The 144,179-nt window shown below is 29.8% G+C and overlaps 2 protein-coding genes across 2 annotated transcripts; both read left to right on the forward strand.

Annotated features, from left to right (window-relative positions):
- The first annotated feature begins 3,559 nt into the window (after window positions 1-3,559).
- On the forward strand, window positions 3,560-107,270 carry Dscam1 (Down syndrome cell adhesion molecule 1). Its single transcript, XM_065513093.1, has 18 exons — window positions 3,560-4,239; window positions 5,690-5,851; window positions 51,772-52,062; window positions 60,533-60,652; window positions 60,949-62,175; window positions 62,252-62,407; window positions 62,482-63,165; window positions 64,212-64,320; window positions 64,392-64,568; window positions 64,640-64,806; window positions 72,016-72,183; window positions 80,549-80,704; window positions 84,668-84,814; window positions 88,980-89,284; window positions 89,352-89,532; window positions 89,622-89,780; window positions 95,689-95,755; window positions 106,593-107,270. The coding sequence occupies exons 1-18, from the start codon at window positions 3,702-3,704 to the stop codon at window positions 106,666-106,668; spliced, it is 4,890 nt and encodes a 1,629-aa protein (XP_065369165.1). The 5' UTR covers window positions 3,560-3,701; the 3' UTR covers window positions 106,669-107,270.
- Window positions 11,452-51,700, forward strand: LOC135959691 (hemicentin-2-like). The gene is made up of 35 exons (XM_065510698.1): window positions 11,452-11,761; window positions 11,845-12,135; window positions 12,241-12,531; window positions 15,489-15,779; window positions 15,901-16,191; window positions 16,500-16,790; window positions 17,043-17,333; window positions 17,490-17,780; window positions 17,970-18,260; window positions 19,455-19,745; window positions 19,873-20,163; window positions 20,268-20,558; window positions 21,978-22,268; window positions 22,980-23,270; window positions 23,365-23,649; window positions 26,351-26,650; window positions 26,873-27,160; window positions 27,522-27,809; window positions 27,909-28,196; window positions 29,540-29,836; window positions 30,188-30,475; window positions 30,561-30,851; window positions 30,960-31,247; window positions 36,280-36,567; window positions 36,633-36,920; window positions 37,011-37,301; window positions 37,380-37,667; window positions 37,740-38,027; window positions 38,119-38,406; window positions 38,470-38,757; window positions 42,366-42,656; window positions 42,779-43,066; window positions 43,186-43,482; window positions 43,583-43,879; window positions 51,369-51,700. Exons 1-35 carry the CDS (start codon window positions 11,545-11,547, stop codon window positions 51,698-51,700), a joined length of 10,137 nt encoding a protein of 3,378 aa, XP_065366770.1. The 5' UTR covers window positions 11,452-11,544.
- Window positions 107,271-144,179: the final 36,909 nt, after the last annotated feature.

The raw sequence follows: 144,179 nt of genomic DNA on the forward strand, positions 1-144,179 counted from the left end.
TATAAAAATTCAAAAGAAAAAACTTTGAGCAAGCATTTTTTTGCAAAAAGCTTTTTGTATGAAGTATTTGCAATTTAACTATAGAAAGTATCCCCAACATAAAGGCAATAGTTTTCATTTATACTGCAATATAAATCTTTCCTTTTAACCCATTTTGTATTTATTTATAATTCAAGAGCCCTTGGGTGCTAAAGCTCCAGCATTTGCCTCGCTCTCAAAGGGTAATATATTCTGGCAAGCTCAGGGTCAAGATATAGTTTTATTATGTCCTGCACAAGCTTATCCTGTACCAATACATAGGTAATTCTTTATCCAATAAGGTTAAACATCAAGGCAGTTTTCAATAAATAAATGTTTACAATTATACCCTTAACATTATATAAAATTTAAGCTTTCACTATAATTTACAGAACCATTAGGTGCAAAAGCTCCAGCATTTTCTTCCTCGTCAAAGAGTAGCTCATTTATTGAAGAGCAAGGCAAAGATTTGGTATTATTATGTCAAGCTCAAGCCTATCCAGTGCCCATATTTAGGTGATCTTGCAAAATAATTTCTTTTTTTTTCAAACTTTTTCAAAAAGGCAGTTTTCATTATTTATTTAACAATGATTTTATCTTTAATATCATAATTTTAATTTGTTACAGAACCTTTAGGAGCCAAAGCTCCAAATTTTCCTTCTGCTATGAAAAGCAGCACTTTTTGGGAAGAACAGGGCAAAGACTTGGTAATATTATGTCAGGCTCAAGCTTATCCTGTACCCATTTTTAGGTAAATCTTTAAGGGTTAAACTTTTTGGCTACACTACCAACTGGTTCTTTTTGTTTATTTCCATAATTGTTTTAAAAAATTGTAAATATTTCTTATTAATTATAGAGCCCATGGGTGCAAAAGCTCCTACATTTTCTAGTGATGTGGCTAGTTCCACTATTATACGCTTTTATAATCAAAGCTTTGCTTTGCTATGTCAAGCACAAGCTTATCCCGTACCTATAATAAGGTAAAGATTGAGTTAAACTTTATGCTATAAAAGTGATTCATGGTTAGATATTTTAGGCTAGTTTTAAAGCTAAATTATTATCTTAATTGGTTTCTTAATGTTTTGTATTTTTCTAGAACCTGTTGGTGCTAAAGCTCCTACATTTTCTGGCGAATCGAAAAGTTTTACATTTGTTAAAGAAATTTCACAAAGTTTTGCCTTACTCTGTCAAGCTCAAGCATTTCCAGTGCCAATTATAAGGTCAGTTTTCGCAAGATTCCGGCAGTTATTTTTAGAATTTATGTAAATTTATTTTAAATAGAACCTATGGGCAGCGTGGGCCCCAAAATTTCTGGTGGACGTTTACAAGAGGTTACCAGAACAGCTCAAGATAGTTTAGCTATCTTATGTTTGGGCCAAGCATACCCCACGCCTGTTTTTAGGTATTTAAACATCAAGCAGTTTTCATTAAACATTAATTTAAGCTTTTAGAAATCATTTATATAAAATATTTTTAATTTTTAGAACCCATTGGTAGTGTTGCTCCTCGTGTATCAGGAGATCGTTTACAGGAACATACCATGAGTTCAGGTGAAAGCTTTGCCATATTATGTCAAGCTCAAGCTTATCCTATGCCATTTTTTAGGTAATTCAAGTTGTCTTTTAGAATTATCCCTAAAAGCTTTTGATATTTTCGGGCAGTTTTCATTATAGACTACTTAAGTTTATAAAAAAATTGCATTTAATTTCTTTTAGAACCTTTGGGTCATGTTAAACCCAGAGTCGCCACAAAGAGCATAGAATTCAGTGATGTGCCTCAAGGTGAAACTTATGTGGGACATTGTCCGGGGCAGGCATATCCGGTACCAGTTTATAGGTAGATTTGTAATTGTAATATAAGTAGAAAATTGTTCTGTTTTACAGAGAAATTTTCTATAGAAAATTGGTCTGTTTTACAGAGAGATTTTCTATAGAAAATTGGTCTGTTTTACAGAGAGATTTTCTATAGAAAACTTGTCTCTGTTACAGAGAGATTTTCTATAGAAAACTTGTCTCTGTTACAGAGAAATTTTCTATAGAAAACTTGTCTCTGTTGCAGAGAAATTTTCTATAGAAAACTTGTCTCTGTTACAGAGAAATTTTCTATAGAAAACTTGTCTCTGTTACAGAGAAATTTTCTATAGAAAACTTGTCTCTGTTACAGAGAAATTTTCTATAGAAAACTTGTCTCTATTACAGAGAAATTTTCTATAGAAAACTTGTCTCTGTTACAGAGAAATTTTCTATAGAAAACTTGTCTCTGTTACAGAGAAATTTTCTATAGAAAACTTGTCTCTGTTACAGAGAAATTTTCTATAGAAAACTTGTCTCTGTTACAGAGAAATTTTCTATAGGAAACTTGTCTCTGTTACAGAGAAATTTTCTATTGAAAACTTGTCTCTGTTACAGAGAAATTTTCTATTGAAAACTTGTCTCTGTTACAGAGAAATTTTCTATTGAAAACTTGTCTCTGTTACAGAGAAATTTTCTATAGAAAATTGGTCTCTGTTACAGAGAAATTTTCTATAGAAAATTGGTCTCTGTTACAGAGAAATTTTCTATAGAAAATTGGTCTGTTTTACAGAGAAATTTTCTATAGAAAATTGGTCTGTTTTACAGAGAAATTTTCTATAGAAAATTGGTCTGTTTTACAGAGAAATTTTCTATAGAAAATTGGTCTGTTTTACAGAGAAATTTTCTATAGAAAATTGGTCTGTTTTACAGAGAAATTTTCTATAGAAAATTGGTCTGTTTTACAGAGAAATTTTCTATAGAAAATTGGTCTGTTTTACAGAGAAATTTTCTATAGAAAACCTGTCTCTTATACGGAGTAATTGGTTCCCTTATAGAAGAGCCCCTGGATCTCTTTCTGTTTTGTTTAGCTTTCCATAACTATTCTCTGTTGATTTTAGAAATTTCCCTGAAGGTTTTTGTCCCTTAATATCAGTTCTTTAGATTTTTCTAGGGCGTTAGACTTTCATTGTAGAAAAAACGAAAAGTGATCTTGAAACTTCAATTAAAATGAAATGCTTTAAAGCTCTTACAAAATGGCAGTCTTTAAGGTAAGTTTTAAAGCTCTCGCCAAACATAACAACAAAAGGTAAGTAATAAAAAAAAGCAGCTCGATGTTAAAAGCTATAAATTGTATTAGAAAAGTAGTTTTATTGGCTTTTTTCGTAAAAATACAAACAAACTCACAATCATTTCACATTTCAATGTGCTTTATTTTATATCAATGTCTGAGCAAAATCGTAGAAAAGCTGTAGCATTTCATTTTTAACATTATTTCAAGATCATTTTCAGTTTTTTCCCAAACAAACTCACAGAAAGGCGTGTCACTAATAAATATTTGTTTTATTTTAATATCTCTTTTATAGATGGTACAAATTCATTGAAGGCACAACCCGCAAACAAGCTGTTGTTTTGAACGAACGTGTTAAACAAGTCTCTGGAACCTTGATCATTAAAGATGCTGTCGTTGACGATTCAGGCAAATACTTGTGTGTTGTTAACAACTCTGTGGGTGGTGAATCTGTAGAGACTGTCTTGACTGTTACTGCTCCCTTGTCGGCCAAAATTGATCCTCCCACCCAAACTGTTGATTTCGGACGTCCAGCTGTTTTCACCTGCCAATATACCGGTAACCCCATTAAGACCATTAGCTGGTTAAAGGATGGCAAAGCTATGGGCCACAGTGATCCCGTCTTACGCATAGAATCGGTTAAGAAAGAAGACAAGGGCATGTATCAGTGTTTTGTACGCAATGATCAGGAATCGGCTGAAGCTAGTGCTGAATTGAAATTGGGCGGCCGTTTTGATCCACCCGTTATAAGACAAGCCTTCCAAGAAGAAACCATGGAACCTGGACCAAGTGTATTCCTAAAGTGTGTTGCTGGCGGTAATCCCACTCCTGAAATCTCCTGGGAATTAGATGGCAAAAAGATTGCAAACAATGATCGTTATCAGGTTGGACAATATGTGACAGTTAATGGTGATGTTGTGTCGTATTTGAATATTACCTCGGTGCATGCTAATGATGGTGGTCTGTACAAGTGTATTGCCAAGAGTAAAGTGGGTGTAGCTGAACATTCGGCCAAGTTAAATGTCTATGGATTACCCTACATTAGACAGATGGAAAAGAAAGCTATTGTTGCTGGTGAAACATTGATGGTTACTTGTCCCGTTGCTGGTTATCCAATTGACTCGATTGTATGGGAGAGAGGTGAGTAAAAGCAAAAGTTCTGTAATTCAAAAATCCTCTCATAAACATAGAAATTTCCTATAGAAAATTAGTCTGTTTTACAGAGAAATTTTCTATAGAAAATTGGTCTGTTTTACAGAGAAATTTTCTATAGAAAATTGGTCTGTTTTACAGAGAAATTTTCTATAGAAAATTGGTCTGTTTTACAGAGAAATTTTCTATAGAAAATTGGTCTGTTTTACACAGAAATTTTCTATAGAAAATTGGTCTGTTTTACACAGAAATTTTCTATAGAAAATTGGTCTGTTTTACACAGATATTTTCTATAGAAAATTGGTCTGTTTTACACAGAAATTTTCTATAGAAAATTGGTCTGTTTTACACAGAAATTTTCTATAGAAAATTGGTCTGTTTTACACAGAAATTTTCTATAGAAAATTGGTCTGTTTTACACAGAAATTTTCTATAGAAAATTGGTCTGTTTTACACAGAAATTTTCTATAGAAAATTGGTCTGTTTTACACAGAAATTTTCTATAGAAAATTGGTCTGTTTTACACAGAAATTTTCTATAGAAAATTGGTCTATTTTACACAGAAATTTTCTATAGAAAATTGGTCTATTTTACACAGAAATTTTCTATAGAAAATTGGTCTATTTTACACAGAAATTTTCTATAGAAAATTGGTCTATTTTACACAGAAATTTTCTATAGAAAATTGGTCTGTTTTACACAGAAATTTTCTATAGAAAATTGGTCTGTTTTACCCAGAAATTTTCTATAGAAAATTGTTCTGTTTTACAGAGAAATTTTCTATAGAAAATTGTTCTGTTTTACAGAGAAATTTTCTATAGAAAATTGGTCTGCTTTACAGAGAAATTTTCTATAGAAAATTGGTCTGTTTTACAGAAATTTTCTATAGAAAATTGTTCTGTTTTACAGAGAAATTTTCTATAGAAAATTGTTCTGTTTTACAGAGAAATTTTCTATAGAAAATTGTTCTGTTTTACAGAGAAATTTTCTATAGAAAATTGTTCTGTTTTACAGAGAAATTTTCTATAGAAAATTGTTCTGTTTTACAGAGAAATTTTCTATAGAAAATTGTTCTGTTTTACAGAGAAATTTTCTATAGAAAATTGTTCTGTTTTACAGAGAAATTTTCTATAGAAAATTGTTCTGTTTTACAGAGAAATTTTCTATAGAAAATTGTTCTGTTTTACAGAGAAATTTTCTATAGAAAATTGTTCTGTTTTACAGAGAAATTTTCTATAGAAAATTGTTCTGTTTTACAGAGAAATTTTCTATAGAAAATTGTTCTGTTTTACAGAGAAATTTTCTATAGAAAATTGTTCTGTTTTACAGAGAAATTTTCTATAGAAAATTGGTCTCTTGTACCGAGAAATTATTGTGTCTTAGGAAATTTATAGAATTTGATATATATTAAACTTGTATTCTTTTAATTTCCCTTTAGACAACCGTGCCTTACCCATTAACCGCAAACAAAAAGTCTTCCCCAATGGCACCTTAATTATCGAAAACGTTGAACGTAACTCCGATCAGGCAACTTATACCTGCGTGGCTAAAAATGTTGAAGGTTATTCAGCTCGCGGTTCCTTGGAAGTACAAGTTATGGGTAAGTTTTTCAAGTTTCCTTTTATAGATCAACATTGCAAAGACAAATGTTGATCAAGATTTTGATAAACTGTAACTTAAAAGGGAAGGGTCTTAACAAAAAGAAAAGCAAGGCCAGGAAATTTAAAACAAATTGAAATTTAAATTGCAATTAAATACTGAAATTTCTGGTGTTAAAATCAGTCCGTCCGTTTATTTTTTTTGGGTGTTAAACAACTCATTCCTATTTCTTTGTGGGTACCCTTCCCTTTTATTTATATAAACAAGGTTTTTAAAAAGTCTACGAATAACAAAATTAAACAAAATCATCGAGGGTTGTTGGTTCCACTCTATTCAGCGTTGCATACTTTCTAAGGAATTTATAAATATTCTAAGTTAAATAGATTTTAGAGTTTTTGTGAAATACTTTAAAGAATCTGATTTATTTTTTAATAAATGGTTTAAATTATATTTATTTATAACAAAATTGAGATTTTAGTTTATAAAATTTTCAAAATTATGTTAATTGATGTAATAAGTACTTAAAGGGTACTAATTTTTACCCTTTTTGACTTAAACTCCTCTTGAAGTTACATAAATTCGTTTAAAACCTTTTGAGTATTAAAGAAATTATTATTTTTATGAAAATATTTTTATTGTACATAAAATTTTAATATATTTTGTTGCTGTCAAATTATTAGTACCACCCCAAATAGTACCATTTGATTTTGGTTCCGATATCATTAACATGAACGATATGGTTTCGGCTACATGTACGGTTAATAAGGGCGATACACCGTTGGATTTGCATTGGACCACCGCACCCGAGCCCACATTGGGGGCGGGTCGTCTAATGACCAACGATGGCATATTGATAACAAAAACAACTCAGCGTATTAGTATGTTGAGTATAGAGTCGGTGCATGCCCGACATCGGGCCAATTATACATGTGTGGCGCGTAATGCAGCAGGAGTGGCATATCATACGGCCGAGTTAAGAGTTAATGGTGAAGAGGATTAAATAGATTTTCTAGATAAAGAATGAAATTTTCGTAGTTTACTTTTTTAAGTTAATTTTACCCTGTTTATGTGTTTTTTGTTTTGTAATTTTCTCCGTTACCTCCTCAAAATGAAAGTATTGCCCCAAATTGTGCCCTTTGATTTTGGCGAGGAAAGTATTAATGAATTGGATATGGTGTCGGCTTCGTGTACCGTTAATAAGGGTGATATGCCCATAGATGTGGCTTGGCTTAAAAATGGTGGTCGTGTTTATACCAATGATGGTGTAGTTGTAACCAAAACTAGTCAACGCATGAGTGTTTTAAGCATAGAATCGGTGCGGGCCCGTCATGCCGGCAATTACACCTGTGTGGCCACCAATAATGCGGGTGTTACCAAACATTGGGCCATACTTAGAGTCAATGGTTAAGATTGTTAATATTTCTATTTTTCTAAAATAATTTTTTTTTTTTTTATTTTCTGGTTTAAAAATTCCTTTTATTTTGCACCTCCTTTTACACAGTATTACCCCAAATTGTAAGCTTTGATTTTGGCGAGGAGAGTGTTAATGAATTGGAAATGGTTTCTACTTCGTGCACGGTTAATAAGGGTGATCTGCCCTTGGATATTTATTGGATGCGAAATGGTGGCCGCATTTATACCAATGATGGTCTAGTAGTCATGCGCAATAATCAGCGCCTAAGCGTTTTGAGTATTGAATCGGTGAGGGCCCGCCATGCTGGCAACTATACCTGTGTGGCCACTAATGATGGCGGTGTTACCATTTCCTCCGCTTTGTTAAGGGTTAATGGTTCGCAATATGAAATTTTGTATTAAGTTTAAATGTTTTACTTTGTTTAGTGTATTTTTTATTTAGTTTTTTCACTTTTCCTTTTCAAGTTCTACCCCAAATTTTACCCTTTAACTTTGGTGAGGAGAGTATTAATGAACTGGACATGGTTTCGGCCTATTGTACGGTTAATAAGGGTGACTTACCTTTGGATATCTATTGGACTCGTAATGGTGGTCGAGTTTTTACCAATGATGGCGTTATAGTTACTCGTACAAGTCAGCGTATTAGTGTTTTGAGTATAGAATCGGTGCGTGCCCGACATTCGGGCAATTATACCTGTGTAGCTACAAATAATGCTGGTGTTAGCACTCAATGGGCTGTTTTGGCCGTTAAGGGTTTGTGGGGGTTAATTTTTGTTTTTTCTCGGTGTTTTCATAATTTCTGTTAATTAATGTTTTGTTTTTATTGTTACATTCCTTAAATCCTCCAAAATCTATTAAATATTTCTATAAAAGCGATGTGAAAGATGGCTGAAAAGCAGTGGTCGGCATAAAGAAGTTTTCTATAGAAAACTAGTCTCTTATACACAGAAATTTACGATAGAAATCTAGTCTCTTTATAGAGAAATTTTCTCTAGAAAACTAGACTCTTAGACAGAGAAATATTCTCTAGAAAGCTAGTATAATTTACAGAGAAATTTTCTATAGAAAACTTGTCTGTTTTACAGAGAAATTTTCTATAGAAAACTTGTCTGTTTTACACAGAAATTTTCTATAGAAAAATTGTCTGTTTTACACAGAAATTTTCTATAGAAAACTTGTCTGTTTTACAGAGAAATTTTCTATAGAAAACTTGTCTGTTTTACAGAGAAATTTTCTATAGAAAATTGGTCTGTTTTACAGAGAAATTTTCTATAGAAAATTGGTCTGTTTTACAGAGAAATTTTCTATAGAAAATTGGTCTGTTTTACAGAGAAATTTTCTATAGAAAATTGGTCTGTTTTACAGAGAAATTTTCTATAGAAAATTGGTCTGTTTTAAACTAGTCTCTTTTACAGAGAAATTTTCTATAGAAAACTTGTCTCTTATACAGAGAAATTTCTATAGAAAACCAGTCTATTTTACAGAGAAATTTTCTATAGAAAACTAGTCTATTTTACAGAGAAATTTGCTATAGAAAACTAGTCTCTTTTACAGAGAAATTTTCTATAGAAAACTAGTCTCTTTTACAGAGAAATTTTCTATAGAAAACTAGTCTATTTTACAGAGAAATTTTCTATAGAAAACTAGTCTATTTTACAGAGAAATTTTCTATAGAAAACTAGTCTCTTTTACAGAGAAATTTTCTATAGAAAACTTGTTTCTTATACAGAGAAATTTTCTATAGAAATCTTATCTCTTATACAGAGAAATTTTATATAGAAAACTAGTCTATTTTACAGAGAAATTTTCTATAGAAAACTAGTCTGTTTTTTAGAGAAATTTTCTATAGAAAACTAGTCTCTTATACAGAGAAATTTTCTATAGAAAACTAGTCTTTTATATAGAGAAATTTTCTATAGAACTGTAGTCTCTCGTACGGAGAAAATTTCGTGTTATTTACAGGTAATTAGCCGATCATGTGCTTAAGGTCAGTTCATATTTTGAAACTAAAGAAAATAAAACATAAAATACATATTAACACTCCAGTTCCAGCCTTTTAATTTCCTTCAATTAAAGATAATTTAAAGAGTTTCTATCTGGACCCAGTTTCCATAAATGTATTTGCTTTCGAACTTTTATAATCCAGATTTTCTTCACCACGATTTGCTGTATACAATTTAACATAATTGGTTTTTATATTCCTCCCCGCACCACCTTGCAGTGCCACCTTCAATAGGTCTGTTTAGTTTTGGTGATGAGCCCATAAATACCGGCGAAAGTGCCGGTGTTCAATGTATGATACAAAAGGGAGACACACCCATCAATATCAAATGGACTTTAAATTCTCGGTCCCTAATCAACAATGAAGAAGGCATTACAATATTGAAATTATCGGCGAAATCAAGTGTCTTAAATATAGCCAGTGTGGCGGAAAATCATAGGGGTTTATTTAAGTGTATAGCGGAGAATAAGGCTGGATCGACGTTTTATGCCTCCGAGTTGAAAGTCAATGGTATCTAGAAAAAAAATTAAAAATTTCTTGATTTTATGTTTTGATTTTGTTATTTGAATTATAAGTTTTTATCCTCTCCTCATATCCTCTTAATACTATATTTCAAAGTTCTTATTGCTCTTCTAGGTCTTTTATAATACAATTTTGGATCAGTCAAGTTTCTTAGATTTATTTTGCGAGTTTTTTTGTTGAATTTAACCTGATTCACATATATTTAGCGGTTTTTAGTGCGAAAAGTTGGCAACAGTGCAAAATCGCTCTTTTTCAAAATGGAGGAAATGAGCGAAAACATGAACAAGGCGAATTCATGCAAAGTGGAGTCTGTCAAACAGCTGTTTAGTTGTTTCGCTTGTTTGGTTCTAGATTCTGTCAAAAGTTGTTTTTACATTGCAATATCTAGTTATTCTTTAAATAAATAAGTTAAACCACCCATCACTATACAATTATCCAAACTAATTTAAGTTTTAATAAAAAAAATAAATTTTTCATTTCTGTTTTAAGACATTTGTTAAGACTAATTAAGACTAATGTTGCTGTTTTTAGAACTGCCACCACCTTATATGAATTCGCCTTGAACATGATTTTCTTAACCTTCGCTTTACCAAAGGTTTTTTATATACATGGTTTACCAATACCCACCCGGGTGACACTACACTTCTATAAATATATGCGACGAACGAAATTTTAAAAAATTTAAAAAACCTTATAAAAAGTTTAAAATGGTTCTATTAAATTCTATAGAACTCTAGAATTTGTTCAGTGAGTACAAATTTCATTTAAATCGAAACAAAATTAAAAAAAATATTAAGCCAATAAAATCGATGTGGTCACCCGGGTGGGTATTGGTAAAGCGAAGGTTAAGTTGTTACCAAGAAATAAAATTTTCATGGGCTGTAGGTTTCGCTTCAATTATTAGGTTTCCATTTAGCGAAAAAACATTATTTTAAGAAAATTTGTTTTATTTGTATGTAGTACCCCCTCAAATAGTACCGTTTACCTTTGGCGAGGAGCCAGTAAATACGGGTGAAAGTTCAGGTGTTCAATGTATGATACAAAAAGGAGATGCACCCCTAAATATAAAATGGACCTTGAACTCTCGGCCTTTAATAAATAATGAAGAAGGCATAACAATATTGAAATTATCAGCGAAAACAAGTGTCTTAAATATAGCCAGTGTCACGGAAAATCATAGAGGTTTATTTAAGTGTATAGCGGAAAATAAGGCAGGATCAGCCTTTTATAGCTCCGAATTAAATGTCAATGGTATATAGATACAAATTTTAAAAATTTCTTGATTTTATGTTTTGATTATTTGAATTATAAGTTTTTATCCCTTCCTCATATCCTTTATATTGTTATATTTGAAGTTCTTATTTCTCTCATTGGTGTTTTATAATCAAAATTTGAATGGGAAAAGGTTTTATTCAATTAAAATTGAATTTGTTTTGTTCAATTAAACATGTTTGGTGATTTTTAGCGTTTTCTAGCGATTTTGAGTTTTGGTTGGAAATATTAAGAAAAATTGACAACACTTTGGTTTGCATCTCTCTCTTTCAAAATGGCTGAAATGAGTGAGAAGAAGAAAATAAACAGAGAATAAGAACACAGTGTTGTTGAATGCTTCCCTTCACAGTAAAAACTTTATTTGAAGACATTTTTTTATTATTTTTTTAATCCTTCACAATTTATATGTAGTACCTCCTCAAATTGTACCCTTTACATTTGGTGAGGAGCCAGTAAACACGGGTGAAAGTGCCGGTATACAGTGTATGATACAAAAAGGCGACACACCCATTAATATCAAATGGACCTTGAACTCACGACCCTTAATCAATAATGAGGAAGGTATAAGCATAATGAAAATGTCAGCAAAATCGAGTGTTTTAAATATAGCCAGTGTAACGGAAAATCATAGGGGATTATTTAAGTGTATAGCTGAAAATAAGGCAGGATCGGTGTTTTATAGCTCCGAATTGAATGTCAATGGTAGCTGCATAAATAAAACTTTAAATTATAGCTGTAATTCTTTTTAATTTAGTTCTTTTTTAAATTATTATTTAAATTCCCAGTTCCTCCCCAGATAATGCCCTTCTTTTTTGGTGATGAGCCCATGAATATGGGTGATATGTTTGGGGCTCAGTGTATGGTTAGCAAGGGTGATTTGCCTTTAAACATTTACTGGACTTTAAACTCTCAACCCATAGTTAATAATGAGGAAGGCTTTACTTTACTGCGCATGAATCCTCGTACCAGTTCTTTGAATATTAATGCCTTAGAAGGCAAACATCGTGGGGTTTATCAATGTATAGCCAATAATAAAGCGGGCTTTATTGAATATTCCGCCGAGTTACATGTTAATGGTTAGAAAGTGTTGAAATATAAAAATATATTTTAAGTTTTCTTTTGTTTAGTATGATTTTATTATATTTTTTTATTTATAAATTTCCCTCCTCTTAAATTATTAGTACCACCCCAAGTTTTACCCTTTAATTTCGGTGAAGAAGTCTATAATATGGGTGATTTGTTAAGCATTAATTGTGTTGTTTTAAAGGGCGATTTACCTTTACACATACATTGGACTTTAAATTCTGAACCCATAACCTCGGATTTGGATGGTTTTACTGTTGTTCAAATGAATCGTCGCACTAGCTATTTAAGTGTGGACTCTTTGGAGGCCAAGCATAGAGGCACTTATCGTTGTATAGCTGTAAATTTAGCAGGTCTAGCTGAATATGCTGCTGAATTGCAAGTTAATGGTGGGTGTTTAAATATAGCAAATATGCCGTTAGGGTTATTTAGCAAGCTACTAACTTTCTTTAGGTATATGGTGTAAAATTAAGTATTAATCGTACTAAATTTCTTTTCCTCAACTCTTTTTTAATAATACTAATTAATGGTAAATGTTTTGGTGTGATTTTTAAGCTGTTAAATAGAAAAGTGTCTGCTAAGCGATATATTAAAGGTCAAAGGTCAGGGAAAATAAATACGTTTTGACTCGAAAACGATTGATGGTACGCAAAAAGTATCTTTAAACTAAATTAAGGAAATTTTATTCTCTAACAATTTCATTATAACTGCAGCTTAATTCAGAATTTCATATTCGACATTTCAGTAACAAAACATGGGAATTATTTTAGAATTACTGTAAATAAATCATTTCTCGTTTATTTATTTGTTGAATCTTGTCAATTCTATTACCCCCTGTCTATACCTGATAAATTTTTATCATGATAAACTTCAAAAGGGCTATCAAGATAAAAAATGATTAGGTATAGACCCCATTTATTAGTATTATTGCTTCATTATGACAAAATTGTTAGTGCTTTTAGTCAGACAACTTTGTCTTGACAACAAACGTCATTAATTGTTATGATAAATATTTGTCATGTATAGACAGGGGGTTAAAAATTCAATGACAATATTTGTATTTTATTAAAATCATTCTTGATTCATTCATCTACTAAATTTTTTAAACCATTTATCCAATAAATATCTTCCTCTTCTTTTTATCGCCAATTTTGCTATTTTTTTAATAAAATAATAAAAAAGACGGCAAGTATGACAGGCCTACACATTACCTTTGTCTCACTCTCTTTCAAAATGAGAAGGAAATGAGCGAAAAGAAGAAAATAAACAGAGAACAACAACAAGTCTGTGTGAAGTTGTTATATTTTAAGGATGCAAAATTCAGTACTATTGTACTTTTTTCTACGACAAAATTTGAACATTACTTAATAAAAATCATTAGAAATACTATTGTTAATACAAAAGTAAAGAATTTCTATGCTAGCAGATTTTGTAGGTATAGAATTGGCAACAGTAATTGCAATACATAGCTCTCTTACTAAATGAGGAGGAAATGAATGAAAGAAGAAGAAAATAAACAGAGAACAAGAAGAAGTTGGTGTTTTTAAGATTAACAAACCAGGGATGAAAAATATAGTAGTATTGTACTTTTTTTTAGTAGTTTTGATATGGGAGAAGACTTCTACGATAAATTAAGAACTTTTCTGAATAAAAAACAATAGTTTTAGTTAAAGGAATTAATTAGCAAGCCGTTTAACATATTTTTTCATTAATTTTGAGGTTTTTCAAGTAACCTTTTGTAACAGATTTTGTAGGTAAAGAATTGTAAACAAATTGGCAACAGTAATTGCAATACTCTCTTTCTAAATGAGGAGGAAATTAATGAGAAGAAGAAGAAAATAAACAGAGAACGAACAGAAGTTGTTGTTGTAAGATGTTGCCATTTTGATTTACAAACCAAGGATGAAAAATATAGTACTATTGTACTTTTTTTTAGTATTTTTGATATCGGTGAAAATTTCTACCACAAATTAAGCATTTTTTTTTAATAAAAACAATAGTTTTAGTTAAAGGAATTAATTAGCAAGCCGTTTAACATATTTTTTCATTAATTTTGAGGTTTTTCAAGTAACCTTTTGTAACAGATTTTGTAGGTAAAGAATTGTAAACAAATTGGCAACAGTAATTGCAATACACCGCTCTCTTTCTATATGAGGAGGAAATGAATGAGAAGAAGAACAAAATAAACAAAGAACAAGAAGAAGTTGTTGTTGTTAAGATGTTGCCATCTTGATTAACAAATCAGGGATGTAAAATATAGTACTATTGTACTTTTTTTTAGTAGTTTTGATATGGGAGAAGACTTCTACGATAAATTAAGAACTTTTATGAATAAAAAACAATAGTTTTAGTTAAAGGAATTAATTAGCTAGTCCTTTAACATATTTTTTCATTAATTTCGAGGGTTTTCAAGTAACCTTTTGTAACAGATTTTGTAGGTAAAGAATTGAAAACAAAATGGCAACAGTAATTGCAATACATCGCTTTATTTCTAAATGAGGAGGAAATCAGTGAGAAGAAGAAGAAAATTAACAGAGAACAAGAAGAAGTTGGTGTTGTTAAGATGTTGCCATCTTGATTAACAAATCAGGGATGTAAAATATAGTACTATTGTACTTTTTTTTTAGTAGTTTTGATATGGGAGAAGACTTCTACGATAAATTAAGAACTTTTCTGAATAAAAAACAATAGTTTTAGGTAAAGGAATTAATTTGCTAGCTGTTTAACATATTTCTTCCTTCATTTGAGGTTTTTCGAGTTTGATGTAACCTTGTTTATACTTAAATTTTAAAATTTAAAAAAAAACTTTGATTAGGAACTAGTTTCAGCCCAAGGCGTATTAACAAGGTAGATGAAATGTCAAAATCAAGGCGAATTAAAATATTGCTATTGTTATTTACAATAGTAAAATAAACAAAGTTTGACACAAGGCGAATCTATAGAAGGTGACGACAGAACTACAACAAATACAATATGTACAAAAACAACAGGTACTTTGGTTTTGTTAAAAGATAAGTGAACTGTCAAAGTTGTCTGTTGTTGTTTTTGATTTTGCGTTTGTTGTATTTTTCGCCACAACAACCACAAGTAAATTGACACTTCAATTGTCCAAGCAACTGAATAAAAAAAATAATCAGCTGTTCTTCTGAGGTCAACTTCTATAAATTCGCCTTGGTGTGACAGAAGGTATACATTAAACCACGGCGAATTAATAAACAGCTGATTTTATGCGGCCAATAAATTGTCATAGATTTCTAGAAAATATTCAGTTGAATTTTGAATTTGTTTACAGAAATTTCCCTATAATGTTGTATGTCCCTGATTTTTCTTCTTAATTCCCATATAGTATCACCTCAGATAATGCCGTTTAGCTTTGGCGAAGATCCCATGAATGTGGGTGATTGGTTTGGGGCTCAATGTATGGTGGGTAAGGGTGATTTACCAGTAGATATATATTGGACCCTAAACTCGCAACCTCTAATAAATGGTGAAGAAGGTATCACCTTAATCAGAATGAATCCGCGTACAAGTTCCTTAAATATCAATGCTTTAGAGGGAAAACATCGTGGTCTATACCAGTGTATAGCTAATAATAAAGCGGGCTCGGCTACCTATGCAGCGGAACTACATGTCAATGGTTAGCAGAGATTACAAAAAATAATCTCTTTTTATTTAAATTAGTAATTTAATTTGTATTATTATTTTAATTTGTAGACTTAATTAAACTTATGCTATTATTTCCTTTCCAACTTACTTAGTTCCTCCCCAAGTATTACCTTTAAATATCGGCGATGAAGTTTATAATATGGGTGATACTTTGAGCATAACTTGTGTGGTATTTAAGGGTGATTTACCCTTAGATATGCATTGGACTTTAAATGAGGAAGCCATAACATCGGGTGATCAAGGTTTTACCATAATGAAACTTAATGCTCGCACTAGTTATTTGAATGTAGAGGCTTTAGAGGCCAAACATCGTGGTACTTATCGTTGTATAGCCATAAATTTGGCCGGTTTAGCGGAATATGCTGCTGAATTGCAAGTTAATGGTGGGTTATTATAGTAATTAATAAAATTAATCTGGTGCTTAGGTATTGAAAAGCTTAAAACTACTAATAATTCTAATATCTAAAACTTTTCTATACTTTTAATAACAAAAATGGGTGGTTTTGGTGTGAATTAATAAGCTGCTGTAATGAAAATTTGTTTAAAAAATGTGATAATCATTAGCTGAATGTGTGGGTATTTAAAGAAATCGTCAGATTAATGAATGTAAAATGTACTGGAGTATATTTCAATATAGCTGTGTTTAGTTTCCCAAATAATTTCTAAATTTATTATCTGTAATTGTGTCTAGTTCCCCCTCAAATCAGCCCCTTTGATTTTGGCGAAGAGGCCTTGAATCGTGGTGAAATTGCCAGTGTTACTTGTATGGTGCCCAAAGGAGATTTACCTTTGGACATCTATTGGACTTTAAATTCAGCCTTAATAGTAAATGGTGAACATGGTTTTAATCTATTCAAAATGAATAAAAGAACCAGTTCTTTGAATATCGAATCTTTGGAGGCATTTCATCGGGGCACTTACAAATGCATAGCCAATAATTCGGCTGGTTATGCAGAGCATGTAACTGTGCTGGAAGTTAATGGTTAATTTGAAAAAGTTTTACCTATTTGTAGTTGAGTTTTTCTTTATAATTTTCTTAAATTATGTTTTAATTATCCCTATCCTTTATATACAAAAATGTTACGCCAATATTTTTCATTATTTTAAAATGAGTTTCAGACCTGAATGTTTCAGAAGTTATTTGTTGAATTCTAAAATGTTTAAATTAATATATTTTCTTTAGAATAGTTATATTACAAATTTTATTGGTTTTATTTCTATTATTTTATTAAAGTCCCTCCTCAAATTACTCCCTTTGATTTTGGTGAGGAGGCTTTGAATCGCGGCGAAGTTACCAGTGTACCCTGTATAGTTACCAAGGGCGATTTGCCTTTGGATATTTATTGGACTTTAAATTCAGCCTTAATTGTGAATGGTGAAAATGGTTTTAATCTATTCAAAATGAACAAAAGAACCAGTTCTTTGAATATAGATTCTTTGGAGGCCAATCATCGCGGCACTTATAAATGTATAGCCAATAATTCGGCTGGCTATGCAGAACATGTTGCGGTTTTGGAAGTTAATGGTTAATTACAAATTGAATTCAAGTTTTAGTTGAATTATTTATTGTTTCAATTAAATTTTTTGGTTTAAAAATCCCTTTTCCCTTTAAGAATATCTACAACGTTTGAAAAATTGGTTGATGAGTTATTAAAGAACTTTTATTTTGATTTTGCTTTAGTTCCTCCTCAAATAAGTCCCTTTGATTTCGGTGATGAAGCCTTAAATCGTGGTGAGGTTACTATTGTTAACTGTATAGTGGCCAAGGGTGATTTACCTTTGGATATTTATTGGACTTTAAATTCGGCCTTGATAGTTAATGGTGAAAATGGTTTTAATCTATTCAAAATGAACAAAAGAACTAGTTCTTTGAATATCGATTCTTTGGAGGCCAATCATCGTGGCACTTATAAATGTATAGCTAATAATTCGGCTGGCTATGCGGAACATGTTGCAGTTTTGGAAGTTAATGGTTAATTACAAATTGAATTTAAGTTTTAGTTGAATTATTTTTGATTTGTTATAAATTTTTATTTAAAAATTCCCTTCCTCTACAAACTAAAAACAAAATCAACGAATGATGATGAATTAAAACCATAAAATATCTTTAAACTTTGGTAGCTGAATAATTTAAATTGATTTTATTTTAATTTTACTTTAGTTCCTCCCCAAATAAGTCCCTTTGATTTCGGCGAAGAGGCCTTAAATCGTGGCGAGGTTACTAGTGTTACTTGCATTGTACCCAAGGGTGATTTACCATTGGATATTTATTGGACTTTAAATTCGGCCTTGATAGTCAATGGTGAAAATGGTTTTAATTTATTTAAAATGAACAAAAGAACCAGCTCCTTGAATATTGATTCTTTGGAGGCCAATCATCGTGGCACTTACAAATGTATTGCCAATAATTCGGCGGGTTATGCAGAGCATGTAACGGTGCTGGAAGTTAATGGTTAATTAGAGTTTTAAAAACATTTTTAAATATTAGTATTTTAGTAGTAAATGCTTTTTAGTTTTATTTTCTATATCCCTTTTCCTTGCTAAAATCCTGTGCTTAATCCATAGAAATTTCTTAAAAATTGAGCTGTTTGTAGGTCAAAATAAAAATTGTCTTCTTATTTCTTTGATAAATTATGGAATTTACCTTAAAAATATAATTATTAGTTATTCATTCACAATAACGGTGTGACTTATTTGTTTTCCAATGTGGCAACATTGTGAATTGTTATACTCTCCCAAAAAAGGTAAACAAAAAACAGCTGTGTTGGAGAAATGTAACAAAAGATAAAGAAGAGACATGGAATAAAATAAATAAACAAAACGGCTACAAACTGTAGTAAAATTAAAGGAATTTCAATACAAAGTCATACAATTTAAATTTAATTTGTTTTGCTGCCATTCAAACAATTCATAAAGGGTATTTTAAATGGGCTTTAAAATAATGTAATTATTTAAGACTTGATTTAGTACAACGGACTTTATCAAATCATGTTCTTATAAAATCCCATAGAAATTTATTATATTTGAGCTGTTGTATGGCATTTGTATAAATTGTAGGACAAAATACAATTTATATTCTTATTTCTTTGATAAATTATGGAATTCACCTTAAAAATATCATTATTAGTTATTCATTCACAATAACGTTGTGAATTATTTGTTTTCCAATTTGGCAACATTGTGAATTGTAGTACTCTCCCAAAAAAGGTAAACAAAAAACAGCTGTGTTGGAGAAATGTAAACAAAAGATAAAGAAGAGACATGGAAATAAAATAAATAAACAAAATGGCTACAAATTGTAGTTAAATAAAAGGATTTCACAAGTAAAATTTAAATTTTATTTGTTTTGCATGCAATTCAAACTACATATTAATAGAATATGGTTAAATGGTATTTTAAATAGGCTTTAAAATAGTGTAATTCTAAACTGAATTTTAGGGCCTGATTTAGTACAACGGACAAAAGATTTGTCTTGATAATTTGAATGAAAATCTTATCGTTTTGAAATATATTTCTGAAGGGTTAACTGAATCAAGTAGATATTTAAATATAATTGAAAGAAAAATATCGGCGAATTAAACTTGCATTAATTTTTTATACAAATTAATTAGAAATATTAAATTTATAACAAGTCACTTTGTCTTAGTTCCCCCACAAATCAGTCCCTTTGGTTTTGGCGAGGAACCCTTAAATCGCGGTGAAGTGGCCAGTGTGGTATGTGTAGTGCCCAAGGGTGATTTACCTTTAGACATCTATTGGACTTTAAACTCGGCCATAATTGTAACTGGAGAAAATGGTTTTAATATTTTCAAAATGAACAAGCGTACAAGTTCTTTAAATATTGAAGCGCTGGAATCCTATCATCGGGGCACTTATAAATGTATAGCCAATAATTCGGCGGGCTATAGTGAATATGTTACAATATTGGATGTTAATGGTTAATAAAAAATACTCTATAATAAAGAAAATTTTACAAATGTAGTTAATAGTTTCTAGCTTTTTTTTAGTTTTTGTTATAAATTTTAGTTTCTAAACTCCTTTTATTGTTTCTAAATTCCCTAAAGTACCACCCCAAATACAAGCCTTTAGCTTTGGTGATGAAACTGCTAATACTGGTGAGGTGGCAGGAGCTTTTTGTATGGTTTCCAAGGGTGACTTGCCCTTGGAAATTCGATGGACTTTAAACTCGGCCCCCGTGATAACAGGAGAACATGGCTTCTCCTTGCAACGCATGAATGCTCGTACTAGTTCTTTAAATATCGATTCTCTAGAAGCCCATCATAGGGGCTCTTATAAATGTATAGCTTCGAATAAGGCTGGTTTTGCTGAATACACAGCTGAATTAGAAGTTAATGGTTGGTTAACCATTAATCTCTTTTAAGTTATTTGATTTTTTATTTAATATTTAGTTTTTTTTTTAAATATTTTTATTATAATTTTTTTTTTGAAACCCCTTTAGTGCCTCCCCAAGTGTTACCTTTTAGTTTCGGTGAGGATGCTGCCGATATGGGTGATATAGCTAGTGCCAATTGTGTGGTGCCTAAAGGTGATTTACCTTTAGAAATTCATTGGTCTTTGAATTCAGCACCCATTGTTAATGGTGAACATGATTTTAGCATTGTACGCTTAAACAAACGTACAAGTTCTTTGAATATAGATTCCTTAACGGCTTTTCATCGTGGCATATATAAATGTATAGCTACCAATAAGGCCGGATCTAGTGAATATACTGCGGAATTACAGGTTAATGGTTGGTGGAATTTATATTAATAAATAAAACAATTATATAAAATTTAACCACCTTTTAGCTTGTTTCATATATTTTCTTTTGCTAACACGTTGGTTTATTATGATTTCTGTGCACATTTTGTGAATTTGCTGAATATAAATACATGCCAAACAAACAATGGTGCTGAATTTTGGTGTTTGAAAGTGTTGAGCTGTTTTTTTTTTCCTTGAATAATTTAAAAATGAATTTGAAATATATTTAAAGGGACCTTAAACGTGTTTTTAATTGTTTAAAAAAATATAATTCATTTTAAATATCTTTTGCTGAATAACATTTTTACTAAACAATTTTTTCTCAACTTAAAATATGACAGAATTGATGAAATTTCATCTAATGAACAGCTGATTTGAGGATCTTAATTTAGCTGAATATTAAAAATAAACGGAATTAAAAAAATGTTATCTAAATTACATGATTTGAACTAGTCAATGGTGAAAATGGTTTTAATTTATTTAAAATAAACAAAATAACCAGCTCATTAAATATTGATTCTTTGGAGGCCAATCATCGTGGCACTTAAAAATGTATTGTCAATAATTGAGCGGGTTATGCAGAGCATGTGACGGTGTTGGAGTTTTAAACACTATTTTAAATACAGTATTTTAGTAGTAAATGCTTTTTCGTTTTGTTTGCTATTTCCATTTTACTTTCTATAATCCAGAGCTTAATGAAAAATTTGAGCTGTCGTATTTGCATTTGTATAAATTGTTTGACAAAATACAATTTATTTTCTTATATCTTTGATAATTTATGGAATTCATCTTAAAAATATCATTATTAGTTATTCATTCACAATAGTAGTGTGAATTGTTTATTTTTCCAATGTGGCAACATTGTGAATTGTAGGACTCTCCCAAAAAAAGGTAAACAAAAAACAGCTGTGTAGGAAAAATGTAAACAAAAGATAAGGAAGAGACATGGAAATAAAATAAATAAACAAAATGGCTACAAACTGTAGTTAAATTAAAGGATTTCATAAGTAAAAATTTAATTTTATTTGTTTTACAAGCAAATCAAACTATTAATAGCGGTATTGGTATTTAAAATAGTGTAATTAAAAACTGAATTTTAGGGACGGATTAAGTACACGATTTGAACAGCTGATAAGGATCTTAAGTAACTGTGTATTAAAAATGAACAGAATTAAAGAAATTTTATCTAAATTATATGATTTGAACAGGTAGAAATATGATATTTCGGCTAAAGTTACCAAAAAGCGAAAACTAATGGTACTTTTTTATTTTTTACATATTTAAACATAAAATTGGGCATATATGAAATGCTTCCAAAAAGAAAGATCATAAAAATTGGTGTCCCGCCTCTTTTATATAGATTATATGTTATTAGATAATTATAATTACCTAAATCTTTATCCTTTAGTACCACCCCAAGTTATGCCCTTTGTGTTTGGTGATGAACCCTCCAATTATGGCGATAGTACGGCGGTACAGTGTATGGTATTTAAGGGTGACCTACCTCTACAACTACACTGGACCTTAAATGGTCAGCCCATAACGAATGAACACTCGGGCATTAGGATTATAAAAATGTCTCCGAAATTAAGTTCTTTAAGTATTGATTCGATTAATGGTCAACATCGTGGTGTATTTAAATGTATTGCCACAAATGCAGCGGGCACAGCCGAACAAATGGCGGAATTGAGTGTTAATGGTAGAGCGAGAGATTTGGTTTTAAGTTTATATAGTACCTGAATATCTTTTATTTGTGTGTTTTTATTATAATTTTAATCCCATTCCACAATAATTTCAATTTTAACAGAGTTGTAAAAGCAAAAATAAAAGCTGAAGGTTAAAAAATTTGTTTAAATCAGTGGCCGGCATAAAGAGAACAAGTTCTTTCTCTGCAGTAAGCTAACCAGCTATTGATGATAATTTTTGTTGCTTTTTTGATGATGTTTATGAACTTCGTGGACATTTGACTTACAAGAAAATAACCGATCAAGTTTGACTGAAAATCAGTGGTCGACATAATGAGAACCAACATGGAAAATGAATTTCACTTTCTGTTGTAAGCTGTGTAGTTATCAAGTTTGACCAAAGTGAAGAAATATGTTTAAATCAGTGGTCGACATAACGAGAATAAACTTGGAATATGGATTTGAATCTCTTATTGATTGATTGTGTTATTGATTATGATTTTTGTTTCTTGTTTGATTATTTTATGAACTTCGTTGACATTCGTGGGGTTTACAAATAAATAACCGATCAAGTTCTCTCTCTATGAGGGCTGTAAGTGCCGACCACTGGTTTTAATATATAAATGGGGTATTGGTTTTAGAAATTACATTATTAAAGCTAAATTATGTTACCTGATTGTTTGAATTTATAATTTTTTTTCTACTAAAAACCCTACCATTTATAGTACCTCCCCAAATTAAACCCTTCTCCTTTGGTGATGAGGCCTCCAATTCTGGTGATTCCGTAGGCATCCAATGCTGCGTTTCCAAGGGAGACCTGCCCATAGTCATCGAATGGTCTCTGGGCAATCAAACCTTAAGCAGCGGTGATTTAGAGATAATAATCGGACGCATGTCTTCGAAATCCAGCACTTTAAATATTGACTATATAACAGCGGATCACAGGGGCATGTACACTTGTAGGGCCAAGAATATAGCGGGTGAAAGCTCTTATCAGGATGAGCTTAAAGTTAATGGTTATTAAAATATTTTTAAAAACATTGTTTTGATGCAATTTTTAATTAAATTTGTTTTGTTTTTGATTTATTATATATTGTTTTCTCCCTTAAGTCCTGCCCTCCATACATCCCTTTAGCTTTGACCATGAAGCCAATGAGGCTGACAGTGTGCAATTGACTTGCCATGTGGCCAAGGGTGATTTGCCTTTGAAAATCCGTTGGCTGCACAATGGTTTGCCTTTGTTTACGCATTTGGGTGTTTTAACGAGTAAAATTGGTGATCGCATTAGTTTATTAACCATAGAATCGGTGAAGGCTGCTAATATCGGCAATTATACTTGTATGGCCAATAATAAGGCGGGCCAGAATTCTTATACCTCGGAATTGTTTATAAATGGTGCTTAATATTCTAAATATTTAGATTTTATTATAAAGTTTATTATAATTTGTTATGAAATTTTATATTTTTATCCTACACAAAAACACTTGAGAAAGAATTAAAGAGAAAACTTTTAAAAACTAAGGAAAAAACATGTTTAAGCATGTTTTGTTATCAAACAAACCAACTAAGTTGTTTTAAACGAGTTTAAACCAGTGATTGGCATAAAGAGAATATATTTTATGGATTATATTAACAGGTTAAGTAATCTGTTCTTTTGTTGATTGTGGTTTTTATTTTCTTATTTGTATGAACCTCGTGTTGTTTGCCGGAAATGAGTGCCAACCACTGGTTTAAGGAATCAAATACTTGAATTTTGTTGTAAATATTATGTAAGAAAATTGTTTGATTAGACTTAATCTGTAGTTAGCTCAAAATTCAGGCCTCAATTTGAAAATTTTCGCTCAATATTTTTTGCTGTTCTAGTTCTGTTCTAGTTCTGTTCTAGTTCTGTTCTAGTTCTGTTCTAGTTCTGTTCTAGTTCTGTTCTAGTTCTGTTCTAGTTCTGTTCTAGTTCTGTTCTAGTTCTGTTCTAGTTCTGTTCTAGTTCTGTTCTAGTTCTGTTCTAGTTCTGTTCTAGTTCTGTTCTAGTTCTGTTCTAGTTCTGTTCTAGTTCTGTTCTAGTTCTGTTCTAGTTCTGTTCTAGTTCTGTTCTAGTTCTGTTCTAGTTCTGTTCTAGTTCTGTTCTAGTTCTGTTCTAGTTCTGTTCTAGTTCTGTTCTAGTTCTGTTCTAGTTCTGTTCTAGTTCTGTTCTAGTTCTGTTCTAGTTCTGTTCTAGTTCTGTTCTAGTTCTGTTCTAGTTCTGTTCTAGTTCTGTTCTAGTTCTGTTCTAGTTCTGTTCTAGTTCTGTTCTAGTTCTGTTCTAGTTCTGTTCTAGTTCTGTTCTAGTTCTGTTCTAGTTCTGTTCTAGTTCTGTTCTAGTTCTGTTCTAGTTCTGTTCTAGTTCTGTTCTAGTTCTGTTCTAGTTCTGTTCTAGTTCTGTTCTAGTTCTGTTCTAGTTCTGTTCTAGTTCTGTTCTAGTTCTGTTCTAGTTCTGTTCTAGTTCTGTTCTAGTTCTGTTCTAGTTCTGTTCTAGTTCTGTTCTAGTTCTGTTCTAGTTCTGTTCTAGTTCTGTTCTAGTTCTGTTCTAGTTCTGTTCTAGTTCTGTTCTAGTTCTGTTCTAGTTCTGTTCTAGTTCTGTTCTAGTTCTGTTCTAGTTCTGTTCTAGTTCTGTTCTAGTTCTGTTCTAGTTCTGTTCTAGTTCTGTTCTAGTTCTGTTCTAGTTCTGTTCTAGTTCTGTTCTAGTTATGTTCTAGTTATGTTCTAGTTCTGTTCTAGTTCTGTTCTAGTTCTGTTCTAGTTCTGTTCTAGTTCTGTTCTAGTTCTGTTCTAGTTATGTTCTAGTTATGTTCTAGTTCTGTTCTAGTTCTGTTCTAGTTCTGTTCTAGTTCTGTTCTAGTTCTGTTCTAGTTCTGTTCTAGTTCTGTTCTAGTTCTGTTCTAGTTCTGTTCTAGTTCTGTTCTAGTTCTGTTCTAGTTCTGTTCTAGTTCTGTTCTAGTTCTGTTCTAGTTCTGTTCTAGTTCTGTTCTAGTTCTGTTCTAGTTCTGTTCTAGTTCTGTTCTAGTTCTGTTCTAGTTCTGTTCTAGTTCTGTTCTAGTTCTGTTCTAGTTCTGTTCTAGTTCTGTTCTAGTTCTGTTCTAGTTCTGTTCTAGTTCTGTTCTAGTTCTGTTCTAGTTCTGTTCTAGTTCTGTTCTAGTTCTGTTCTAGTTCTGTTCTAGTTCTGTTCTAGTTCTGTTCTAGTTCTGTTCTAGTTCTGTTCTAGTTCTGTTCTAGTTCTGTTCTAGTTCTGTTCTAGTTCTAGTTCTAGTTCTAGTTCTGTTCTAGTTCTGTTCTAGTTCTGTTCTAGTTCTGTTCTAGTTCTGTTCTAGTTCTGTTCTAGTTCTGTTCTAGTTCTGTTCTAGTTCTAGTTCTGTTCTAGTTCTGTTCTAGTTCTGTTCTAGTTCTGTTCTAGTTCTGTTCTAGTTCTGTTCTAGTTCTGTTCTAGTTCTGTTCTAGTTCTGTTCTAGTTCTGTTCTAGTTCTGTTCTAGTTCTGTTCTAGTTCTGTTCTAGTTCTGTTCTAGTTCTGTTCTAGTTCTGTTCTAGTTCTGTTCTAGTTCTGTTCTAGTTCTGTTCTAGTTCTGTTCTAGTTCTGTTCTAGTTCTGTTCTAGTTCTGTTCTAGTTCTGTTCTAGTTCTGTTCTAGTTCTGTTCTAGTTCTGTTCTAGTTCTGTTCTAGTTCTGTTCTAGTTCTGTTCTAATTCTGTTCTAGTTCTGTTCTAGTTCTGTTCTAGTTCTGTTCTAGTTCTGTTCTAGTTCTGTTCTAGTTCTGTTCTAGTTCTGTTCTAGTTCTGTTCTAGTTCTGTTCTAGTTCTGTTCTAGTTCTGTTCTAGTTCTGTTCTAGTTCTGTTCTAGTTCTGTTCTAGTTCTGTTCTAGTTCTGTTCTAGTTCTGTTCTAGTTCTGTTCCAGTTCTGTTCTAGTTCTGTTCTAGTTCTGTTCTAGTTCTGTTCTAGTTCTGTTCTAGTTTTTATCTGATAATTTTTAAAATTTAGACCTGTAGTTAAAGCTAACTTGTGGTTAAATCTATTTATTAATTAGGGTAATAAAACAGATTATAATTTAGCTTTCTTTTAACTGCTTTAGTTCTACCCCAAATTATACCTTTTTCTTATGACGACATCGTTAATACTGGTGATTCGGTGGATCTGTTTTGTCAAATACAAAAAGGTGATCGTCCCATCAAAATTCATTGGAGTTTTGAACGTAACTCTGATGATCTGCGTTTTGGCGCCCAACAACCAATAATGCGCACAAATCGTATTAGCTCTAAATCTAGCATATTATCGATACCGAATGCTACTCCTGCTCATACCGGAACTTATACCTGTACAGCCAGTAATAATGCTGGCTATACCAGCTACAGTACAAATCTAACAATTAATGGTATTTAACAACTTTATGTATAAACTAAATGGGAATTCTAACTAATAGAAATTAAGAGTTTCTTGTTTTTTTAAATGACTTTATATTAACCTTGTGTTTTAACTTATTCTATATGTGTTTTAGCTTTCTAAATCTCTAATGTAAACTAATTGAAATCATATTTAACATCTCTATATTTAAATTTCTCAAATAACAACAAACTAATCTTAATCATTTGCTTAGTACCACCGCGCATAACACCCTTTCAATTTGGTGAAGAACCTTTGAATTTTGGTGAACCAGCCTCTCTGCAATGCACCATAGCGGGCGGTGATTGGCCCATAAGTGTTGAATGGCTATTTAATGATTATCATATACCGGCCCATTTAGATATAACAACATCGAAATTTACCCGTCATACGCATGCTTTGGGCATTGAAAGTGTTACTGGTAACCATGCTGGTAACTATACATGTGTGGCTAAAAATGAGGCGGGCAAGGCAAAGTATACGGCGGCTTTAATAGTGAATGGTGTGAAGAATGTTTTAGAAAATAATATTTGTTGAATTTAATTTGTTTTCTTTTGCTATAATTTTCACCTGGTCCTTCCTTTCCATAAATATATAATTTTTCTAATTGATGTTTATAATTAAGGAATTTCAATAGTTTATATTGCTAAAAGCTTTTTGAAGAGTGATTTTTAATGACCTCAAGACCCCGTTCTCTATTAATTTCCAGCTCAATATGTTTTAATCCCAGTTTAAGTAATAGTTTCTCTTATTCCATTGGCCCATTTAATGAAATCTGCGTTGACTATTTCCTCAAAATTCCATACCTTTTAATATATCACCTTTAAAATATTGATATCTTTAACTTTATTCTCCACCTTAAGTTGCTCCCAAAATTGCCCCCTTTGATTTTGGCGAGGAACCCTTAAATTACGGCGAGCCTGCCTCAGTGCAATGCACTATTTTGGGTGGTGATTTGCCCATTAATGTAACCTGGCTATTAAACGGCAAAGCTATAGACAGTTTCCATGACATTTCACTCGCCCGCATAGGCAAACGAGTCAATGTTTTAACCATAGAAGCGGTGGCGGCTCATCATGCCGGCAATTATTCGTGTAGAGCCCAAAATAAGGCGGGATTAACCGAGCACTATGCGCGTTTAATAGTTAATGGTTTGTTTTTGATTCAAAATATTAATTTTATTTTTTGTTTTTTTATTTATTTATTTCAAAAACCCCTTACCACTCCCTCCTTAAATCCTTAACCAAAAGTTCCCCCCAAAATTACGGCCTTTTCGTTTGGCGATGAGCCCTTAAACTTTGGTGAACCGGTATCGGTACATTGCACCATTTCGGGTGGTGATTTACCCGTCTCTGTAATGTGGACTTTAAACAGGCATCCTTTAATGCCGGATTTGGATATTTTAACCGAGAAAAGAGGCAAACGCATTAATAGTCTTATGATTGATGCCATAGAGGCCAAACATGCTGGGCTTTATATGTGTATTGCCACCAATGCAGCTGGTACAACGGAACACTCAGCTGAATTGGTGGTAAATGGTTAGTTATGGTTTAAGAGTTTGAATTTTCATTTTGGTTGTCAAGTAATTTTCTATTTTTTATATCTATTGATTGTAATAACTATCCCAGTCCCTTTGAAAAACACTAAAATTAAATATTTTAATGAGTTAAATTTATGAAAAGGACATTGGTGGAGTGACTTAGTGCTGGTATTTAAAATACATCAATTTATTAAAAGAATCTTAATCTCTAGCTGTAGAGGTTTATCGTTCGTATGCATATGTTAGGGTAACAATTTGTAATAAAACCAAAGAATTTCACTAACTAATGTGAAGTACATACATAAAACAATATCAACAGAACTAGAGCGGAACTAAAACAGAACTAGAACAGAACTAGAACAGAACTAGAACAGAACTAGAACAGAACTAGAACAGAACTAGAACAGAACTAGAAGAGAACTAGAACAGAACTAGAACAGAACTAGGACAGAACTAGAACAGAACCAGAACAGAACTAGAACAGAACTATAACAGAACTAGAACAGAACTAGCACAGAACTAGAACAGAACTAGAACAGAACTAGAACAGAACTAGAACAGAACTAGAACAGAACTAGAACAGAACTAGAACAGAACTAGAACAGAACTAGAACAGAACCAGAACAGAACTAGAACAGAACTATAACAGAACTAGAACAGAACTAGCACAGAACTAGAACAGAACTAGAACAGAACTAGAACAGAACTAGAACAGAACTAGAACAGAACTAGAACAGAACTAGAACAGAACTAGAACAGAACCAGAACAGAACTAGAACAGAACTATAACAGAACTAGAACAGAACTAGCACAGAACTAGAACAGAACTAGAACAGAACTAGAACAGAACTAGAACAGAACTAGAACAGAACTAGAACAGAACTAGAACAGAACTAGAACAGAACTAGAACAGAACTAGAACAGAACTAGAACAGAACTAGAACAGAACTAGAACAGAACTAGAACAGAACTAGAACAGAACTAGAACAGAACTAGAACAGAACTAGAACAGAACTAGAACAGAACTAGAACAGAACTAGAACAGAACTAGAACAGAACTAGAACAGAACTAGAACAGAACTAGAACAGAACTAGAACAGAACTAGAACAGAACTAGAACAGAACTAGAACAGAACTAGAACTATAACAGAACAGAACTAGAACAGAACTAGAACACAACTAGAACACAACTAGAACACAACTAGAACACAACTAGAACACAACTAGAACACAACTAGAACAGAACTATACACTTTCAAAATAAACCATACAAATAATTCTATTAAACATGTAATATCAAACTAATTTGCTAAATACTGAATTACTTTTGACTCCATTCAGTGCCCCCCAAAATCAATTATTTCTCCTTTGGCAACGATGAGCCCATGAGTTATGGCGAATTTATAAATGTCCAATGCATCATATCGGGCGGTGATTTACCCGTTAATATCACCTGGATTTTGAATGGTAAACCATTCGAGGATTATTTGGAAATCTATACCACCAAAAGGGGTAAACGTATCAATGAATTGACCATAGAATCAGTGGCCGCCAAACATGCCGGCAATTATTCTTGCATAGCGGAGAATAGAGCTGGAAGTGTTAATTATACGGCGGAATTAAAAGTTAATGGTGTGTGTGGGTGTGTTTTACATAAAGTGAAATTGTTTTTATTTAATTTTTTATGATTTTTGTAAAAATTTTAATTTTGAAAAACCCTATTCCAACTTCCAGAAAAATAAGGAGCAGAGATGTTGTTAAAAATCTTTTAGAATATGATTATTAACTTCCTTACAAGTTATTTTAAAAAAATCGGTGTAAAATTGTTTTGCTGAATTGAAAATAATGGAAATGTATTTGAAAAATCTTGGTTAAATTGCGTTGTATTTAATATTTAGCTGAATGTCTTTAATATTTATTCAGCAACTATTTGGTTTAACTTTTATTACAAAAAATCTTAACAAAATCCCCCAAAATCTCTTAATTTAGTGCCCCCCAAAATGAATCAATTTACTTTTGGTGATGAGCCCATGAGTTATGGTGAATTTATCAATGTTGGTTGTATTATATCGGGAGGCGATATGCCTGTTAATATATCGTGGCTGTTAAATGGCCAAACTTTTGAGGATTATCTAGAGATCTATACCACAAAACGTGGTAAACGTATTTTAGAATTGACCATAGAATCAGTGGCCGCCAAACATATGGGCAACTATTCTTGTGTGGCTGAAAATAATGCTGGTCGTGTTAACTATACAGCTGAATTAAAAGTTAATGGTGTGTTTAGTATTAAGCTTAATTTGTTTTTATTATTTTCTTATCTTTTTTTGTTAAAAAAACCTGCAAATTCCCCTACCTGTAGTACCCCCTAAACTAGCTCAATTTGATTTTGGTGATGAACCGGTTAACTTTGGTGAATCGGCTAGTGTTCAATGTTTGGTGACATCGGGTGATTTTCCTGTAACCTTTGCTTGGTTGTTTAATGGTCGTCAAATATCAGATGATGTCTATGATGTGTCCATGGTAAAGTTGGGCAAAAAGATCAGTGCTCTTTCCATAGATATTGTGAGAGCCCATCATGCGGGCAATTATACTTGTGTGGCCTCCAATAAGGCTATATCGGTTAATCATACCGCTGAATTAATAGTTAATGGTAGTTTTTTTTATTAAACTCTTATGAAGTATTATATAAATTTAAATGTTTTTTAAGTTTGATTTTCTCTTACTTAACCTTGTTTTGGTTTAATTTTTCGTTTTCCAGTCCCTCCTAAAATAGCTCAATTTGATTTTGGTGATCATGCGGTAAATTTTGAGGAATCAGTTTCCGTTAATTGTTTAATTTATTTGGGTGATTTACCCATGGATATTTATTGGCTGTTTAATGGCCAAGCCATTAATGCTTATACAGGAGTCTCTATAGTTAAGGGTGGCAAAAAGGCCAGTATTTTGACTATAGATTCGGTACATGGTGGCCATGCTGGCAATTATACTTGCAAGGCTCGTAATGATGCTGATGCCGCTGAATATACGGCTGAATTAATTGTGAATGGTAGAGATGAATACAAAAATATGTTAAATTTTTTAGAATTTTGTAATAATTTTCTTATTTTTAGTTTTTTTTTTATTTATTTGAATTTTGTTTTACCTCCCAGCCTTTAAAAACCTATTTACTTTGTTAATAATCTGAAACTGTTGGTTGCTGAATGCACTAATTATGCTGAATTGAAATTTGTAAAACTTGGAATTGTTAAAATATTAAAAAATACTAACTGAATTTCTTTACTCTAGACTAGACTAGCAATAAAAATGTTGGCAATAAAGCAATAACGCCGGCGTAATATGGGAAAACTTATTTATGGTAACACACAATTTAAAAGACATTATAGACGATGTACTTTATTTTATATTTTGTTTTCTTTGAAATGTCAAACATAAATTGACAACCAAATTTGACATTTTATGTTCGCAATAATTTTCAACGAAAAACTGTTAGAAATTATTGACAGTTACGAAAAAGATAACATCATTTTGACATTTGCTGCAATACATATGTATATGTTAATGAGTTTATTGCCAGTCTAGACTATGAATTATTTTGATGATATTTTTCTATTGTTCAGCTTCTATTTTTCTCGAAAACTTTGCTGAATTGTTATTTTAGACATTCACCTAAAATGTTAATTTAATTAAATTAGTTTAATTTAATAATTAAAATGAATTCTTAATTATTAAAACAATTTTAGCTGAATTTCAATTAGAACAAAAACAAGTAAGAGTGTTATATTCGGCTAAGCCGAATCTTATATTGGACTTTATATGGAAGATATGACCAATTATGGGCTGATCTTCATAAAATTCGATGCAACGAAATTTTGAATATTAGTGATAATTATTGTCTATAAGGGATACATTGACTACTTGCTACGTTCTCATTGCTTCGAATGTCAAACTCCAAACCTACATACATAAAAAAATTAATGAATTCGCTCGTATTTGCTTGAATTCGCCACCGACACCACCTGGTATATAAATTCATCTTGAGCTCAGCTGATGTCAAAAATGTTGCATCAAAATTGTTTAAAAAAAGAAACAAATATTAACAAAAGTTAAACATCAGTTAAGGGTGGATTAGCCGACTGTAATGTAATGTAACCTTAACGGAACGGAACAGCTGATCGTTTCTATTGTGTGTAAAGTAGTTAAAGCAGTTATAGTGACAAAATGTAACGTAACTGTAACGTCTGAACCTGTTAAAAACAGAATTTCTTTACATTTCAACGTGACATTTACTAATGGTGTTGTCAACTTGTTGATTTTAAAAGTCTTGTATAAAAAATACTTATGCTCAGAACGCTTAACAATATTTTCAATGTTCAAAAAATGTTTTAAATATTTCAATAATATAAATACATAAATAAAAAACAAAATGTAAGAAAAGATAAACTCACTGTTTATTGTTGATTTTTTGTTTAAGCTTTGATATTTTTACAAATAAAGCTTGAGTGTCTGTAATTCTCATTCACTCTATAGTTTGATTTGTATAATATCTTTAGTTTTTCTAAAGCCTTTTGGGAAAAGGTTTCCTGATGATCTGGCTTAAGCAACCAGTGAAATGCGCATAGTCTACGTTTACAATGCAGAAATTGAATGCAGAAGTTGAAGAGGTACAGTGTGTATTACACAGGTTTAGATTAGTTCAAAAGAGAATGAGAAAAATGTCTGCCTTTCAATTTCTGCATTGTAAAAGGGGACAAAGGAACTAGCATATCCCACAACAATAAATGTCAGTGAATTTATCAATAATTGGGAAATTTAGCATAATTCTTACTAAAAACAAAATTTTTTTATTGTTATGGTAATATTTACATATTATACAAATTAGTTCACACAAGCATTTATAAAATGTATACTAATAATAGTCGAAAGTAATAAGTTTGAAAATATTAAATTAATATTTTGTATAGACAAATTAAATTAACAAATTAGGGCCATTATTACAACTTGCCTTTATGTTCGAAATAGTGAAGGTGAAACTTTAAGAGCCAGTTTTTGACTTCGTATTTAAATATGAATTATATTTAAGTTCTATTTAAATGCGAAAATGAGTTTCTCAGTGCTTTTTTAAATGATACTTAAATGGCCGACGTTGGTCATTTAAATTCTATTTAAGTTTCATAAACTACCATATGTTTTTGACAGCTGACTTTTGTTGTTTGGTTTTTTTTTCACTCTATTGTAGTAAAAAAAAAAACAAACAACAGCGTCTTGCTAAAAAAAGCGTCTTGCAAAAACTACAATTCCGATGCGGGGCAATTGGAGCTTCTTTTGTGCATTTTCCTACCAATAATTTTATTGTTTAATAAACTTTTATTTCTTATTGGGCAAAATGTATCAATTTTTGTTTTGGTTGAACAGCTGTTTTAAGCAAAACTATCGATAAATTTTTGATATTTAGTAGTGCTACCATACTTTTATCTTATTTAAATAAGACAAATTATGTAGCACTGAAAAACTCAAACTGTATTTAAATACAACTTAATTTTAAGTTAAAATTAACTAAATACGTATTTAAATAACAAGTCAAAAACTGGGCATAAGCAATAGAAAAAGGTACCCTTAAAGTTAACTATTACTATTACGAACATAAAGGCAAGTTGTAATAATGGCCCTTAGTATAAAGTACAATACAATATTAATTAATTTTTAAGTTATCGGACCTTTAATAAATAAAGTCTGTATGACAAGGTAATAAATAATATTTATAATTGTCTCCTAATGGGTTAATATAAACATATATGAAGTCACTTCGAAGCACTTCACAATGATGATGAATACATTTTTTTTTAAATCGCAGAAAAAAATTATAAAATTGTTTCGATTTGAACAGTATTTAAAACAATTGTGTTGATAACACTTTCAAACAGCTGTTTAAATTTGTTTGTTTATGTCAAAAACATATGACACGTTTTTAATGTTCTATAATCGCACTAAAGTGTTACGTTAAGTCAACATTAGGTTACATTACATCAACGGTCGGCTAACCCAGCCTTTAGTGCTGGAAAGATTTTTGTTTCTCTCTCTTTCTTCTAAAATAAAATATATTTAAAAAGAAATGAATGCGAAGAAAAGGGTGAATGTAAAAAAAAAGTACTTAACGCAGCTGCAAAAAAGAGTATTATCTCCTACTGAAATATTATAGAATTATATATAAATATAGAATGGAAAATGGTGATTTTTCAGAAAAGGAAACAGTGAATACTTGAATTTAACAAGATTTAATAAGTTTCATATAGAAATCCATAATTAGTCATAGCTCCCATATAAGGCCCACTTCCGAAAATAAATTATTAAACTTTTAAAAGAAAAAAGATTTTGCTCATTTATTCAGTGTAGGTCGGGCTTGACCCTCATTTTATAGCCTTCACCATGAGTGGCAAGGGTATATGTAATTATTTGTCATTCCGTTTGTAATTTCCACAATATAATTTTCCGACCCTATAAAGTATATATATTCTGGATCCTTATAGATAGTGGAATCGATTAAGCCATGTCCGTCTGTCTGTCTGTCTGTTGAAATCAATTTTCTGAAGACCCCAGATATCTTCAATAATTCAGACATGCTTTCGAAAGGTTTCCTATTTAAAATCAGCAAAATCGGTCCACAAATGGCTGAAATATGAGGAACAAACCAGGACAACCTCGATTTTTGACCTATATCTTGATTACTAAGTTATTAATATAGGCAATATGGATATCTAATGATAGATATTTCAAAGACCTTTGCAACGACGTATATAAGACCATAGTAAGTTGGACCTACAATGGGTCAAAATCGGAAAAAATATTTTTTAAAACGATTTTTTTTTCACCAAAAAATTTTTTTTTTTTAAATTTTTCGAAAAAAATTTTCGGAACAGCCGAATATAGCTCTCTTATTTGTTCGATATAGCCATGACCGTCTTATGTTGAAATCAACTTTCCGTAGCCCCCAAATAACTTACATACATGTTTCATACATCAATATATCGGGAATTTTTCCGGCTCGATTGCTAACAAATAGCTGAGATATAAGTAAACAACCAGGACAACCTCGATTTTTGATCTATATCTGTATTACTATTAATATAGACAATATGGATATCTAATGATGGATATTTCAAAGTCCATTGCAACGATGTATATAAGGCTATAGTAAGTTGGACCTACAATGGGTCAAAATCGGGAAAAATATTTTTTAACCCGAATTTTTTTTCATCAAAATTTTTTTGTCACAAATTTTTTTTCCAAAAATAATTTTTTTAAAAAAAAATAAAAAACAATTTCGAAAAGAAAAAATGTTTACAAAAATTTAAATTTTGTTGACCAAAAATATTTAAAAAAAAAATATTTTTAAGTATAATTTGGTGAAGGGTATCTAAGACTCGGAACAGCCGAATATAGCTCTCTTACTTGTTTTTTCATCAAATAATTTTTTTGTCATAAATTCTTTTTCCAAAAAAAAAAAAAATTTTAAATTAAAAAAAAAATTGGAAAAAACTAAAATTTTAAAAAATATTTAGCTGAATTTCGTTTAGAGCACCTAAAATTCTTTGCTAATTTAAATCTATTCTTTTTCCAAAAAAAAAAAAAAATTTTAAATTAAAAAATTTAAAAAAAAAATGGAAAAAAATAAAATTTTAAAAAACTTGTTAGCTGAATTGCGTTTAGATCAACTAAAATTCTTAGCTCTTTTAAATCTATTACAATTCTTTATATTTAAACAAAATTGTCATTAAAATAAATCCGCTGATTTGAAGAATTAGCTAAATTTATGTTTTATCCATTTTATTTAAAACCTTTTAGCCCCTCCCAAAATAGTGACTTTGATTTTTTTTTAAAAATTAAAAAAAATGGAAAAAAATAAAATTTTAAAAAACTTGTTAGCTGAATTTCGTTTAGAGCAACTAAAATTCTTTGCTGTTTTAAAACTATTGCAATTCTTTATATTTAAACAAAATTGTCATTAAAATAAATCCGCTGATTTGAAGAATTAGCTAAATTTAAGTTTTATCCATTTTATTTTAAACAAAACAACCTTTTAGCCCCTCCCAAAATAGTGGCCTTTGATTTTGGCGATATACCCGCAAATTTTGAAGATTCTGTATCCATAAATTGTTTAATCTCCTCCGGTGATATGCCCATCGATATTGAGTGGTTATTTAATAATGAAGCGGTAAATATATTTGCTGGCATCTCTGTAATGAGAGGTGGCAAACGCACCAGTTTATTAACCATAGACTCCGTACATGCCGGCCATGCGGGCAATTATACATGTAAAGCGAAAAATCGTGCTGGTTTTGAGGAATACTCAGCGGAATTAATTGTTAATGGTGCTTATAAATATATAAATGTTTAATATAATATTATTTTTGTTTTTATTAAATCTATTTTTAAGTTCCTCCCAAAATAACACCCTTTGACTTTGGCGAAGAACCGGCCAATGTTGAGGATTCGGTTTCGATTACTTGTTTGATATCTTCGGGGGATTTGCCCATAGATATTGAATGGTTGTTTAATGATTATGGCATAAGTTCGTATTCGGGTATTATGGTGGTAAAGGGTGGCAAACGTACCAGCATGTTGACCATAGACAATGTCAAGGCCCATCATGCTGGCTTATATACCTGCAAGGCCAAAAATCATGCGGCCGCCAATAATTTTACCACAGAGTTGATAGTTAATGGTATTTTTTTTTTAAGAATTTTCTTTAGAATATTTTTTGTTTTATTTTGCCTTTAGTATAGAATTTAATTTGTTTATTTTATTTTTAAAGTTCCTCCCAAAATAACTCCCTTTGATTTTGGCGAAGAGCCTGCCAATTTTGAGGAAACTGTTTCCATCAGCTGCATTATATCATCGGGTGATCAGCCCATAGATATTGAATGGTTGTTTAATGATTATGGCATTAGCTCTTACTCGGGCATAACGGTGGTTAAGGGTGGCAAACGTAGCAGCATGTTGACCATTGATAGTGTACAGGGTCGGCATGCGGGCTTATATACCTGCAAGGCCAAAAATCATGCTGCTGCCAATAATTTTACCGCAGAATTAATTGTTAATGGTAGTTTGTTAAGTTATTTATAAAACATATTAATTTAAATTGTTTGATTTTATTATTTTCTCTTTTTGTTTTAAATTCAAGTTCCTCCTAAAATCACTCCCTTCGATTTCGGTGATGAGCCCGCCAATTTTGAGGAAACTGTTTCGGTTACTTGCATTATTTCTCTGGGTGATCAGCCTATAGATATTGAATGGCTGTTTAATGATTATGGCATTAGTTCCTATTCGGGTATACAAGTTATGAAGGGTGGCAAACGCACCAGTTTATTGAATATCGATAATGTTAAGGCCCAGCATGCGGGCAATTATACCTGCAAGGCTAAAAATCATGCCTCAGCTGTTAATTATACAGCTGAATTAATTGTTAATGGTATTTGTTTTAAATATAATAATTAAATTTTATTTTTGTTTCTTATTATTTCTTTTTTTAAACAAAAAAAAGTTCCTCCTAAAATCACTCCCTTCGATTTTGGTGAAGAGCCCGCCAATTTTGAGGAAACTGTTTCAGTTACTTGCATTATTTCTCTGGGCGATCAGCCCATAGATATAGAATGGCTGTTTAACGATTATGGCATTAGCTCGTATTCGGGTATAACGGTTATAAAGGGTGGCAAACGTACTAGTATTTTAACCATAGACAGTGTAAAGGCCCATCATAAAGGCTTTTATACCTGCAAGGCTAAAAATCATGCTGCCGCTATTAATTATACTGCTGAATTAGTTGTTAATGGTAGTGTTTCTTTTCATAAATAATTATATTTATTATTAATTCTTATTAGTTATTAAGTTTTTTTTTGTTGTTAATTTCCAACCATTTCAAGTTCCTCCCAAAATTGTACCCTTTGATTTTGGCGAAGAGCCCGCCAATGTTGAAGATTCTGTATCCATTACCTGTCTAATATCATCGGGTGATCAGCCCATCGATATTGAGTGGCTGTTTAATGATTATGGCATTAGCTCCTATTCGGGCATAACCGTGGTTAAGGGTGGTAAACGTACCAGCATTTTAACCATAGATAATGTACATGCCCGCCATGCTGGCCTCTATTCCTGTAAAGCTAAAAATCATGCCGCCTCGGTAAATTTTACCAACGAGTTAATAGTTAATGGTATTTGAAATAAATAAAAATAAACTTATTTAAATTTTTTTTATTATTTTTTACTATTTTTAGTTGCTCCCAAAATAGCCCATTTTGATTTTGGCCTTGAACCCGCCAATTTTGAAGATTCGGTTTCGGTGAATTGTTTAGTTTCATCCGGTGATTTACCTTTAGACATTGAATGGCTTTTCAATGATAGTCCCATTAATTCCTATTCGGGCATCTCAGTGTCCAAAATGGGCAAACGTTTGAGTGTTTTAATGATTGACGGCGTTAATGCCCGACATGTGGGAAATTATACCTGTAAAGCTCGCAATTTATGGGCTGGTTCCATGTATACCGCACAATTGGTAGTGAATGGTGAATGCTTTATACATAAAATTAATTAAAGAAGAGTTTTAAATTTTAGTTTTTTTTTTTGGAATTTCTTTAAGTTTTTAGGTCCTCTCTATTCCCTTTAATACAAAAACGTAGTTTATTGTTAATAACACTGTTACAAATATGCATGATTATTTTGAAAAAGCTTTTTTATTTTTTTTTCATTAAATTTTGTTTAAATTCATTTGAAAATCCGGTAAATGGCTAATTAGGCTCAATTTGATGTTTTAAAGAATAGAAACTAAGTAATAATCACCCCTATCATGAAAAACATGTGAAATTTATGTTCCCATGAAATATCCATTTCCCTCCAAGGAAAAATTGCTATCGTGACATTCCCCTGAACTTTTCATTCACAATAGTTGATTTTGTTCGCAACAGCAAGGTGGTGTCGGTGGCGAATTCAAGAAAATACGAGCGAATTCATTATTTAAATTTGACATTTGAAACAACTCTCTCATTGTTTCGAATATCAAACTCTATATATAAAAAATTAATGAATTCGCTCGTATTTGCCTGAATTCGCCACCGACACCACCATGTATATAAATTCGCCTTGTTAACAGCTGTTTATTGTTTACAAAATTTACATCTAAAAATTTTCCAACATGGGAAATTTTTTCACATGAACAAAGTGAAATATTGATTCTCGATAAGGGTGAATATTCCAAACATGGAAGTATTCAGTTAGACAACTAAGATTTTCTGGTCTACTATGACCAAACATTCTTCGTGACCTTTTTGTTTCTTAAACTCACCTTATTAAGAAATAAAATTTACTCTATCAAGATTCACAATAAACTGTACGGTTGTCAGCGCCATTTTCTAGCAGTTTCGAGAATTGTCTAATGTAAAAAACTCGATTGTTCCATTTCCACAATGATTACCTAGAGCTTTTAAAGCTGCTTCACAATTAATGTTGTCATACTTATAAACAATGTTAATAACAGCGTTTTAACAACATTGTTTATAAGAAGAAGTTTCTACTGATGGAAATGTTTATAATAATGATGAGCCTCACAAATTTGTTGAGTTATTAGTCTTTATTAGATTTCAAATTGAATATTTCTCTTTTATTTATTTTATTATTTTTCTAGCTAAATTGGTTTATTATTGCTTTTGCTTTTAATTTTGCTAGAAAAATGTATTGAGCTTATTGCAAATATAGTGAATTTAAAAATGCTTTTAATAACAAACAAATATTTTAGTCCTTAAATTCTTAAAATAACTATTAAGGAACGTTCACACTGTTTAAATTTTGGAGTAAATGAAAGCAAACAAAGCCTATATTTAGGACTTTAAACTGTAACATTTTCTAAATTAAAACTTAATTAATTAAAAAGAATTTAAGCAAAAAATTCAAGGAAGAATTTAAGTAAAATAGTTTTATTATGAAACCTTTGTAAACAGTCTGAACGTTGCTTAAGATCAGTGGTCGGCATAAATAGTAATAGAGATATGGCTTATAATAATATGTTATTAACTTTCTTTTTCTGTTGTTAAAAAAACAGCTACTGATTGCTAACATTCGTGTTGTTTATATGTAAATAACCGAACATATTCTCCTCTGATAGCTATGAGTGACGATCACTGCTTTAGATTAAAAGAAATATTAAGGTAAATTAAATAAATAATACAATTAATTACATGAGTTGAAGTTTCTAAAGAAAAACAAGTCAGTAAGATATAATCGGATAAGCCGAATCTTATATACTCTTCACCAAAGAATAATTTAAAAAAATCAATAAAAAAATTTGTTGGTGAAAAATTGTATTTATTAAAATCTAAACAACAACCGTTAAAATAGTCACTCTGAGGTTTTAGAACACACTTAAATTATTTACCGACTTGATGTTGACTCAAACAAGATTCACAATAAACTACCAGTATTTATATAACAGCAACAGCTTCTAGTAGTTTCGAGAACTATCTAATGGAGAAAACTGGAATATTCTGTTTCCACCTAACAGTTAATACTTATAAATAATATTAATAAGAGCGTTGATTGAAATGTTGATAAACACGATGAGTATTGCAGGCAGCCATTACAGACCTTTAGATTCAAATTGATAATGCAATTTCGTAACAATATTATTCTCAAATGTTTATGAAAGCATTTGACATTGCACAAAGTATTTGTGTTCAAATCATTAAACTTTTATTTGCGGTTTTAGAATCAAGATTCACAATAAACTGCCTGTATTTATATAAAAGCGACAGCTTCTAGTAGTTTCGAGAATTATCTAGTGGAGAAAACTAGAATGTTCCATTTACACCTACAGCTTTTAAATTTGTTTCACAGCTAATAGTGTAATACTTATAAACAATGTTAATAACAGCGTATTATCAATGTAGTTTATAAGTAGATGTTTCTACTGATGGACCTTTAGATCCAAATTGTTAATGCAATTTCGCAACAATATTATTCTCAAATGTTTATCAAAGCTATTGCCATTGGAGAAAGGGTTTGAGTTCAAATCATTCTCAAGATGATGTTAAGCCAGAATGTTTTCTGAGTAACTAGATTTTAAAGGTATCAAAACATGGAGTATTTGATAAAGTCATTATCACAAGTTTAGAATATTTGAATTACCAAATATAAGTCATCGCTTCAAGGTCATAAATAGTAAGTGCTGGTTCACTCACGTCAAGTTTTCTTGAGTTTATAGAAGAGAGTGGAATAAAAAGAAGAAATCTTTGCAATCTCCTCTCCTCTCTCTTCTTTAAACTCAAGTTTACTTGAGCAAGTCTTGAGTTTATAGAAGAGAGAGGAAGTTGAGAAAATATTTACAATCTCCTCTTTACTTGAGCAAGTCTTGAGTTTATAACAGATAGAGGAAGGAGAAGAGGAAATCTTTGCAATCTCCTCTCGTCTCTCTTCTATAAACTCAAGTTTATTTGAACAAGACTTGAGTTTATAGAAGAGAGAGGATGATGAGGAATTCTTTGCAATCTCCTCTTCTCTATTTTCTATAAACTCAAATTTACTTGAGCAAGTCCTGAGTTTATAGAAGAGAGGGGAAAAAGAAGAGGAAATCTTTGCAATCTCCTCTCTTCTATAAACTCAAGAGTGGCTCAAGTAAACTTGAGTTTATAGAAAATAGAGAAGAGGAGATTGCAAAGAATTCCTCATCTTCCTCTCTCTTCTATAAACTCAAGTCTTGTTCAAATAAACTTGAGTTATTTGAACAAGACGAAGAGGAAATCTTCTATAAACTCAAGACTGGCTCAAGTAAACTTGAGTTTATAGAAGAGAGAGAAGATGATATTGCAAAGATCTTCCTCTCTCTTGTATAAACTCAAGTCTTGCTCAAGTAAACTTGACGTGTGTGAAACGACACTAAGGGATGGGAAACTTTAAACATAAATTTCGATATGAATATTAAAATTTTAATTTATCACTTAATTAAAATAAGAATTTATTAAAGCAAATTTCAGCAAATATTTGCATTTAAAATAAAGATAGGTATTAAAAATGGTTTAAATTTAAGATGTTTTAATAAACATTTTTAATTAGCTAAAGAAACTGAGCTTTTCCTAAAACTTTATGAGAATATTAAAGTATTTTAAGCTTGCTTTATTTCCCTTAGTACCCCCCAAAGTTGTACCCTTCGATTTTGGCGATGAGCCCACAAATTTTGAAGATTCTGTTTCGGTAAATTGTTTAATCTCATCGGGTGATATGCCAGTCAATATAACATGGCTGCACAATAATGTAACCATGCAGCCCTTTGGCACCGGCATAACCATATTGAAGAGTGGCAAAAGGGCCAGTGTTTTAACCATAGATGCCGTGCATGCCGGTCATGTAGGCGAATACACCTGCAGGGCGGAGAATAGAGCGGGCAAGGCCAATCATACAGCGGAATTACATGTCAATGGTGTTTAAAGAAATTTGAAATTTAAATTTTTCTTTGTATTTTATTTAATATTGAAATATTTATTATGATTTTTAATTAATTGGTGTTTAAATTTTTGTTTAATCCTTAAAAAAAACAAAAAGTTCCCCCCAAAATAACACCTTTTGATTTTGGTGATGAACCGGCCAATTTTGGTGATTCGGTGACAGTACAATGTACCATTTCCAAGGGTGATTTACCGGTAGATATTAATTGGCTGTTTAATGGCTATGCTTTGAATGATTATTTGGGTGCCACCACTTCGAAAATAGGCAAAAAGGTCAGTGTTTTGACCATAGACTCGGTGAATGGCCATAATGCAGGCAATTACACTTGCATTGCTAGAAATGTGGCCCAGACTACGGAATATTCAGCGGAATTGGTAGTTAATGGTTAAGAAATAATATTTATTAATAGTTATTAGATTTAATTATAAGTTTTTTTTTTAAATAAAATTCTTGGTTTTTTTTAATTCCCTAATCCCTTTTATATATTTTACTAACCCTAAAAGTGCCACCCAAAATCTCACCCTTTTCATCGGGTAGTGCTGAGGCTGTTCATTTAGATCAATATATTACCTATCAATGCACCATAACCGAGGGTGATTTGCCCTTAAATATTTTGTGGACTCTTAATAATCAGCCTTTGGTAAATGAAGATAATCCAGATATATTAATCTCGAAATTGGGTAGACGTAGTAGTGTTTTAACCATAGAAAGTGTTAATGCCAAAAATGCGGGCAATTACACCTGTCAGGGTTCAAATAAGGCCGGCAAGGCCAGTTTTACCACACAATTGAAAGTTATAGGTATTTTGTTGTATTAAATTTATGATATTTTTTTTTAATTTTTATTATTATATCATTTGTTATTATTTTATTTGTTTTATTTCTAATCCCCTTATCTTAGTTTTACCCCGCATTAGACCTTTTACCTTTGAAGAGGGTCCTGCTCAAACGGGCCAATATTTAACTCTTTACTGTTCAGCCTCATTTGGTGATTTACCCTTGAATATCTCATGGCTTTTAAATGAGCAAGATGTGGTTGTTGGCAACAATAGCTTGGGTATATCCACCATGATGGTTAATAAACGTACTAGTGTCTTGACTATAGATTCGGTAGATGATCATCATGCGGGCAATTATACTTGTTTAGCTCGCAATCGTGCTGGTTTACAAAGCTATACCACGGAATTGAATGTTTATGGTTAGATAATTAATGATTTTTAGAAAACAATTGAAAATATTCTTATTTCTTATAACTTTTATTAACAACTTTATTAACTAAAATCGAAAACTTCCTTTGTTTCTTTTTCTAAAATGCTAAAATTAAAAACATTTTTCTCTTTCTTAAATGCTAAAAACTGCATGTTGAATTAGTTTTGATTAGAATATAGTTAAAGAAAATGGTTGCATGCAAAGCACACTATTATTTTTTGTAACACCAGTAAGAGAGTGCTTGATTGGGCATGCTTAGTCGAAGGACCTTGAAAGTACTTTTGATAAATTTTGTTTGGCCAACGTTACAATCTATAGTTGTAAAGAAACTATTCAAGAATATTATTAAAACTGAGTAGCTTTCATACAAAATTTGTTCGACTTACTCCCATTATCACGATGTCTGGTTATACCTTAAATTATAGTTATACTCTCTGTTCAATATTATTTTTGTATGAAAACTCTATGTTAAAACATAACTATACACTGTGATATTGGGCGTCAGAGGAACTGGAACTTATCTTCCGAATAACTTTTAATAATCTGCTTTTTAAGAAAAATTATTATTGGTTTGTTATCCAAATGTCTAGGGTTCATCCAAAATGTTTCAAAGGTCTTTCAATTAACGTATTACAAACAAAATACAGTTAAGGCTTCACAGCTCAATCAAACACTAACATTAGACCACAAAGTATACAGAGGCGACACGACAAAAAAAATATATTTGTCTCTTTCGCTCGAAACAATTTCAACTGGTTTGGTTTTGTGCTTATTTATATAGTTGTTTGTTTTAACGCACTGTCTGTATTAAACCGCAAATTTGTTTTCTCTTTCTATCGAAACAATTTCAAAAAAAGCTGATTTTAGTGTTTTTGAACTGTCAAATTTGACGCCTCTGTATACTTTGTGATTAGACTATTAACAAAATATATTAAATATCTAAATATACCGCTAATGGGAAAAAGGTTTAAGAAAAATGCCTTAAAGTATGCTTAGCTTGATATCATAATTCATCGCCTAAGTTTATGTTGTTGTTTTAAAAAATCTTTGCGGAACATACTTTAAAAATTTGTCTCCATTCTTGTTAAATCTAGGCGTAAACGTTCTTATTGTGCCCCCTTAGTTTCGCATAAGTTGCTATCGAAGAACATCCTTTTTGCGGTATTTATCTAAAGGATTTTCAATTATTTCATTGTATTCATTGCTATATCTATTACTTAATAAAGAAAGTTTCGATTAAGGGTCTGGAATGCTTCCCATTCTTCCGCTTTCCTGTAGAATAAATGTTTTGTAAAGTTGTCCTCTCTCAGCAATCTTATCATAACTGGTGCAATAACAAATATTGGAAGATCTTTGTCAGATTCTGGTTTCACTACTTCGGACTATCACGATGCTAGGGCTGGTGTCAGCAACATTGTCTACACGATCATGATTACTGCGGGGAATTTGTCTTCGACACTGATGAAACTTTGGGATATTTTTCAGCTCTAAACATTTTTGGAATTTATAGGAATTATGTTCCTCATTTTCCGCATATAATCGATGATCATAATGAAGGTTCTCTCTCACAGTGTTCGGCACTCGTTGCAAAACAATTTCGTAAATCTGCAGTAGTCAAATCTGAATAACGATTTAATCGCTATAAACAAAAATACTTTGGAAAACTTGGTATTAGGCGAAATTGAATTTGAATTCAGAGCGTGAAAATACTTAAGACAATTTTATTGTCTTCTCCTCTCGTACGATCTTCTAGAAATACTTAATGGAGCGAACGATGACCACGATGATCTCAGATATCCAATTATGGATTCTTGCAATATTCAGCCTTATCGTGTAAGGCATTAGCGTTTTACGTCACCGACAGTTTCGTAATCGATTAAAGCAACAGGTTGCGAATGAAACTTAATCAGCCTTGTCATGTAAGGCGTAGTCGTATTACGACAACGAAAGTTTCGTACTAGATTAAAGAAGTTATTCAACCTGTTTCATTAATCTAGTACGAAACTGTCGTCGTAAAACGCCTACGTCTTACATGATAAGGCTGAATATCCAGGCATATTTTAATTTCACCATCAATCGCATGACGATCAACAGTTACAACAATTGCTACTCTGCAACAACATTTCTTGGCTCTACAACCGATTTTGTGCGATCTTCTTCAAATTCTTAATGCAGCAAAAAATGACGGTGGATGATCTCGGTTATACAAAACGGACGAATCTTCCTGTATTATTAAATATACGCCCATGGAACTTAATGTAGAGATATTTCACAATTTCACTAAATATCAGTAACCTCACGATCGTACAATAACAATTTCTGCATAGATTCTTTGATTTTATAATTCATCAACAACAATCCCAAGCTATAACCGCGATTGGTCTTGGATATCTAATGACGGACGAATATTCTGGCAAAATTGAATATATATTGAAGTAAACTTAATGTCCAGGCATTCCACAATTTCACAAAGAGTCGCATGACGATTTTAAAACAACTGTTTTCACACGGCATCAACGAGTTGTGGAATAAACACCGATTTTGTATGATTTTCTTAATGAAGCGAACAATGATCACTTTTAATCTCGGAAATCCAATGACGTCAAACTATTCTTGCAATAGTAAATATATGCGAATTTAACGTGTCACAATTTCACAATCAGTCTCAGGACTATCTTGCAACAAATGTATTTGCACAGCATCAAAGTTTTCTGGAGAACCAAACAATTTTAAACGCTATTAATCTCTTTCGCAATGATCAATATATGTGAATAAAACATAATATCCAGGCATGATACAACTTCCTAAGGCATCAACGTTTTTCCGGAATTACAAATGATTTTAAACAACAATTTTGTGATTCGTCATAAGCCATAAGACCGCAATTAATCTCGGATAATAGTTAATATAAGCGACTTAAACTTAATGTCAGAAAATTCACGATCATTCACATGTTTATATTACAACAACTGCTTCCACGCGGCATCAAAGTTTTCTGGTATAACAATCTTTTTCGAAAGAAGATCGCTATTGATCTCCGTGATCAATATTCTATGACGGTAGAATATACTTGCAATATTTAATATAAGCGAATTAAACAAAATGTCTAGGAATGTCACAAATTACACGATCAGTCACATGACAATCTTGCAGCAACTGATATCACACAGCATCAAAGTTTACTGTAATAGCAACCGATTTTGATCGATCTTCTTGAAGTTTCCAATAGAGCGAACGATGATAATGATTCATCACTAACATCCAATGACAGACAAATATTCTTTCAATATCAAATTCAGGTGTATGAAACTTAATGTCTAGATAAGCCACAATTCCACGATCAGTTACTTGACGATCTTGCAACCACTGTTTTTACAGAGCATTAACGATTTCTGGAATAACAAACGAATTTGGAGGGTATTCTTGCAATTCATTATAGATCGAATGACAACCACGATTGTGTTATAAATACAGTGAAGCAAAGTTGTCTGGTACAAACGATTTTGGAGGGTCTTCTTGCAATTCATCATAGAACGAACGTGTGAACGAATCCAGTGAAGCAAAGTGGTAGAGTATTGATCACTGAAAAGAAATAAGAGACGAACTTAATGTCTAAACAAGCCACAGTTCCACTATCAGTAGCTTGACGATATTGCAAGAACTGTTTTCATAGATCATCAACGATTTCTGGAATAACAAACGATCTTGTTGGGTCTTCTTGCAATTCATCATAGATCGAACGACAACCACGATTGTGTTATAAATACAGTGAAGCAAAGTGGTCTGGTACAAACGATTTTGCATGGTCTTCTTGCAATTCATCATAGAACGAACGTCAAAGATTGTGTTCGAAAATCCATTGAAGCAAAGTGGTAGAGTATTGATCACTGAAGAGAAATTAGACACGAACTTAATGTCTAAACAAGCCACAATTCCACGATCAGTTGCTTGACGATCTTGCAACAACTGTTTTCATAGATCATCAACGATTTCTGGAATAACAACGATCTTGTTGGGTCTTCTTGCAATTCATCATAGATCGAACGACAACCACGATTGTGTTATAAATACAGGGAAGCAAAGTGGTCTGGTACAAACGATTTTGCAGGGTCTTCTTGCAAATCATCATAGAACGAACGTCAAAGATTGTGTTCGAACATCCAGTGAAGCCAAGTGGTGAGTATTGATCACTGAAAAGTAATGAGAGTCGAACTTAATGTCTAAACAAGCCACAATTCCACGATCAGTTGCTTGACGATCTTGCAACAACTGTTTTCATAGATCATCAACGATGGTCTTTTTGCAATTCATCATAGATCGAACGACAACCACGATTGTGTTATAAATACAGTGAAGCAAAGTGGTCTGGTACAAACGATTTTGCACGGTCTTCTTGCAATTCATCATAGATCGAACGACAACCACGATTGTGTTATAAATACAGTGAAACAAAGTGGCCTGGTACAAACGATTTTGGAGGGTCTTCTTGCAATTCAACATAGAGCGAACGACAACCACGATTGTGTTATAAATACAGTGAAGCAAAGTGGTCTGGTACAAACGATTTTGCAGGGTCTTCTTGCAATTCAACATAGAGCGAACGACAACCACGATTGTGTTATAAATACAGTGAAGCAAAGTGGTCTGGTACAAACGATTTTGCAGGGTCTTCTTGCAATTCAACATAGAGCGAACGACAACCACGATTGTGTTATAAATACAGTGAAGCAAAGTGGTCTGGTACAAACGATTTTGCACTGTCTTTCTTGCAATTCAACATAGAGCGAACGACAACCACGATTGTGTTATAAATACAGTGAAGCAAAGTGGTCTGGTACAAACGATTTTGCACGGTCTTCTTGCAATTCAACATAGAGCGAACGACAACCACGATTGTGTTATAAATACAGTGAAGCAAAGTGGTCTGGTACAAACGATTTTGCAGGGTCTTCTTGCAGTTCAACATAGAGCGAACGACAACCACGATTGTGTTATAAATACAGTGAAGCAAAGTGGTCTGGTACAAACGATTTTGCAGGGTCTTCTTGCAATTCAACATAGAGCGAACGACAACCACGATTGTCTTGTAACAATAGTTGATGTACAGCACAAATATTTACATGCTGCTTACATTTCTTGGATTGAGGATGGTCGGCAAGTGGTTATAATAGGACAAGCTATACATCTGCTACTTTATGGATTGTAATTAGGGTTCCTAATTTCCCGGACTTTTTTGTTTCCGGGAGGAAATTAAAATATCGTTTCATTCCCGGGAATTCCCGGGAATTTTTTAACACTAAATTATACCAAAAACCAGAAAAATTTTTTCGAATAAATTGACTTATAATTTTACCAGGGTTTTAAAAGAAGTATAAAATTACTGTATTTGGTTGTTGGTCCAGCATTTATAAGGGTTTCTGATTTAATAGTGGCATTTGATCGGTATTGTCACAGTCGTAGTTTTAATCAGTATGAAATCAATAAATTCATTGTTTAATTAAAAAACTTAAGAATTTCGACCATGTTAAATCTACAAAACATGCGTAGTTAGGGAAATTTTTCAAATCTGATTGTAGATAAATAAATTAGAAGCACTATTATTGTTATTTTCTCTAAATATGAATAATGATCATTGAATATCCCTAAAAGATGTAATGTTAGGCATCTTAATAATTCGTTTAAGAGAATATATGTACTTTAAATTTGATTAATTCTTAATAACTAAATTTTTCTGCTGTGGCTTGAGTTGAGTTAAAAAAATTCGGTTATTTCAATAGTAATACTTCTTTACCAACTGACTATCTGTTGTTAGAACCGAAGAAATCTATGGATATAATAGAATAATTCAATTAGCAACAAATTTAGTCATCAAAACGTATCTTAATATAGTAACTTTTAGAAGAAAACTTATGAAAAAATTCCCGAAAATTCCCGACAAACATTTCCCGGAAATTAACAAAAAAATATTCCCGGGAATTCCCGGGAAATTTTTCCCGCGTAGGAACCCTAATTGTAATACATCTTCATGATATTTTCAACATAATCTTCTTTAAGGATAGAAGGTTTCAAGGTTCTGATACTGTAGGATTGATGAATATTTTCTTAGTTATAGAAACATTTATTTCGTGAACGAGTTTGTGTCATTCTCGCGATTCAACTCTTGTACATATATAATCAGCCGATAAATGTTCGCATTTCACTTCACTATAGTGTGTTAGAAGAGTCTGAGAGGACTAAAAACATAAAACCATAATCAGCAATGGTGGTAGAAAGCTGTCCTTGTCTTATACCAGAAATGAATAGTTGGATTATAATTTAATAAATTTTAGTTTTCCCTGATTAGAGCATGCTTAAACATGATTTTATAAGTAAAACCTTGCAGAGCACTCTATTTTTAGTGACAATTGTTGAAAACATAATAGTCCAGTGACTTTTGAAAATAGAAGTACAACAAAAACTGATTTAAATAGATTATTTATCAAAGAATTTACAATATAATTCACGTACTTGCATGTTTTGCAGGAAATTATTCTCGTACTTAAATAAATTCCGGCTAAAACTTTTAAATCTTACTAATACTAGAAAATGTATGTTTAGATATGCGACCTGTCAAAGAGTATGACAGCGCCCTGTTAAAGATACAGGTCTCCTTAATATAAAGTCAGGCGCGAATCCAGAGGGAGTGAAATATAAATTTCCTCCCCCCCTCAAAACCGAAAAGTTTTCATATAAAAAAGTAAAAAAAAGAAATATGTAGAACAAATTTTAATTTACCAATCCCCACCCCCCAAATGGTTGACCTGGATACGCGCCTAAGACTTTAGTCTTAGTCTATAAAAAAAGAAAAATGAAATTTTAATTTATTTCTCCCCCCAAATGGTTGAGCTGAATCCGCTCCTGTGTTTTTATAAGCGGTCTCTACCACCCAGAAACCAGCCACAAGAGGCTAGTTTGTGTCAGTTACTTTCCCTTTAGAGATTATAATCACCCCTATCGCCAATAACATGTGAAATTTATGTTTCCATGAAGGGAAAATTGCTATTGTGACACATGAACAAAGTTGATGAACGAAAAATGGAACATATTTCATGTGAAATTATCATCCCTATCGGCAATAACTTGTGAAATTTATGTTCCCATGAAATATCCAATTCCCTCGAACTTTTCATTCACAATTCCCATGAAATTTTCATTCACAATAGTTCATTTTTGTTAATAACAGCTGTTTATTGTTTAAAAAATTTCACGTCATGGGGAATTTTTTCACATGAACAAAGCTGATGAACTAAAAATAGGAAAATGGAACATATTTCAGGTGAAATATTGATTAGCGAATAGGGGTGATTGTTTAATTTATTTTACTAGAGCCTAAATTTAATATTTTCAAAAAAGCCTTAAATTAGAAATATATTTTTAGAACGAGTATTTAACTATTCTTAATTCTTCTATTAAATTTATTCTTCTGTTACCCACAAAAGTTTTACCCAAAATTGCTCCCTTTACCACGGGAGCAGATGCCTTCTACCCGGGCGACTATTGTACCCTACAATGTTCCATCATACATGGAGATCATCCTTTACTAGTCTATTGGTATTTTAATGAACAAAAACTCAACGAAACTTTGGCTCAACAAATGGGCATACAAATATCGAAAATGGGTTCCAGAAGTTCTGCGTTGACCATAGAGTCTGTGCAAGGCCAACATGCCGGCAATTATACTTGTTATGGCAAAAATTCAGCAGGGGTAACCAATTATACGGCCAACTTGATAGTAAATGGTATTAAGGATGATGAATTTTATATATTATAGGTTTAAATTTATTATTTTTTTATTTTATGTTTTTCTTTATTTACGTTTGTTATATTTCCATTTTCTTAAAGTTCCCCCCAAGTTGACACCTTTACCCTCTAGCGTGGATAATCCTTTGTTTTTGGGTGATTATTTTCAATTGAATTGTGCGGTTTTACATGGTGATTCACCCTATAATATCACCTGGTATTATAATGATGAATCGGTTAATAATATGGAGGGTATAACGGTAATGATGCATAGCAAACGTAGCAGTTCGTTGAATATTGAAAGTGTTTTGGCAGTACATGCGGGCAAATATTCGTGTATTGGTGCTAATCAGGCGGGTTATACAGAAGTTTCGACCAATTTAACCATAAGGGGTTTGTGGTTTCTTTAATTCTATGTAATTTTGCACTAAAATCAATGCATAATGTATGTTACACACCTTAAATGTTTTAATTTTAGATATGGTAGCGGCTTAGTATCAAAATAAACACTAGACAACAAATCAATGTTTAATGCAAATTAAAAAAGAAAAATGCAGCATAATTTTAAGGGGTGTTGGCTTAACTAATTGTAAATGGCTTAAATCAGTGTAAATTTTCAACATTTCAAAAAAGTAACCAAAATTAAATATATTCTGTGATTAATTGTTCAATTTCAATTTCACTTTTATCATTTTCATCTGTCATTTTCAAAAATTTCATTCACAAATTATACCGATATGAATCAGCTGGTTTCAGTAATATGTCAATATTAAACAAACAAAAGAAAATGTCATAATGGTTTGGAAAGAGCGACCAATATATATTTACCACTCGGTCCCCCATTTTCTCAATCTCTGGTTATTTTTTATGGTGACGATAAACTGACAGTTCTCATACAAAAAAAAATGTCAATTGGAGGTTTATCATTACGAAAAACGATAACCAGATATTGAGAAAATGGGGGGTTGTCTATTGAAAATGTTATTTTTTCTCTCTCTGTCTCTCTCTGCAAAACATAACCATTGACAAATTTTTATTATTTGTTTGACAACTGTCATTGTTTTTATATCTGTACTAATCGGTGCTTTCATTGTTATTAACTTTTATTTTATGTGTGTGTTTTTAACCCTAGAATTACCACAAATTGAACAGTTTCAATTTAATCCGAACGGTGTTAATGGTGGCCAAGCAGTTAGGGTCATGTGCATGATCACCTCGGGTGATTTACCGCTTGATATTTATTGGCTTAAAGATGGCCAGCCTTTGTTACGCTCCATTTATCATAAAATCGATGAATATACTTTGATATTATCGCTGCGTCAAACGAATATAGGGGACTCGGGAAATTATACTTGTGTGGCCGCTAATAAGGCGGGAGAGGCCAGAAAATGGTCTACTCTAAAAGTCAAGGGTAACACATTAATTAAGGAAATCTATCCATTTTCAATATAGTTTTTTTTTTTTTTGGTTTAAATTCTTTTTTAAATTTAAGTTTTAAGAATTATGTTGAGTCCTTAAATCACGAATAAAAACAAAGTAGACAAAATGATGTAGGAAAATTACCAAAAGCGAACAACTTTTAAATTGTTATTTAATAAAACTTTCTTCCCTTTCCTTCCTCAAAAAAATACAAAGAACCTCCCAATTTGGCAAATCTCTCCCTGTCCACACCTCTCAGCAATGTGGGTGATTATGTGCAATTAACCTGCATTGTTACCAAAGGCGATTTGCCCCTGCACATTGAATGGTCCCTTAATGGCAAAGATATTATACCAGAATTACCCTTTACAACGGTGGCCTCGGTGGGTTCCCATACCAGTCTGCTAATGATTAACAATGTTACGGCCCAACATGCTGGCCGTTATTTGTGCAAGGCTGCTAATCGAGCGGGTACTTTTAATCGCACAAAACGTTTGATAGTGAATGGTAGGAGGATTTTTCTTCTCTTAAAAAGAAAAATGGCTAAGGACAGCCAAATTATTTGAAATTTTTCTTAAAATTTTTCTCTTCAAGTTTTTTTTATTAACTTATTTGTTAGTATTTTATAACTTTATAAACTTTTTATTACAACTTCTTGAACTAATTTTTGGTAGAAAATTATAACAAAATTGTTATAATTTTTGAATTTTTTTTGGGAATTGGAAAACATTACACCCGGTTTACACAATAATTAGTAAAATAAAAGCTAAAAAAAAGTTATCACCTTGAAAACAACGGACGTATTATAAATATTCTGCTGTTTACTTCTTAGAATGGCCCCAAGTAAGCAGCTTGACAATTGGCTGCCCATGGAATCTAACCAAACCTAAGGCACAATATCAGTTTCTAGAGCCTATGCTCAATCGAGCTCTTTTAGTTTTAAATTATTCACTTTCCTAAATATTTCAGGCGATATAATTGTTATTTCTTCATATATTTTCTATTTTAAAGCAATCAAGTATTTAAATAACTTTGGAGCATTTAGATCAGAGTACTTTGCAGACAAATAATATCAGCAAAATGATATATTAACATTCTCATATGATCCCTTTACGTTTTAGCTATAAATACTAGAACAATTTGTGAATTTGGTTTCCAATTTAAATGTTTTTTACAATATTTCAGTTTATTGTAATTGGGATTGTATATTTAGCAAAAACTATCAATTAAGTTTTCGTTTTTATTAAACAAAATTAATTGAAGTCAAATATTTAGCAATATTTTGAGCCTTCTACGTCATCATTGCTTAATTTAGTTAGTTACTTGATTCTTTCTTTTTCAAAATGGTGGAATATAAACAAAATCAAAACAATGAGAGAAAAGAAAAACTAAGTAACAGAAATAAATATGATTTTGCATTGTTGTTGTTGTAGAAACAAAAACCTTTAAAAGACTCTCTCTCTCTTTTAAAATGGAGGTCTATTAACGAAATCAAAACAAATGAAAAACAATGAGAGAATGTATAAAATAAACTGAGAAAAACAAGTTTTTGTTATGATGTTGTTTTGTTTTTGTTGTTGCAGTGAAATGTAATCAAAATCAAAACAATGGAAAAACAGCTGTTTATAAAGATGCAGCCATTTTTTAGTAGTTTTTTGATTTACGAACATTACGGCAAAGTTTGTGAAATAAAAGTGAGCTTATAAATAATAGAAAAATATTAAATTCGCATGGTTTTGCTATACAAAACCCAACGTCTAACAATATATTTACTATTAGATACTGCCCAATTATGAATAAAAATTCCGCGGGAGTTTTTTCCCTTTTCTCATTTTTCCTATTCAATTTCAATGAAAAAAAACTTCCGGGGAACAAACTCCCGCGGAATTTTTTATTCATAATTGGGCTGATAGTTTAAAAAAACAATCGATGTAGAAATTTCAATATTCAGTCCAATTATGAATAAAAATTCCCCGGGAGTTTTCTCCCTTTTCCCATTTTTCCTATGTAAATTCAATGGGATAAAACTGCCGGGGAACAAACTCCAGGGAACAATTGGGCTGATTGTGTTGAAAAATAAAGAAAACTGTAACGTGATGGAACTCCAGTTTACTTTAAATAAATTACCGCTATTATCACAACGTAATAATCAGTAAAGCCCAACAAATTCAAGCACTTGAACCATTTAATGGAATTTGACTTGAATGCAAAGAAAATTATGTTATAAACTTGAAAGATTAAATATTTTTTCAAACTAAAAACATGCTATTGATATAAAGTGAGATTCAACTATAATACAATTGCTTGACACTGGATTCAAGGCTGGAATTATACTTGTTTTCTACTTGAATTCTAGCAAAAATGCTTATTGGGAATGTAAAGTTATGTTTTAACATAAAGTTATACTGACAGTTTTCATACTAAAAACTATAAGTTAACATATAACCAGTAATCGTGTTAATGAGGGTAATTGAAATTTATAGATGGTGGTATAAGCTAGTTCCGATTTTTGTTTTTAAAACTGGTGTAATGTTTTCCCAAATCTACGTTTTATTATGCTCTTTACTACTTTTTTTTCTAATCTAGGAACAATTTTCTTTGAAAAAATCTTTATAAATTTAAAGAAACTACCAAGTGTATATAAAAAAAACCTTAATAAATTAAATATAACAAAAACCATATTGTATAAAGCAAAAAACAGCTCAACATATGCATACTGAAATTCTTAAAACCCCCAAGAAAAGAAAAACAGCACTTAAAAGCACAGTCAACACCTAAATAGTAAACTAGACACACACAAAACTCCAGCACTTTTACACTACTTCAAAAACACCACAAATAAAGCACTCCTAAAGAGACTTTAAAACAAGCCACAGAAAAACTAAATAAATTTATATAAAAATCATACAAATAAACGATATTATAATAAAAAAATTATAACGAAATATAAAACAAATGATATGGCTTTTTTTTGATTTTAATTAATTTTTTTTTTAAGTTTTTATGGCTTTAATATAATTTTTGTAATATAAAAAAAATAAATTAAACAGAATTCAGCTTTTCGTATACTTTTTTCTTTTGTTTGAAATGGTATGATCTCTTTATATCACTATGTACTATATGAATTTAGCAAAATATAAATGTGCGCAGCAAATCTAAATACCAAAATATAAAAAAAATCACCCAGGACTTTAAATACTAAATCAAAGAAAAACTATTAACAAAACTTCTTATATACTACTATATATATAAAAATAACAAAAACCACAATGTGGGCTTCTTTAAACAAACAACAAACAAAACCAATTTCATATAAATATAATCATTATAAAGCAGCCTTAAGACTTAAACTGCAACAACTACATCAACTCGTTAAAATAATGAAACTCCTCAAAACATCCTAAACCCATGTCTTCCTAACACACTTTACAATACAACTTTCCTCATACCCTAACCTCCTTAACATCCTGTTCATTTATATTTTTAGTTTCTTCAACTTTTTAGTTGTATATAAAACGAAGTAACAGTTTAAAGGGTTATACCAAAAAATAAAATCCCCTTTAACACTTCGTTTTCTGAGCATGCTTTAAATTTAATTTTCATTTCATTAACTTTTCATTTATTTTTAACACAAACACTTACACTTACAGACATCCAAACATTTATGTTGTCCTTTTATGCTTGAGTTTTTTTTACATTAAATTAGTTTATAAGCTTTTTTGGTTGTAGTTTGGCTTTATAATTTCTATTATTTCTAATAGTTAATAAGTATTTATTGTGTAAAACAACTTAATAGCATTAAAACAAAAGATTTAAGACTCAAACTTGAAGATTTCCTATTAAACGAAAACAAAAGAATTATGCTACAAACTTGAGTTAAGGAAATTCATGAAAAAAAATTCATACAAAATTTAATGCTGTTTTGTTTGAAAGAAAAAAAGATAAAATTAAATGGTTTTGAATTGAATTATTAAGAAGAGACAGGTGTTGTTATACTGGCAAAGAAAAATTTCTTAAGTTGCCTTAAAAAAATCGACATAAATTGCCTTAAATGACTTTTAATTATAAACAACTTTAAATATTTTTTTTAAAATAGTACCTATTAATAAGGAATTAATGAATTCAGTTACGAAAATATTTGGAATTCACAAATTATGAAAATTGTACTAAATTACCAACAATTATAAAAAGGTACTTTTTCTAAAAAGTACCAAAATTAATAAAGTGGTTTTATATTCAATTGTTTGTAATATACTTAGCAATAATATGGTACAAAAGTACCAAAAAAGTACCATTTTGAAAAATAGTATCGAATTAGTACCAATTTACACAAAAATTAACTTTTTTGTAATAGATAATAATTGAATGATTTAATATGGAATCAATTCTCAAAGGAATTAATTCTCTACGCCTTGAGAATTTTCAACATTCTACAAATTAAAAATTAATGAAAGCAGTTTAAAAAATTATGAAAATTGTACCAAATTAACAACAATTATGAAAAAGGTACTTTTCTAAAAAGTACCAAAATTAATAAAGTGGATTTATATTCAATTGTTTGTAATATACTTAGCAATAATATGGTACCAAAGTACGAAAAAGTACCATTTCGAAAAATAATATCGAATTAGTACCAATTATAAAATTTAAAAAAAAAAATTACTCAAGCCTTTTTGGTAATTTTTTACACCACTGTGTAACACATTAAATTACAAATAAAATAAAGAATGAATGAAAGCAGATACAAAAATATTTGAAATTCGAAAATTTAAAAAAAGGTACTAAATCTTAATTTTTCTAAAAAGTACCAAAACTAATGAAGGTAGTTACAAAAATATTTAGAATTCGCAATATATGAAAATGGTACCAAATTACCAACAATTACGAAAAAGGTATTTTTTCCAAAAAGTACCAAAATTAAATTGTAATATACTTAGCAATAATATGGTACAAAAGTACCGTTTTGAAAAATATATTAAATTGATAAAAATATACTCCAGCCTTTTTGTAATACATAATAAATGAATGATTCAATAAGGAATCAATTCCCAAAGGAAGGAATTCTCTACAAATTAATAAAGTGGGTTTATATTCTAATAAACTTAGCAATAATATAGTACAAATGTACCATTTTGCAAAATAGTACCGATAACAATTGAATGATTTAATAAGTAATCAATACTCAAAGGAAATGAGTTCTGTACATTTAAGGTACAAACGAATTACACCTTGGGAATTAATTCGTATTGGATTATTTAATGGAATGGTTAAGAGAAACAATTTAATTTGATTTCGAAAATTGTTACTATTTATATAATATTGAAATTGGTACATCTTTTTGGTATTTCGTTACTATTTTCATAGTTTAGTACCTGGGTATTTTAATACTTTGGTACTTTATTGATCGTATTTTTATGATTCTTTATACTATTTTAGTACTTTACAACTTGGTACTTTAATTTTAGTATGTACCTTGATAGTACTTTGGTACTTTTGGAAAGGAACTTGGTACTTTTCTGATTCTATTTTAGTACTTTAGAACTTTGGTACTTTAATTTTAGTATTTTTCATAAATTTTTAATTTTGGTACTTTTAATAAAATTAAATTTTAGTACTCTAAACTACATTTTTTGGTATTTTGATACTAATTTAGTAGTTTATTACCTTGTTATTTTAGTGCTTTATTGATATTGGTACTTTTGGAAAGATATATGGTACTTTTCTAATTCTTGATACTATTTTAGTACTTTAGAACTTGGGTACTTTAATTTTAGTATGTTTCATTAATTTTTAATGCTGGTACTTTTTTTTGAAATTAAATTTTAGTACTCTAAACTGGATATTTGTCAAGAATTTTTATAATTTTTACCGTATTATTTTTTTTTAATATTTATTTTGGTACTATTTTCATAATTTTGAAACTGGTAGGTACTTATTTGGGTATTTCGATACTATTTTCATAGTTTAGTACTTTGATAATATTTTGGTACTTTTGGAAAGGTACTTCGTAATTTTATGATTCTTGGTAATATTTTAAAACTGTTTTACTTTAATTTTAGTACGTTTTATACATTTTTAATATTGGTACTTTTTATAAAATTAAATTTTAGTACTCTAAACTACATATTTTTCATAATTTTGAAATTGGTACTTTTTTTAGTATTTCGATACTATTTTCATAGTTTAGTACCTTGATAATATTTTGGTGCTTTAATGATTTTAGTACTTTTGAAAAGGTACTTCGCATTTTTCTTATTCTTGATACTATTTTAATACTTTAGAACTTATTTGGTAATTAAATTTTATAATGTTTCATAAATTTTGAATTTTGGTTCTTTTTATAAAATTAAATTTTAGTACTTAGTAAATAAACTGCAAATTTTTGAAGAATTTTTATAATTTTTTGGTACTTTTTCTAAAATTAAATTTTAGTACTCTAAACTGCATATTTTTAAAGAATTTTCATAACTTTTACCATTGCGTATATTTTTGTTACTTGCACTAGTTTGGATATTTTTGAAATTGGTACTTTTATTTTGCAAATTTGACATTATTTTGGTACTTAAATACTAAAGTATGTTCAAATTAATTTTAAAAATATCTCATTCTTCATTCATTGGTACCAACTCTTTGTAATTTTGGGTTAAAAATCATATGTTTTAAGAGTACTAAACTATAGTCTATTGGTACTTTTTAGCATTTTGAATAAAATGGTACCAACTTCCTTTAGTTTTGACTTAAAATGTATTCAAATTTAACATTGTTAGGGCCATTATTACAACTTAGTTAAAGTTAACATTAAGGGTACCTTTTTCTATTATTTTCTACTGTAATAATGGCACTTAGTGCTACAATGAACAATTTTACAAAAAAGTACCAAAATTAAGTACCCAAGCTTGGGATTTTTTAAGAAAATCCTGAGCAATTCAAATTTACATTCTTAAATAATATTTAAAAAACTTCGTAAAAAAGAGCTTGTTTATTTATTAAGGAACTTTTTAAAACAAGTTGTAGGAACAAAATATAGTCTAAGAATTTACATTAGATTTTGTTGCCGCTGAATTTTTTCCAGTAGAACTTAATTTGAATTGAATGAAAGGACTTTACAAAGATCTATTATATAACCTTAAATTACTTTTAAACTTGTACTTAAAATTAGTTTAATTTCAATGACTTTAACAACAATTTACTTTAAAATTTTTCTACTATAATATTGTCTTATTCAACAATAATTTTATAACCATAACTCTTAAATAAACCATTTAATTTTATCTTTCTCTTTCAGTCCACAGGTCAGTCCGTTAATATATTGAATTATACCGCATGCTTAAATACAAATTATTTAAATTAAATTGAAAAACTTGAATATTTTATTAACATATTTTTTTCTTTTATCATCATTTTTAAAAAATCTCAATAAATTATAAAAATAACACCAAAACAGTACCACCAAGATGGATTTTGGAACCCACCGATAAGGCTTTCGCTCAAGGATCCGATGCTAAAGTTGAATGCAAAGCTGATGGTTTCCCCAAGCCTCAAGTGACATGGAAGAAAGCTGTGGGTAAGTAGAAAAAAAACTAATTAAACAAATGCTGTGTTTCAGTACAAGTCAGATTTAAAGGCCTGTTTCACGATGTCGAAAGAAAAATGAGTCGAACAAATTTGTATGAAAACTATTCGCAAGAATTATAAAAACTGAGTGTTTTTCAACAAAATTGTTCGACTCAATTTTCTTTCGACATCGTGGAACAGGCAGATAATGTTTCGATTTCTGTATTAAAATCTGAAAATCTGACTAAAACAAATCTTATATTTACCAAACTCTTGTAATCATTTATTTTCTTCCATAATCTTTAGGCAACAGTCCCGGTGAATACAAGGATTTGAAGAAAAACGACAATATTCGCGTTGAAGAAGGCACTCTACACATCGACAACATTCAAAAGACCAACGAAGGCTACTATTTGTGTGAGGCTATAAATGGCATTGGTTCCGGACTCTCGGCTGTCATAATGGTTAGTGTACAGGCTCCACCAGAGTTCACCGAAAAATTACGCAATCAAACTGCTCGTCGTGGCGAACCCGCTGTCTTGCAATGCGAAGCTAAAGGCGAAAAACCCATTGGCATTTTATGGAACATGAATAACATGCGTTTGGATCCCAAGAACGACAATCGTTATACCATACGCGAGGAAATCTTATCGACCGGTGTCATGTCTAGTCTATCGATTAAGCGTACCGAACGTTCTGACTCTGCCTTGTTTACCTGTGTGGCCACTAATGCTTTTGGTTCCGATGATGCAAGTATTAATATGATTATCCAGGAGGTGCCTGAGATGCCTTATGCCTTGAAAGTTTTAGACAAATCTGGCCGTTCCGTGCAATTGAGCTGGGCCCAACCCTACGATGGCAATTCTCCCATTACTCGTTATATTATTGAATTCAAACGTTCTCGTGCCTCTTGGGATGAAATTGATCGTGTTATGGTGCCTGGTGATACCACAGAAGCTCAGGTCCAGAAACTAAACCCTGCTACTACTTATAACATTCGCATTGTTGCCGAAAACACTATTGGTACTTCTCAATCCTCCGAAGCTGTTACCATTATCACCGCCGAAGAAGCTCCCTCTGGCAAGCCTCAAAATATTAAAGTTGAACCTGTTAATCAGACCACATTACGTGTCACTTGGAAACCACCAGCACGCTCGGAATGGAATGGTGAAATTTTGGGCTACTATGTAGGCTACAAACTATCCAACACTAACTCCTCGTATGTCTTTGAAACTGTGAATTTCGTAACCGAAGAAGGCAAAGAACATAATTTGGAATTGAACAACTTGCGTGTGTATACCCAATATTCGGTTGTTATTCAGGCTTTTAATAAGATTGGCGCCGGTCCCTTGTCCGATGAAGAGAAACAATTTACCGCTGAAGGCACACCCAGTCAACCACCCAGTGATACATCCTGCACCACTTTGACTTCTCAGACAATACGCGTTAGCTGGGTCAGTCCCCCATTGGAATCGGCAAATGGTGTTATTAAGACTTATAAGGTGGTCTATGCTCCCAGTGAAGAGTGGTATGGTGAGTATCTGAAAAGACAAATTTAGAATTAACTGGCTTTAATTTCTTAAATTTTAATTTATTTTATTGCCTTTAGATGAAACCAAACGTCACTACAAGAAGACTGCCTCCTCGGATACCGTTTTACATGGCTTGAAGAAATACACCAACTATACCATGCAAATTTTAGCTACCACTGCCGGCGGAGATGGTGTACGCAGCGCTGCCATACACTGCCAAACTGAACCAGATGGTAAATACTAAAAAAATTATGGGAAACATGTTGAAAATCTTTAATAATTTGCTTTAAATTTATCTTCAAAACAGTACCTGAAGCCCCCACCGATGTTAAGGCTCTTGTTATGGGTCATGCCGCCATCTTGGTATCATGGCGTCCACCAGCACAACCCAACGGCATCATACAACAATACACTGTCTACACTAAAGTCGAGGGAGCCGAAGGTGAACCCAAAAGCCAAAAAGTACCCCACTATCAAATGAGCTATGAAGCCACCGAATTGGAAAAGAATAATCCCTACGAATTCTGGGTTACAGCCAGCACAAATATTGGTGAAGGTCAACCCTCAAAGAGTATTGTAGCCATGCCCAGCGATCAAGTTCCTGCTAAAATTGCCTCATTCGATGACACCTTCACTGCCACCTTCAAGGAAGACGCCAAAATGCCCTGTCTAGCTGTTGGTTCTCCACAACCTGATATAACCTGGAAAATTAAGGGTGTTGAGTTTACTGGTAGCGATCGTATGCGTGTATTACCTGATGGTTCGTTGTTGGTTAAGTCGGTGAATAGACAAGATGCTGGTGATTATACCTGTCATGCTGAGAATTCAATTGCCAAGGATTCGATAACTCATAAGCTGATTGTTTTGGCTCCACCCATGTCACCTCAGGTTACTTTGTCCGCAACCACCACCGATTCGTTGACTGTTAAATTGAAGCCTCATGAAGGTGATACTGCTCCTCTACATGGTTACACTTTGCACTACAAACCTGGTAAGGAAGAATGATTATTTTTATACCCTTCACCCTTGAAATAGCGGAGTCGATTAAGCCATGTCCGCCTTTCTGTCTGTCCGTTTGTATGTTGAAATCAATTTTCTGAAGATATCAAATATCTTCGGAATTCAAATCTTCAATAATTCTGTCAGGCATGCTTTCGAGAAGTTTGCTATTTAAAATCAGCTAAATCGGTCCACAAATGGCTGAGATATGAGGAGAAAACCAGGACAACCTCGATTTTTGACCTTTTTTTACCTATATCTGGATTAACATAGACAATGTGGATATCTAATGATATATATTTCAAAGACCTTTGCAATGGCGTATATAAAACCATAATAAGTTGGACCTACAATGAGTCAAAATCGGAAAAATATTCATCAATAGTTTTTTTCGCTAAAATTTAAAAAAACAAAAAAAAATTTTAAAATTTTAAAATTTCATAAAAAAATTTTAAAATTTAAGAATAAAAATTTTCAGAAAATTTTAAAAATTTTCAAAATTTAAAATAAAAATTTTCAGAAAAACAAAAAAAAATTTTAAAATTTTAAAATTTCATAAAAAAATTTTAAAATTTAAGACTAAAAATTTTCAAAAATTTTTTTTTGTTTTTCTGAAAATTTTTATTTTAAATTTTGAAAATTTTTAAAATTTTCTGAAAATTTTTATTCTTAAATTTTAAAATTTGTTTATGAAATTTTAAAATTTAAGAATAAAAATTTTCAGAAAATTTTAAAAATTTTCAAAATTTAAAATAAAAATTTTCAGAAAAACAAAAAAAAATTTTAAAATTTCATAAAAAAATTTTAAAATTTAAGACTAAAAATTTTCAGAAAATTTTCAAAATTTAAAATAAAAATTTTCAAAAAATTTAAAAAAAAAATTTCCAAAAAATGCAAAAATAATAAATTTTGTTTACCTAAAAATATTCAAAATTTGTATTTTGAAGTATAATTTGGTAAAGGGTATATAAGATTCGGCTCAACCGAATATAACTCACTTGTTTAATTTCAAACTTTTATTTTTAAATCTTTTTATAGAATTCGGTGAATGGGAGACTGCTGAAGTTTCGGTTGATGCTCAAAAATACACTATTGAAAATCTCTTGTGTGGTTCACGTTATCAAGTTTATGCTACCGGATTTAACAAGTATTTGAAATTTGTTTTTTGTTGTTTGTAAAATCAAATATTTATTCACATTTTTGTTTAAAATTCTATAGCATTGGCGCTGGTGAAGCTTCCGATATCTTGAATACCCGTACCAAGGGCTACAAACCCAAACTGCCTGAGAAATCACGTTTCATTGAAGTCTCCTCCAACTCTGTGTCATTGCATTTCAAGGCCTGGAAAGATGGCGGTTGCCCCATGTCTCATTTTGTGGTAGAAAACAAAAAACGGTTGGTGGTAGTTTTAATTTTTTCCCCTAGAAAGATATAAAATAAAGTTTTATTAACTTTATTTTTTATAGCGATCAAATTGAATGGAATCAAATATCGAATAATGTTAAGCCCGATAATAACTATGTGGTGTTGGATTTGGAACCTGCCACCTGGTATAATTTACGCATTACTGCCCACAACTCTGCTGGTTTTACTGTAGCCGAATACGATTTTGCCACTTTAACTGTTACTGGAGGTATGTTAACTCAGTTTTCCAATTAATTTTTTTAATTTTTATTAAAACTTTTCTTTTCAAAAAAAAAAACATTGCTTTTGTACATACCACAAAATCAACTACGTACATTTAAGATTTTTATTTAATTCACAATAAAAATCTTAAACAAAATATACAAATAACAAAAAAAAATAATAATTATTTATACAAAGATAAGCTACACTTGCTTAAATGTAAAAATTATACATAAAAAAGTTTTCAGTTCTTTAGCTTTTTTATTATAAAAAAATTATAATTTTCATTTAAATTTTCTTTTAACTTAAAAGCACTTTAAAATTTATGATTTTCTTTAAATTATAATTTCAAAAAAAGCTTGTGTAAAAATTTTTTGTTTTACTGTAAATGATTTTTTGGTTTTTATTTTAAAAATTTTCCTTTAATTATCAACTTAGCTGCTAGTGTAAACAAACAAATTTTGTAAACTAAACTAAAATTTAACAAAAAAAAAAATTCTATTGCGTAAATGCAATTTGTTTTTCCTCCCCCTTGTTGTTGATTTAAACAAAAAAAAAATTATATATATTTAGAAACAAAAAATTGTGAAAATTTTTGGTAGTGTATTGATAAAAAAAAAAACTAAATTTTGCTTAATAGTAAACACAATTTTATTATTTTGTTTTTTTACGGAAATCTCTACAAAGTTTTTGGTAGAAATTTTAATAGAATTAAATTACAAATAGTAGTAGTCATAGATAAATAAATATAGATCGTAAACTCTAATGTCAAAGACCTAACACGGTTGTCAAAAACATAAATGGTGAGAACAGAAACCTTATACGAGTATTGTACATTATCACCTCTTAGGATTTTGACAACTGAGTTAGTTCTTCGACAGCAGAGTTTCCCATCTAAGTGTATTTATCGATGGTAGTAGTTTATTTTAATTTTGTTTAGTTTGAATTTTATGTTTATAATTTTATTTTTTAATTTTTCAAACCATTTATGTGAAGATTGAGTACTCATTTCTTGTAATTGTATTTGAAATTATGTTAAACTACTACAAAGATTTGTTAGGTTAATTAGAATTTCAAGAAATACTATCAACAATTACTTAAAGTATTACTTGAAATTCTTCTAAAAACCTTTAAATGTATGTAGTACTTAAACATAATAAATTATTGTTTTGAAAATAAGTTTAATTTATGTATTACCCCCTCCCCACTGTGGCATTTTTGATGTCTATATAATTTAGCATGTTGCTAAATGTTGTATTACAGTCTGCAAATATTTTGTGAAATGTTTTTTTGTTTTGCAACAATTGTGTAATTGTGAATAAGATCAACACTTTTTGAACATGAATTTTGAATATATTTTGACAGAATCCTAGAAACGTCATTATCAGATATATTGCATGTATTGAGATCATTTATCTTCGGTTTATTTTATTGATAAGTGAACAGTCTCATTTTTGTACATATTGCTACGAAGGACGTACATACATATATATTTAGCACTATTCGGGAAAAAGTACTTTTCGTTTTTAAGATATTAAAACTCGTAATCATTTAAAAATTATGCGGGACTTTTTCAAATATTTAGCTTTGTACAATATAAATTTATTCAAAGTATTTTCTATTGTTAGCTATGCAGAGTAGTATTCAGAGCAAAAAGATATGCTCGTCTTTTGAGGCCAAGAACGGATCAAGGCAATTTGGGATATTCTGTTCTAAAGTAAAGCGTATCCCAGAGAGAGCGTTGTGCATCCATCAAAATAAATAGCAGCCGGACGGGGCAAGGTCTTGACTATAAGGCGGGTGAGGCAAAACTTCCCAACCACTTATTTCTTTGTAAATAGTTTTTAACAGGTATTGCAACATGTGGGCGATTGTTGTCATGATGAAATATTACGGTTTCATGTCTGGCCGCAATTTCTGGGCGTTTTTCGTCCAATGCTCCCTTTAAATCGTATCCTAAAGAGAATTTTCAACATCGATCGAAATAAATAGTAGTCGGATGGACTATAGGGCGGTTGAATCAAAACTTCCCAACCACTTCTTTCTAAATAGTTTTTAACAGGTATTCCAACATGTGGCCGAGTGTTGTCATGATTGAATATTACGGTTTCATGTCTGGCCGCAATTTCTGGACGTTTTTCTGCCAATGCTCGCTTCAAACGAGTCAGTTGCATTCGGTACAGGTTTCCTGTGATGGTCTGGTCACCCTTTTGCTTCCACCAAATACAGAGAATTACCTTAGGGCCATGGATATTTGGCTTTGGTGTGCTCTACATACGTTCTCTTACACTTCCGGTTATCGTAATAATCTATTTTTCATCGCTAGTAATGATTCGCTGCAAAAATAATTTTCATTTATAGCGTTCAAGCATAATTTCGGACATGAAACATCATATGTCAAGGTGTATCAGCTTCAATTGGTATGGTATCCAAATTCCATGCTTTTGGATGAATTCTGCTGCATGCAAACGTTGTCAAAATCACCACTTCTGAACCAAACAAACCATCTCTATCACATTGAAACCGATGAAACATAATCGCCATAAGCTTTGATGAGCAATCGGTGTGCTTCAGAGGCAATTTTTTTTTTAAATTAAAGAAGTAAAGCACAACTTCCCGCATATGACGCTTGGCACAAAATTCGACATTTTCGAAGCAAAATAATCGTTATTGTTTACACTATAATTTTCAATAACTAAGTGAGAATAAATGTTAGATATGTACCCTTCAAAATGACATATAAGTTATTAAAAACAAAAACAACGTTCAAAAGATATGCCATCTATTGTAAATGCCTTATTTTTAAGTCATACATTCATCCCTTATTTTTAAGTCATTCCTCCAAGAAACGGTTGTTGTTCAAGATGATGATACCAGACGGAATTAAAATAAAATACTGCCACCTAAAAAGAGCTGATGATCTGAAACTTTGAGAATCAACTGATTTCGAAAGTTAATTAGAATATTTAACAAGTTTCGGATTAATGGCAAATATTTGTTGCGGTTTCGATCTGAAAAACAAAACTGTTTTAGTCAGACTATCAACAAAAGTTTTTTGCAAAGTGCTGATACAACTCTAAAGCATCTAACATCAATGAAGATCAGTTAATAATGTTTATTAAATATTTATAAAATATTAAATATTAGTTATATCAAGAACTAATAAATTTCTGTATACAAATCATTTGAAAAGAGATACTTCAATACTATACAGATTAAAAAGTACTTGATCTAAAATTTCAATAACATTTTTAAAAAAGAATTTGTCTAATTCTTCAAGATAGATCTTGGACTGATATCTTTAGCTGTGGAGATATTTTTTATAATTCTAAACAAGCAATAAGTACTTCTTTTTTTAATGAAACAATTGGATAAAGTACAACATTGAGATCATATTTGTTTGTATAAATAAAGTAGTTTTTCTATGATTTATTAGTCAAATCATAAATTTAAATCCTGTACACATCATCGTTAATGAACTAGCGTCAAAGAACGCAACGTAGATCTTGCAACAAAAAAATTTTGTAACAAAGTGGCCTAGTGTCAGCAATGTTCACTATCAACTTCACGATCTTCTAATACGGTTTGTAAACTTCAGTAATAACAGAGTCATTCTAGTACCTGAATAGTTTTTAAAACCATAGCTCTAAACTATTTCTAAAAAAAAAACAATGATTAATAAAAAAGAATTGAAGAACATCTGACTTGCCAAAATAACAATTCTATAAACATTTTCGTTTTTGATCAATCGGTAATGAAAAACGTTTTCAATCTTGAAAGGGGTCTGCAATATCTGGCACTTAAACTTTACGATCTTCAAATACATTTGTCATCAATTTGATTCAATGACAATGTCATGAACATTCTGCAAAATTGTAGCCCGTGCGCTTTTCAGAATTCAAATTTATTTGACATCACAAAGTTTGAGATCTTCATATTCATTTTTGACAAAAAACTATTTTTTATTAAAGGCAAACGATTAACTGATTTGCTAAAATGACCATCTCCATTTTAAGAATATTTTAATTTTACAGAGCTTTATATGGATTAAAGATGAAAGGATCAAATGTCTTAACATGTGTCAATTGTTCAGTTTTGATGAGAACTTAATGTTAATGTAGCTTCTGGTTATAAAATACATAAAAAATTTAACTATTCCGTTAATAAGTATTAAAATTTAAAGTCAGTTAGGAACAGTTTTCTTCTTCAACACTCTTCTGAAATATTTTTTCAAAATATAATTATTCCACAACCATCCACTCAATGTCTCAGATATCGGTAGTGACATTTTTTCGGAGTGATATGAGAGAGACCTCGAACTGGATTTTCGTATACCATAAAATTTAGCTAGTTTTTGATTTCTTAACAAGACATTCAATACCAGTACCTCGTTTCTGAAATGTATTTGAGATATGTTTTATTCGAAATATTTACAAACCTCTTGAGTAAGAGAATACGTTTACTTTGTTTGTACTTTAAATGTGTTCAGTTTGAACATTATCTAAATAATCCAGTTATAAACTGAATGACTCTTATAATTAAACAATGTTTTTCAATTCGAAACTTCTCACAAGTTTTAGAAATGGGGTTCTATCTATTTTTACTGCGAATATTCTTATCCATTTATCGTTTGATGCGGAAAATTAATTTTTGTTTTTAACATCACACACGTTTTTTTAAGCTTTCAGAAGCAGCATTATTCAGAGACCCGTTTCATATGATTGTGCTTCAAAAAGCGCAGTTTATATTTGACACTAGTATCATATAAAGAATGCTCTTCTAAACTCTTCCAAACCCTCATATATTGGGTTGAAAATTTCTAAATGATACATTGTTATTATTAAAGCATTCCATAGTTTGGACAGGACGACAGTTCGGATCAATGAGAACTTAATTCATATGTTTATTGATATGTAAGTTCCATCTCTCAGACTTCAGGAATAAATGAGTAGCCAAATCTATAACCTTTCGGGAAATTAAACACATTTCATGTTTATGAGTTATCATGTGTGTTGCGCCTTTCACTTGTGGTATAAAATTTGTCTCATAGATGTTGTTTAAGCCAAATTTGATGTAAGTTTTTCGTCCAAAATTATCCAATCAAAACGCATCTATTTTGATTGACGTTTTGACTTGACTTTTGTGGGAGTGTATACCATAAATAGTCTCATCTCACTTTGGACTCACTTCTGTTTTAGTTGTGACATCGTTTATAGAAAGCACTTAGTATTTTGCAGCCAATTTTTCAATAATAAAACCTCCTTCTCTTCTGACAACCAATAGAAAACGTTTCGTTTAAGGTAAAGATGCAGTATATTTCGTTACGTTTCTTAGTCAATCATAATGGATCCATTGGTCTACCTGGAATAATAAAAGTAATACAATTATTTGTGACAGAAAATAATTGTATATACCTCTGTTCATGCCAGCAATAAACTCCCCTTTGTGAACGAAAGTTTGGATTTGAATTAAGATTAGTATAATAAGCATGCCTCTTTTAAATTTTGTAAGTCTTCGTGGATCTTCCACCAGCACTGGAAAGAAACAAACATAAATAAAAATTATATATAGATGTTGAAATGGGTTTTTATGGACACACAAGACAAGACATCAGCATAAAAATTTTGCCACTAAAAACAAAACTTGAGTACTATATCCTTACTTCCTTATAATGGTTTGAATAATCTCACCTTTTAACCACACATATCTATAATTTTTGTTTGTTTTTAGTTAATTTTCATATATAATTTATCATTAAAAGATTTAAAAACTTTTTTTTTTAGTTAAAGCATATTTAAGTTCCTTTTTACTGTAACAAAAATCATTTTAATTTCAAGTAAAAATTATAAACAAACAAATTTACTAAAGTCTTTGAAAAACAATTGAACAATTGAAATGAAAAACAATTGAATCATTTCAAACAAAATGGGGTTTAAACAAAAAATTACTAATTTACAAAAAAAAATCTCAACCTGCAACAACCAAAAAATAATCATCAGAAATATTCATCATTTTTCAATAAATAAAAAAAAGTAATAATAATACAAAATATGAAATGAGAAAAAATGCAGTTTATTTCGTTTTTTTTTTAAATACAAAATTCATTTATTACCTAAAAAAAATAATTCAGTTTTACATAATTTACTTTGTTAAACAAATTTATAGTTTAATTTATTAATTCATTTCGAAAATATACTTATATTTATACTATTTACTATTTATATATTTATTTCTATATATTTACTACATATACTGTTTGTTAACGATAAAATTACTTTATTATTAAAATTAAAAAGGCAACACAGTTTGTTTTATAAATGAGAAGCATACTTTAGGGCAGATACTTTATTTATTTTTTAAGTATAAATACATGACAGCCTGGAAGTATGCTATTTAAAGCATAATTGAAGTATGCTTGCTTTAAAGCATTATGCCTAAAAGTATGCTTTAAGAAACTGTGTTTAAGCCTTATTTAAAATATTTTACCATACAAATTAACTAAATAGTGTTATGTTTAAATTATTTTCTTAGTTAAACGGAATGTTGTTAACGTTTTCTTTATCATGCCAAGATTTTATGCTTAAAAGAAAGTTCTAGTTCTAAAATTTAAATCAATCAATACAAACAAAAAAACAAATTGCATTTATAGTTTTTTGTTCGTTGGAATACAAAAGACCCACCACCATCACCAATAGAATTTAAGCCTTTTTAACAGTTTATAAGTGTAAAAAACCACTAAAATTTCAAAATTTCTTTACAAAATTTTTTTACTATTTTTCCATAACAAGTTTCTTTTACAAAATTTTTCATATATATTTTTGTTTAGTTGTGTTATAATAATGTTACTTGTTCTTTATCTCTAGATTTTTTTCGATAAATTTTCTTTGAAACATATTTTATAATTAAGAATTTTTCTAAATTTTAACATTTTTTTTTTTACTATAAATGTTTGTGTATTTGTATATTAGAGGTACAAAGGTAATGTTCCAAATACATTGTTTTAGTAGTTCCATAAATTTTGCAAAAAAAGAAAACGAAATAAACCTTGTTTTGTTTTTTGCCACAAAAACAAATGAAAAAAAAACGAAAACGAAACAAATTTGCTCTCTTTTTCTCTCTATTATCTTTAACTGTCTCACTCTTTTGTGTGTGTGTCTGTTTGTGTCTTGCTCTTCTATACATGTATGATGTTTTGGTTAATATTTGGTTGTTACAGGAACTATAGCCCCATCGCGCGATTTACCCGAACTAACGGCCGAGGATACAATTCGCATCATATTGTCAAACTTAAATTTAGTTGTACCCGTGGTAGCTGCTTTACTCGTCATAATTATTGCTATAATTGTTATTTGTATACTACGTAGCAAAGGCAATCATCACAAAGGTATATACCCCAACAAAACTAATCTCGATTTTTTGTTTCTCTTTCTCTCTCTCTCTTTTCATATTATTTAAATTATTTTTTTTTTACGTTGGTTTACTACTGTCCATATTTGGTTTATAATTTATTGAATTAAACACAAAAAAAAATTGCTTGCTTATTTGTTAAATGGTGTTCAAAAAATATGGCTTATACAATAATTTTAATAATTTCGAAAATTTCAATATTGAATTTCGAAATTTCGAACAATGCATGCAAAATAATTGTACTGTCTGTCCAAAAATCAAAAAAAATAAATCATAATGGTTTGTATAAATACCACTAAAAAGGCACTGTGGCTCCTTTGGATGATGGCCGAGGTTCTGGCAATTTACATACACGTATACGTTTACCCGCCTGGATGCCAGAATGGCTAGATCTGAACTTTATGGTACCTCTTATAGCCACCGTTATTGTGGTGTTTGTGGGTATTTTGGTTGTATGTGTTGCCTTGTCAAGACGTCGTTCTGATGATTTGCACGGTGGACAAAAGGATGTGTATTGTAGGTTGATTTATGAATGCCTTAAATTTATAACGACAGTTACAACAAAACTATGTTGTTTTAGTTTATTTATTTTGTAATACAATATATAAATTCTAACTAACTCTATGTATAAGGAAAACATAAATTTGCACTGGCAGGATATAGGAAACAAGGTTGTTTAAAAATTTAAGCAAGATTTGAATTTGCCGCCATTTCTAAAGTAAAGTGTTGCCAAACAAAAAAGGAAACAGGTTTGACAGAAAAAGGCACATTTATCCATTTCTTTGTAGAAAAAAGTTTAAACTTTTTCGAGCAAAGTTATCGTCTAAATCTGAGTCAGAATTAAGGCGTTCGTGATCGATGTACTAGATTTACTGCTGGATATCGAATGCAATAGTGTCAAATAAAAAAATTATGAAACATTTTACTCGATATCGAATGCGGCATTGTCATGCTATATGCTCAAAATTAAATTCTAATATAGTTTAACAAATCCAAATTAAATTTAAACATTTATAGAAACTTGAAATTTATTTTTTGTTTTAATTTTCAAATTTCGAAAATTCGAACATGTCTTAAAATTAATTTTAATGCATCATATAAACTAAAATAAAAAATTTTTCCTAAAATAAAATTCGAAAATTCTTTACTTTGAAATTTTAAAATTATGCTATACGAATTTTATAATCAGAATTGTTAGGCAAGAATCATATTGTGCAGTTTACGGATTTTATAGTTTAATAATGCATTAAGAAGAATTTTATAAATCAGAATTTCGAAAATTGGAAATTAAAAACTGTAAATATTTAAGTAAAATCTACAAAAAAAAAAATTATCTTGAAATTAAATTTTTTGACAAAATTTTTAAATTTCGAAAATTCGAACATGGCTTAAAATTAATTTTAAATCAATAGTGCATCATATAACTAAAATAAAAAATTTTTCCTAAAAAAAATTTTGAAAATTCTTTACTTTGAAATTTGAATATGATACAATTCGAATTTTATTATTAGAATTTATAGGAAAAAATCATATTGTACGGTTTAATAATTTTACAGTTTAGAATTTTAAAAAAATCCAAATTTCGAAAATTCGAAATTAAGTTTTAAAATTTGAGCATGGCTTAAAATGAAAATAAATTAAAAATTTTAGTAAAATTTCGAAAATTTTGTTTTTTTTTTGTAGAAATTTCAAAAATTATTTTTTTTAAATTTTTGAATTGAAGTTCGAAAATTCGAATATGGCTTAAAATAAAGAAAATTTTGAAAATTCTTTACTTTGAAATTTGAATATGATACAATTCGAATTTTATTATTTGAATTTTTAGGAAAAAATCATATTGTACGGTTTAAATCCGTTAATAAAAATTTTTAAAAAAAAATCCAAATTTCGAAAATTCGAAATTAAGTTTGAAAATTCGAACATAGTCTAAAATGAAAAAAAAAATAAATATTTTAGTAAAATTTCGAAAATATTGAATTTTTTTGTAGAAATTTCAAAATTTAGTTTTTTTCAAAAATTTTCAAGGTTTGAATTGAAGTTCGAAAATTCGAACATGGCTTAAAATTAATTTTACTTCAATAGTACATCATATAAACTAATATAACAAATTTTTCCTAAAACAAATTTCGAAAATTCTTTATTTTGAAATTTGAAAATTACACTATCCGAATTTTATAATCAGAATTTCTAGAAAAAATCATATTGTACAGTTTAATGATTTTACAATATAATAATGATTTTATAAGAATTAAAAAAAAATCTAAATTTAGTTTGAAATTTGAATACATATTTAGCAAAATGTTAAAAATTTGGATCATTTTTATTTTTGAAATTTAAATTTTTTTGTTTTGAAATTTCGAAATTATGTTCGAAAATTTTAACATGGCTTAAAATTAATTTTAATACAAATAAAATAACAATTTGTTTCTAAAAAAAAATTCGAAAATTCTTAACTACTTCGAAATTTGAAAATGATGATATTCGAATTTAATAAGCAGAATTACAAGGAAAAAAATCATATTGTACAGTTAAATGATTTTACAATTTAATAATGCGTTAATAAGAATTTTTTAAAAAAATCAGAATTTCGAAAATTCGAAATTAAGTTTGAAATGGCTTAAAAAAAATTAAAATATTTAGCAAAATTTGGAATATTTTTTTTTAATTTTCAAATTTCGAAAATTCGAACATAACTTAAAATTAATTTTAAATCAACAGTACATCATATAAAATAAAATTAAAAATGTTTCCAAAAAAAATTCGGATAATTCTTCAAATTTAGCAAAATTTCCAAAAATTTTGAAATTTCAAAATTAAATTATTTGACAGTTTAATAAATGTTTAAAAAAAAATTTCTAAATTTGAAAAATATTTTATGTGAAATTGAAATTCGAAATTAATTTTTTTGAAATAAATTTACAAATTTCGTTAATTCTACATAATATAAAATAAATCTAAACATTTCAAAATTTCTTTACTTGGACTTGTAATCAAAATTATAAGGAAAAAATCATATTTAACAGTAGCTTATTAATGCAATTTTTAATAAAAAATTCGAATTTCGAACATAAATTAAGAAATTATAACATGTTTTAAAATTAAAAAAAATCGAAAATTAATGTTGTATAATTCGAAATTTATTTGTTTTGAACCAGAAAATCTACATATATCATAAATCTCCCCTTTAAAAAGTGCAAATTTACGTTCTCCTTACTTAAAACCAAAAATTTATTCTAACAGCTTTTTATCTCTTAATTTTCTTTTTAATTTATTTTTATTTTATTTCTGTTTTAAACAAAAAATTTAACGTAATGGATTACACAGCGGAAGTTTTCCATTTCAAAGGTCACTCATTATTAATTACAAAATTGAGTTTGTTTTTTTTAGAGTTGTTTTACGTTATTTTTGAAACACATTTTTCTTAGTATAAAAATTATATTTAATGTTATACACTGTTTTAATGTGTTATAAAGCATGCAACTAGACAACTAAACTAAACTAAAAAAAAGAAAATACTTCAACAATTCAATTACACAAATATACCACACTCAAACTTAAATATTTTATTTTTATATATCAATGTACATAACAAAACTTTCAAACATAAATCCATCACCACATTTAAAATTTAAAAATTTCAAAGAGAAATCATAAAATTTTTAGGTTTTTATTTGATGTTTTTTGAAACTATTAGCTTACAAAACATTCTACAATTATACATTAACCCCCCTAAACATTATCAATGTTTTATAACACAAAAATTAGTTTTATAAACTTTTAAATATTTTATTTCAGTTTCATAAATATTATTAGAATTCACAGTTGCTAAAAATGGAGTAACTACTATTTGCCTCAAATATTTACTTGCTCTTACAAAACTACGTAACAGCAAGCAATGACCTAAGCAAATATTTTTACATAAACACGTACCTTTAAATGCGCCCCTCACCCTTTATAATAATCATTTGTACATCTTACTTATATTTAAACACATTTTTACCTTTAATTAAACTTATTAAATCATCTCATTAAATTTTGAATTGGCAAAATTGTGAAACAAATTTTTGCGATAGAAATTTTCAAAACAAATATTCAAGGTACAAACAACGAAACTGAAAAACTTCTTTATTTCACTTCCAACCAACCTCACAAGATCCCTATTTAAACCTTTTAATTTAATATTTTTCTTCTTCATATATTTTACTTTAATTTAGACAAATTTACGAATCCTTCTTTTTTATCTTTGAGTCCTGATTAAACCTTTTAGTTCCTGTAAATATCTTTTAAATTGTACTAAGAATATTTGTTGTAATAAGTGTAAATATTTTAAACAACCCTTGTATAAATGTTGTAAATTTAAATATAATAATCAAACTATTCCCTTAAATATTAAATAGAAAGAAATGGTTCCAAATACAGTATAAATAATATTCTATAGAAAACCAGTAAATGTAAAAACGGTTTTATAATGAAATCGAGTAATCCTATAGAAATACGATTATAAAAAGAAATCCAGTTATCGTTTATACGATTATTTTGAGAACTCCTTAAATTTGTACAATATCCCAAATCGAGTCAATCACGTTTCTATATAGGATATCAGTTATCGCTGGAGCGATTTGGTCAATTTAATTTTTTCATTAGAAAACAATATTTTTATTCGAATAAATTTTAGGGCTTTCATTCGGATAATTTTTTAAATTTAAATCAATTTTATGTAACCTATAAACTATTCGATTAAAATCCGGTTTTTTATTTTTTTGGAAAAAATTTTTTGAAAACAATTGTCGTTTTTTAAGTTAATAAAATTTTAAAACGGTTTAAAAAAATTTTCGATTAAAATTCGGTTTTTTTATTTGAATAAAATTTGAAAATATTTTTAAAAAACTACCACAATTTTTGGTGCAACTAAAAATCATAGAATGTTTAGAAAAATTCGGTTTTCAAAATATAAAAAATTAAAAAAATTTTGAAACCCGGTTACAAAATTATTCGTGAAAATTCGGTTTTTTATTCGAATAAATTTTTAAAATATTTCTAAAATCCTAGTGCATTTTTAGTAAAACTAAAAATCATGGCCTGTTAAGTTTTTGATTAGAAAACACTGTTTTTATTCGAATAATTTTAAAGGCTTTTTTTAAAAAAAATCAAATTTTAATAAATTTTTTGAAAACAATCGAGTTTTTTTAATCTTCAAAAACTTTCCAAATCCGGTTACAAAATTATTCGATTAAAATCCGGTTTTTATAGCATACATTTTTAAATATTTTTAAAAAACTATTAAATTAGTAATAACTGTTTTCAAATCGGATTTATTGCATTATTCCAATAAGTTTTTTTAAAGATGAATAGTTCGGATTTTTATTCGAATCAATTTTTAAAATATTTCTAAAATCCTAGTGCATTTTTAGTAAAACTAAAAATCATGGCCTGTTAAGTTTTTGATTAGAAAACACTGTTTTTATTCGAATAATTTTAAAGGCTTTTTAAAAAAAAAATCAAATTTTAATAAATTTTTTGAAAACATTCGAGGTTTTTTAATGTTCAAAAACTTTAAAAATTTGGTTACAAAATTATTCAATTCAAATCCGGTTTTTTTACGAATATATTTTTAAAATATTTCTAAAAACCTACAACAATTTGTGGTGAAACTAAAAATCACGGAATGTTTAATTATAGAATATTTAAAAACCCTGGTTTTTATTCGAATAATTTAAAACATTTATTCGGATAATTATTAAATAATAATTATACATTTTATAAAGCATTCGACGTTTTTGAATTGGGAACTATCAAAACCGGTTTCAAAATTATTCGATTAAAATCCGGTTTTTTATTCGAATAAAATTTTTAAATATTTTTAAAAAACTACTTAATTAGTAATAACTGTTTTCAAATCCCAATGTTATTTAGAAACCTAGTCGGATTTATTGCATTATGTATTCCAATAAGTTTTTTAAAGAATGTTCGGATTTTTTTCGACTAATTTAAGATATTTTTTTTTTAGATTAAATTTTAAAATGCTTCCAATTCCAATTAAGCTATTTAAAAAATCGTTTAAAAATTATTCGGTTAAAAACCGGTTTATTATTCGAATAAAATTTGAAAAAATTTCTAAAAAAACTAATAGATAGTAAAAAAACATTTTCAAATAAAATGTCATTCCGAAACTTATGTCGGATTTATTAAAATATTCGAATCATTTTATATGCGACCCGTTTAAAAATCGGTTACAAAATTAATCGATTTAAAACCAGTTTTTTATTAGCATAAAATTTGCAAATATTTCTAAAAAATCTGTTAGAAGAGTTATAGATATTTAAATCCAGCTTAAATTTAGGGACATCCATTATTTAAGGATTGGAAAGAGCATCTAGTCAAAAAGCCATTGATTTGATGAAATCTTTGAATATTGAAATCAATGATGGTAAATCCGAATATTGCAAATTTCTGTTAGTTTTGGGATAGATTAACTTTAATACAGAAATACCGTTTTTATATAGGTTTTTATTATAAAATTCCAATTATTGCTAACATTTTCTGTAGAATTTGTTATTATTTATTATTAGATTACTCGAATCAATTTATAAGCGATTCAGAAGAAGTTCGGATTTTGTATTTAAAAAATATTTCAAATTTATTAAGCTACATAAACAACCGGTTACAAAATTTATCAATTAAAAACCGGTTACAAAGTTATTCGATTAAAAACCGTTTACAAAATTAATAGATTAAAAACCACTTACAAAATTATTCGATTGTAAAATTAATCGATTAAAAACCGGTTTTTTATTTGCATAAAATTTGCAAATATTTCTAAAAAAACTAATACGATAGTAAAAAACATTTTCAAATCCAATGTCATTCCGAAACTTAAGTCGGATTTATTCCAATATTCGAATCATTTTAGTATATGCGACCCGTTTAAAAACCGATTTTTTTTAAAAAATCTCCAAAACCTAGTCAGATTTATTATTAGATTACTCGAATCAGTTTATAAGCGATTCAGAAGGAGTTCGGATTTTATATTTAAAAAAAATTAATCAATTAAAAACCGATTAAAAACCACTTACAAAATTGTTCGATTAAAAATCGGTTACAAAATTATTCGATTAAAAACCGGTTGTAAAATTAATCGATTAAAAACCGGTTTTTTATTAGCATAAAATTTGCAAATATTTCTAAAAATCTGTTAGAATAGTTATAGATATTTAAATCTAGCTTAAATTTAGGGAGCATCTAGTCAAAAATCCAATGATTTGATGAACTCTTTGAATATTGAAATAAATGATGGTAAATCCGAATATTTGCAGAATTTCCGTTAGTTTTGGAATGGATTAACTTTAATACAGAAATACCGTTTTTATATAGGTTTTTTTTATAAAATTCCAATTGTTGTTAACAAGATTTTCTGTAGAATTTGTTAAATGTTTAAACTTTTGAAAACCCTTTTGATTTGGAACCATTTCTTTTAAATTGAAATCTAAATTTACAATGATTGATTAGGTTTAGGATAAAATAAACTACTCAATCTTTGTAAATTTCTCCTTCATAGTCAATAAATATCTAGTAACCAAAATCGATATTGTGTAAATATGTTTAAAATCTAGCCAACAAGAATATTATAAATATATGTTTCTTCCCAGCAGAATTTTTCCTCACTGTTTTAACTGCTTTTAAGTTTTGAGTAATTTCTTTAATTTAACCCTAACAAATGTTTGAGTTTTAAAAATCTGTTTCATACTACAATTTTTAGTTAAACTTTGCTACCTCTATATTCCCCCCTCTATGAAATTAAAAACTAAGATGCTTTTCATTAAAAAATAATTATAAAAAGAAAATCGCAAAAATTGAAATTTAAAATCAAAATCATTCATTTAAAACATTTAACTTTAACATTTTTCTTAAAACTCTTTTTATTAAATATATATTTAAGCAACAAAACAAAACAAAAAAAAAAAAGAAAGTGGTTTGGTATATTTGCTAAATGTTTACTATTTTATTAAAAGAAATAAATCTAAGCACCCAGTAATTTTTATAATAAAGTTTGCGTACGGCTGGATTGTGAGTGACTTGTTGAAAGTATTTGAACAAATAAAATTAAACTGGCACAATTTGTTTATTGTTAAAATGCACCTATTAAAAGAAGATAAAAAAAAACAATTTAAAATGATCTTCTAATTTTAAACAAAACAGAAATAAAGTAAGAAAGAAAGAATTTTAGAGTATGTTTTCTAAAAAACAAAAAAAACAAACAAAAATAGTTAAGCCCCGGTAAAAGCATCTTCAGTATTTAAAAACATACAATTTTTGTTTTTCGGAACATCACGTATTAATTCTAGATGATGTAGTTTATAATCAGACAATGGGACCTGGCGCCACTTTGGACAAAAGACGACCTGACTTGCGTGATGAATTGGGCTATATTGCACCACCCAACCGTAAGCTGCCTCCCGTACCCGGCTCCAACTACAACACCTGCGATCGGATTAAGCGAGGTACAGTTATAAGTAAGCATCTAAATTTTCCAAAACAACATTTATTAATACATCTTTTTTTTCTTTGATTTTGATTCGGTTTCCATAAACATTATCGTTTCGTTTTGTATTCGAATATTCTTGAGTTGCAAAATATTTAAGCCCATCAATATATCCATAGACCAACAACTCTCTGCAATACGAGAGAGAGAGTCATGAACAGAGTCTTAATACTGAGAGATAAATAGTATTTAAAAGGATTGATTTATTGTTAAGAAATCCTTAAAATATTTGTTTTAAAAAAGCTTTAGCTTTATTTTTATTAATTTTTATCTCTTTTCTAAAAAAAACACTTTCATTCATGGTAGTTTTCATGTTTAAATTTTATTAGTTTAATTTTGTTTTAAATAAAATATATGCACAGTGGTATTATCTATAGGAAATTTAAGATATTTAAAACCGGTTTTTGTTTAAATGAATATCTATATTTTTTTTTCATAAAAATTAATGCATGACAGACCTCTGGATTTTTATTCGAAAAGTAACTTTTAATGAAACATGACCAATTCATTTTTTTATTCGACCATTTTTTAAGCTATTAAGAGCTTGGCTTTTGTTCGAAAACATTTTAAAAAGCATCCTAATAACTTATTTCAAATCAAAAAGTCATAATTTTATTACAAAACAATATTTTTATTCGAATAATTTTAAAGGTTTTTATTCGGATAATTTTTAAAATTTAAATCAATCTTATAAAACTTTCGAAGTTTTTTAAGATAAAAAACTTTCAAATCCGGTTACAAAATTATTCGATTAAAATCCGGTTTTATTCGAATAAATATTTAGAATATCTCTAAAAACCTGCTACAATTACTGGTGAAACTAGAAATCATGGCTTGTTAAATTTTTCATTAGAAACCGTTGTTTTTATTCGAATAATTTTGATGACTTTTATTCGGATAATTTAAAAAAAAAAATTTTAAAATTAAAAATAAATTTTTTGAAAAAATTCGACGTTTTTAAAGTTCAAAAACTTTCAAACTCGGTTACAAAATTATTCGATTAAAATCCGGTTTTTTTATTCGAATAAAATTTTTTAAAAATCTACTAAATATTTTCAAATCCATTATTCCGAAAACCAATAATAGTAGTAGTTATTTTATTCGAAAATTAAAAATAATTTTTTTAAAAACTTTTCTTACTCATAAAAATCGTTTACAAATTTGTTTAGTAAAAAATTTTATCTTTGAAAATCCATTTTTTACGAATAAATATAATTTTTTTAAAACTTGTCCAAAAATATATTTGAAAATTACTTAAGTACTCATAGAAAACCGTTCACAAAATTATTTTGCCAAAATTAACCCGGTTTTTTATTCGAATAAAATCCGGTTTTTATTCGAATAATAAAAATAATCGTTTATAAATTTATTTTGTAAACTCTTTTTTTTTGAAAATTCGGTTTTTATTCGAATAATAAAAATAATTTTGTCCATAAATATTTTTAAAAATAACTTATGTACTCATAAAAAACCGTTTACAAACTTATTTCATCAAAATTTGTTTTAACTCGGTTTTATATTCGAATAAAATCCGGTTTTTATTCGAATAATAAAAATATTTTTTTAAAAAACTTTTATTACTCATAAAAATCGTTTACAAATTTATTTTGTCAAAATTTTCATCTTTTAAAATCCGGTTTTTATTCGAATAATCAAAATAATTTTTTTAAAACTTGTCCAAAAATATATTTAAAAATAAATAAATTTGTGAAAAAAATTTTTCAACCCTGTTTTTTATTTGAATAAAATCCGGTTTTTATTCGAATAATAAAAATAATTTTTTTTAAGAAAATAACTTATGTACTCATAAAATACCGTTTACAAACTTATTTTGTCAAAATTCGTTTTAACCCGGTTTTTTATTCGAATAATAAAAATATTTTGTTTAACTTTTCTTACTGATAAAAATCGTTTACAAATTTATTTTGTCAAAATTTTTATTTTTTAAAATCCGGTTTTTATTCGAATAATAAAAATAATTTGATTAAAACAACTTAAATAACTTAAGTTACTCATAAAAAACCGTTTACAAATTTATTAAGCAAAATTCGTTTTAAACCGGTTTTATATTCGAATAAAGTCCGGTTTTTATTCGAATAAAAAAAATATTTTTTTTAAAAACTTTTATTACTCATAAAAATCGTTTACAAATTTATTTTGTCAAAATTTTCATCTTTGAAAATCCGGTTTTTATTCGAATAATCAAAATAATTTTTTTAAAACTTGTCCAAAAATATATTTAAAAATAAATAAATTTGTCAAAATTATTTTCAACCCGGGTTTTTATTCGAATAAAATCCGGTTTTTATTCGAATAATAAAAATTATTTTTTTTAAAAACTTGTTCACAAATATATGTTGAAAATCTTAAGAACTCATTAAAAATCGTTTAAAATATTTTGTCATAATTAATTTATACTCGGTTTTTTATTCGAATAAATTTTAAAAATTCAAAAATTAGTTTGATAAAATTAAAATTTTTGAACTTTTTTATTGGTATACAGAAACACTTTTTTCTTTTGAAGATCCGGTTTTTAATCGAATAATTTAGTTATTCGATTAAAAAAATGTTTTTTTCGAATAAATTTTAAAACATTTTTCTAAAAATCGTTCGTATAATTTTCATGTTTAATTTTTTTCTTTTAAAGATCCGGTTTACTTTTTTTTCGAATATAATTTTTTTTCTTCTGAAGATCTGGTTTTAACTATAAAAAAATATTCGATTAAAAAACTTTTTAATAAATTTTAAAACATTTTTCTAAAAATGGACCGGATAATTACAATATTGATGTTTCTTTTTTTGCTTTTGAAGATCTGGTTCAAAATTTTTTATAGTTATTCGATTAAAATTTTTTTTTTCGAATAAATTTTAAAACATTTTTCCAAAAATCGACCGGATAATTACAATTTTGATGAGTATCCAGAAACCTGATATCTTTTTTTATCTACGTATTTTATCCGAAAATTTAAATTCTGAAAAATTTTATTTTAATGAGTATCCAGAAGCCTGATATCTTTTTTTATCTACGGATTTTATCCGAAAATTTAAATTTTGAAAAATTTTATTTCAAAAAGAAAACATTCAAAAATGTATTCGATTGTAATGAGGCTTTAATATTCGAATAAATGTTTAATTTTTGTTAATTTTAAAAAGGGGGTTTTTATTCGATTTAATGAGAATATACAATACATATTTTACTTTAAATGTATGGAAACTTTTTGTCTAGAGAATTTTTGTTTTTGTCCAAAAGTTAGTTGGTTCTACACTGTGCATATATTTTATTCATTAAATTTTTAATTCGCATGTTGGTTTATTATAAATGTTGTTGAAAATTTAGATCTAGTATTAATATTAAATGTAGTCAAATACAAACTATTTTAAAGAAACTGGTAAAAAAAATATTGAAGAAATTACATTAAATAAAACTATTATTCACTTTAATAATATTTCTCTATAAATTTGGTTAACACAAAATCAATTTATATTAAAAATGTATCAAAGTGAAGTGATTTCTAGTATACAAAGGTTTAAGTCTTTGCTAAAACTTAGCCAATCATAAAACCTAACCTAAAAATGTTTACCAGTTTCTTGTTTTTTTCTAATATGTACTTTCTTAATTTTTGTTTCTTTATTATAAACAATATAAATATTTTATTTTTTTTTTACATATTACTCTGGCTTCTTGTCTGTGTCCCAAACACACTTACATTCACACTTTTATGTTGCTGTATAAATTGTTTTTTTTTTAATTAAATAATTTATATTATTTGAAAAATAAATGTTGTAAATACGTATGTATGTAAACTGAAACACTAAAAAAAATATTACAAAAACACTTGATACACAATTACACATTTTTGAAAATGTAAAAAAAAAAACAAAAATCATTTTTGTGTTAAAAACAAAAAAAAATACTAAACAGCTCGTGGTGGTATGCGTTCAAATCACTCAACTTGGGATCCCAGAAGACCCAATTTATATGAAGAACTTAAAGCACCACCAGTGCCAGCTCATGGTAATCATTATGGTCATAGTCATGTGGTTAATGAATGTGCCTATAAACATCCAGGTGGGTTTAAAATAAACCGATTTTTTTTTTCTCCTTTTGTGTTTTTATGTTAAGTTCCATTTGAATAAAATTTCCATTTAAGTTAAGTTTTTACTAAAAAAAATTACTAATCTTGGTATAAATTAAGTTTTTTGTTTATAATTTGAGGGTAGTTATCGATGACAAAAAAATTATTAAAATTTTGAAACTTTTTTAAAAATATGTCATTTATGGCGAAAAGAGGTTTATAAACTTTTTATTTTGGAAGTAATTTGGTAGCTCGTGAAGGATTCGAAATTGAATCAATAAGTCCGTGACTTTTTTGAATTTCCCGTCTCTTAACTCTTTCAGCCACGCTTTTTTGTGTATAAGTTTAAAATCAAAACAATTGCAGTTTTACTTTAATCAAGGTTAGTTTATTATAAAAAGTAAGAAAAAAATAATCAAAAGATTAAAAAACTACCCCAATCCAAGGTTTTTTGTGGAGTGAAGTGGTTAGTTTACTAACCACTATGTATGTTAAACATTTTTGTTTCGTATAAATTCTTTTGAAATGGAATATTTTTGACCGAAATATCAAAGAAACACTGAATTCGATGAACAATAAACACCCTGTGCATTTTTTTTATTGTATGCGTGAAAGTCTCTTAAAAAACTGATTTTTACAATATTTTCAAATTCAAAAAATATAATTGTTTAGCAAAATGGCAATAGATGCCAATAATCCATGTTTTAAAGACTATAGAAAATGTGGTTAGTAAACTAACCACCCAACAGCAAAGAGTTAACTGAATGGCCAACACTGCTCCTGTCAACAGGCAAAGTTTTATTTTGCTTCGAAAATACAGAAGTTTGTGCCAACAAAGCGTCATATGCGGGAAGTTTCGCTTTACTTGTTTAAATTTGAAAAAAAGTGACTCTGAAGCACACAGATTGCTCACCAAAGCTTATACTGAATGTGTTCCATCTGTTTCAATGTGCGAGAGATGGTTTGTTTGGTTCAGAAGTGGTGATTTTGCCACGGAAGATAAAGATCGCAGAGGCTAGCCAAAAACATTTGAAGATCAAAAAGCTGGGTACCATACCAATTGAAGCGGAGGGACCTTGAAAGACGATTTTGCATCTCCGAAATGATGTTTGAACGCTATAATAGAAAATCATTTTTGCATCGAATCATTACTTCATTACGATGAAAAATTGATCCATTACGAAAACCCCAAAAGTAAGAGATTGCACGTGATGCCCGGCCAACTGAATCGACAATAAAGCCAAATATCCAAGGCGCTAATATAATGCTCTGTATTTGGTGGGAATAAATGGCAAGACCATCACAAGAAACTTGTACCGATCGCAACTAATACGTTCGAATCCGAAAAACGCCCAGAAATTCAACCATAATAATCCATCATGACAACGCTCAGCCACATTATGCAATACCTTTTAAAATATATTTAGAATGAAGTGGCTGGGAAGTTTTGCCTCACCCACCTTATAGTCTTGATGCAGAATGCTCTTTCACCTTAGAACAGAGTAACCGAAATTGGCTTGATTCGTTTTTGGCCTTAAAAGATGAGCAGCTCTGTTGGCTGGGACTGCGAATATTAGATTGGGTTCTGATAAAAAGGTTTAGGTCGGTTTCTAATGTTGTCATTATTTAAAAAAGGAGTGAGATCGAAAAAATCTTAACATACACAAATGTTAATAAAAAAGAAACCACTAAACCTACAGTTTTGATTTTTTTAACATACAAAAAAATATGATTTTTATAGTTCTAATCAATAGCGATGAGTTTATGAACCATTTCCGGAAATGCTTCCATTAAGGTTTTTATAGAGCTTTCTGTCACTTTGTTCGAACAGAAATTAGTTTAAAATCTACCACACAATTAATTTGGACACATTTTTTTTGCTCTTCAATTCTCTTTTAACAAGAGACCAATATCTCTCCACTGGCTTAGCTCCAAGCAATTTGGAGGATTTGCCTTTCTTGGTACAAATATCCCATTATTGTTCTTGTATGAATCAATACCTTGCTTACCATAGTGACAGTATGGCAAATCAGTCCAAAAATAAGTGGACACATTAAGAAGTCTTATGAATGAAAGCATCATCCTCTTTTGTAAACATTCCTTGATGTAAATTTCGGTATTTATAGAGCCCTTTGCAACTGCATATTGCTTGCCATACCAAGAACTTTTTGGGAAAATTTTTTGCTTTTGGGTCCTAAATTATTCTATAACATTCCCTCGAACATCAGCAACATAAAGATAATGACCCGGAAGCTCCGAACAATTTTCCAGAACATACGTTTCGTCATCAATTATGCAGCAGGTATATTTTTGTACCCTTCAACTTCGTAAGAAGGGTATATATAAGTTTGTCATTCCGTTTGTAATTTCCACAATATAATTTTCCGACCCTATAAAGTATATATATATTCTGGATCCTTATAGATAGCGGAGTCGATTAAGCCATGTCCGTCCGTCAGTCTGTCTGTTGAAATCAATTTTCTGAACACCCCAGATATCTTAGGTATCCAAATCTTCAATAATTCTGTCAGACATGCTTTGGAGAAGTTTCCTATTTAAATTCAGCCAAATCGGTCCACAAATGGCTGAGATATGAGGAAAAAACCGGGACAACATCGATTTTTGACCTATTTTTGATCTATATCTGGATTACTAAGTCATTAATATAGACAATATGGATATCTAATGACAGATATTTCAAAGTCCATTGCAACGATGTAGATAAGGCTATAGTAAGTTGGGCCTACAATAGGTCAAATCGGGAAAAAATATTTTTTAACCCGAATTTTTTTTCATCAAAAAATTTTTTTGTCATACATTTTTTTTCCAAAAAAAAAAAAATTTAAAAACTAAAAAAAAAAAATTTTAAAAAAAATTTGGAAAAAGAAATTAAAAAAAAAAAATTTTGAAAAACAATTAAAAAAGAAATTAAAAAAAAAAATTTTTGAAAAACAATTAAAACAAAAATTTTGTTTACCTAAAAATATTTAAAAAAATTTATTTTAAAGTATAATTTGGTGAAGGGTATATAAGATTCTGCACAGCCGAATATAGCTCTCTTGTTTTTTTATAAAATTTGACTGCAATTTCCGTGCTCTGTCTTAGGTCTCAAAATTTTTAGCAGAGTTCCTGTCTGACTTTTTGAGTCTTGTATGTTTTTAACCATGCATTGGCTTCAACTTTTCGTACCAAATAGTCCGTGTACTGAGCCGGACCGGACGGTTTTCCTGACGGATGTGTTGAGAGCTCTTTTGAAAATGCTTTGTATTTATTGGCTTTAGAAACATCATGTAGACCATTTTTTCTAGTTTCTCTATCAACGGAGATGTTCTCCCGATACTGTTTAATAACATTGAAATCAGTTTGACGGCAGACCATGGATTGTTTGGGCAACTTTTTGTAGAACCAAGTTGGGTTTTGTTGAAAATATTTAATACTTTTTTCACGTCACTAATTTCAATCAGATTAACAACAAATGATCATCTCAATGATTGATCAAAACAAAAATCAAATAATAGTTGGGTAAAAAGTTTTAAGGAAAAAGGTGTGTTAAGGTTTTGCAATATCCAAGCATTCAAGAGCTACCGAAATTGTTCCTAAATAAAAAGTTGCTAATAGAGAAAATATACAAAGAGCGGAAACTAGAAAAAACTAAAACAAAAAATTACTCCAAAATATCACACATTGTTTTTTTTACTAATAGATTATCACCACTTATGTTTTTGACAACTGAGTTAGGTCTTTGACAGGAGAGTTTCCGATCTATGGCCGTCACTACTAATTATTTTATTTAAGAATTTGTTTTGTACATTTTATTTTAACATTTAACAAACAATTCTATTATTTATTTCTATTAATTTTACTAACATTTTACTCTAATGGTCGTTCCTAACAATGTTCTTAACATCAGTAATTGTAAGTAATCAAAACTATAACTGAAATTGATTGAACATTTCATTCTATATATAAAAAAAAAAGTATATAATGTAGAGCATGTTTGTTTTCTAATCACCTTTTAATCACTCACTTTAAACACAATCACTTCATACACACCCAACACTAAACACTTTACACCTACATAAACACTTAAAGCAAAAATTATTCCAATCATGAACTAATTCTCTAATATTGTTTTAAATTAATCAATAAAACATAAAGGTATGGAAGATGAAATTTGCCCCTATGCCACTTTCCATTTATTGGGCTTCCGCGAAGAAATGGATCCAACCAAGGCCATGAACTTCCAGACCTTCCCCCATCAAAATGGACATGCCCCACCCGGTCATGCCGGCACCATGGGACCACCCGGACATCCTGGACACATGCACTCTCGCTCTGGTTCTCAATCTATGCCACGTGCCAATCGTTATGCTCGCAAGAACAGTCAAGGTGGACAATCATCGATTTATACCCCAGCTCCTGAATATGATGATCCCGCTAATTGTGCCGAAGAAGATCAATATGTAAGTACAAGAGGAGTTTTTTAAAACAAATTTAAGGTTTTATTAATTAATTTTTATTCTAAACTAGCGCCGTTATACCCGTGTCAACTCTCAAGGTGGTAGTTTGTATTCTGGCCCCGGACCCGAATATGATGATCCAGCCAATTGTGCTCCTGAAGAAGATCAATATGGCTCTCAATATGGCGGTCCTTATGGCACACCTTATGATCACTATGGCTCTCGCGGCTCCATGGGCAGACGTAGTGTTGGTGAGTATTAATTGGCCCCATATTCATAATCAATTTATAAAACTAAAATTTTAAAATTTATTTAAAACCCTTTTTCCCTTTCTCAACAGGTTCCACCCGCAATCCTGGCAATGGCTCTCCCGAACCACCACCACCTCCACCACGCAACCATGACATGAGCAATTCATCTTTCAATGACTCCAAGGAAAGTAATGAAATTTCCGAGGCCGAATGTGATCGCGATCATGGACCACGTGGCAATTATGGCGGTAAGTTTATGCTTCCTTTTTACATTGAAAAATTATAACAAAATTTTAGGCTTTAAGTAAATTCATAAAAGAGTTTTACAAAATACATACATATAAATTGTATTTTTCCTTAAAAAATGTTTTCAAAAATTTTAACATAAACATCTTATTCTACTTATTTTTTCCAAATTTTATTAACTATTTCTTTCTCGCCAATGTCAAAATTTTGTGTTAATTGTAAATAATAATAATATGTTTAACAGAAGATTCTAAGGATGGTGAGTGTGTAACTGGAAATTATCACCCCCATATTTGTCATTAATCACTTTGACATTTTCCCCCTTTTTTGTAAAAAAGAAACAAACATTTGACATTTATCCTTAGAAAAAAAAAAAACATTCCAAATACACAAATCACTCATTTCAAAAACCATCTTATTTGTTATGTACACATTCATCCGATGTACATAGTTATACAATCATTTAGTTTTCATAAAGTTGTTTAGAAAATCATTGTTTTTCAATTAGAAGTCTTGCATATAAAAGATTTCAGAAAAAGACTTTAGAAAATTCCCTTCACATTTCACTACATATTTAGTATTCAATAACTTTTAAGGTGTGTTTGTAGAAGGCGCCATGAACTAAGTTCCCATTGAAGTAAGTCCTCAAGCCGAAAATTAATTAAAGCCCCAAAATTTTATATATAAAGGGTCTTTTATTAAGCACTTCCTATCTTTAAATTTAAATAAAATAAAGAAAAACTATAGTTGAACATGTTTACTGTGAATATTTAAAAATGTTTACAAGTTTTTTAACAATCTTATATCTACAATCATATATATGATTGCGATAATCACGTGCATGACAAATTTACCATATTATGGTTAAAAAAAAATATTATGGTTGTTAAAAAACTTGTACAAATGTTGAAATGGTTACTGTAAACATGTTCAACAATATTTATACCCTACACCACCACACTGGGGAGGTTTGTAACGCCCAAAATATTAGTCTAACACCCACCTTAAAGTATACCGATCGACTTAGAATCACTTTCTGAGTCGATTAAACGATGTCCGTCCGTCCGTCTGGCTGGTCGGCTGGCTGGCTGTCCATGTAAACCTTGTGCGCAGAGTACAGTTCGCAATTTTGAAGATATCTCGTTAAAATTTGGTACAGCCTAAGGACGGAGCATATATAAACTGGCAGAAATCGGTCCATTATTTCACCTAGCCCCCATACAAATGTCCTCCCGAAATTGGTCTTGATTGGTCACAAATGTTTAATTTATATAGGTATCTGCACAAATTTTGCTTCAAATAAGTTTTATATATACGAAATTCATGTCACCAAATTTAATTATGATCGCACCATAATTAGTCATAGCTCCCATATAAGACCCGCTTCCGAAAATCACTTTAACGTGCATAAATCTCCTAAAAATGTTGGTATACACATAAAATTCAACACAAATAACTTCAATATAGACGTGAATCATACGACTTAATTTCATGATGATCGGCCCATAATTGATCATAGCTCCCATATAAGGCCCATTTCCGAAAATCACTTTAACGAGTATAAATCTCTTAAAAATGTTGGTATATACATAAAATTCAACACAAATAACTTTCATATAGACATAAATAACACAACTAAATTTCATGGCGATTGATTCAAAATTAGTCATAGCTCTCATCATAGCACTCTTCCGAAAATCATTCACGAAAATAAATTATTGAAATTTTAAAAGAAAACTGATGAAGTAAATGAGCAATACTTAGTGTAGGGTATTATATGGTCGGGCTTGACCGACCATACTTTCTTACTTGTTTTTCTCTGAGTTTGTGAGATCTCATCGAATTTTTTTGTTCGTTTGAAATGCCCATTCTTGCCATTATGTATGGAATATAACATCGTGCAAATGTCGAATTTTCCATGACTCTGGCACGTAAATCAGGCTGATGACATGGATTATGTTGACTTTGATGTCCGTTGTGGTAGACCTGCGACTTAATATAAGCCAACAAACTAAAGTCTATCGGGTTCAAATCGATTTATCTCAGTATCCAGTTCACATCATCTCCACATGAGATGACCATGCCCTCAGAAGTTGGTGATCATCAACCCATAGTGCTCGCTATTGACGATGATGGGCTGGCCAACGTGATTCTCAACCACCAGTCCAAAATCCACACCAAACAGTGATTTTTTTCGGGATGTATTGGACGCTCTTGGATCTCATGTGGATTAGTTCATCCCAAATTCGACAATATTGTTCTCGTAAAATGGAGGAAGCGCACGGAACGTTGCCCGAAATAACAACAATATTGCTACTTAAAACAATAAAAGACAGCCCATTCGACAGATGTAACTTCAACTGTCAAAGTTCGCAAGTGCCTATGGACAGACCCTTTATATAAGGAAACTACTAAGGGTGTTTGTTAAGTCCGCTAGAACTTGAAATTGTAAAAAATAACACTGGCCATATGTCACGAATAACACGAACAATGTTGATCTCCAAGGCGTCATTTGTTGCTGGTTTATCAGCACAAACCAGTGACTTCAAGTGAATCCACAGGAAATAATCGAGCGGTGTCAAATCGCACGATCTTGGAGGCCAATTGACATGGCATTAACATTTAAAAATGATTTCGGGTATATGGCCACCGCAGCTATTCTTGACGAAGCATATTCTGGACGTCCGATTTTTGGACCTCTTTTTAGAGCTGTTCTGACCTATGTCACGAATAACACGAACACTGTTGGCCTCATAGGCTTCAATTGTTGCTAAATTATCAGCACAAACCAGTGACTTCAAGTGGCGCCACAGGAAATACTCGAGAGGTGTCAAATCGCACAACCTTGGAGGTCAATTGACAGGTCCATTTCTCGAAATCAAGTTATAACCAAAATTTGTTTATTCGAAAGATCAATAAATGACATTAACATTTGAAAATCACTCTGGACATCCAATTTTGGGCCTCTTTTAAGAGCATTGCTCATCACGAATAACACCGAAATCAAGTTATCGCTAAAATTTATTTATTCGAAAGATGTCATGTCATTAACATTTAAAAATGATTTCGGGACAAGATCATTTCTCCAAATGAAGTTATCCCCAAAATTTTTTATTCGAAAGATCAATACATGGCATTAACATTAAAAAATGTTTGAGCCACTTTTCACAGCATTACGAATAACACGAACAATGTTGGCCTCCAAGGCGTCAATTGTTGCTTTTTTATCAGCATAAACCAGTGACTTCACGTGGCGCTACAGGTAATAATCGAGAGGTGTCAAATCTCGATTTCGAATTTCTCGAAATCAAGATATCGCCAAATTTTTATTTCACTTAATCGATGGTGCGGTCGCCTTATGGCACGTAGCATCATTCTGTTGAAATCACCTCTCACCTGGATCAATGTCAAGCATATTTTCAAACAAAAAAATCATTGATCATGACGAGCTCCAGCTTCATATAGTTCGAAAATAAAGTTCGATTTCAATAAATCATTGGTTGTGGCACCTAACGTCATCCTGTTGAAACCACATCTCGTCCGGAACAATGTCATCCATATTTTCAATCAAAAAATCATTGATCATGATGTGGTAACGATCTCCATTGAATGTAATGCGAGCTACGGCTTCATTTTTGAAGAAATAAAGTTCAATTTCAATAAATCGATGGTTGGCCCGGAACAATGTCATGCATATTTTCAAACAAAAAATCATTGATCATGATGAGGTAACGATCTCCATTCATCGTAACATGAGCTTCGGCTTCATTTTTGAAGAAATAAAGTTCGATTTCAATAAATCGTTGGTTGTGGCACCTAACGTCATTGTGTTGAAACCACATATCGACCGCATCAATGTCATCCATATTTTCAAACAAAAAAAATCATTGGTAACGATTTCCATTGATCGTAATGCGAGCTTCGGCTTCATCTTTGAAGAAATAAAGTTCGATTTCAATAAATCGTATTCCCGTTGAAACCACATCTCGCCCGGAACAATATCATCCATATTTTCCAACTAAAAAATCAATGATCATGGCGCGGTAACGATCTCCATTGATCGTAATTCGAGCTTCGGCTTCATTTTTTAAGAAATCGCACCGAACGGTAGATTTTCTGTGTGAAATGAAGTATTTTGGTCTGTTGTGGATTGGTCTCACTCCATAAGGTGCAATTTAGTTTAATACCGTTAAGCCAAAAATTAACCTCATCGCTGAACACAATTTTGCGATAAAACAGTTGGGTATAACTTGCGCGAATCGATGACTGATTTTCAAAATAAATGTTTATAGTTTGGTAGCATTGTTCAAGCGTCAATCTATTCATGATAATTTCCCAGAGTATACTGATCATAAATGTCAAAAAGTGAGCGCAATATGATAGTTCGTTTGACAGTTAACCTTTTCGTAAGTTCTAGTGGGCTTAAAAATAACACCCTTTAGAAGAGGTCTACAAAAACATTGCTATAACTACATATATATATATCTCAGAGATAATATATATATATATATATATATTATCTCTGAGATATTAGCCTGCCTTAGTCTGATTTTTTGCTAATAGCGGATGCAAATCTTTCCCGATTTTTTTCAAGTAGCAACCTTTAGCTCTCGAATTTAACGATTTTCTCTTTAGTTACTTAGTGGTTATATTTTAGGTATTAAGAAAAAATTTAAATCATTATAACATGATTTCACATTCATTTGAAATCATTTCATCTTTAAACAATTCTTCTACATAAATACATAAGTATAAATAAATCATTACCACGAAATCAATTACTCTATATTGTTTTTAACAAAATTATTTATTTTTATCATCAAAAACAAAAATCATACTGTGTTTTGCAAATAATTTTTAATTTTTTAAGACGATCTTATTTTTTTTTCTTTTAAATTGTGTTAAAATTTATTCATTGGTTTTTTGGTTATATTTTTTTTTTATACAATTCAAAATTTTTATTTCATTTCAAGCACTTTATTATATCATAACGCACATAATATTAATTAATTGATTCAATGTTTATTTGTGACTAAAAAAAACAATATGATTTTTTTATTATAATTTAAGTAAGTAACAGTTATAAACAAAATTAAATGGCCACTATAGGTCCGTATTACTAAAGCGTTATATACGTTGTTGCAAATGTCTTTGAAATATCTATCATTAGATATCTATATTGTCTATATTAATGACTTAGTAATCCAGATATTGATCAAAAATCGAGTTAGTAGTTTTGGTTATATCTCAGCCATTTGTGGGCCGATTTTCTCGATCTTAAATAGCATCAGAATCGCAACTATAGCGGATATATTGATGTATGCCTTATGTATGTAAATTAATTGGGGGCTATGGAAAAATGATTTCAACATGCAGACCGACATGGCTATATCGATTCCGCTATGAAAAGCATGCCACACAAATTGTTCATTAAGTAAATTAATAAATGGCCATTTAATTTTGTTTATAAAAGTTTTTTTTATTTTTTTTAAATGTCAATAATGCATGTATTTTTTTTATTTTTTTTTTTAAAAAAACTTAGATAATTCTGTCAATAATTTGTATAAATACTTAATTATTAGGATTTTTTTATTATTTCAATTGTAAATATTCCCCTCACCCATTTAAATGCTCATTATACCCCTTACAAAAGAAAACTATATCATCTTCCAAAAGATTCCAACCGTATACTGTATAGGGTTGTCATTAATTTAAATACAATATACAAAATATTTTTGTTTAATTTTTATTATTTTTTATTTCTTTTCATTTCTTATACTCAATATTTTGAAAAAAAAAATTTATAAAACTAAAACCTGGGCCTTATTATTAAAAAAAATTAAACAAAAAATATTCAAAATTGTATGGAAATTTGTAAAAATGTGAAATATAATATTTCAAAATACACAGCTGTTAAAAGATCCCCTATGCACAAGGATCAACGTACCACAGAAGAGATGCGTAAATTAATCGAAAGGTAAAGTAAATCAAAAATGGTTGCAAAAAAACAATATAAAGAATATTTAATACCCAGAATAATTTTAATAAAAAGCCAGTTGCTTAAAAGTATTAAAAAAAATTACAAACTAATATTGAAAGCTAGAAAAATAATCATATTAAAAGGATCAGTTTTATGGTGTATGTTCAATAAAGCCTAGTTTAACAATCTAATTTGAATCCCTTTAATCTAATTTAAACTTCCCTTGCTTTAAAATCCTTTTACTTAAAAGCTTTTTTACTAAACGAAAATTTAGGTCTCTGAGCTTTTGGCTACAGTTAATGATTTATATAAAAATTGTCTGCATAAACAAGATTTTAAGCTAGAGTTATAGCTTTTTACATTAAAAAGCTTTCAAGCTAGAGCTAAATTTATGTCTATAGACTAGCATTTGAGCTAACAGTAAAGATTTCTATATCGGACATATATTGAGCTAGCATTTGAGCTTTGTTCCTATATTCAAAGCTTTTGATCTAGCGTTGAAGCATTTTAAAAGTTTTTTGAGCTTTTTATATAGGAAACTTTATAAGAGTGTGTTTATTTTCTATAGAAAAGTGTCTTTATGAGACAATTTTCTATAGAAAAGTGTCTTTATGAGACAATTTTCTATAGAAAAGTGTCTTTATGAGACAATTTTCTATAGAAAAGTGTCTTTATGAGACAATTTTCTATAGAAAAGTGTCTTTATGAGACAATTTTCTATAGAAAAGTGTCTTTATGAGACAATTTTCTATAGAAAAGTGTCTTTATGAGACAATTTTCTATAGAAAAGTGTCTTTATGAGACAATTTTCTATAGAAAAGTGTCTTTATGAGACAATTTTCTATAGAAAAGTGTCTTTATGAGACAATTTTCTATAGAAAAGTGTCTTTATGAGACAATTTTCTATAGAAAAGTGTCTTTATGAGACAATTTTCTATAGAAAAGTGTCTTTATGAGACAATTTTCTATAGAAAAGTGTCTTTATGAGACAATTTTCTATAGAAAAGTGTCTTTATGAGACAATTTTCTATAGAAAAGTGTCTTTATGAGACAATTTTCTATAGAAAAGTGTCTTTATGAGACAATTTTCTATAGAAAAGTGTCTTTATGAGACAATTTTCTATAGAAAAGTGTCTTTATGAGACAATTTTCTATAGAAAAGTGTCTTTATGAGACAATTTTCTATAGAAAAGTGTCTTTATGAGACAATTTTCTATAGAAAAGTGTCTTTATGAGACAATTTTCTATAGAAAAGTGTCTTTATGAGACAATTTTCTATAGAAAAGTGTCTTTATGAGACAATTTTCTATAGAAAAGTGTCTTTATGAGACAATTTTCTATAGAAAAGTGTCTTTATGAGACAATTTTCTATAGAAAAGTGTCTTTATGAGACAATTTTCTATAGAAAAGTGTCTTTATGAGACAATTTTCTATAGAAAAGTGTCTTTATGAGACAATTTTCTATAGAAAAGTGTCTTTATGAGACAATTTTCTATAGAAAAGTGTCTTTATGAGACAATTTTCTATAGAAAAGTGTCTTTATGAGACAATTTTCTATAGAAAAGTGTCTTTATGAGACAATTTTCTATAGAAAAGTGTCTTTATGAGACAATTTTCTATAGAAAAGTGTCTTTATGAGACAATTTTCTATAGAAAAGTGTCTTTATGAGACAATTTTCTATAGAAAAGTGTCTTTATGAGACAATTTTCTATAGAAAAGTGTCTTTATGAGACAATTTTCTATAGAAAAGTGTCTTTATGAGACAATTTTCTATAGAAAAGTGTCTTTATGAGACAATTTTCTATAGAAAAGTGTCTTTATGAGACAATTTTCTATAGAAAAGTGTCTTTATGAGACAATTTTCTATAGAAAAGTGTCTTTATGAGACAATTTTCTATAGAAAAGTGTCTTTATGAGACAATTTTCTATAGAAAAGTGTCTTTATGAGACAATTTTCTATAGAAAAGTGTCTTTATGAGACAATTTTCTATAGAAAAGTGTCTTTATGAGACAATTTTCTATAGAAAAGTGTCTTTATGAGACAATTTTCTATAGAAAAGTGTCTTTATGAGACAATTTTCTATAGAAAAGTGTCTTTATGAGACAATTTTCTATAGAAAAGTGTCTTTATGAGACAATTTTCTATAGAAAAGTGTCTTTATGAGACAATTTTCTATAGAAAAGTGTCTTTATGAGACAATTTTCTATAGAAAAGTGTCTTTATGAGACAATTTTCTATAGAAAAGTGTCTTTATGAGACAATTTTCTATAGAAAAGTGTCTTTATGAGACAATTTTCTATAGAAAAGTGTCTTTATGAGACAATTTTCTATAGAAAAGTGTCTTTATGAGACAATTTTCTATAGAAAAGTGTCTTTATGAGACAATTTTCTATAGAAAAGTGTCTTTATGAGACAATTTTCTATAGAAAAGTGTCTTTATGAGACAATTTTCTATAGAAAAGTGTCTTTATGAGACAATTTTCTATAGAAAAGTGTCTTTATGAGACAATTTTCTATAGAAAAGTGTCTTTATGAGACAATTTTCTATAGAAAAGTGTCTTTATGAGACAATTTTCTATAGAAAAGTGTCTTTATGAGACAATTTTCTATAGAAAAGTGTCTTTATGAGACAATTTTCTATAGAAAAGTGTCTTTATGAGACAATTTTCTATAGAAAAGTGTCTTTATGAGACAATTTTCTATAGAAAAGTGTCTTTATGAGACAATTTTCTATAGAAAAGTGTCTTTATGAGACAATTTTCTATAGAAAAGTGTCTTTATGAGACAATTTTCTATAGAAAAGTGTCTTTATGAGACAATTTTCTATAGAAAAGTGTCTTTATGAGACAATTTTCTATAGAAAAGTGTCTTTATGAGACAATTTTCTATAGAAAAGTGTCTTTATGAGACAATTTTCTATAGAAAAGTGTCTTTATGAGACAATTTTCTATAGAAAAGTGTCTTTATGAGACAATTTTCTATAGAAAAGTGTCTTTATGAGACAATTTTCTATAGAAAAGTGTCTTTATGAGACAATTTTCTATAGAAAAGTGTCTTTATGAGACAATTTTCTATAGAAAAGTGTCTTTATGAGACAATTTTCTATAGAAAAGTGTCTTTATGAGACAATTTTCTATAGAAAAGTGTCTTTATGAGACAATTTTCTATAGAAAAGTGTCTTTATGAGACAATTTTCTATAGAAAAGTGTCTTTATGAGACAATTTTCTATAGAAAAGTGTCTTTATGAGACAATTTTCTATAGAAAAGTGTCTTTATGAGACAATTTTCTATAGAAAAGTGTCTTTATGAGACAATTTTCTATAGAAAAGTGTCTTTATGAGACAATTTTCTATAGAAAAGTGTCTTTATGAGACAATTTTCTATAGAAAAGTGTCTTTATGAGACAATTTTCTATAGAAAAGTGTCTTTATGAGACAATTTTCTATAGAAAAGTGTCTTTATGAGACAATTTTCTATAGAAAAGTGTCTTTATGAGACAATTTTCTATAGAAAAGTGTCTTTATGAGACAATTTTCTATAGAAAAGTGTCTTTATGAGACAATTTTCTATAGAAAAGTGTCTTTATGAGACAATTTTCTATAGAAAAGTGTCTTTATGAGACAATTTTCTATAGAAAAGTGTCTTTATGAGACAATTTTCTATAGAAAAGTGTCTTTATGAGACAATTTTCTATAGAAAAGTGTCTTTATGAGACAATTTTCTATAGAAAAGTGTCTTTATGAGACAATTTTATATAGAAAAGTGTCTTTATGAGACAAATTTCTATAGAAACGTGTCTTTATAAGACAATTTTCTATAGAATACTGACTTTATAGGACAATTTTCTATAGAAACGTGTCTTTATAAGACAATTTTCTATAGAAAAGTGTCTTTATGAGACAATTTTCTATAGAAAAGTGTCTTTATGAGACAATTTTCTATAGAAAAGTGTCTTTATGAGACAATTTTCTATAGAAAAGTGTCTTTATAAGACAATTTTCTATAGAAACGTGTCTTTATAAGACAATTTTCTATAGAAACGTGTCTTTATAAGACAATTTTCTATAGAAACGTGTCTTTATGAGACAATTTTCTATAGAAACGTGTCTTTATAAGACAATTTTCTATAGAAACGTGTCTTTATAAGACAATTTTCTATAGAAACGTGTCTTTATAAGACAATTTTCTATAGAAACGTGTCTTTATAAGACAATTTTCTATAGAAACGTGTCTTTATAAGATAATTTTCTATAGAAACGTGTCTTTATAAGACAATTTTCTATAGAAACGTGTCTTTATAAGACAATTTTCTATAGAAACGTGTCTTTATAAGACAATTTTCTATAGAAACGTGTCTTTATAAGACAATTTTCTATAGAAACGTGTCTTTATAAGACAATTTTCTATAGAAACGTGTCTTTATAAGACAATTTTCTATAGAAACGTGTCTTTATAAGACAATTTTCTATAGAAACGTGTCTTTATAAGACAATTTTCTATAGAATACTGACTTTATAAGACAATTTTCTATAGAAACGTGGGTTTATAAGACAATTTTCTATATAAACGTGTCTTTATAAGACAATTTTCTATAGAAACGTGTCTTTATGAGACAATTTTCTATAGAAAAGTGTCTTTATGAGACAATTTTCTATAGAAAAGTGTCTTTATGAGACAATTTTCTATAGAAACGTGTCTCTATAAGACAATTTTCTATAGAAACGTGTCTCTATAAGACAATTTTCTATAGAAACGTGTCTTTATAAGACAATTTTCTATAGAATACTGACTTTATAAGACAATTTTCTATAGAAACGTGTCTCTAGAAGACAATTTTCTATAGAAACGTGTCTTTATAAGACAATTTTCTATAGAATACTGACTTTATAAGACAGTTTTCTATAGAATACTGACTTTATAAGACAATTTTCTATAGAATACTGACTTTATAAGACAATTTTCTATAGAATACTGACTTTATAAGACAATTTTCTATAGAAACGTGTCTTTATAAGACAATTTTCTATAGAAACCTGTCTTTATAAGACAATTTTCTATAGAATACTGACTTTATAAGACAATTTTCTATAGAAACGTGTCTCTATAAGACAATTTTCTATAGAAACGTGTCTTTATAAGACAATTTTCTATAGAATACTGACTTTATAAGACAATTTTCTATTGAAACGTGTCTTTATAAGACAATTTTCTATAGAAACGTGTCTTTATAAGACAATTTTCTATAGAAACGTGTCTTTATAAGACAATTTTCTATAGAAACGTGTCTTTATAAGACAATTTTCTATAGAAACGTGTCTTTATAAGACAATTTTCTATAGAAAAGTGTCTTTATAAGACAATTTTCTATAGAAAAGTGTCTTTATAAGACAATTTTCTATAGAATACTGACTTTATAAGACAATTTTCTATAGAAACGTGTCTCTATAAGACAATTTTCTATAGAAACGTGTCTTTATAAGACAATTTTCTATAGAATACTGACTTTATAAGACAATTTTCTATAGAAACGTGTCTTTATAAGACAATTTTCTATAGAATACTGACTTTATAAGACAATTTTCTATAGAAACGTGTCTTTATAAGACAATTTTCTATAGAAAAGTAGAAAAGCTTATTATTTTAGAGCCGTGTAGAGCTTTCTATATAGAAAAGCGTTTGAGATAGGATTAAGCTTTCCTTAAAGAAATGCTTTTAAGTTGTCCTTATGGGAAAGCTTTTAAGCCATCAAAAAAGCTATATACTGAGAGTCATGTTTTATATAATCAAGCTTTGGATGTACTAAATAAACTCTCTAATTAGCAAAGCTTTTAATTTTCCAATAGAACTTTTTAGCATTTTAATTCAATTTACAAATCCCAGAAACTGATCCTTTAAGTATTATATTCATATAGAAATAAACTTAACTTTTTCTACAGTTATCTACATTTTTATTTTATTTATTTTTTTGTCTACTTTTTATTCCCTTTAATCCCCCCTCTTTAACTTGCAAATATTTAAACGTTTGAAACTAAACAATTGAACACTTAAAACTTAAAACGAAAAAACAATCTCTCTAATAGTCGAAGACATTTGTAAGTTGTACACTTTCGTTTGATTTTGTATGTTGTCTGTAGACAGTAGTGAGTAAAATTATAGTAGAAATTAAAACTAATTGTATGTAAGTAGAATATTTAGTTTATGGTTTTTGGTCTAATGGCATGTAAATGTTTTAATTTTTATAATATTTAGTTTGTTTTTCTTTTTTTTAACCATTAATGCATGATTTTAAAAGCTTTTTCTTCAAGTTTGGTTTAAATTCAAAAATTCTTGATTTTAATTTATTATTTTTTTTGTTAATTGAGTTTTGTTTAAGCAATTCACAGTTTTGACAAAAGTTTACCAAATAATTACACTTAATAATAAATATTTTAATAATAATAATTACAATTATTTACAGCTTATTAAAGCATATTAAAGTTGTGCTTAATTTATACTAAAGATACAATGATTTTAACTCGTTTATCAACGTTTATATTTAAAAAAAATATTTATGGTATTCACTGTTTTAAATTTTTTATTAAAAATATAATTTTCTTTTGCAAAAAAAAAAAGGTTTTTATAGAAAATTTTAAAAAATCAAATTAAGATTTTAAATTAAAAAAATTATTATTGAAAGAAGAATAAGAAAACTAAATTTTGAAATATGAAGTTATTTTTAGTTATGTTTAACACAAACTTCCAGAATCAGAAATCTTTACGTTTCCGCAAAAAAATGTTTAATAGAAAAGTGTCTTCACAAGGCAATTTTCTATAGAAAAGTGTCTATATGAGACATTTTTCTATAGAAAAGTGACAATAGAAAAGTGTCTTTACAAGACAAATTTCTATAGAAAAGTATCTTTAGATAACTGTCTTTATAAGACAATTTTCTATAGAAAACTGTCTTTATATACAATTTTATATAAAAATCTGTCTTTATAAGACAATTTTCTATAGAAAACTGTTTTTATAAGACAATTTTCTTTAGAAATCTGTCTTTGTAAGACAATTTTCTATAAAAAAACTGCCTTTATAAGACAATTTCCTATAGAGAACTGTCTTTATAAGACAATTTTCTATAGAAAACTGTCTTTATAACACAATTTTCTACAGAAAACTGCCTTTACAAGATAATTTTCCATAGAAAACTGTCTTTATAAGACAATTTTCTATAAAGAACTGTCTTTATAAGACAATTTTCTATAAAGAACTGTCTTTATAAGACAATTTTCTATAGAAAACTGTCTTTATATACAATTTTATATAAAAATCTGTCCTTATAAGACAATTTTCTATAGAAAACTGTCTTTATATACAATTTCCTTTAGAAAACTGTCTTTATAAGACAATTTTCTGTAGAGAACTGTCTTTGTAAGAAGATTTTCTATAAAAAAAACTGCCTTTATAAGACAATTTCCTATAGAGAACTGTCTTTATAAGACAATTTTCTACAGAAATCTGTCTTTTAAGACAATTTTCTATAAAAAACTGCCTTTATAAGACAATTTCCTATAGAGAACTGTCTTTATAAGACAATTTTCTATAGAAAACTGTCTTTATAACACAATTTTCTACAGAAAACCGCCTTTACAAGATAATTTTCCATAGAAAACTGTCTTTATAAGACAATTTTCTACAGAAAACTGTCTTTATTAGACAATTTTCTACAGAAAACTGTCTTTATAAGACAATTTTCTACAGAAAACTGTCTTTATAAGACAACTGTCTTATAAACTGTCTTTATATACAATTTTATATAAACATCTGTTTTTATAAGACAATTTTCTATAGAAAACTGTCTTTATAAGATAATTTTCTGTAGAGAACTGTCTTTATAATACAATTTTCTACAGAAAACTGCCTTTATAAGACAATTTCCTATAGAGAGCTGTCTTTATAAGACAATTTTCTATAGAAAACTGTCTTTATAACACAATTTTCTACAGAAAACTGCCTTTACAAGATAATTTTCCATAGAAAACTGTCTTTATAAGACAATTTTCTACAGAAAACTGTCTTTATAAGACAATTTTCTACAGAAAACTGTCTTTATAAGACAACTGTCTTATAAACTGTCTTTATATACAATTTTATATAAACATCTGTTTTTATAAGACAATTTTCTATAGAAAACTGTCTTTATAAGATAATTTTCTGTAGAGAACTGTCTTTATAATACAATTTTCTACAGAAAACTGCCTTTATAAGACAATTTCCTATAGAGAGCTGTCTTTATAAGACAATTTTCTATAGAAAACTGTCTTTATAACACAATTTTCTACAGAAAACTGCCTTTACAAGATAATTTTCCATAGAAAACTGTCTTTATAAGACAATTTTCTATAAAGAACTGTCTTTATAAGACAATTTTCTACAGAAAACTGTCTTTATAAGACAATTTTCTACAGAAAACTGTCTTTATAAGACAATTTTCTATAAAGAACTGTCTTTATAAGACAATTTTCTACAGAAAACTGTCTTTATAAGACAATTTCCTTTAGAGAACTGTCTTTATAAAACAATTTTCTACAGAAATCTGTCTTTGTAAGACAATTTTCTATAAAAAAACTGCCTTTATAAGACAATTTCCTATAGAGAACTGTCTTTATAAGACAATTTTCTATAGAAAACTGTCTTTATAACACAATTTTCTACAGAAAACTGCCTTTACAAGATAATTTTCCATAGAAAACTGTCTTTATAAGACAATTTTCTATAAAGAACTGTCTTTATAAGACAATTTTCTACAGAAAACTGTCTTTATAAGACAATTTTCTACAGAAAACTGTCTTTATAAGACAATTTTCTATAAAGAACTGTCTTTATAAGACAATTTTCTACAGAAAACTGCCTTTATAAGACAATTTCCTATAGAGAACTGTCTTTATAAGACAATTTTCTATAGAAAACTGTCTTTATAACACAATTTTCTACAGAAAACTGCCTTTACAAGATAATTTTCCATAGAAAACTGTCTTTATAAGACAATTTTCTATAAAGAACTGTCTTTATAAGACAATTTTCTACAGAAAACTGTCTTTATAAGACAATTTTCTACAGAAAACTGTCTTTATAAGACAATTTTCTATAAAGAACTGTCTTATAAGACAATTTCCTATAGAGAACTGTCTTAAAAGACAGATTTCTGTAGAAAATTGTCTTATAAGACTTATTGTCTTTATAAGACAATTTTCTATAAAGAACTGTCTTTATAAGACAATTTTCTACAGAAAACTGTCTTTATAAGACAATTTTCTATAAAGAACTGTCTTTATAAGACAATTTTCTACAGAAAACTGTCTTTATAAGACAATTTCCTTTAGAGAACTGTCTTTATAAAACAATTTTCTACAGAAATCTGTCTTTGTAAGACAATTTTCTATAAAAAAACTGCCTTTATAAGACAATTTCCTATAGAGAACTGTCTTTGTAAGACAATTTTCTATAGAAAACTGTATTTATAACACAATTTTCTACCGAAAACTGTCTTTATAAGACAATTTTCTACAGAAAACTGTCTTTATAAGACAATTTTCTACAGAAAACTGTCTTTATAAGACAATTTTCTACAGAAAACTGTCTTTATAAGACAATTTTCTATAAAGAACTGTCTTTATAAGACAATTTTCTGCAGAAAACTATAGAAAACTGTCTTTATAAGACAATTTTCTATAAAGAACTGTCTTTATAAGACAATTTTCTACTGTCTTTATAAGACAATTTTCTACAGAAAACTGTCTTTATAAGACAATTTCCTATAGAGAACTGTCTTTATAAAACAATTTTCTACAGAAATCTTTCTTTGTAAGACAATTTTCTATAAAGAACTGTCTTTATAAGACAATTTTCTACAGAAAACTGTCTTTATAAGACAATTTTCTATAAAAAGACAATTTTCTACAGAAAACTGTCTTTATAAGACAATTTCCTATAGAGAACTGTCTTTATAAAACAATTTTCTACAGAAATCTGTCTTTGTAAGACAATTTTCAATAAAAAAACTGCCTTTATAAGACAATTTCCTATAGAAAACTGTCTTTATAACACAATTTTCTACAGAAAACTGCCTTTACAAGATAATTTTCCATAGAAAACTGTCTTTATAAGACAATTTTCTATAAAGAACTGTCTTTATAAGACAATTTTCTATAAAGAACTGTCTTTATAAGACAATTTTCTACAAAAAATTGTCTTTATAAGACAATTTTCTATAAAGAACTGTCTTTATAAGACAATTTTCTATAGAGAACTTTCTTTATAAGACAATTTTCAATATAAAACTGACTTTATTTTTAATTTTCTATAGAAAACTGTCGTTATAAAACAATTTTCTACAGAAAACTGTGTTTATAAGAAAATTTTATATTGTCAAACTAATCTGCGAAAAGGCTTTCTATATAGAAAAGCATTTGACATTTCATAAAACAGTTTTAGAGCATCGACAAAGCTTTCAAATTGAACTTTTGAACTGCGATAAAGCTTATGAGTAAAGCATAGAAAATGTAGCAAACTAAAAAATAACTAGATGTTAAAGACATTTTTGAATTATGTTAGTTTAGCAACCTATTGAAGACACTGAAGTATAAAAATTAACCCTGTACTTCAGTTACAGTTAGAAGAAAAAAGATAATGTATATTAAAGCTTGTTTTGCTTGCTCAGCTGTAAAATCTAAATATAAAGTTAATATTAACCATAAAAATGTGTATATTTAATTATAGTTATGTAACTGTTTTTTAAAGAGAAAGAAAACTATATTTTTAACAAATGTCTTAATCCTCTTTACAACTTTAGAAACGAAGCCGGCCCAAAACAACTCCAACAACAAAGTGGCGCAGGATTCACAGCCTACGATACTATGGCAGTGTAATTTGTAAATTTGTGAACAGCCAGCAAATGTCATTTCAAACGACTTCAAATCCAAAAGAACATAATCACTCATTTATTAATTGAGAACAAAGAAATAAGGAATATTTATGCTAAAAACATAAAAAAACATTGAGTGAATAATACGAACAAAACTATTTAATATTAAGTCATTTACATCTACGTAACTTTATTGAAAAAACAAAGTGTTTTTTTCTCTCCCTCATCCCAAAAAAACACAACAACAACAAAAACACATCTTAAGGAATGAGCCCACAAACTTCTAAATCGGAAGTTTTCTTAAAACCCAAATGTTTTCTTTAAAAACATGAAAATATTTCAAGGTTTTTTGGTGCTTCTAAATTGTGCGAAAGCTAAACAACATTTAACGAAAAAGTAATTTATGCATTTTTAAGAAAAAAACAACAAAAACAAAAACGTATTTAAACAAAGAACAATTTTTTTTAAATGTATAAGTGTATTTTGATGGTAAATATTATTAATATAAACAACAGAAATATTCATTATTTATAATTAAACAAGAAAAGGTTAATAATCTAATTTAAGAAACTACCAAAAAAAAACGAAAAAAAAACAAAACAAGAAGGGAAGTTATAAGAAATTCAGGAAAAGTAATTAAAACACCACAGAAAAAATAGTTATTTAATGATAAAAAACAAAACAAAACAAAAAAATAGCATTAAATTTGTTGAATTGCAAAGTTTTAAAGGAGGATAATGATGTTGAAGGGTTTAAAATGAAATAATTGGATTGGGCAACATGTGCCTGGCAACATGTTTATAGAAAGTTATCATCTTGTACGAGATGATATTTTGTTATTTAAAGAAATTTTGAAAATTTTCTCTTTTTTTAAGGAGAAATATTTTGAGAAACATTTTTGTTGCGGGCAACATGTTGCCAAGATTTGTAACTATAGGAAAATATTCATATTTAAATGAAATGTTATGTATAACAGAGACTGACTATAATAAATTGCTATAAGAGAATTATAATTCTTTGAAATTTGGAAAAATATATTTCAAATATGTTTAAAATACTTCTGTGTGTCTAAATAATGCTGTAAGCAACATGTTGCTCAACTTTTTCGACAGTTTATGTAGCAAATCTTCTATGTTAAAGTTAATTATGAGTAAAATGTGCTCTAAGATAACAAATGTTTAGGAACATATTGTCTTCAAATGCTTTCAGCTAAATAGTCATTTAAAAAATAGTTTTTGCTAAAAAATCACAAACTATTAAAGATAATTTAATATTTTTTGACAAAACTTATCAAATTAAAAGTTTAACACATAATTATACCTGGATAACATGCAGCAACATGTTGCTAAACATGTTCATAGTATTTTACATACATTTTTTAAACATTTTCAATATTTTTTTTACTCAAGACCCCATTTTTCACATTAGGATTTATTTTAATCGTCTTAGTCTTTTTTACACCGAAATAATAATGTTTAAGGATTTTATCAGACTTTAAACGATATTATTGTTTTATAATAGAACTTAATACAAGAAAACAAGAGCCACATGTTGTTAAATATTATGCAAACTAAGTACTTTACATACTACTTGTCACTTCTGCAACATGTTGCCAGAAACTTACTAAGAATTAAGTAAAAAAAAACTTTATATGCCTAAATATATCAAAACATTACGAAAAACATTCAACGATTATCATTTGTTAACAATTTTGATGCTAGCAACATGTTGTTTAATATTACGCAAACCCAATATACCTAATTATTTTGATATTTGAACATACTACTTGTCACTTCTGCAACATGTTGCCAGAAATTTTCTAAGAATTAAAGTTGTGTAAATATTTCATAAGAACCTAATACATATATTAGTTTGTTATACAATTTCAATGGAATCATAAGTCAGCAACATGTTGCTAAACACTTTACCGACACCAAAACATTACGAAAAACATTCAACGATGATTATTTGATAGCAGTTTTGATGCTAATTGTTTTATAAAATAACTTAATACAATAAAACGTTAGCCAAATGTTTTTTAATATTAGGCAAACACAGTACACCTCATTATTTTAATATTTGAACATATTACTTGTAACTTCTGCAACATGTTGCCAGAAATTTAATAAGAATTAAAGATGTGTAAAATAACACAAATATTAGTTTGTTATACAATTTCAATATAATGATAAGTCAGCAACATGTTGCTAAACATTTAACCGACCTTAACCAAAACGTTTTAAAGATTTTCCATCAGTAAAAAAATGTTATAAGCCTAATACATCAAAACATTAAGAAAATCATTTAACGATTATCATTTGTTTGCTGCTATCAACATTGAAGCTCAACATTATGGAGGAAATGCAGGGAAAAACATGAAATTGTACAGTAAATTTGGCTCTAATGAAGGCGAAACCTATTAAAAACTCGTCTTTATTACTTAACATGTTCTGCAACATATTTCTACATATTATAAGGTCTGTTTTTTAAATATTTTAATAATAAAATATCAACATATAGAGGATTGCTCACAGTTTTGTTCATAGCAAAATGTTTAGCAACATTTTTATTGACATTCATGGCAACGTTGAAAATGGTTCATATACTTTGCATAGGAATGTTTCAAGAATTCTTATTTATACTTTAAAATCTTCAGCAACATGTTGCTTAATATTTCAGAATCTGATATTGAACATTTTATTAAGAAATTCGATTCAAATTTAGACCACAATTTTATACAAGAGTCCAAAACTTAAAGTCCTGCTCACAGTTTTATTCATAGCAACATGTTTCGCAACATTTTTATAGATATTCAGGGAAAATCAAAGTAAATTTTCCATAGAAATGTGTTAAACATTCTTATTTATACTTTTAAATCTTCAGCAACATGTTACTATCTACTTTAGTGACTGATTTTGAACATTTTATTAAGAACTTCAACTGAAATTTAGCCCACAATTTTATACAATACTCCAAAATCTAAAGCCGTGTTCACAGTTTTGTTCATAGCAACATGTTTCGCAACATTTTTATAGACATTCAGGGCAAAGCTGTAAATTTTACATAGGGATGTGTCAAAAATTCTTATTTATACTTTTAAATCTTCAGCAACATGTTGCTTAATATTTCAAAATCTGATTTAAAACATTTAGCCCACAATTTTATACTAGATTCCAATACAAGACAAAGCTGTATATTTAACAGTTATTTTATATCACATAAAGCAGGAATCTCTTTTAATATTTCAAATCTACAGAAACAAGTTGCTAAATATTTCTAAGTAAGTTTTTATAACATTTTAATAAAGAGACATTTTCTAAAAACAATATGTTTAGCAACATGTTACAAAATATTATCACATCTGTTAAAAGAGATTTTCAGAATAAAATTATAAAAATATTTTTGTAAAATTCTTATGAAATCGTTAGAATAAGGTTTCTACAACATGTTGCCAAACATTTCAAAGCATAAATTTAAATTGATTTGAAATCCTATAGTAATATACAACTCATCTTAAAAAATTCTTAAAAAAATACTTAAAAATGTTTAGCAACATGTTGAAAATATGTTAGGAATTTCTACGTATATATTTGCAACATGTTGCTAAACATTTTGTAGTATTTTTTTAATCTGAATTTAAGCCCGCTAATAAATTGTAACTACTAAAATATGATAAAAATAAAAACTCTTGAAAATAGTATCAGACTGTAGCAACATGTTGCTAAACATTTTGTTTAGCAATTTAATGATTTTTTATCATTAAATTATTCATTTACTAAGTCTAAATTATCATGAAGATTGTTACAAATAATTTAAAATGTATGCAACATGTTGCTAAACATTTTAAATATTTCCTTTATACATTCATTAGCGTTTAAAATATTTAATTGAATCACTTATTTTAACATGTTGATCATAAAAAAATAGTTTTCGGTTGTAGCAACATGTTGCTAAACATTTTTAAATTTCTTTCTAAAATTTCCTTGGAAGTTTGAATATTTTACATTTCTCAATACTAAATACATTGTGATAAAGATAGTTCTAGATTGTTGCAACATGTTGCTAATCATTTCTAATTAATTTTATGCAATTATTTCATATTCTTAAGTAATTAAAATGTAATAAAGACGTTATATAGCAAAGATTTTTACAAAAGTATGAAAAGGTTTTTGCAATATGTTGCTAAACATTTTTTTTATTTTTTACAAAATCTTTATAGTCAAAACTAATAGGAATATTTTCTAAATTTCTTTTAAACCCTAAAACCATCATTATCTTACCCTTTAATTACTCAGTTAACAAATATTTTGTTTAGATTTAAACAAAACCCAATACACCAAGCACAAATCATTTTAAACAAAATTCAAGACAAAATCTAAACGATGACGACGACAAGGACCAAGACGAAAACTCTTATAAGAAAATAATTAAGTGTTTTTTACAAGAGTTTCATTATTTTATTTTAAATTTAAAACTTTAAGAATCTCATTATTGGAAAAAGTAAAACATCAATAAGAAAAAAAAAGTCATTAAATAATTTGCCATTATTTTGAAAAAATATTATTTTAACTAATAGGACTTCTTAAGAGAACCTAATTAATTATAAGTTTTTAAATATTTTATGTATTGTATATTAATAATTATGATTTTAATATAAATTTAAAACAATCCTATTAATATTTACACAAGCAAATCAAACAAGTACTATGTATACTTCTTTTTTTTAACAATATATTAAAAAAGGATAAATGTGTGATGTTTATGGTAGTCATTTTATGTTTTAATAACTTTATAAGAAATATAAATTAGATAAGAGGAAAATAAGGAAAATTTGCATAAAAGAAACAAAATGTTAAAACATATACAATTTATTATTGTATAAAAATTATGGATTTTTGCCTTATGCAAGACCTAGCAACATGTTTATAAACATTTTTATATACAAAATATATAAAGCCTGCATTATGTTTAAAAATCTAAGGCACAACATTTAATTAAATGCAAAATTTTCTTTTTTATCTAGATTTTAAAATCTTTTTATATTTTAAGTTAATTTTTGTCCTAATAATTCTGTTTTAATTTAAATAGTGCTTCCCTTTAAATAATGACTTATAATTTTATATTTTTTATTTTTCTAACTATTAAACATCACTTTCATTTGTATTATACAATATTTACTGCTAATTTTTTTTTTATTTTACAAAAGCTTTAACATTTTATTTGTATTATATAAAAAAAAACAATTATAATTTTATATTTTTTCTTAATTTAAAGGAAACATTTTATAATTTTTCTTTTAATAACGATTATATTTTATTTATATATTTATTATTATTAAGATTACAACAAAAATACATGCTTTATTATATTTCTTTTAATTAAACAAAAAAAACTGATAATTTAAACCCACATTTTATATAAAAATTGTTTTATTTTTTTTTGGTTTAATTTTTAAAATTTTGTGTTCAAAATAAAGGTTGGTATTATTATTTATTTTATTGAGTTAACTTTCTTTTACAAAATTTCTATTAATTGAAATAAAAAAACAAAATCTTAAACAAAAATTTACCAATTACAAGACTGAAATCAATAAATTGCTCAAAATTTTTGCAAAAAATTTATGCGCGTAGAAATTTAATGGAGATTTTTGTTAAGGAAAGTGTTAAATAGTTTTATTTTCAATTTATTTTTTAGTTTATATTTTGTTTGAAGTAAAAAACACTTAAGAATGCTCTTTTAATTGGCAATTTTAAATGATATTAAGCTCTAGTTAGAGAAGGCATTGGAATTTGAAGACTTGGTAACATATGGTCACTGGCAACATGTTGCTAAACAATTTTAAATAATCCTTTAAATGATTTTTAATTATTTTATAGACATAACTTGAAATTAGTTGCAAATATTGTAATTGCAACATGTGGCTAAACATTGAAATGTTGCTAATCATTGAAATTAATTTTACATATTTGCAACATGTTGCTGAACATTGAAACATTTTATTTCAAATGATTTTAAATGTATCTACCATTAAAAAATATATTACAAATAGTTTTACATCCAGCCAACATGTTTCTAAACATTTTGAATCAAAAAGTAACACTTAAAAAGGCTCCTTTAATAGGCAAATTTCAATGATATTAAGCTGCAGTTAGAAAAGGCTTAACAATTTTAAATAATCTTTAAAATTATTTTAAAGACAACTTTAAATTAATTTAAAGTATTAGCAACATGTTGATCAACATTTTCTTTCAAATGATTTTAAATAGTTCAATAACTTGTATCTACTATTAGAAAATATATAACAAATAGTTTCACAATTTTGCAACATGTTGCTAAACATTTTGAATTAAAAAGAAGCACTTAGGACTTTTTCAATCGGTCTTGGTAATATATTGAATATAGCAACATGCTGCTTAACTATTTTAAATAATATTTAAAATGATCTTAAAGACATAACTTTAAAATATTTGTAACATGTTGCTCAACATTTTCAATCAAATGATTTTAAATTAGAAAATATCTTGCAAATAGTTTCACATCTTGGCAACATGTTGCTAAACATTTTGAATTTGAAAGTAACATGATATTAAGCTCTAATTAGAAATGGCATTTAAAGACTTGTTAGCTTAATGTATCTGGCAATATGTAGCTTAATAATCTTTAAAATGATTTTAATGACATCACTTTAAATTAGTTTAAAATATTTGCAAAATGTTGCTAAACATTGAAACATTTTCTTTGTAATGGTTTAAAGTGATCAAATAATTTGTATCTACTTTTATAAAATATATTACAAATTGTTTTACGTCTTGGCAACATGTTGCTAAACATTTTGAATTCAAAATCATTTTAATTATTTCAATATGATTAAGATTTGTGTACATTAGTTTAAAATGTTGTCTAAACAGTTTATAGTCATCTCTAAAATGACTTGACAACAAGCTACAGATTCTTATCACTTTGTATATGTTTCTTACGCAATGCTTCAACTGTGACAAGTTCCTAAACATTTACATCTTTAAAATTATTTCTAATTATTCAATAATTTCCATGTATTAAAGCTGTAAAATATTAAAGATTCCTAAAATTTGCTACCATTGATTAATGCAACATGTTGTTAAACATTTTGAAGCATTTCTTAGACTAAATTTTAAACAATTTATAGATTTTATAGAGTAAAATATGTTTTAAAAAACATTCATATAAAAAGAGTTTAAATTCGAGCAACATGTTGCCAAACACTTACATCAACATGTTGGTAAACATGTAGTTAACATTGTGTAATATCTTCAGCAATATATTACTAAACATACTTATAAATTGCTTCACCAGCAATTTTAGTAAATAGGTCTTAAAAATGGTAAAAAAACATAAAAAAAATCAGTAATAATACTAAGAACCATGTTATGTACATATAAAATGCCTTTGGCAACATGTTGCTAAACATGTGTTGTTTTTAAAAACTGACTTAAAAGCTTATAATGTAGCTTAGTACATTGTGAAGTCTTAATAATGGTAAAAACCTTTTTACAACCATTAAAACATCTATAATAACACCAAGAACTATGTTATTTATTTATGAAATACCTTTGACAACATGTTGCTAAACATGTATTGTTTCAAAAACATAGCACAAACTGACTTAAAAGTTTATAATTTAGCTTAGTACATTGTAAAGTCTTAATAATGTTTAAAACATTTTACAACCATTAAAAAATCTGTAATAATACCAAGAACCAAGTTATTTACTTATAAAATACCTTTAGCAACATGTTGCTAAACATGAATTGTTTTAAAAACATACTAAAAACTGACTTAAAAGCTTATAATTAAGCTTAGTACATTGTAATTACAGAAATATGTAATATAAATATGTAATACTCTTAGCAACATGTTGCTAAGCTTGTGTTATGTTAAAAACTTTCAGAAACTTATAATTTCACCGTGATTAATATAATTTCTTTAGAAAAATATTGCTAAACCTGTATTAAACATGATAATGTATTTAATATCTTCAGCAACATACAGCTAATCATGTTTTCTTACAAAATATCTTCAGCAACATGTTGCTAATCATATAAAAAACATGTTACTGCATGTAAAACACCGAACTCAGCTAAATAACCTAATAATGCATGTAATATCATCAGCAACATGCAGCTAAACATGATTTTTACATGTATTTTCTTCTGCAACATGTTGCTAATCATATAAAAAACATGTTACTGCATGTAAAACACCGAACTCAGCTAAATAACTTAATAATGCATATAATATCTTCAGCAACATGCAGCTAATTATGTTTTTTTTACAAAATATCTTCAGCAACATGTTGCTAAACATATAAATAACATGTTTATGCATGTAATACGCCGAACTCAGCTAAATAACTATTAAAATTTCCTAGAATTTGTGTAAATTTTCTAAAACTTGAGCCACATTGTGATTAATGTAATATTCTTTAGAAAAATATTGATAAGCCTGTATTAAACATGATAACGTAAGTAATATCTTCAGCAACATGCAGCTAATCATAATTTTTACATGATATCTTCAGCAACATGTTGCTAAACATATAAATAACATGTTTATGCATGTAATACACCGAACTCAGCTCAAATGACTTTTAAAATTTCCAAGAATTTGTGTAAATTTGCTAAATCTTGAGCCCCCACTTATAAGACAGGACAGGACACAACTGGACAATTTAAATCATGCTACTAACCTACTACTCCCTCTTCTTTAACCAATAATAATAACGAAAAAAACGTTGATATAAAATATATTTAATAAAAACCACCAAAGACACAAATATCAATATAATTTAATAACAAAAACCTAATATTTACATTTACTTTACATAAAGTTTACACTAGGTAAACAAATGTTACCGGAAAACAAAGGCTAAAAAATATGACAAAACATTTTAAATATAAGTTGCTTAAAATAGAAAAAACTTAGAGGCTTTTTATAGTTAATTTAATTTTATGATAAACTAACAAATGCAATTTATATAGTTTCCATTAATTTAAAATTTAAGCTAAATAATTTAATAAATAAAAATATTTTTGGCAACAAAATTTTGAGTTTTTTTTTAATAAAATTTTTTTTATTATTTTTTTATATAAATTAAAAACAAACAAAAAACAAGACATAAATTTATAATTATAAATGTAGTGTTGTGAACATAACTATTTATATGGCTTAAATTTATTATAAAAAAAAAATTTAAAAAAAAAACCAAAAATATTTCCAAACTTTAAAACAAATTATATATAAATATTAAAATAAATATTATTAAAATAAACCTAGCAGTAAGCAGTATCAAACATAATTAATTTAAATTTAAGGGAGTTTCATTAAATACAAACAAAAAATTATATAAAAATTTCGAAAATTAGAACAAAACTTAAATTACTTACATTTTGGAAACCAGTTAAATTATAGAAAAAAAAAAACTCAAAATCAAAAATAATTTAAAATTTACTCAAGTATAAACAACTTAAAATAAAATATATTTGGCATAAACATACAAAAAAATATTAAACAAAACTGTTTGGCTTAAACGAAATTTAAAAAAAAAAAATATTGAAAAATAAAAAAATTAAAATTTAATTTTTTACTCAAAATTTCATTACAAAATCGCTTAAAAACACACATCAAAACAAAAATCTTTGAAAGCTGAATTTAAAAATTTTCCAAAATTTTATTCAGTTTTCATTAATTTTTGCTTTTCTCTCACATAAATCACCAAAAGCATTTTTTAACTCAACATTTTTTTTAACAAATAAAATAAATCTTTTTTAATCAAGCCATAAAAATCTATTAAACATAAAATCAAAATCTCATCGTAATCATAAATTAATTCATACATGCTCATTCATTCATATAAAAAAACAAACCTCATAACAAGCAAATAATTCCAAAATCATCATAATAAATATTAAAAATATAACAAAAAAAACATAAATACTTTCGCACAATTAAGAAAATTTCATTCCCAAAAAAAACTCTCTTTTTTATACTAAAAAAAACTTAAACAGAAATTGAAAAAAAAAACAAAAAATTAGTTGTGAAAAAAAAACTTCTTCATTAAATGTCTCGATACAAAATTTTGAAAAACTAAGAAATCCCTCAATATTTAAAGCAAATTAAAATCTATTGCAACAAACAACAGACATTTAAATATTAATTAATTACTCATAAACAATTACAATTTACCATAATTAATACTATCATATTTAACAAACCAAAAAAAAAAAATATGTATTAGCGTAAAAAATCACATTATTATCAATATCAAAATAACAACAAAAAAAACCAACATTCGAAGAAGTAATAAATAAAATCATTAATCATTATTAAATTGCATACTAAAACAACAAAAAAATCAAGTAAAAAAATATAAAAAATAACTTTTATTCAAACGTAACAAAATAATAAATACTTATAATTAATACATACATATATAAATATTAAAAACAACAACAAAAACATACGAAAAATACCACAAAAACAACCAAAAAAAAATAAAACTTCCACAATTTCATGTTGGATAAATAAAAAACAAAAATCGAATGTGTTTTATTTGTAACGGGTTTTTACTACCTATAAGGCAGGGTTTAACGGCATTAACATAAAAACAACTAATTGAACAGCTTTACCACAAAGCAGAATGAAGCACTGTGTTATCATCATGAAATAGTAACAATGTTACCATCACGATTTTAGTGCCGTTTTTGATAACCAGATGGATGGACAACCTCTTGCCCAGAGGCACAATTTCATGTTGGATAAATAAAAAACAAAAATCGAATGTGTTTTAATTGTAACGGGTTTTTACTACCGATAAGGCAGGGTTTAACGGCATTAACATAAAAACAACTAATTGAACAGCTTTACCACAAAGCAGAATGGAGCACTGTATTATCATCATGAAATAGTAACAATGTTACCATCACGATTTTAGTTCCGTTTTTGACAACCAGATGGCTGTACCTCTTGTCCAGAGGCGTTTTTTGTTAAAGTAAATTATTTCATAGGTTTACAATGACTTTGGTGCCGTCAAAAACGTAAATAAATAAAAAATTGAAAATAAATGATTTTCAGCTATGCACAGTGGGAGAAATTAAAAAAACCAAGGAATAGCTCTCTTCCGTGTCGAATCTTATATAGCCTTCTCCAATTTATACTTTAAACATTTTTTTAATATTACCTAAAAATATTTGGAATTTTTAATTTCAACATTTTTTTTATTGAAAAAAATTAAAATAAATCAAGTAAAAAAATTAATTTTGAAAAAAAAAAAAAATATTTTTTAATTCCACATTGAAGATAGTTGGCTTCAGGATAGTTTTGGATTCATCCAAAAGCAGGAAATTGTGCAAGTCCGAAATAATGTTTGAACGCTATAAAAGCAAATAATTTTTGCACCGAATCATTACTTGCGATGATAAATGGATCCATTATAATAACCTGAAGCGTAACAGATCGTATGTGAAGCCCGAACAACATGCCGAATCGACACCAGAGAAAATAGCCATGGCTAAGGTTTTAAAAAAACATTTTTTCAGTCGTTGCAAAGGCCATTGAAATATTTATCATTAGATATCCATATTGTCTATATAAATGACTTAGTAATCCAGATATAGATCAAAAATAGAGTTTGTCCTGGTTTTTTCCTTATATCTCAGCAAATTGTAAGCCGATTTTCTCGATTTTATATAGCAACTGACGAGTGAATATAAGTTATTTGGTAGCTACGGAAAGTAATTGGAGTAATGCCTCCCAATAGGGTTATTCACGGGAATTCCAGGGACGGGAACTTAACAAATGCAAAAGATTCATACAATAAAAAAGATTTGACTCAAATAGGCCAATAACAAGTTCATTATTCAAATTATTCCAAAAACTCGTGAATTTTCGGGGCAGTCCAGAAATCTATTTCGATCGAAATTGGAATTATTTTAGTATTTTGCTTTTTCACAAAGAGTAAAACGTAAATTTTTGGAATAAAACCACCTTCCGTGGAATTGAATTTTGTTTAATATTATTGGGTTTTCTTCAAGTTTTAATTAACATCTTTACTTAATTTTTGATTTAATAACCAAAACATTGCCAATTCAAAATTATAAAAAAAACAAGTAAGAGAGCTATATTCGGCTGTGCCGAATCTTATATACCCTTCGCCAAATTATACTTAAAAATATTTAAACAAAAGTGACATGCTTTCGAGAAGTTTGCTATTTAAAATCATCAAAATCGGTCCACAAATGGCTGAGATATGAGGAAAAAACCAGGACAACCTCCATTTTTGACCTATATCTGGATTACTAAGTCATTAATATAGACAATATCGATATCTAATAATAGATATTTCAAAGACCGAATTGGTCAAAATCGGAACAATATTTTTTAACCTGATTTTATTTTTCAGCAAAAGTTTTTTTCGCTAAATATTAAAAAAAAATTTTAAAAACAAAAAAAAATTTAAATTTCAAAAAAACATTTCGGAAAATTTTTTTCCAAAAAATTAAAAATTGCAAAAAAAATTAAATTTTGTTCACCTAAAAATATTTAAAATTTTTATTTTGAAGTATAATTTGGTGAAGGGTATATAAAATATAGCTCTCTTACTTATTTTTTATCAAGTTAAATTTGAAAAGTATGTCAGTTATTATGTTTTATATATAATTGACATATGTTCATTTGTTGTTAATCTAATTAAAATGAGTGACGAGAAAAAAATTCGTACTAAAATGATTAAATATTTTCAACAAAACCCCACTTGTTCCTACTAAATGTTGGCCAAACAATCAAAGGTCTGCCGTCAAACGGATTTCAATGTTATTAAATATTATCGGTAGAACTTGTCCATTGATAGAAAACCTGGTTTAGGTAGAAATAATAAAGTTCACATGATGTTTCTAAAGCCAACAAAAATAGAAAGCATTTTCAAACACATCTAGTAGGAAAGCAGTCCGATTAGTTCATACAACGACTTTTTGGTACTAAAAGTTAAATCCAACGCAGGTTTTAAAACATACAAGGCTCAACAAGTTTCTGACAGGAACTCTGCTAACAATTTAGAAGCCAAAGACAGAGCACCAAAATTGAAGTCAAATTTTATACAAAAAATATACCTGCTGCATAATGGACGACGAAACGTAATTTCTGGAAAATATTTCGCAGCTTCCGGGTCAATATTTGTATGTTGCAGCTGCTCGAGGGAATGTTGTAGAAAAGTTTAGGACCCAAAACCAGACAATTTTCCCTAAAAGTTCTTGGCATGGTAAGCAAAAAACCGTTGAAATTTACCTCAAGGAATGTTTACAAAAGAGGATGCTTCCATTCATAAGACTTCTTAATGTGTCCACTTATTTTTGGCCTGATTTGGCATCCTGTCACTTTAGCAAGCATGATCTTGAGTGGTACAAGAACAATAATGAGGTATTTGTACCAAGAGAGGCATATCCTCCAAACTGCCTGGAGCTAAGGCCAGTGGAGAGATATTGGGCTCTAGTTAAAAGAGAATTGAAGAGCACAAAAAATGTGTCCAAAACCTGTTCGAACAAAGTGACAGAAATCACCATAAAAACATTAATGGAAGGGTTAACGGAAAAGGTTCATAAATTCATCACTATTGATTAGAACTATAAAAATAATATTTTTTGTAAATTGTAATAATAATATCAATCAAATAAAAAATAAGTAAGAGAGCTATATTCGGCTGTGCCGAATCTTATATACCCTTCACCAAATTATACTTCAAAATAAAAATTTTAAATATTTTTAGGTAAACAAAATTTATTTTTTTTTCAAAGTTGTATTTTTAATTTTTTGGAAAAAAAATTTTTGGATTTGATTTTTTTAAATTTTAAAATATTTTTTTTTTAAATTTTTTTTTGTTTTTTTTATTATTTAGCGAAAAAAAACTTTTGGTGAAAAAAAAATTCGGGTTAAAAAATATTTTTTCCGATTTTGACCCATTGTAGGTATAACTTATTATGGTCTTATATACGTCGTTGCAAAGGTCTTTGAAATATCTATCATTAGATTTGTCATATATTAATGACTTATTAATCCATATATACATTTAGGTCAAAAATCGAGGTTATCCTGGTTTTTTCTAATATCTCAACCATTTGTGGACCGATTTTAAATAGCAACCGAGCCAGAAGATCGATCTCACTCCTTAATTGGAAATATCCAAGTACTACTACTGTACTGTACATTTAGCTATGGTTCCATCGATTTCGATTAATGAAAATAAAAGTCAAGAAAAATTTATATCAAGATCATTAGAAAACGATACTGACTTTGAATATTTTCCGGATTATTAAGCCAATACTTTTTTCTAAACAAGCCAGAATTAAATGTTTGGAGAGCTTTTGTATCAGTGCACGGTGGTAAATTCCGGCCAAAAATGTTTTGTTTTTTTTTTAATTTTTATAAAATTTTTATGGTAAATTTTTCTTAACACTTCAGAATATACAGTATCATTATTTTTTTGGCTATAAAGTAACTATATGGTTATTTATAGTGCTGTAAAGTCAAAGGTTTTTTCTTTTCATTTTAATAATAGAAAAATGTGATTTTTTTTACTTTTGAATCGAAGTAGCCTGTGTCTTTTTCTTTAACGTTTTTTTTTGCAAATTAGCACATGTTTTTATAAAACAATTAACCATTTCACGTAGTTATTAAGAAGTTTTTGTGTGTTGTTTTTATATAAAAGTGAAGTGATTAGGAACTAGTTTTAAATCTATAGAAACTAAATTAAAATATATCTAATACTGTAAAGTACCAAGAGTAAGTACTATAAATTTCAGCTGCAATTATTTGCCATTCCAATAACCAGAACGATTTCAGTGCCGTCATATTTTACACATTTTTGTTTGTATTTTTTTGGTCAATCTCAAAAATTATGTAAATTTGAGAGTTATTTACGTCTATGCTGATTTGGCCAAATCATGTATTGGTATGGATCATTTATTTTCAATGGATCATTTATGTTAATATTAATTATAAACCTAATTGAAGCCATTTAAAAAAATTACATACTTTTTTCGATACTTTTATAACGTCAATGTTTATTTGGCCAACTCCTCCTGTATGCAATTTCTAATATTTTTTGCGATGGATCAAGTGTGTTTTTCTTAAATGTACACCAAATTTCAGGCATTTACATGAATAACCTAACTTTTCCGATAATTTCAAAACGTCCATGATTGTTTGGCCAAACCCTGTATATGTATTCCGAAATTTGTACGACCATTTGTATACCCTTCACCTTCGTGAGAAGGGTATATATAAGTTTGTCATTCCGTTTGTAATTTCTACATTTTTCATTTCCGACCCTAATATATTCTGGATCCTTATAGATAGCGGAGTCGATTAAGCCATGTCCGTCTGTCTGTTGAAATCAGTTTTCTGAAGACCCCAGATATCTTCGGGATCAAAATCTTCAATAATTCTGTCGAGAATTTCGAGAATTTTGCTATTTAAAATCAGCAAAATCGGTCCACAAATGGCTGAGATATGAGGAAAAAAACCAAGACAACCTCGATTTTTGACCTACAGTGGTGGCCAGGAATTTAAGACAAAAATTGTTTGCTAAATTCCATGTAATTGTCAATTATTTTTTCAAATATTTCCACAAATATGTATGCATGAGGACTGTTTTAACACACAAGTGTGTTTTATTCGACTGTATCAATTCAAACATATTCACCACGAACACATACAATTTTTCTACAACTTGACCAAAAAATTTTTTTTTTAAATAAACATATTTTCTCACATTTATATCATTATATTTTTATTATTATAAAATATTCCGAACAAATTTTTATTAACAGCGGATGTTCGCTGAGGTGGGTCAACGTATTTCCACATATCTTTGTCCATATATGTTTTACCGATTTTTACAAACATTTTTCAGAAACTAGAAACATTAATAATAAATTTTATACCCTTAAAGGTCCCTTTATTTTGGCTCTATCGCACTTAAAATTCAGTTGATGAAATAAATTCAAGAATTTGTCTTAAATTGGTGTCCACCACTGTATATCTGTATTACTAAGACATTAATATAGACAATATGGATATCTAATGATAGATATTTCAAAGACATTTGCAACGACGTATATAAGACCATAGTAAGTTGGACCTACAATGGGTCAAAATCGGGAAAAAAAAATTTTAACCCGAATTTTTTTTTAAAAAAAAAAAATTTAAAATTTAAAAAAAAAATTTAAAATTTGAAATAACAATGAAAAAACTAAAAAAAAATTTTGTTTACCTAAAAATATTTAAAATTTTGAAGTATAATTTGGTGAAGGGTATATAAGATTCGGCACAGCCGAATATAGCACTCTTACTTGTTTTCAATCATTATGCTATTCTTCATTTTTGGACAAAATTTCAGGCATTTACATGAATAACCTAATTTTGTCGATGCTTTTAAAACGTCCATGATTGTTTGGCCAAACCCTGTATATGTAATCCGAAATTTGAATGAACAATTTTTTCTTCGATCACATATTTTATTTTTTGTATTTTTGGACTAAATTTTAGCCACTTACATGCAATTTTTTTTGATACTTTTAGAACGTCCATTCTTTTTTGGCCAAACCCTGTATTTGAACATCGAAATATTTATCGATCGATCGGTTATGTTATTCTTAATACAAATACCAAATTTCAAACATCTTTATGAAGAAATAAAGAAGTTATGGATTTTTGACCGAAATTGACCACAGCGCAGTGATGCAAAACTTACTTTAAATACTAAAATCTTACAGATATGTTGAAGTACAATGTTCTACATTTGAAATTTTAGACGAGTATTAAAGTCTATTTTCTTCATATATAAGATTCCGGAAAATCTGAGAGATCAAAGCGAGGAGCTTCAAGATTTCTGGGAAACTCATATGATGCCTGAATATGTTTAGACCCAGAGGAATAATTTCCCTATGTTAACCCATAAAAGCTTTAAATCGAAGTTGGTTTGGAACTTAAGAATCTTATTGTTAATGAATCAACAACTGATATTGTGTAATCAAGGGTTACTTTAAAAAACTGTCTGTAGTTTTGAAACGTATCAGCTAATTCGACAAATAAAACCATAACTGTTTTACTCTTTGATTGGCCAATAAAATGTAATATTTTTTGGCCATCTTCTCCGAAAAACATTGATATAAACTACGCATGTTGCAAAAACCATTGCCAAACTTTCACAGCATCCCTTGAAAGTAAACCATCCTAAGGGATGCTGACATTAAGGGATGAAAAATTAACAACCCGCAAAAGTAGGTCATTTTGAAAAATATCTTTCTGTAATTTGCTGCGAGTACTTTAATATATTAAATTTTTGTAACAACAAATAGCTTTTTTCGGCCATATTTTACATTGTCCTGCAACATATGTAGGCCGGCTACTTTCATACATTTAAGTAACGAGCCAACAGGGATTTGCATGTTTAGAATAGATTTAATATTGTATTACAAAAATTACTCACTAACTTTTGTTAATACAGCTAGCCAGCTAGATGGAAAAAATGTACTGCCAACACAACAACACATATTAAATAATTTAGAGAATGTGTTACAAATATACATTATTATAGTTAGTCGTTGTTATTACAACAATGTAGATTTGAAGCCTTATAAATAACATAAATTTTACTTGTTAAAATGTTTCATTACCTCATCCTCATCAAGCTAAAAATAAAGAAAAGGAGTCGTCGTCTACGCAAATATTTACTCGTCTTTGTTTTAGTACTAATAGAAAACATACACCTAGTTTTTCCTTAGCTGTTTGCTGTGTTGCGACCAAAGTGTTGTTCTTTAGTTCCATTTTATGTGCCATTATTTTTGGGTCACTTGTTAACTAGATTTTCCTTGCGTCTTTTTGTGTTTATTTTTACTTTTTTGCGTTCTCTGCCTTAAATGTTGTATGTGGTAGAAACCCAGCAGTTCAAGGAGATAGTCCTGAACTAGTGATTTTACCTATCATTTAGGGTGACAACTAGTTACACAACTAGCTACGTGACTAGTTATTTTAACACGTGCATGTCCCATTTTGGATTACAATGAAACAGTCTGTTAGCTGGTCCAAAGTAGTCGACGCATTTGATTCCCATACCGGTTACATAGAGTCAGTTACCTTACTAGCTACCTAACTGGTTACTTGGTCAGCTACATAACTAGTTATTTTACTATGTACGGGTACTAACTGACCTCCAATTTAACCGATTGCTTGTAAACAAACCTTCCTCCGACAACTCTCCAAAGTGACTACACTCTAGGTTACTTAGAGACACTAAAGTGACAATTGACTCCCCACTAGGTTACATGGGATGCCAGTATACTTAAACAAAAAGAAAATAAAACAGTTTGTACGAAACTAAACGTTTTAAGTGACCACACTCTAGATTACTTAGAGACACTTAAGTAACTATTGACTACTCTCTGCACAACCAAGAGTACATACGTGTCAAATAACCCAAAATATATAAATTGGAGTCAGCCAAGTTATCAGAAATTAATGACAATTACTTGTACTGTCTATAAAGGATACATTGACTACTTGCTTAACTGCAGGGAAAGTACTTATGCGAGATTGTACCTAATTTTATACATGTGTGTTTAGTTGTGTTTAGTTAGTTTCGCATGTCTTTGCCTGCCACTTTACAGTTATCAACAAGCTTTCTGTCATGTTTCCTTCCGTTTTTTTTTCCTACCCGTTAAACTGGTAAATTTAATGCGACAACTATATTGTACAGAGAAAAAATGGCGGACCCAGTTGGAAAAGAGAGATAGATCAAGTGATCAAAGTGATTTTAAAACAAGTAAGAGATCTATTGTAGCCCGATCCCGATTTTGACTCATTGTAGGTCCAACTTACTATGGTCTTATATACGTTGTTGCAATGGTCTTTGAAATATCTATCATTAGATATCCATGTTGACTACATTAATGACTTAGTAATCCAGATATAGGTCAAAAATCGAAGTTGTCCTGGTTTTTTCCTCATATCTCAGCCATTTGTGGACCGATTTTGCTGATTTTAAATAGCAAACTTCTCGAAAGCATGTCTAACAGAATTATTGAAGATTTAGATCCCGAAGATATCTGTAGTCTTCAGAAAATTGATTTCAACAGACAGACCGACATACGGACATCGACTCCGCTATTTATAAGGATCCAGAATATATACACTTTATAAGGTCGGAAAATTATATTGTGGAAATTACAAACGGAATGACAAACTTATATATACACTTCTCACGAAGGTGAAGGGTATAATAAAATGAAAGGTAGCGTAAAATATTAATTTTTGTTTCTCGGATACATTTTAACTTAGCTTTACAAAGAAAACTCGAGATCTATTAGATTAGCTGCATTATCATCAACATTTTAAACTTCTAGATTTTCCAATAAGATCAGTTTGAATGTAAAGTACATGCTTTTGAAGTCCTTACCAATTAGATATTGCACTGTTCGATGGTGACATGTAGGATATTTATGTCCTTTTAAGGCCGCTCCTGGATAAAGGACAGATATATGATCACAAGTAGGCTATTTAAACTATTCATAGGCCGTTCTTGGATCGACAACTATTTTTTAGATTGGAAGAACGTGGTTTTGGAAAAACTAAAAAATTCTTACTCTCCTTTTTTTAAGAGACAAGGGAGTATCTTTTATAAAGGTTAGTTGAAAAGGATAGTTATAAAGAGTCTTCCAATAGGGGCTTCCAAACTTTGATAGCGGCCATATAGTTCAAGGTATAGAAAAAGTACATTGGTCTCGTTAAATCGAAAGTTATCGGTTTAACATTCGATCTAGAATTAAATTCTATATCGATTAAAGAAAAAATTAGATTGGATATCAGATGTCAAATGTACCATTTTTGTCGTTTTCAGAACCGATTCCGACAATGATTGGATTCTATGACAACTCCGATTTATTCAGTTTGTTTTGGCAAATCAGATAAGATTAGGTTCCATGGGCACCCACTCTTTAAGCAGCTCACTTGGGTCCATTCAAAACTGATCCCATTGTAATAACCAAGGGGTAAACAGCAGGGTATTTATTATACATCCGTTGTATCCAAGTTAAACCAACCAGATTCCCTGATGAAGGAGTAGATTCGTCTAAGACTCATCCTTGATAGCTCATCCAAACATGATAGGAATTGGATTCCGAGGATGCGTTCCCTCTGGTCTATCAGAACCCGGCATGGGCAGAATAGGTTAGATAGTCACCTCCTCTTCTTCATTACGACATCTTCTATAGTAGTTGTTATACCGTAGGCCAAGTCTTTCAACTACATGTACAAATGGTAAAATAATTTTGATTTCACTGGTTCAGCAAGCAATGTATCATCACCCGATGACGAAATTTAAGATTTACCGAAAACATCGCCGATGTCTCTCACAATAACTCAGCCATTTGCAGACTACAACTTGGTGTCGTGACTTGGGCCTGCACCCGAACATAATTTAACTGACCCAGGAGCTGAAGGTAACCCGTAGGCAAAGAAGTGTGTTCGCTGAATAGGCCCTGAAGCAGTTGGAAACTGACCCTAATTATCATCAAAAAATCATCATCTCCCATGAGGCTCATTTATGGATGAATTGGTCAACGTCAACAAATAAAATTGTCGATACCAATACACAGGAGATCCAAGAGCATCCCGAAAAAGTCACCGTTTGGTTTGGATTTGGAGCGGAATAGGTCGACGATTACCCACTTCTTTTGGTCTGCATTGGATAATATGCACACCAACGAGATGTGGTTTCAACAGGAGGACGCTACATGCCACATTAGACAATCTGAACAAGCGAAATGAGGGCATGGTCATCTCACGTGGAGGTGATGTGACCTGGAATAAAAGAATGAAGGTAAGGAATACTGAATCAGTATGCCCTTCGTCCGATAAGTCCTTAACCAAATCATTTAATTACACGATCTACGATAGAGCAAGTCATGCTAAAAGAAGTCATGCAGCGTCTTGAATATCCGATCGAAGATGTCCGGGTAATGGAAGAGAGGGTGTTCTTTTGTTGGTAACTCTTCATCGGTATCTTGTGATAATCTCCAAATGGGATCCTGCGAATCCAGGGATCCTCAAAGACAACCAAGAGCAACGCTGAAACAATGGATCTATGATGTGTTTCAGCTAAAATTGGATATTCGCACTGTAAGTATCCAAGACTCACTCAGCAAAAGCTCTGTCAGTTAGAAGTTTCTGACAAACGTGCTCTTTTGTTGGTAACTCTTCACCGGGATCTTGTGATAATCTCCAAATGGGATTAAGCGAATCCTGGCATCCTCATAGACAACCAAGAGGAAGGGGAAACAATGGATATATGAAGCGTTTCCACTAAAATTGGATCTTCGCTCTGTAAATTTACAAGACTTACTCAGCATCAGCTGTAGAAGCCAGAAGTTTTATTCCCAGAGTAACAGGCCTGTTACAATAAGAACTACAATTCACCTATTGAGAAATATGTTCGGAATTCAGTTTAGTGAGTTGTCCACTTGGAATGTAAGATTAGACAGCTCTTTTCTATTTGTTTAATATGGTTAAATTATTACAGAATCAGCAGCAGTTCTTATTGCTTTAAACAAGATAATCCACATTTGGGAATTTTTAGCTTTCACATCCAGTAGTAATTTTATGTTTGGAATTACAGGAGAAATTCATTACGTAGTCGTAACTGCAGAAGACTTCTCTGTCACTTAAAACAAGGAATATTAAAATTGAATGTCGACATAACTATTTAACTTCCGTTTAGATTTGAACTAGCTGAAATTTATCACAGTCACATGTATTCAGAGACGGTTATGTATTTCAGAGACGGTTTATTAAAAAGTCGTTTCACAAAGAAGTATAAAACGTGGCCGGTCTTCCACTACATTCAAGCCTTTCACTATATCTGGATCTGGTGGTCTAGGTTGGTTGTTTTACTTGGTAAATCTCTTCACACAAGAAATCAGGCAGAGTTGACATAATTTCGTTTTTACAAGACCACAACGCTCAATGAGACCGTTCAAACTAGATGGCAGTGAAATCAATAGACAAGATTCAATCTAGTTAAGTGCACTATAGATCGATCAGTATATGTACGTTCGGAAATCTATATATTAACAAATGAAGAGACAGACTTTCACAGAGGAATATATTCTTAAAGATGCTGATGACTATTAATTTCATTCCGCGGTCTAGGTACCTGCCGCAGTTACAGTTGAATGGAAGTTCAATTCTGCTTGTATTTTTACCGATCGCTCAATAAGCTTGTTTTTAGCTTCGAAATTCCAATGCTTTTCATGCTGGCCTGCTATGAAAATGTAGCTTTTAATAGTTCCAAGCGGTACTGCATCTGAGACATTTAAAGCAGATCCTTCTCTGGCCAACAAGTCTACCTGCTCATTATCGTAGTAGTCTCTATTCGGAATTACAGAAACCAACATGATGTCAGAGTCCTATACTACGACTTCTACCTTAGTCAGACAGTGTAAAATAGAACTCTCCAGGATATCAACCTATTGTAAGTGGGATTATGGCGTTTGGATGGACTTAGAAGTTCTTAACTTGGATGAATATTGAATTCTGGCTTTGCTAAATTAAGTTCTCTCTGAAGATAACGACTAAGTTCGACCTATACACGAATAGTGAATTCTGCCTTCGCTAAATTAAGTTTTTCTCTGAACATAATGACCGATAGACGTGATGATATTGTAATCTTAGATATTGGTGTGTCATAACGTTCATAGACATCGTGGCATTTGACGCTATGAAACTCTATCATTCCGTCGCATTCATATCGAAATTCGTCTAATTTTCCTAACAGACCTTCTTTCTATGTGTCTCTGCACGAGAGACGGTTGTCATTTTGTGGTTTAAAAGTTTTTTCTTACCTACATATATATGTAACTAAATAATTCGTATAATACTATGACTTCTGCCACCATGCACTGTGCTATAAGTCTGTTTATTTGTTCGGTTTGGATTTAAATATTAATTCTCAGTATTTGCGGTTTAACAGTTATTTCACTTTATTTTATATTTGACACACTCACCAAACACACGTAAAAATACATCCCAAAAATTAGGTTATGTATGTTCATTTTATGTATTTTAATGCTTTTTGTGGCTGAACAAAAAGGCAGCCAGTGAAACAATACCATAGAAATCGATATGATGATAATAAAAGTTTGCTTTTTTTTTGTTGACAAAACAAAAAAAACCCAAACTATAGCTCTCTGCTGAAAATCATTTAAATATTGTAGATTATTATAATTGCAGATAATTTGTCATTGTTAAATGGTAGCAAATTGGTTTTTTAGTTGTTTAGGTGGTTTAGAACGATAAATTGAAGATAGATATTGGAATAGAAGTGTGAAATTATTAAAGAGTACAGCAAGACAGTGTTTCTATATACCGTTCTTTTTAATATAGTGCTGATATACTCATGAAAGCAGCACTTTACAAATGTTAAAGGAATAACATAGGATGACTTTACATCAAAACTTCATGAATATTTCGGAATCAAATCGAGGACGTCGGCTTGAGAATAAACGTTGCGAAAAAAAAAACTTTAATTATCAACGCAATAATACAGGATCTACTTTTAATATCTTGGACACGTGGAATATTGCCCCAAAAAACAATCAAACAATTCAAATCGTTTTAAACCAATGTCTAGGAAGGATTTTATGATTAGGCTATCTTCAAGCATTGCTCAGTGGTTCAGAAACTTTTTATTTTAGAAATAATTCGATAGCCCATGAACGTTTAAATATTATCTTAATGAAATTTAAAACAGTCAGAACTGAGGAGTTTTTGAGTTTTTATATGGGTTCGTATTTGGAAAAGGGTCTAGTGGCGGCATCCAAAGTGGCTCAAAATCACTAAAATTCAGTTATTATCCGAACACATCACTAAATTTTAAGAAGTGGCAATGTTTGTGAGTCTGCTGAAGGGTAGATATAAGCACTATGTAAAAGTAAAGAGTGAGAACGAAAAAACCTTAACACACGATTTTACTTAACACTTTTAACCCAAGTATTTTTTGATTAAGTTACCATTGAAAAGTATGCCAGTTATTATGTTTAATGTCAATTATGTTCATTTGTTGTTAATCTAATTAAAATGAGTGACGACAAAAAAGTGCGTACTAAAATTATTAAAAATTTTCAACAAAACCCAAAACAAAAAGTTGGCCAATCAATCAAAGGTTTCTCATCAAACAGATTCCAATGTTATTAAACAGTATCGGGAGAGCATGTCCGTTGATAGAAAACCTGGTTCAGGTAGAAGGAATGGTCCACATGATGTTTCTAAAGCCAATAAATAGAAAGCATTTTCAAAAGAGCTCCCAACACCTCCGGTAGGAAAGCAGTCCGGTTAGGTCAGGTCGGACTATTTGGTGCGAAAAGTTAAAGCCAATGCAGGTTTAAAAACATACAAGACTCAAAAAGTTTTTTCCAAATTATTTAATTTTAAAATTTTTTTTTTGGAAAAAGAATAAGACAAAAACAATTTTTTGGATGAAAAAAAATTCGGGTTAAAAAAATATTTTTCCCAATTTTGACCTATTGCATCATTAGATATCCATATTGTCTATATTAATGACTTAGTAATTCAGATATAGATAAAAAATAGGGCAAAAATCGAGGTTGTCCCAGTTTTTTCTTTATATCTCAGGCATTTGTGGGCCGATTTTGTCGATTTTAAATAGCAACTGAGCCGGAAAAATTCCCGATATATTGATGTATCAATCATGTATATAAGTTACATGGGGCTATGGAAAGTCGATTTCAACATACATACGGATAGACGGGCATGGCCAAACATTTGTTACAAATGGCTCTATAAATACCGAAATTTATATCAAGGAATATTTACAAAAGAGGATGCTTCCATTCATAAGACTTCTTAATGTGTCCACTTAAGCAAGGTCATGAGTGGTACAAGAACAAGAATGTGGTATTTGTCTGGAGTTAAGGCCAGTGGAGATATGTATATTGGGCTCTTGTTAAAAGAGAATTGAAGAGCACAAAAAAGGTGTCCAAAAGTGTGTTAGATTTTAAACGGGTCTACCTGTTCGAACAAAGTGACAGAAAGCTCTATAAATACCTTAATGGAAGGGTTTCTGAAAAGGTTCATAAATTCATCACTATTGATTAGAAGTATAAAAATAATATTTTTTGTAAATTGTAATAATAATTTCTATCAAATAAAAAAAATCAAAACTGTATGTTTAGTGAGAAACATTAGAATCCCACCTAAACCGTTTTTTAGAATGGAACCTAATATTCGCATTCTGAGCCAAAAGAACTGCTCATCAGAGAAGCAAGCCGTATCGGCGCGGCTGACGGCTAGCCACTCAGCCAATTTTTTTCAACAAGCCACGCCGCCGCCGAATCACTCGGCTGGTTGGCGGCTCAATTGCTAGCCGATTGTCATATTTTCTATCGTATTTTATTAAATATTAAGTTACAAATTTATGATTAAATTTTTTGTAGATTTTTTTTCTTGTGTAATTTTCCATTTTTTTGAAATGAATACCCTTAACTTGGTTTTTGATTTATTTGTTTTGTAATTAATTTTTAATAAATGAAAATATTTTTATTTAAAGTAGCTTTTTTGGGTATTTATAAAAAGTAGGAATGAATACTGTTCAGACAAATTGACATGAAAATATCTTATAATTTGCTTAAAAAGCTAATTCTATATTGCTCGAATTCTGCTAAGCTGAATTTTTTTTTTCAGCCGGTAGAAAACTCGGCGTAGAGCCGGCTATCCGCCGCCGAAAATTTTTGCTCATAAGCCGCCGCCGAAATTTTTGAATCGGCTTGCTTCTCTGCTGCTCATCTTTTAAGGCCAGGTACGAATCAAGCCAATTTCGGATACACTGTTCTAAGGTGAAGAGAGCGTTCAGCATCAGGACTATAAGGCGGGTGAGGCAAAACTTCCGAACCACTACATTCTACATACTTTTTAACAGGTATTGCAACATGTGGCCGAGCGTTGTCATAATGGAATATTACGGTATCATATCTGTCCGCATATTCTGTGATTTTTTCGGCATATACTCGCTTTAAACGAATCAGTTTAGTTCGGTACAGGCTCCCTGTGATGGTCTGCAAGATGTGGACGAGTGTTGTAATGATGAAATATTATGGTATCATTTTTCAACCAATGCTCGCTTAAAACGAATTAGTTGCGTTCCGTACAGGTTCCTTGTGATGATCTGGGCAGATTTCAGCAGCTCATAATTGATAGGACCCTTTTCCTCTCACCAAATACAAAAAATTACCTTAGCGCCATGAATATTTGGCTTTGGTATCGATTCGGCTGGTTGGCCGGACTTCACATACGATCTCTAACGCTTTGGGTTATCGTAATGGATCCATTTTTCATCGCAAGTAATGATTCGGTGGAAAAATGATTTTCTTTTATAGCGTCCAAGCATCAGTTAGGACATGGAAAATCGTCTTTCATTCTCTCGGCTTCAATTCGTATGGTACCCAATTTATATGCTTTTGGATGAATCCTGAAGCTTGTAAACGTTTAGAAATTGCTGCTTGAGTAGCTCCCAATGATTTTGCAAGCTCTTGTTGAGTTCAAAATCACCCTTCTAAACCGCAATCTTTTCTCGCACGTTGAAACTGATGAAACGCATTCACCATAAGCTTCGGTGAGCAATTGGTGTGTTTCAGCAATACTTTTTTCAAATTAAAGAAATAAAGCAAAACTTCCATCATATCGAGCCTTTAGCGCCAAGTTATCGTAAGCGACATTTTCTATTTTTTTTTATTGCAAAAATTAAAATTTTATGGACTGACTGATGTTTTAGCGTTCTCAGAATATCAATATTGTTAATAACTTAAAAATTATAGCGGGTAAGTCAATGTTTATATTTTACAGAAAACGAATTTTATCGTAAGCGACACATAGTGGTATAGAAAAAAAAGAAGGAAATAAATCTTTAACTTCTAAATGGTTAGATTGGTTTGAATGAAATTTCACACGCGCAAAGAAGAAGAGCTGTCCAGTTTAAGTTGTGAATGTGGACCTCATGGGCCCACCAGGGGCGCGACCTGGGGTCCTCAAAGTAGGACACCTCGGGTATGTTACATTTTTAAAACGAATCTATTTCTTCGTTTGTGTTCCGATTTAAAAAAAATTACACATATAAAATCTTTTCATCGAGCACTACAAAAGACCTAGTCGATAGATCAATTACCTCTTATAGCTTAGGAGATATTCGCATTTGAAAATTAAATTTTCAATATTTTTACCCAACCTACTCCAGTTTTTTGATAACAGCGTATCCAATTTTCTCCAGTTTTTCTCCATTGGACTAACAACATATGTATGTGTCAAATAGGAAAAGAACTGTTTAAAAATAATGACTAAGTCCAAAGTTATATGCATATGAATTTAAAAAATTTTAAAAAGCCGATTTTTCGCTAATTTTTTGGGAAAAAAGAACTGTTTTTTTTTAAGTTATCACAAAAAATGTCTAAGAGGATGTATAAGGAATTTATACTTTCTGAAAGCTAAGTTCTCATAAAATATTTTAGATGAAAAAAAAATTAAAAATTTTTGTTACCGAAGGGACCAGGTCCATTCAAAAAACACCTATTTTTTATGTAAAATTGAACTTTAGGGCAAAAATTCTAAAATCGCATATTCGATATCAAAATATAGTAACCGATTTTAGATGGTCCAATATGCTTTTAATTATTTTGTAAAGGGTTCCGATAACTCCGATATATTATAGCCAAAAAACTAAAAATTTCCATTTTTGGGATTTTTCAACACTTTTTTGGGAATTGCGGGATTGCGGATAATAAATTTCAAAATTCGTTTTTATTTTTCCATTTTGAATAGAAAATTTTACATAACTGTGAAATTTCATTAAAAACTATTCATAAATAACAATTTTATTTCAATTCGAAAAATTTTTATCTATGCAAAAATTCAATAAAAAACATTTTTTGTCATATTTTTTAATAAAGAATTTTCCATGAATTTTTAATTGTCAAAAGTTATAAATAGTTTTGAAAAATAGACAAATAGCTTGAACGAAATTATATCGCATCATAACATTTTTAATTCTATGTATAAATTTCAAAATAATCGAAAAAACCATCTCCTGTAAAATTTGTGTTTTGTCGCTTACGATAATTTGGCGCTAAGGGCTCGATATGACGCTTTGTTGGTACAAAATTCGATCTTTTCGAAGTAAAGCAAGTAAGAGAGCTATATTCCAATGTGCCGAATCTTACCTACCCTTCACCAAATTATACTTCAAAATAAAAATTTTAAACATTTTTTTTTTCCAAAATTGTTTTTTCATTTTTTAGAATTTTTTTTTAGAATTGTTATTTTAATTTTTTTTTGTTTTTAAATTTTAATTTAAAAAAAAAAAAAAAAAAATCGGATTCGGACTTAGTATCTAGATATAGGTCAAAAATCGAGGTTGTCCTGGTTTTTTCCTCATATCTCAGCCATTTGTGGACCGATTTTGCTGATTTTAAAAAGGAAACTTCTCGAAAGCATGTCTGACAGAATTATTGAAGATTTAGATCCCGAAGATATCTGGGGTCTTCAGAAAATTGATTTCAACAGACAGACGGACGGACATGGCTTAATCGAATGGATTAGGAGACAGTGTATTGTCTGTAGAATGTTTAATTTAATTTAATTGTCTGTAGAATGTTTAATTTAATCACAAAATGAGTCAATATTGACTGTTCGGCCTATTCGGAGCTGTTAACATTTAGAGACATTTAGTGCACAATTTTGGAAATTTTAAATAGCAGGATAGCAGTTTATTTTTAAATATCTGGATATTTTCGGAAATTTACCACCAAATAATCAACCCTTTATTTGAATTTTCTCATTTTCAATATCCTTATTAATTCAATTAAAAACTGATTAACTTTGCCTTAATAACGATTCCCACTGTTTAGTAAATTTTTATTGACAAATCAATTTAAATTTCATTTATAACTATTTTTACTTAGTATGATTTCATTTCAAGTTCCTATATTAGTTCCTGTGGTGTTTTCTTTTTTTGTTTCCTCTATTAAATTCTTATTGAAATTCAATATTTTGTTTTTTTGGTGTCATACAACCAAGGAAACCATACATTTAGTTTATTATTTTTATAGAGAAAAAAAAACAATAGAAACACACTCAACTAGATAAATAGTCCTTTTTTCATAAAACAACAACTAGGATAACAACAGCAACAAAAAACATAGACAAGAAATTGAAAACTACATGGTAACAGTTACATATAAAAAAGGGGTTTCCTACAACAGCGGTTCGATTTTGAGGTTTAAAAAACACACATCATGTTTTATTCCCTTTCATTATTGGAACTGTATTTATGGAAAACCCCTTAATAATAAATATAATGACGTTGATGATGATATCGTCTGCCAATGAAACTAACAAACAAACACATACAAGTGCTGTGTTTCTATTTTCTCTTCTTTTATTTTAATAAATAAAAAAATAGAAAACAAAAACTAAATTTATAAACGTTTAATATAGACAACAAATGTATAAATATATTTATTATCGCGCACTCGTATGAGTACGAGGATAAACCTACTTGTACTTGAGACATGAAAAACAAACAGTAAAGGGTGTGAAAAATATTGAAATTAAATGGGCCAGACTGGCAAACAAAGACAACACATGTACTATTAGGAGTATACCCTGTACAGACCCTGTAGTTTTATGAGTAACTAGTTACATCACTACTTACTCAATGCAATAATAACCTTTTCCGGCCGAATGCCGTCAGAATTATTTTCAGAAATAAAAATTTAAATTATTTTCATCAAAAATATCCAAATAATCACATAGTCTGATTAACAATGTGGATGATTTCACAAATAAAAGCTAAAGAATCTCAGAAGTGATACATGTACTTAAACAAGATCAAACGGCATTCAGACTCTCACAAATCCACTATTGATCAATCTTGACAGTTTGGCCATTTTTAATTATAAATGTATCGATTTTTCTTCAGTTATGTCGGTTTTTTAGCTACTTCTAGCCATTTTTAATTTCCAATCTAGCCTTTTTCTGCGCTGAAGAGTTTGCAACCTTGTTACTTACTGATCACCCTCAAAGTCTCTGAGTAGTCGTTTAACAATTGGAAGGACTTATATCACATCTTTATCTGTTCTTTATAGACTTTGAGAAAGCCTTCGTCTATTAGTATGAATAAGAAGGTGAAGGTTTAAATTATAGCTAAATGAATTTCAGATAAAGTAACACCTGTACTAAGACAAGAGCGTGCGAAGTTCAGAAATCACAAATCCACCATTGATCACATAAACAGTTTCCCAGTAAAATCATCGAACAATAAGTAAAACTGCTTAGTAGACTTTGGAAAAGTTATGATCTATTTATAAATGTAGCATTCTATAAAACTGATGTGTTAGAGAAATCCTTTGATAACCGAATTCAGAAAGCTTGACAAACTTCCGGCCGATTAAGGTATACATGGAGCTCGTTTTCTGTTTAGTTTGCAATACAAATCTCAAATCGACTCTCCTTTATGACTGTAAAACACTGTGGAACACTACCTCAAAATATATGCAAAGGATACAAGTATTTGTAACCAGTGTGTATTTAAGATTTTAATATCTATTTGAAATCCAACTATCTCTGGAACCTGTAATTAAATAAAAGGTATTTCATTGTTCATCATCGCTAGCCCGTCCACTTAGGAACCTTTTTTAACCTTTCACATCAATCTGGGATTTTCCCCAATTGTTGGAAGGTCGCCAACGTCCAGCGAATCCCCAAAAAAGGTGACCCCACCAATCCGAAAAATTATCGCACAATCGCAATTTGTTCGGCTGTCTGGAAGGTTATGGAGAGCATGTTAAACTATCACCTTGTCAATTATTTAGATTCGAACAAACTTCTAAATGACAGACAATATGGCTTCCGTAGTAGTCGTTCATATGCAGACCTAATGACGTTTCCTTCAGAAGAGTGGTGTCAATAAATACACCGCATGGGAGAGAGTAAAGTAGTCGCACTCGACATTTCGAAGGCATTCGATCGGGTATGGCATGATGGACTAGTTTCGAAATTGATCTCGTTCGGTGTCGGGGTAGAATTTTCACGTTTTATTTCTAGTTTCCTTCGTGGTCGTACTATAAGGGTAGTAATAGATGGGATTTACTCCGAGATGGGATTTACTTCATATTGAACTCTGGAGTCCCCCAGGGTTCTGTTCTTTCTCCATCCCTTTTTTTAATTTTCATGAACGATTTACTAACAATCACTTCAAATCCGATTTATTCTTTCGCGGATGACAGTAATATCTTTCACTCATATTCATTCGACCATAGACCTACTCTTTCTGAGATTAAACTGTCAAGAATGAATATGGACGACTCGATAAATCGTGACCTTACAACAATCTCCATATGGGGTGAATTGAACCGAGTTAATTTCAATGCACTCAAAACTCAGTGCTGCCTATTGACACATAAACGTCTTGAGATTTCACCAGAATCAATTCTTTGTATGGGTAACACAACTGTTGGAGTTTCAGATAACCTTTTGATTCTAGGTACGAGAATACAGTGTGACGTCCGTTGGAATCATCATATATTCGATGTTGCGAAGGAAACATTTAGGAGCTTGGGTTTCTTGAGACGGTGTCGGAATATATTTCTCCCCTTCCAACCTTCTTCGTATATACACAAGCTTCATTCGTCCAAAAATGAAATATAATTCCCACATATGGGCCGGAGCTGCAGGGTCAAGCCTAGAGCTGCTGGACCGGGTTCAAAGAAGGGCGGTTGATCTTTTTTTTTTCTTGGACCAGCACTCAGGGGATGACCCCTACTCATGCAAAGCATTGTGTTGGAACTAGGAAAATAGGTTATGGGAGGGAGGATAGAGGGAGTAGTGTTTGTGGACATTTGATTTGAATTTTCCTATATTGAAAGTGACAGGAAATACTTCAGGAGGAAGCTTATTCCACAAACGGACAGTACGGCTAAAGAACGAATTTTCCCTGTAATGTGTTGTGCGATCTACTGTCCAGTCGACAACGAATTGTGTGCCCTTGCCGAAGAGCGTGTGTTGCGTAAAGATCTACGGGTTTCGGGAACAAGTTCCCTAATTTCAGCAGAGCACATACCATTGTAGTATCGGTAGAACAGTGAAACACAACCCACATTGCGACGATGTTCCAGTGAGTCAATCGAGCTGGATACCCTACTGTCAACGATAATCATCTTCGCCCTCTCCTGTACGCGGTCGAGTAACTCCAAAATATACTTCGAAGCACCGGCCCACACATGAGAGTTGTATTCCATTTTAGGTCGGATATAAGTGGTGTAAATAGTATGGAGATCAGATGTAGTGAAGTATTTCTTACACCGTTTTAGAAAACCAAGGCACTTGAATGCTTCTTTCGACACTCGAAAAATGTGTTTTGTCCAGCGGACATCGCACTGAATACTCATGCCTAGAACATCAAGAGCTTCTGATTCCTTAATATTTACACCACCCATAAAAACAGATGGAGCAACATGATCTGTTGTGCGTTTGTGGGTTAACATACAACATTGAGACTTGCGCGCATTAAAATCGACTCTATTCGCACAACCCCATTCAGAGATTGTCACAAGATCTTGCTTGAGCGTATCATTCATATTTTGCCTCATTGCCCCAATCTCCGACAGGCTTGGTCTATAATTGAATACATATGAATGGCAAATGTTGCTGTCATCTGCAAAAGAGTAGATAGGGTTGCAAGTTTGACGTAGAAGGTGGTTTATAAAGATAAGAAATAGAGTAGGAGAAAGAACGGAGCCTTGCGGTACTCCTGAATTGATCTTGAACTCGTTTGATGAAATTCCATCTATAACAACTCGTATAGTGCGATCTTTGAGAAAGCTCGATATAAATCGACAGAAGTTATTACCAACACCAAAAGCAATAAGTTTTGCTAAAAGCGCACCATGCCATACTCTATCAAACGCTTTAGAAATATCTAGAGCCACCACTTTACTTTCGCCAAAACGGTGTATGGAACGACACCATTTTTCCGATAGGAAGGCTAGCAAGTCTCCCGTAGAGCGTCCTCTACGAGATGGTAGGTCCTCACAAGATGGTAGTTAACCATACTCTCCATAACTTTGGAAAGTGCAGAACAAATTGCTATTGGGCGATAATTTTCAGGGTTGTTAGCCTCTAGGAATTAGGAATTGGCGTTACATTAGCAACCTTCCAATATACTGGAAATTTGCCGGCACGGTATAAAGTGCTGAAAAGGTTAGCTAATGGACGAGCTAGCGTCGAAGAACACTGCTTCAAGACCAGTGCTGGTATACCATCAGGCCCAGGAGACTTATTTATGTTGAGATCCGCTACCTGTCAACGTATTTCCGGCGGAATATAATATTTATCGATTCAAGTCAAACGTCAACAAACACTATTCCCTTTTTCCTTTTACTCACAACTTTATTTCCTAACATCAACACAATGAACTGCATATATAGGGGTATCCCCTGAGTGTTGGTTATACAAAAAAAAAAAAAAAACAACAAAAAAATTCAGGCCAAAAGAAGTTGGTAATCATCGAACTATAGCGCTCACAGTTTACGGTGATGTCCTGGCCAAAGTCGTTTTCAAAGGATTATGAATGGATGACGCCGCCAGCTTAAAATCTATACCAAACATTAAGTTTTTTGGGATGCATTAGACGCTCTTGGATCTCATGTGAATTGGTATCGTTAAAAATTCGACAATTTTGTTTGTTGACTTATCCATGTACCCAAAAAAGGAACGTTGCCCGAACAGAACACCCATTTTGATAAACCTCGTTATATCCGCCAATTCGACATATGACCGCTATCAATTGCCAAAGTTCGAAAGTCCCTATTGATTGGTAGGCCCTTTATATATATTCCGCATCTTTATAGACAGCGGAGTCGATATAGTCATGTTCGTCTGTATGGTGAAAGCAGCTTTCAGAAGCCAATAAATAACTTAAATACATAATTGATACATCGATGTATCCACTAGTAAATCGGCCCACAAATGGCTGAGATATAAGCAAAAAAACGATTATCTCAATTTTTTTCCGAATATTTTTTCCACCAAATTTTTTTTCGATTTTTTTTCAACAAATATCCTTTGGTGAATGGTATACAAGATTCGGCAGAGCCGAATACGAGTATTTTTAAATTTGGATACTTTAATAAATAATAAAATATCGCAATGTTTTTATATTAAGTAAATTTAGTAAATCATCTAATGGATACAATAGAAGTGCAGCAACTACTTACATACTAGGAGTTCTTAGTGGCTAACGAATTCGTCAAATCTAAACAAGTTCCAGATACTGTTGGGTTTAATATAAGTTTTTCAGTTGGTGAGCCAGAAAAAAAGGAAAGGAGTCTACTCGTATTAGTTTTAAAATACAAGGGTTATAGATGTATAAATGTAAGTACATTAGGAGGGCGCGGAAAAAACTATATTTCCTTAAAGATTTCATAGTTTTCTTTTGAAAATTTGTTCTAAAGAAACTATAAGAAATGTTGGGAATCGTATGAAAGGATTTTGAAAGGATCATGAACAGCTTTAAAGTAGTTTAAGTTTAATTTTAGCATTAAACCAAATAAACATTACATTTTGTTGAGTTTTTGTGCCAAACAAATAAAGATTTCCTAATATTCAGGTTTGATTAGAAAATATAGTGTATATAGCTGAGGTATGAATAATAGCCCTATTATTTGTTCCACTCCATATCAGTCGCCTTCACTCATAGCGATCTAGAGCCGAACGCTATCGACTATTCAACACGAATGAGAGTGAAATTTGTTAAAAAGGGAAACAAATTAGCAGTTCAAAATCGGTTATGAAATGCACACACTGTCATACAATTCTTTAAGAAAATATGATTCTTGGATAGAACAAAAAAGTCAAATATCAGCAACAATAACAATTGCTTTGTTGCAGGAGTCTAACTTTTTGATCATCACTGTATAACATGCATTTATATACATGACAGTTTAACACAGCACCCTGCAGTTTTTATCTGTTACCTAAAATAGCCTGCCTATTCCCCTTATAAAGCCTAATAGATTATCCTTCGCTTTACCAAGGATTTTTTATATACATGATTTACCAATGCCCACCCTGGTGGTACTGGACTTCTAAGCATATATGCGTCGAACAAAATTTTTAAAAATCGAAAAAAATCTTATTAAAAGTTAAAAATGTTTTTATTAAATTCTATAGAAATCTAAAATTTGTTCAGTGAGTCTAAATTCCATCTAAATCGAAACAAAATTAAAAAAAACTATTAAGCTAACAAAACCATAAAGGTCACCCGGGTGGGTATTGATAAAGCGAAGGTTAACTAGATCATATATCGGTATATTCCCCAGTTCATCATGTAATCATCCTCTAGATATTTTTGCCTGAGACCCTGTAATCTAGGACAGTTCACAGAATCTGTTGCACTGTTTCTAGTTCCTCAATATCCTCTCACATCCAACGAATCTTATTACTATGATCAATTTCAGCAAGATACTTTTCGTATACAAAACTGTAGCTTTCACAAACAATATGAATAGTTCGATATCTTTAGTAAGTAGCTGACAAGGAGATCAAACAAAATATCGTAATGTATTGGGTGTATGACTTAGAAATTCTTTTATTTTGAAACATTTGTACAATAGAAATATATTCAAAGTATTGGCCGTTGATAGCTATGACCGTTTCCCATCATTCTGGCAATATATGGATTCCGAATCAAAGGAACTGCTCATATTCTGAAGCCAAGAACGAATCAAGCCAATTTCGGATACTCTGTTTCAAAATTACACAAATCCCAGAGTGAGCGTTCTGCATCGATCAAAAAATAGTAGTCGGAGGCGAAACTTCTCAACCACTTCAATATAATACTTTTTAACGGTTTCATGTCTGGCTGCATATTCTGGGCATTTTTCGGTTCATGACGCTTCAAACAAATCAGTTGCATTCGGTATAGGTTCCATGTGATAGTCTGGTCAGATTTCAGCAGCTCGTAATAGATAGGACCCTTTTGCTGCCACCAAATGCAGGGCATTACCTTAGAGCAGGCGCGGATCCATGTCAACCATTTGGGGGGGAATTAAAATTTGTTCTACATTTCTCTTTTTATTCCTTTTTTTATATGAAAACTTTTCGGTTTTGGGGGGGAAATATCCTATTTCACCCCTTCTGGATCCGCGCCTGCCTTAGCGCCATGGATATTTGGCTTTGGTGTTGATTCGGCTAAATAATGATTCGGTGCTACAATGATTTTCTTTTATAGCGTTCAAACATCATTTCGGATACGCAAAATAGTCTCTCAAGGTCTCTCGGCGTCAATTCGTTTGGTACCCTATTTCCCTTCTTGTGGATGACTCCTGATGCTTGCAAACCTTCGGTATAGGTTCTATGTGATGGTCTGACCAGATTTCAGCATCTCATAATAGATAGAACCCTCTTGCTCGCACCAAATACAGAGCATTACCTTAGCGCTATGGATATTGGGCTTTGGTGTACATTCGGCTGGTTGACCGGGCTCCACATACGATCTCTTACGCTTCGGGTTATCGTAATGGATCAATTTTTCATCGCAAGTAATGATTCTAAGTGATTTTCTTTTATAGAGTTCAAGCATTATTTCGGACATGCAAATTCGTCTTCCAAGGTATCTCGGCTTGAATTTGTATGGTATCTAATTTCACTGCTTGTGGATGAATACTGCCGCTTCTAAACGTTCGTTACAGGTTATATGTGATGGTCTGGCCAGATTTCAGCATCTCATAATAGATAGAACCCTCTTGCTCGCACCAAATACAGAGCATTACCTTAGTGCCATGGATATTTGGCTTTGGTGTCGATTCGGCTAGTTGGCCGGGCTTTCTATACGATGTAGTACGCTTCGGGTTATTGTAATGGATCTATGTTTCATTCCAAGTAATGATTCGGTGCAAAAAGTGATTTTCTTTTATAGCGTTCAAGCATCATTTCGGACATGCAAATTCGTCTATCAAGGTCTCTCGGCTTCAATTCGTATGGTATCCAATTTCACTGCTTTTCGATGAACCCTGCTGCTTGCAAACGTTTTGAAATTGCTGCTTGAGTAGCTCCCAATGATTTTGCAAGCTCTAGTTGAGTTTGACAAACAATCTACATGGAGTAAAGCCTCTAATTCATGGTCTTCAAACTTTTTTGACTGTCCTGAAAAATCTTTGTCTTCCGTGTCAAAATCACCACTCCTGAACCGAACAAACGAACTCTGGCACGTTGAAACACATTCACCATAAGCTTTGGAAGCAATCGATGTGATTCAGCGGCACTTTTTTCAAATTAAAGAAGTAAAGCAAAACTTCTCACATATGACGCTTTGTTGGTACAAAATTTGACATTTTCGAAGCAAAAATAACTTTGTTGTTTACACTATAA

The sequence above is a fragment of the Calliphora vicina genome, chromosome 5, assembly GCF_958450345.1.
Source record: "Calliphora vicina chromosome 5, idCalVici1.1, whole genome shotgun sequence".
In the NCBI taxonomy this organism is placed as follows: Eukaryota; Metazoa; Arthropoda; class Insecta; order Diptera; family Calliphoridae; genus Calliphora; species Calliphora vicina.

Bases quoted from the DNA above. Each gene is read 5' to 3' on its own strand.
- Dscam1 (XM_065513093.1), top strand. From the start codon at position 3,702: ATGGGCCACAGTGATCCCGTCTTACGCATAGAATCGGTTAAGAAAGAA. The intron at 72,184-80,548 runs GTATATACCCCA...TATTAATTCTAG, and splicing joins CAAAGGCAATCATCACAAAG to ATGATGTAGTTTATAATCAG. The intron at 84,815-88,979 runs GTGGGTTTAAAA...TAAAACATAAAG, and splicing joins ATGTGCCTATAAACATCCAG to GTATGGAAGATGAAATTTGC.
- LOC135959691 (XM_065510698.1), top strand. From the start codon at position 11,545: ATGATACAAAAAGGCGACACACCCATTAATATCAAATGGACCTTGAAC. The intron at 12,136-12,240 runs GTTAGAAAGTGT...TTAAATTATTAG, and splicing joins CGCCGAGTTACATGTTAATG to TACCACCCCAAGTTTTACCC. The intron at 28,197-29,539 runs GTTAGTTATGGT...GACTCCATTCAG, and splicing joins AGCTGAATTGGTGGTAAATG to TGCCCCCCAAAATCAATTAT.